General features: G+C 43.2%; 2 protein-coding genes and 1 non-coding gene across 3 annotated transcripts; 1 reads left to right on the top strand and 2 right to left on the bottom strand.

Moving 5' to 3' along the window:
- The first annotated feature begins 26,772 nt into the window (after positions 1–26,772).
- CCDC149 (coiled-coil domain containing 149) lies at positions 26,773–119,933 on the top strand. Its single transcript, XM_063108179.1, has 12 exons — positions 26,773–26,932; positions 56,617–56,778; positions 58,463–58,501; positions 72,768–72,875; positions 84,085–84,201; positions 85,027–85,199; positions 85,912–85,984; positions 87,342–87,426; positions 90,453–90,597; positions 99,998–100,074; positions 106,191–106,307; positions 116,200–119,933. The coding sequence occupies exons 1-12, from the start codon at positions 26,885–26,887 to the stop codon at positions 116,631–116,633; spliced, it is 1,578 nt and encodes a 525-aa protein (XP_062964249.1). The 5' UTR covers positions 26,773–26,884; the 3' UTR covers positions 116,634–119,933.
- A 3,888-nt stretch (positions 119,934–123,821) lies between these two features.
- Positions 123,822–130,179, bottom strand: SOD3 (superoxide dismutase 3). The gene is made up of 2 exons (XM_063108508.1): positions 130,069–130,179; positions 123,822–125,170 (listed from the first exon to the last, which is right to left on the bottom strand). Exon 2 carries the CDS (start codon positions 125,152–125,154, stop codon positions 124,411–124,413), a length of 744 nt encoding a protein of 247 aa, XP_062964578.1. The 5' UTR covers positions 125,155–125,170; positions 130,069–130,179; the 3' UTR covers positions 123,822–124,410.
- Positions 130,180–139,150: 8,971 nt separating this feature from the next.
- Positions 139,151–139,228, bottom strand: LOC134386722 (small nucleolar RNA SNORD121A). Its single transcript, XR_010024544.1, has one exon. It is a non-coding gene; the product is annotated as a small nucleolar RNA SNORD121A (small nucleolar RNA).
- Positions 139,229–144,179: the final 4,951 nt, after the last annotated feature.

Here is a 144,179-nt window from a genome sequence, read left to right as displayed (position 1 = left end):
AGGGGGGGCGGGCAGGGGTGGAAAGATAAAGTTTGGATATGTTGTCCCTGCCAAAACTCATGTGGAAATCCGATCCCCAATGTGGCAGTGATGGAAGCTGTTTGAGTCATGGAGGCAGATCCCTCATGAATGGATTAATGCTCTCCCTGGGGGAGGAAGAATAGTGAGTGAGTCCTTGCTTTATTAGTTCCTATGAGAGCTGGTTGTTTAAAAGACCCTAGCACCTCCCTGCTCTCTCCCTCTTGATTCCTCTTGCCATGTGATCTGCTTGGACTCGCCGGCTGCCTGCCACTTTCTGCCATGAGTAGAAGCAGCCTGAGGCCAATGCCAGATACAGCTGTCCCAGAATCATAAGCCAAATAAACCTCTGTTCTTTATAAATTACCTAGTCTCAGATAGTCTGTTCTAGCAACACAAAACTGACAAATACACACTGTATCAGCTTAGGTTCTTTGGTTGCAAGCAGCAGAAACTAACTCACTAATTTAACAAAAATGGATTTACTGGGAGAACATTGGGGACTCAGAATCTCTAGGAGGTTGAAGAACTGGCCTAAAAATGAGTTGAATTCAAGGTAGGTGACTGAACCATGACACCCAATTCATAGTGGTGTCTGGTCCCAGCACTGGGCAGAGTAAATGTTGTTTGCTTGTGTCTGCATCTCCCACTTGCAATCCAAAGTCCCAGAAGAGAGTGTGATTGGCCATGCATGCACCATGTGCCCACCTCTGACTGTATTGCTTAGAGAAAGAAATGACCTTGTTCCAGATTAAAGTCTGCTGTAATGACCATTTCAGTGTGATTCCCCAAAAGCAATCTGGGATGCTTTGGGGCAACCTGAAAACAACACAAGTCCACTCCAGATCACAAAAGAAATAAAAAGAGCCAGGTTAGAATTTCCCTTTTTTAGAAAATATTTATCACCTGAATTCTTCCATTTTTTTCCCTATGAAAAGTATTTGGCCTTTTTCCTTTTTTCCTAGACCAATGGTTCTCAAGTTGTGGTCCCCAGACCAGCAGCATCAGCAGCACCTAGTATTGACATTGGTATTGATCAGCACCACTTGGTTTGATAGGGCTGCTGTGACAAATTACCATGAACTAAGTAGCTTAAAACAACAGAAGTTTATTATGGAGGCTATAAGTCTGAAATCAAAGTGTGTCAGCAGGGCCATCCCCTGCTGACGGCTCCGGGGAAGATTCCTCTCTCACCCCTTCCTAGCTTCCCTTGTTGAAAATAATCCTTGGCATTCCTTGATGTGTAGATGTATCACTCCAATCTCTGCCTCCATCATCACAGGGCATTCTTCCTGAGTGTCTTGCTGTTTCCTCTCTTCTTGTAAGGACACCTGTCAGATTGGATTTAAGGCACACCCTAATCTAGGATGACCTCATCTTCACTAGTTACATCTGCAAAGACCCTGTTTCCATATAAGGTCACATTCTGAGGTTCCTGGTGGACACGAAGGGGGGGCACTATCCAACTCAGTACATCTGGGAAATGCAAATTCTCAAACATGCAAATTCTCAGGCCCCACCCCAGACCTACTGAGTCATAAAGTCTAGGTGTGAAGCCCAGCTGACTGTGTCTAGACAAGACCTCCTGGGCATTTGAAGCCCAGTGAAGACCAATGTCTAAAAGGGAGCACATGTGTCTCCCAACTTCAGCATTCAGTTCTCACAGAAAACATGGAAAGTTACCATTTTAAGGAGAAAAGGAGTGTTTGATGGAACAGGGAGCATGGTAGTCGGCGATGGATCTTGAAGCACAAGTGGAGCTGTACTTGAGCTCTGGTGCTTTTGCCAATGGCTGTAAGCAACCATACATGTGTACTTGTCAAAAGTAACCATCATCACAGTCATCATTACCATCACCCACTCAAATCACATGTGGCAGAAGACAGAAGTCGTCACATAAAACTCTCAAGATCTGTGAAAGGACATTGCTCCTACTGTGGCAATAGATTTAGTTTCTCTAAACTACTTTTTTCAGTCCTCAATGTTGTTTTTTCCTCCAGAGAAATTAAGGCTTTTCTTAATAGCTAAAGGAAAAATAAATAATGTTCTCTCTGAAGATTTCTGAACTCAGATTCCTCCTGATTAGGGCTTTCTGCCATTTCTCTTCAATGCTGTTTCTCACTGATGTGGGATACAGACTCATTCTCAGGGCTTAGATGAATTGAATTTATGCTACTTGAAGATCTCAGTCCAGATGAGCTATGGCCATTTTACCATGATTAAACTTTATACTACATGTCAATCAACACATCAGCCGACAAGACATTTCAAGCATATCCTCTGTGCTCCAACACTGTGTCAAGTATTTTCAGAAAGAAATAGGAAGGCACATGCAGAAATACTAAATACCCCCCCCCTACATACCCATTTCCTCCCAACACACATCTAATCCTTAAGTAGCATTTAGGAAAGATTGAATTTGGTGTCTGAAGACCTCAGATGTATAGCTGACCTCTCTCTCCCTGCTCCAGAACAGCCTTGGCAGAGACATTTACTCCTCGCTGAATTCCATGTGCTCTCCCATATGTCCCTGCTCCCTGACAGTTAGGGAGAGTCATATGACTGATTCTGGCCAATAGGTGTGAGCAGAAGTGAGATGTGTCACTTCCAGGCACATCATTTAAGAGCCAGCGTTTGACTCTCCAGCTTTTCTCTTCCTCATCCATGGCGAACTTTGAAGCCATCTACCAAAGCAGTACGACCAGTACAATTCTTTAGCAGCCTGAATCCCTGAGTGACGGAGTAGAGCAGAGCCTCCCGCTTACTTACAAAGTCTTAGCAAGGAGTAAGTCTTTGCTGGTTAAGTCACTGGTATATGGGTTTTTAATATGTTATTGCACCATAACCTATCTGTTAATAGGTTAACCTATATCTCAGTGAGATACGGGTGTTTAATATGTTATTGCAGCATAGCATAGTCTATTCTGACTAATAGAGCTGCTGATCTAAATTTGGTCAAGAGGTTATTTCCCAGGACTCTGAGTCTTGATAGATGAATAAACGCTTGGAGGATGTTCATTACAACTACAATTTGCTCATCAGTTTGTTTCTGCCACAAAACTGATACCACAGTAACACCTTTTCCAGCCCTCTTCAGTTCTGTTTATTCCTGCCTGTTTCCCAGTCAGGTTTTCCAGATTTTTGTCAATTCTGAGGGTCCCTTGATATCCTTCCAATAAATTCACCTTTGTTCAATTTAGGCCAGGGTCTGTTGGCCTTGGTAAGACTCTCCTCCCCTTGCCTTGGCACCATCCACAATGGGACTTAAAGGGGGTCCTCCTGTGCCTCTGAAGAGATTTACCACTCCTCTGCCATGGGCACTGCCCACCCGCCACTGCTTCCTCACTGGCCACCTCTTCTCTGTCTCTTTTTTTGGTCCCTCCTCTTCCTGACTTCTAAATGTTGAGAGCCCCAGGACCCATTCAGTTTTGTGGTTTCAAATATCAGCTATGCATTGATGACTCCCACATTTATCACTTCGGTTCTCCCTCTCCCCTGAACCCTAGACTCATATCCATTGTTTCTCAGTCTATTCTGGCTCATATAAAAAAAATACCATCATAAGCTGGGTGGCTTATAAACAACAGAAGTTTATTTCTCACAGTTCTGGAGGCTGGAGGTCCAAGATGAAGGCCCAGCAGATTTGGTGTCTGGTGAGAGCCTGGTCTCTGGTTCGTAGACGGCAACTTTGTGCTGGGTCCTTCACATGGTGAAGGGGGTGAATGAGCTCCATTGGGCTTCTTTTCTAAGGGCACTAATCCCATTTATAAGGGCTCCATCCTTGTGACCTAATCACCACCCAAAGGCCCGTCCTCTTAATATGTTCACACTGGGGATTAAGTTTCAACATATGAATCGGGGCAGGGGTACACATATCCAGACCACAGCACATTGCTCAACTGGAATCTCTATTTTGATTTCTAATAGTCCCCTGGAACTTGAAATACCTAAAATATAACTCTTTGTTTTTACTACCCCTCATCCCAGATCTGCTCCTCTTGTGTCTTTTCCATTTCCAGCAAATGGTACCATGATTAACTGTGCTTAGCTCCAAAATCTTGAAATCAGCTTTAATGATGCCCTTTCTTTCACTTCTACATCCAACCTGTCAGCAAGCCTCACTGGCTCTAAGTTCAAAATAGACCCAGAATCTGATTCTTGCATCTCCATTGCTACTGCTATAGTCCAAACAGCCATCATCTCTCATCAGGATGGCTGAAGGAGCCTCCTACCTGGTCTCCCTCCTTCCCCCTTATCCATGGGGGATACTTTTTTTTTTTGTAAAGATGACCGGTAAGGGATCCTAACCCTTGACTTGGTGGTGTCAGCACCACGCTCTCCCACGTGAGCTGATCGGCCGTCCCTATATAGGGATCCAAACCTGTGGCCTTGGTGTTATCAGCACCACACTCTCCATGGGGGATACTTTTTAAGACCCCTACTAGATGCCTGAAACCTTGGATAGTACCAACCCCTATATATACTGTGTTTTTTCTTGTGCGTATATACCTATGATTGTTTAATTTATAAATTAGTCACAGTAAGAAATTAATAATAACTAATAATAAAATAGAACAATTATAATAATATACCGTAATAAAAGTTATTTGAATGAGGTCTCGCTCTCAAAATATCTTATTCTGTATTCATCCTTCTTTTTGCGATGATGTGAGATGATACAAAGCCTACGTGATGAGATGAAGTGAGGTGAATGATGTAGGCATTGTAATGCAGGATTAGGCTATTACTGACCTTCTGATGATATATCAGAAGGAAGATCATCTGCTTTGGGTGATCCTGGATCATTGAGCCATGACGATGTCAATGGTTGGACACCAGAAGCAGATGAAGTCGATGACTAATGGATGGGAAGTGTCTACAGTGTGGATACACTGGACAAAGGGATGATTCATGTCCCAGGCAGTACGGAGCAGGACAGTGTGAGATTTCATCATGCTACTCAGAACAGCACACAGTTTAGAATTTATGAATTGTTTCTTTCTGGAACTTTCCATGTAATATTTTCAGACCACGGTTGGCCACAGGTAACTGAAATGGCAAAAAGCAAAACCATGGATAAGGGGGGACTACTGTACTCCTTCCCTCTAAGCCTTTCTCCACACAGCAGCCCATGTGATCCTTCTGATACATAAGCCATTTCATGTAACTCTTCCATGAGAGCTTCTCATCACAGTTGGAGTAAAATAGAAAAACCTAACTATGACCTTCAAGGCCGCTGGTAATCTGACAATCTCTCTGTCTCCATCAACTGCTTACTTAACCTGTTGCTCATTTTTCTTTGGCCATATTCCCAGTATCTTTGCCCTCTTTGACCATTTTATTCATCCTCAAATGCACAGAGTGTGTCCAATCTCAAGGCCTCTGTCTTCATGGTTCCCTCTGTCTAGAGTGTGCACCCTCCCCCGATCTTTGCTAAGGCTCAACCTTTCGCTTCTCTCAGGTCCCTGTTCAAATGTCAGTTCCCAGATCACAACATCTCACATAGTCCACCCTGCCTCCCAGTCACTCTCTGTAGCAGGCAGTTTCTATCAATGGCTGCCATCAATTCTGCCCACTAGAAGGCAGAGTCTATTTCCCCACCTTCGAGTCTGGGCTGTTCTTGTGGCCTGCTTTGACCAGTAGAACACAGAAGAGGAGGCAGTGAACCAGTTCAGGGACTACCTTAAAGAGGCCTGGCAGCTTACACTCTTGTTTTCTCTGGGGAGGCCAGCAGCCATGTGCAAAGAAGATTAACAAGGTCACTGAATGGTGAGACACCATGGAGACGGACAGCAGCATCAAACTTATGAACGACTGCTTGGACCTTTTAGCCTAGTCCAGTGCCAGCTGGATGTGGACAAGTGATTGACCCCAGCTGATGCCACATGGAGCAGAAGACCCATCCAACTGAGCTCTCTCTACATTTTTGAACCACACAATCTTGAAAAATAATAAGTGATCATTAAAGCAACTGAATTTTAGGATAGTTTGTTACATGGCAATGGATAACTAAATACTCTCTAACTCCTCATTCTGTTTATTTTTCTTCATAGCAATTATCTCAATAAGAAATTATACAATTATTAGTTTATTTGTGTACTGTTTATTATCTGTCTCAGCCTCCACAATGTAAACTCTATGAAGAAAAAATCTTTGTCTTGTTCACCACATTTCCCCAGTGCTTGGAACAATGCCTGGCTTATTTCAGGACTCAATAAATATTTGTTGAATCCATTAATATACCAAGAACCCTAACTGATATATGAGCCTTAGTTTTCCACAAAATGTCATATTCATCTTCATGAAGACATTTTCTTTTAAATCCCAACATTCTGTTACATTTGCCTATTAAATCAGCGATCTCTATCAGGTTACTAGGAAAACGTACCAAGCACTTAAAAAAATCCAGGAAACACTTTGGTTCAAGATCTGCAGTGCATTTTAAGATGACTTGGGCATTATAATCCACCACTGGCTAGCCCAGAGCGATCTTGTGGGTAGGTTAATGACAAAGTACCACTTGGTTCCTTATCTTCCCAGGATAGATGTCTAGTGCCACCCAGCCCCTCCTATTTAAGTATATATAAGGCCCCAATTTTAGAATAGAACATCCAAGCAGGAGCTGATAGTTCCTTATTAATCCTGAGATACCACTAATTTTTCCATCAGGCCAACACAAGAACAGCCTGCTATTTTTTGTTAGTCATCGAAGAAGATCATTTTCTAGTATTTTTCCTCCCTGACTCACTGGCCCTCACCACACACAAGACGTTGGACACTGCCACACTGGAATGCCTTTCTCTGAAACAGGTTTGCTGTGATTTCTCTCATGACTGGTAGGAACACAGAATCATAATTAGAATGAGGCTCCCCCCCAGATCATTGCTTTGATGGTTCTAAATTGGTTCACACAGTCCTATTTTCTTTCTAAATGAACAGGACCTTTGCCTTTCTGATTGTAGACATGTGAGATTGATCACCAGGTCCCTGATACTTCCCTCTGGCTAACATTTTCTCTACTGCTTTCAGGTATTCTGCCCTAGACATTTCATTTGGGAAGCCACAGTGCTGGGTTGTAATTTAATTTTTCTAAATTTAGTCTGTAGAAGGCTCACGGCCAGTGGAAGGGGAATACAGCTTACCAGGAATTTAAGCAAAAGAAAGTCCTCTCTGGGGGTCTGGATTTATTTATGGGGTTTGGGGATTCAAAAGAAGACCAAATAGACTTAGCAGCCACACTTCCCTACTTCAATTTAACAGTCTCTTAAGCACAAAATCAAACACAGTCTAAATAAAGTGGCTCTAGTCTTTCCCGAGTATCTTACCTTAACTTCTGCCTTCTGTCTTGCTGTCCCCTAGATGTCCCCAAAGACCCCATTCTATCTTGTCTGTGCACACCTGCAGCTTTTTAAGGAGAAACAACAGCATCTCCTAAAATGATTCCTGGTACAGCAGGAGCAATCTGGCAATGCCAAAAGTGAAATTACTGAAAGATCAGATCTGTTGAAAATCTTCCTCAGAAAAGGTCTTAATTGTGTGCAATGCCTTTTAGAAAACTTAAGTGCCTAAAACTGTACTTGGCATTATGAGAAATAAAGAAATGAAACAATATTACATTTTACTCTCTGCTAATAAGAAAGTTAAAAAGAGAAGCCATAATATAGTATAGTAGTTCAGAGAATGCCTTGTGGAACTAAACTGGCTGTGCTAGCTTCTTGTTAGAACACTTAGCCTTCCTGTGCCTCAATTTCCTCATCTGTAAGACACAGTAAGAGTAGCCACCTCATAGGGTTATTATGAGGATTTAAATGAGTTAATAAATGTAAACAGGAGAGCATCTGGCATGTAGCAAGTTATTTATATTTTATATAGCTATGGATATGGATTATGAAAAAAATATATATATATACATATATGCATAAATATATATATATACACATACATACAATGTAGAAAATACCTATTACAAGAAAGAGGCATATATAGTGCTGTCAGAATTCAGAGACAGGAGACATTGTTTACAGCTGGAGAGAACCAGGAAGGCTTCCTGGAAGATGCAGGAGTGGCAAAGATAATAATGCTCACTGAATATTACATTTGCTTTGCCTACTTCTCAACTTCTTTGTAATTAGACAAGGCCACACAACTAGTTCTGGCCAATGGAATGTGTGTGAAAGTGCTGAGCTTCTTTGGTCTCTTCTCTCTCTTGCTGCAGTGAATGAAAAGGCCACTCAACCAGATATCACAGCTACAGATGGTAGAAAAGCCATCACCCTGGGCACCTGAGTGTCAGTGTGGAGCAGAGACACATCCCCCTACACAAAAATACACATGCAACCCCACAATACATATGTAGCATGTGCAAAATATAAACCTATCACTTGCTAAGCCCCCAGGAGTTTAGGCTTAATTTGTCACTGCAGTATAACCTTGCCTTGTGTGTGTGTATATATGTACACACACACAAACACAAGTATTATGTAATATATTACATATATTTACATATGTGTATGTATATATATATATATGATCATAGTGATGCAACAGCCCAAAGAAAGAATGGAAATAAGACAAAGTACAGCATATTGAACAAATATTTGTTTGATTGGGAAGAAAAGCTGGGGTCAGATCATGGAGTGCCTTAAATTCCAGACTAACAAGTTTAGACTTTGTTCCATAAAGCAACAGGAAACCAGTAAATATGTGTTTCTTGAAACAGTTACACCAATCAGGTAGTGCCAGAGAGAGTCCTTTGAAGAGCAAGAGCCTTTCATAGTTTTGGGTGGTATTTCCTAGACCTAGAGGGTCTCTCTCTTCCTCAATACAGCTCAGAACACTAGAAATTGGTTTTGTAAGTCAATGCCAAAAAGAGTTAGATTTTATGATTTCTTAGACTGAAGTTTCTTATTATGATGTCTAACCCATCTCCATAAACTCTCTCTCTCTAGAGGAGCAGGAACCCGCTCTGTGTTTGCTGTTGGAACTGGAATAATGTCTCAGCATGACAGTTCCTAGAACGAACAGCCAGAACCTTACATGCTTCCCTTCATTGGGGGGGGGGGGGGCTTTGCTGAGTGAGAGCATTTCTGGAAATGGAAATGGTCTTTAAAAACCTCCATATACAAAGTTAAAACTTAAAAGTGGATATATTTGTGCCCAAACTAGAAAAGAATCAGTTACCTAAGAAAACCCAAAGTCATACCTTTTGCACTTTTTCCAGCAATATTAAAACCTCTTGTATTGGTTAAGGAAATTCTATCTGCTATGACAAATAAACCCAAACTGTAAAATGGCTCAAACATGATAGACATTTATTTCTTACGCAAAATCCTAAAATGGTGCTCCTGATTGGTAGTTGGCTTCCCTCCTTGTGATGATTCAAGGACTCAGGCTCTTTCTCTCTGTGGCTTTGTCAACTTCCAGGTATAGTTTCCAAGGTCTATCCACATCAAGCTGGCAGAAGGCGAAAGAGATTGAAGTGTCATGCCTGGGGGTTCAATGGGCCAGGTACAGAAGTGGAACACATCACTTCTGTTCACTTTCCAATCGCCAGAATGCAGTTATAGGGTCTCCTCTAACTGAAAAATAGGCAGGTAAATGTCATAGCCAGAAGGGGAGGAAAGGTGTTTGAGGAATTATAGCAGGTTCGGCCACACCTGGTATTTTTCCTCAAACACCGTTCTTCTCAACATACGTCTATTAAAAGAATGATAGCAAACTTCTGGTTTCTTATTCTTTCAATAAACCCTTATTAAGCACTTACTGAGTTCAAAGTACATGCTTGGTGGCTGGGGTGGGGGGTGCCGAGGATGTGAGAGAGTCTTAAGTTTACAATCTAGTAGGAGAGAAACATATAAAAAAATATAAAGCAGAAAATGACAAGAGCTCCAGGAGAGGCTCAGATAAGACTTTTGGAAGTTCGGAAGAGGGGACAGATGGAGGATGCTGTGATGGGAGTGGGGTGCTCTAGGCAAAACATGAGCAGAGACACAGAGGCCGGAAGTCGGGGAGTCTTTATGGCAGGAAGTCAGCGACTGGCTTTGTCAGCAGTGAAGTGTGTAGGAAGAGGAAAGAGAGTTTCAGTTGGATAAGTGTATTGAGATCCAACCCCTCAGACTCTCCCTAACCCCATATGACGTGCATTTCTGAGAGAGGCCTTTCAATCGCCTGTCTCCACAGTTTCTACTTTTTTCCCACCTGTTTTTCACTAAGCAGGTGCCCCACTCCTTTTCCACTTCATGTAATTATAAAGATGATTATGAAAATGATAGTGATGGTTGTGGTGCTAATGATTAGGCGGGAGAAGAGATTTTGTAAAATTTCTGAATCTACCCAGAAATCTTCCCATCTCACTCCGAGACGAATACTTGAGACCACCATTCATGAGCTGCTGTGGGCCAGTTTCCACTCCCTGGGAACCCACACGAGAAAAAATGCCACGGAGTATAGACTATTCTTCTGTTTTGAGAATCCACAGAGCAGGACCGCTTGGTAATCAGTTTAGAAAACACAGAAGTCACAAAGCAGCACATTTAGGCCAACTCTAAATGGGACCAAAAGTCTTCACCAGACCCTGGGGACTGTGAACTCCTGGTGTTGAGACCGGCTTTCCTCACCTTCAGCCTTTCACCAAAGCACCAGTGGATAAGAGCTAGAACACTATGTTAACAAGCGTACTGATTCTTCATTTAAATTAGGCAGACAGACCAGCTAAGCACATGACACTGTAGCAACTGGGCAGATGAAGTTTAGCAATAACACAAGATCATTTCAGTTGGCCATAATATCATCTAAAAAAGCAGTGTGTGCCGCCCAGTCTGCAGCTTGGAGTTCACCCCACCCTCTTGTTCTTGGCCTTCCTTACCTTCTAGAGTCATTTCAGCCTCTGTACATATTGGAGAGTGACAAGAAGACACCTCTGCCTTGTGAAGACCATGACAGCATCTGCATCAGTTTCTGAGGGCTGCTACAACAAATTACCACCAACTTGGTGGCTGAAAACAAAAGTTTATTCTCTCATGGTTCTGGTAGAGCATTCCAAGCAGAGGGGCACTGAGAGGGGAGGGTGCCTGGGCAGTGTGGTTGGAGCAGAGGAAGTAAGAAAAAGAGTAGAGGAGCCGAGATAAGAGTCCTTGATCACCCAGTCATGGTCAGGTTCACATACTGGCAGTGATAAGGAGTCAGCAAGGTCATTAAGAAAACGAGAGAAATACAGGTGGTCAATGTCAAGACACCTTCTTTTACACATACCACCCATTCTGCTGGAACTCCTTGGCATCCCTCAGAACCAGATCATGCCCACTTTCCCAGATTCTGCTCTCACCTCATTTCCTCTCCACCTCCTCCTCTTTCCTGGACATCTGCACCTTCTATACACAGAACTAATCCTATCCTCTTTTATGTCACTACCATCTAATGTATGCATCTCTAGAAAAGCACCTAGTGTGTTGCTTTGCACACAATAGGCTCTGAATAGTGTTTCCTTTCTGTATCTCTTAAAATCCTTACCACAACTATAGGAATTTTCACTGCAAATCAAATTTGAACTGATTTTAGAGAAGACCTAGTTTACGTGCAAAGACACAAAGAGGTAATAGAATCCTTTCAAAGAGCTCTCCTGCTAATGCTAAATTATAGGGAACAATGTACTGCCTGACATTTTCAGATTCCCAGACCAGAGATAGAGTATGGTAGAGGGGGAGAAAAGGGCAAGCAGTTTCATAAAGGCTCTTTGATCCAATCCTTCTTCCAGACTATATCTTTATTCATGGGGCAAAAGGAAGGAATTCACTTAGAGCAGAATAGGTTTTATGTATGTGCACAGGTACAGATGCCCTGACTTCTTTTCAAGCCAAGACTTAGAGATAAAATATATATATACCTGTCTTGTAAAGGATCTAAGAAACTCTAAAGGATTCCAGGGAGAACAGGAAAGTCTGAGCTTGTGTGTGAGTGTGTGTGTGTGTGTGTGTGTGTGTGTGTGTGCGTGTGTGTGTGTGCGTGTGAAGAGAGACAGAGAGTGACCAGAGTTTGTGTATGTTGGAGATGGGGGAGAGGGATGGTGAATCAAACTAACATAAAGAAGTTTAACAGGCATTTGTCTGCCTAGCCAAATATTCAAGTAGTTCCTGGAGAATGACATCATTATATGGGAAGGGGGTTGTTTGAAAGTGGAACACTTCAAGCTAGGAGAAGGTTTCAGCACCTGCTTTAATCAACCTTACAACTATTTTTATGAAGATGTACATTTATAAAAGTTTGAGTAGTTTTCTCGAGTCCCTTCCCTTTGTTTATAGTTTGGAATTTTTCCATGTTTTTGGATGCAAATAAATGCAGCTGTTTGCTCTGCGAGAGCTATGGAAAACATATATTTATGTTGCATTTGTAATACAGAGAATGTTCAATTGAGACTGAATTTGGCTTCTTGCCTTATGTTTCAACTTTTCTTTTTAATAACATAAGGTCCTTCATTCATGCAAATGACGCTATTGACTCATCAGCATAGTTTAGCGAAAAAGCAGGGGTCTGGGCATAAACACAACTGAGTTTCCATTCTGCTTCATCAGTAGTGACCTTCCTGGATGTGGCAGATTATATTTTCTGAAGATGTCCTAGAAAACCTCACATCTCTTGTATTCCTTTACAATGTGACCTTGACACTCTCCCCTCAAGAGGAGGAGTCTATGTCCCTTCCTCTGGAATCCAAATGGGATTGTGACTTCCTTGTAGCTAATGGAATGTGGCAGAAGTAACCATGCATGACTTCTGAGGCTGGATCTTAAAGGCAGTGCAGCTGCTGCCTTGTTCACTAGAACACTCACATTAGGAGCTTTGCTGCCATGTCAGAAGTTCGACTATCCTGAGGCTGCCATGTTGTGAGGAAGTCAAATGGCATGGAGCAGCCATGCATAGATACTTGAGTCAACAGACCTAGTCTCCAAGTTCTTCCAGCCTGGGTGCCAGACATATGATTGAAGAAGACTTCAGAGGATCCAAACTCCCAGTCATGAAGTCACTCTCAGCCTTCAGGTATATTCAACTGAGATCACAGACAGGCAAGAGATAAGATTTCCTGGCTGTGCCCTTTCTGAATTCCATATAAACTGTGAGTATAGTAATATGGTTATTTTGTGCCACTAAGTTTGGAAGAAATAGAAATAGAATTGGCAGCAATAGAAACAGAAAAATTGGAACAGAAATTTGGAACCTGGAACTGGGAGGCTACAGTAACAAAAAACTAAAACATGTAGCATTAACACTGTTACATAAGGGAAGATGGGCTCTGGAAGTCCCTTCTGAGGGTAGATAGGACAATCTAGGAGGGCCTTAAGGAAAGTGTTGATTAGGGTCTAAAGGAAACTAAGAAAAATATTATCAGAAACCAAGGGAAGGGAGATCCTTGTTATGGAATGGAAGAAAGTCCAGCAAAACTGTTCCCTGTGATCATGTAAAAAATAGAAAATATACGTGTTAAACTTGATTTCTAGGCAGAATATTAAGGGTGTTGCTTGGCTTCTAGCTGCCCATGAAAAATGAGACAGGAGTGAGATAAACTAGAGAAGAAATAAAAAAGTGTTGAAGTATAATTTAGAGGCTACAGAAATGTCCCAGAACAGTCGTTTCAGCCAGGAAATGGTCTCAAAATCAGAAGTGGGTTCTGGGAAAATACAAATTCAGGGTGAGGCTATAAGATCCTTTGTTTAAATATCAGTAAAGATCTACAGTGCTACTTCAGGGAATCTTCCAGGAAGATAAAAGTCCTCCTAAGGATCTTTAGTGTGTGCCTTGTAGATCCTCTTCATTAAAAAATAAGACTTCAAAGAATCTTGAGGGCACTGTCCCACAATAGTCACACAAAGGCTCAAGATAGAGAAGCATCTGACTCAAAGAGATGTGTAGGTATGGCTTTATCTAATAAAGTAGATTACATATTGATACACAGTAAAAAATACAAAGATTTTTTAAAAGTAATTATGTCATTTCTGACTGAGAGGAACAGAGACAGTATAAAATGAAAATAGGGCTTTTAACACCCAATCTTTGAAGGGCAAGAAACAAACTAAAATGGCTATTAAATTGCCTACACAAGTAATTTCTTACAGAAAAGGAAAGATAACTATGAAGGCAGAACCAAAAGCCACAAAAACAAACAATAAAAATCCCTAAGAATAGGACTGAGTCCTAGGCTGTGCCCAGATTTCAAAATTGTTATGGACCAGTAACTACCGAAGCCTTCCATTTTCCCTAGTTTTGAACAAAGGTGTTGATAGCAGTTACCTGATGCCAGCCCTACTATTGTATGCTGCTGGTATGGGGGACAGATAACTCATCTCTTTTGTTCACAGATATACAGATAAAGAGGAATGATACTTAAGGAAATTAACCAAAAAAAAAAAAAAAAAAAAACCTGTGCCTTATCCACACTTGGTCAAGATTTAAATAATGAGATTCTGGATTTACAACTGATGTGGTAATGGAATGAGACTTGGGTATTTCGGCAGAGAGATGATTCCATTTGCATGTGTGATGGGTAGTGTGGTCAGTGGGTGTGGCCACTGTGGAAGGTTGCAGTTTCCAAAGATGACTGCAACCATTTCTTCCATTCCACAAGCTCCTCTAAAATGTAAACTTGATACTTCTCCCATTGAGAGGTGAAGCCTGGACAAGTTTTTGATCATTCACGACACCAACAACAAAAATGTAGGGACTGGTGGGTTAGTTCACTTGATAGAGTGTGGTGCTGATAACACCAAGGTCAAGGGTTTGGATCCCCATACTGGCCAGCCACAAAGAAAATAGATAAATAAAATGGTGGAAGTGATGCTGAATGACTTCCAAAAACAGATCACAAAAGGCAGTGTAGTTCCTATGTTTTTCACTAGTATAGTCCTCTTGCAACTCCACAGCACCACATGAGAGATTTACTACTCTGAGACTGTTATGCTGGGAGGAAGAAAAGCCACATGGAGAGACCACATGTAGGCACTCTTGTCAATGGTATTAGTCTTTGAGTCCTCCCAGACTAGTTGTCAGGCATGCAAAAGAATGAGCCTTTGGATGATTCCAGCCCCCAGACTTTGAGCCACCCCCTGCCTTTAAACCTTCCCAGCTGAGGTTCCATGCATCATGGGGCAGAGCAACTGATCCTGCCATGCCCTTTCTTAATTCTTGAACACAGAATCTATGAACATAATGTGTTTTACACCTCTAAGTTTGGAATGGTTTGCTACACAGTGATAATAACTGGAGCCCTGGACCTGATTTTGTTTTCACATTTGGAAGATGAAGAATTTGGTATAAGTGACTTCACAGGTACTTCTTCAGCTACAAAGACTTGAGATCCTTAGGGCTTAAAACCTCTTGGGTCAGACTGGTGCTGTTTGCCACATGCCAAATCTGTTGTCTTCCACCTGGGCACATGGCCGTTCGGCTAGAAAGTATGCTTCCCAGCCTCTTTTGTAGCAGTGTGTGGCCATGTAACTAGTTCTCACTAATGGAATATGAGCCGAGGTGGCATGTGCCACTTTCCTCTCATTGACTTAAAAGGGAATTGCCTGGACCTTTTTCCCTTCCCACGAGCTAGAACACATTTGGGCCAGCAACCCAGCTGCAAACCTGCATTTGACGACAGCATCCGGGATGAAGGAAGAATCACAATACATAAGAAACCTAGGGTCCTGAATGGCCCGGGGGAGCAGGGTTGCCCTGCCAACCTGTCATGCAAAGGAGAAATTAAATTCTTAGTCAAGACACTGAATATTTGGGCCTTTTTGTTACTGAAGCTTAGTTTTAATCCTAATGAACACTTCAAAGGCTCCCAGTGCATGTATGATAAAATTCCAACTTTCTTAACATGGCTGAGGCTCTAGTCCTCCCTCTGACTGATATCCTGTCATACTCTTCCCTATTTTCTATCCTCTGTCACACTAATCTTTATCAAGTTGTTTTGTTCTCACGCTGTTCTCTCTGCCTGGGTGGTATTCCTCAGCCAATCTTCCTGCCAAGCTAACTTATATACATCTTTCAGGTCTGGCTTTCAATGACCCTTAACTTAGATTTCCTATTATATACTCTCATAGCAGCCCGGTTTTTTTTTTTTTTTTTTTCCCCTTTAATAGCATTTATCACCTTGGCGATAAAATAATGATTTGCATAATTGTTTAATATCTACTTATTCATTATACTATACCCATCATGAAGACAAGGTCTATGTCTTTCTTATTTTCTTCTTTATGCAGTAAATAAAGTAGCTAAACAGTGCCTGGCACACAGTAGGTACTCAAAAAGTATTTGTTGAATGTTAATTGAATAAACTTGTAAGATAGCTGACCAAGGTTTGCAATTTAGGCTCATGGCTATAGAACTAAGCAAAATATTAACCTGCCCCTATGGGTATCAACCTGCGACCTTGTCTGAATGGTTATTATACTCACAAATCAGCTAAGCTTACCCCACCAGGCTGTGGTCCTCCTGAATTTGTTCCCTATAGACCATCTTGAGTGTCATCAGGGATGCTTCTGATAATAGAATCTCTCTCTTTAAAAAATTGGTTTATGGATGAAAAAGTCCCAAGTATATAGGATGCTGAGTTTAGCAGAATCTGTATGTAAATTGGTATTTTGCTGGTGATCAATCTTGTGCTAAAAATGGAAAATCAATACAAAAAGAAAATCTAAGGGGAAAAATAAGATGTAGACATTTTTGGTCCAATGAGTTTCCAAGTCCGAGGACACTGCATCTGAAACCAAGGTTACTGTGTATTTCCAAGGAGTATGAAAGAAAACCAGACAACTGTCTCACATACTCAGAATAAAGCAGAAGCCCCCGGTGAGAGAAAAGTTCCGAAGGCGATAGCTGCCGATAGCACTCACTGGGGAAATCCTTTGTAGTATCTCCAGGGAACTAAGAAGGGATTCATCACATGTGAATAGCAGTTCCAGGATCTCTCAAGCTGCAGCATTCACTAAACTGTTGAAGGGACGGGATCTGGCTAATGTGCCAGCCACTGATTGTAGAAACAGCAGTGAGCATAAGGACGTTGAAAAAAGCATGAAAAAGAATAAAAATGAGTCAAAAATACCCCGTCTGACTGCCTTCAACTAGATATCAGAAGGGGCTGGCACAATAGAAAGATATGAATTGCATGAGGGAAGAGTAAATGTCACTGAGTCAGCACCAATTCATCCCAGTTGTGACTTGGGAATGGTTGAGCATTCATTGGGATGTAGTAGACCTATACAATGTGAATTTTCTCTAGATAATTTTCTATGAAAAGATGGGGGAAATCTCACTGAAAAAGTGTAGCTGTTTTGGGTTGAATTATGTGCCCCTCTCAAATTTATATGTGGAAACCCTAGCTCCTAATACCTTGGAATGTGGACTTATTTGGAAATAGGGTCATTGCATATGTAATTAGTTAAGCTGAGGTCATACTGGAGTAGGATGGGTCCCTTATCCAATATGACTGGGGAGAAATTTGGACACAGAGACGGACACCCACAGAGGGAAGATGAAGTGAAGAGACACAGGGAGAAGACAGCCATCTACAAGCCAAGAAGAGGGGCCTGGAACAGATTCTTCTCTCTCAGCCCTCGAAGGGACCCAACCCTGCTGACACCTTGATTTCAGACTTCTAGCCTCCAGAACTGTGAGGCAATACATTCTCAATGTTTAAACCACCCAGTCTGGGGTCCTTCATCAAAACAGCCCTAGCAAACTAATACAGTGGCATAGCACAATAGCAAGGTGCATTGGTTTGGGTGGCAGTTTGGTCCTGGATCTATCCCTTACCAGCTGTGTGACTTTGGCCGAGTCATTTAAAAATCTTTCAAAATCCTCAGCTCTCTTTTCTCTCAATTGTGGATAATCAGGGTGCCAAATATTCAACAGCTCACAAAATGCATGAACATTAGCTCTTGAGGACACAAGCATTTACCTGCTGAGGTACCAGCACCACCTGTACCAGGGGTCTTTCTCTCTCTTTAGAGTCCTGTCAGCTCAGGCCACGGAGACACATGAAGCTGGGAGCCATTGTGGCAGGGCTGTAGAGGGATCTCAGGGACAAGGGAGGCTCCTGGGAAGTGCCTGCTTGGGTCTCTCCTAGTCTGAAGTGTTCAGTGGGGAGAGGTATAAGGGTAGGGAGTTCATTCAAGGGGTTCAGAGCAGCTGTTAATTACCCATCTGTATGGAAGTATTTTAACATTTCAGCGACCAATAGGGCCTTCCTGGCTTTTACCTGCTGAATATCTGACTGGGATAATTACAGATAATTATATAGTTTTGTGAAGATCAGATGAGGTGACACATGTCAAGTGTTTAGAAAAGTACCTGGCATATGGCAAGTGCTCATTAAATGCTAGTTTATATTTTTATTGAGAAGAATGGTATTTAAATTGAGCACAACAAACATTTATTAAGTACCTTCTATATGCCAGGCACTTTTCTGGGCACTAGGGATAGTAGTGAATATGGCACAGTCCCTGCCCTCAGGAGTTTATTTTTAGCAGAACTGAGAGACTCTTTTCTACTTCCCTCTGCTCAAAGACTGAAGAATCTTCCAATATTTCAATACCTGACATTGATGGATCCACGTTCCTTTCCACATTAGATGTCCTCATACATTCCTCAGTGACTATTTCTTTAGGGACTCTCCTATGCCATGGTTTTTAGCTCAAGTGATTCCTGAACTGGTAGGTTCTAAACTAAACCAAACCAAACCAAACTACCAAAAAACATGTATTGAGGCCTGAATTCAAATTTTCTACTAAAGCAAAAGTTTCAGGCTTGGTTAATATTTGCCCAGTATTTTTTTCCCAAACAGGGCACAAAAGAATAATTTGTGGTGCAAGTCAGGATTTGTAGCTTGTCTCCAAAGATGGCCACCATCAAATCCCTCCCTGTATGCACATGGATCCACTGTATCTCCATCTGGAAGTGCGGTCTATTCCTCCACCCCTTGAATCTGGGCTGACCTGCCTGTGATGGCTTTGAAAAATAGGATATGGTTGAAGTGATTCTATGCCAGTTCCAGAGCTAGGCTTTCAGAGGACTGGCAACTTCCACTTCTTCTCCTTTGAAACACTAGCCCTTTGGGAAACTCCCCTGGGAACTCAGCTGCCATGTTGTGGGAAGCTTTCTCAGGAAGCTGCCGTGTTATGGGAAGCCCAGCATGGAGAGACGTGAGTAGGTGCTCCAGTGGACAGTGTCAGCTGAGCTCCCAGCTGACGGCCAGCAGCAACAGACTGCCGGCCATGTGAGTGAGATGTCTAGGGTGTCCAGTTCACCCATGCCTTCAGATAACCACAGCCCCAGCCTCTGTCTGACATCCACCCAGGACAGTCCACATGGGAGCCACCCAGTTGAGCTCATTCAACCTGCAAAAACCACAAGAGATGAAAAGAAATTGAGGTTTAAGCCACTGGGTTTTGGGTGGATTGTTGCATAGTGATAGATAACCAGAATTCTGCTGTTCATGAACTTCAAATATTCTCAACTTCTAATTGTTAAGGAGCCAGGGCACAGGAATTTGAAGTTCTGGGTTCTAGCCACAGCTCTGTCCCTAACATGCTGTGTGACCTCGAGTACACTGCTTTATCACTCTGGGTCTCTATTTCTTTTCTTGTATAATAAAGGCCCAGATCGCCAAGATCCCTTATACTTCTAATATTCTAAACTGCTGTAATCTTTCTTGAATGACAGTAACAGTACCTTCATTACCCTTTTGTACAGAGTCCCACACAAATGTAAAATTAATTTCACAGAGTCACAGGCCTTCAAAATCATCTGGCCCAATCTGCCCATTGCAGACATGAAGACACTAAGTCACAGAGAGGTTAAGGTGCTCTAGCTTCCATATGCATTGTTCCAAATCACTGCCCCCTTTCTTAAATACTACTTCCTTCACCTTACCAAGGGGTCACTGATTTCTCTTTTGCAAATGTTTTGGGATTTAGTGAGTAAACTAGCGTAATTCATGCTTTCTGTGATGTTTGTAGTCTTCAATCCTGTCCTTTTACAGCTTTCCAAATATGCCTGGTTTTCAAACTTTTTTTTCAGTTTTTTTCCCTCAAGGATTTTTTTTTTTACCATAAAGCATATACAACATAAAATTTACTATTTTAACTATTTTTAAGCGTACCAAATGTATCTAGTTTTCATGATTTATTTCCAGTTACTAGAAAGGCTGACTGTGTGTCACATCATAACTGAAGAGTCCAATTCTGGAAGGTCTCTCCATGTTTCTGCAGTGTTAAGCTGCTTGGGAACATGGCTACAACACTTTAAGAGACTTGAGGGCAGAGGATTGGGTCTTAGCCTGGTTGTCATCCCCACAACCTAACTCAGTATATGGGATAAGCTCACGAAATGCTTGTTGAGGGCTGGCTGGCAAGCTCAGTTGGTTAGAGCATGCTGCCGATAACACCAAGGTCTGGGGTTGATCCCCATACTGGCCAGCAAAAAAAAGAGCTTGTTGAGTGAACAAACGACCCTGCATGTTAAAGGAGACCCTGCTAAGGCTCTCTTATAGCACGTTAAGATTGCTTTTCCTGTCTCATGGGAACAAATGGGTTAATAAATGGCAACCACTATGGTGTACGTGGACACAGAAGGGGCATACCTGTGCCTCCTTCCCTAGGGTAAGCCGCTCGATGCACTTGCAGGAAACACGATAAGCATGCAAACACCCTTGCTGACAGCGTCTATTTAGAAATCATACTTTACTTGCCATTTGGAGCTTCTATAAGAAAACAAAGAGAAATTTGACTGAATGAGGTCAAAGCATTTCAATCGGTGTCACCAAGGGCTGACAATTTCTGTACCACAGAGGTAATAAAAGTGATCAGAGCACTCCGATCCTTTGAAACAGGTGCCCAAACCCACCTGCAGATCATGGGTATGGGCTGCAGACAACTTCCTCTTTGTCTACCCCCAGACCAAGAGAGCCTTGGCAGCTCAGGGCCCCAGCACAGTTTGGATACTGAAAGGAACTGCAGCTTTGGCCAAAGGCAGAAACCAGTGCCAGTAATATTTGTGTTTAACAGAAGTGAAGGGACAATAAAACCCATTGACCCAAGATTGCATCTTGGTGTCTTGAATCTCCTATTTCAATGCAATTGCAAGTTGCAGAGCAAGGCCTGGCCCGGAGAGGCAGTTCTCAAACTGTGAAAGATTCCATGTGCTGTCTTGGTCACAGCCAGGCTAGAGAGGCTGCTACCGACTGGGAGACACACATCATTAGATAAATGCCATGACCGGGTCGCTATGAGGCGGGAGATAAAAATCAACATCCAGTTTCTGAAGGACAGCCTAATGGACAATAAATATTTTACCAGTGCTGGCCATTTATGTGGACTGCCACCTTTTCACCCTCTCCATCAAATTGTTTTCCTTCTTTTTTTTCCCTTCCCCAAGCTCCATTATTCTTTCATAATGCAGAAGGATTTCTGTTACTTCACTAGTGAATTCTGTGTATACATCATCATCATCTAGTCCTAGATAATGTTAATTCTCTTCTTTCTTTTCCTTTTCCATTGAAATAAGTCCATCCATATCTGCTGGGTAAAAACTGTCCCCCACCCTAAGACAAAAATTAGTTAGGAGGACAATGTAGGTGATCTTATTTTAGACATTTATCAGGCTTTTTTTTTTCTTCCTCTAAGCCTTCCGGAGTGGCAGGGTCGGTCCCTCCCCTGGCCTGCAGGAGAGGCCGGTGGCTCCCAAGTCAGATGTTTCTATTTTCAGCTCCCCAAGTCCAGGGAGCAGTAACCTCGGCCTCGAGGAGGGCCGCGCTGCCAACCCCAGCAGCACCGGCCTGCAGCCTCTCCGCATTTGCATTTCCATAAATTAACATCAAATTTGTGCTGAATCATATCCCCCCACGCAGAAGAAATACATTATCAATAAGTACAACAAATCTGAATAATCTGAGAGTGGTGTGACTTTCCCTGTCTCTTTTCCATTGAACTCCTTCCATGGGCGACATCTCAATCCATTCTCCCCACCAGCCCTGGTGCCCGAGGTTTTCCACTCTTTCCCCTCAGTTCTCTGTCTTCTGGCCTCTCATCAGGTGCCTTGGCCCTGCCTCACCCTCCTTCCTTCCTGACATCTCAGTGTCGTCCCCGCCCCCCCCCCCCCCCCCCCCCCACTTCCTTAGGATGACAATTGCAGTCCCCGGTTGGCCAGGCCGTCATTAGCCCTACTCAGTCATTTGAACACCTCTGTGGAGGTTCAGCAGGGAGTGCAACTTCCTTCCACCCCCCACTGACAAGCTGATTGGCAGCGAGTGGGGCAGAAGGGGAGCAGAGCGAAGCTGATTGTTTGCTGCTGGGCAGGGAGGGTGGCGGGGGCGAGAAGACCTGGGATTTCAAGGGGCTGGGAGAGCCACAGGTTGCTCTGAGTCAGGAACCCTGTCAGAATCCCCCATCTGCCCCCATCTGGTGTCTGCCCCCATCTGGTGTCTGGCTGCTGGCCGTCTGTAAAGAAATGATGGATAGGGTCCCTTGCAGAATATGCCTGGGTAGGGGAAAGAGAGGGAGGCTTCTTTTTTTACAGAATTGAGGCCAGTAGCCTAGGGGACCTCAGGTTTCAGGGTTCTGCAGGAGGCCTAGCTGCAGTGAGCACTGGCACCTGCAGTCCCCTGATTCTGGTTAAAGTCAAGAGCAAGTGAACTCATCTAGCAACCAGACCATGGGAACTCCCGGCAGAACCTCTTAAAATGGTCCTCCCTTGACAAAAGCAAGAATTGAGGACCTTGGCTCATTTGGAGGTAATTTAAAAAATTACACACACACACACACACACACACACACACACACACACACACACACACACACACACACGGGGTACTTCAAAAAGTTCATGGAAAGATTCATATTATCTTTTAATTTTCCATGACTTTTTGAAATATCCTTGTATATATACCATTAGGGACCACAGTCATTATGACATTTTCTTCCCAGATTGGGTTTCTTAATTCAGGCAGGAGAAAAGTGACTGGGGAGAGGATGGGTCGTGAACATTGCCCCAACTATATAGTTCAGAGAAAAGCTATGCCAAAATCTCTACTGGAGATCTGCTTAGTTTCACTTAATGGAAACTCTGACAGACAGAATTTTGCCTGGGCAGCCAGAATTGAACTGAAAATATTATCTGGAGAAGTTGTATCAAAAGTTTTTGGGCTTTCCCATGTGTCGGGCTGTTGGGACTCAGCCAGAGTCATCCTGCAAGTCAATGGAGAACCCGTAATGAGAGGCTTAGGTGTCTAACAATAAGGTGAAGTCATCTTCTCTTTCCCAATTTCTCCTGAGATTTTGTTTTGTTTTGTTTTCATCAGTATGTGCAGGTTCAATTCTGAGATTAAGCTATTTCGGAGTTTCCACATCTAAAACCCTCTCAAACGTTTAAAAGTCAAAAGCATCATTCAAAACTATCTAAGCACATTCTTCTAACACTATAGGTACATATAAATAAATCAATAAAACTCGCCCTGGGGCTATGAATATATTCGGAGAAATTGGGTCCCGAGAGATGATTTTTCAGAAAGCTAAGGAAATGTGAAAATAGATGCTAAAGCCAATGTTTCAATACTTTATGCCACAGTGGCAAATTTAAGACAAGGGCACCTGGTTTTAAATTGGTCCTGTGCAAATGGACTGTCAGAGGGGACATTTAATGTACTGCTGTTATCAGAGGTATTGGTGAGGGGTTTTATTTTTTCTTTGGAAAAAGTTAACCACAAAATAATTAGCTTTGTTTTTGTCAGCCTGGGCTGCTGTTGATGAGGTATCTAGAGGCTTTCTGGTATAGGTGCCTAAAAGCTTAAACGGCATTTAATTATTATTATTACTCAATGTCAGGCTACATAAATGAAAAGAGATAAAAAAGAATCGCTTGCAGCTATGTTGCCTTGGTTTGTGATTTCATCACATCTCACAAGCTAAGCAGGTTTGAGCTGGCACTTGGGGCATGAAACCTCCAAGGAAAACCCAGGCAACTAGAGATGCTGTTTTAAGTGAGTTGAAAGTTTCTCTGCATGCTGGGGAGGGCAGAGGCTTGCCACTCTTTGATTTTTCACCCCAGTTTAAAAAAAAGTACCTTAATAACCATCTGCCTTATTTCAGGGAAGGAAAGCAAATAGGGGAAATGGAGTAGCGGAGAGAGTTGTCTTAAAGGTACATAGTCTCTAATGTGAAGATTCCTTGGCTCCCAACAACTCATTGATTGTCCTGCTTCCTGAAATACCAGTGAAGGCTCTGGAGCAGCAGTAGTACTGAGAGCCTCAGCTAAGTGTGATAACCGGGAGGGGCTTTCCCACCTGAATGCCAGCAGAGAGCAAGGCACAAACAGGGAGGCAGCAGAAGACAGATGGACCAAGTTCTGTCCACTCGTCCTACAGTCTATTTCATTGACAGGTCAGAATGAAACCAGATGGTTTGCCAGAGGGCAATATACTGGCAGGCAGTATATTAGTTTTTAGGCACCAGACTTCAGGCTGTTAGGAAATAGTGTTTGGCACTGAGCTAATTAACCCTAGACGGTCAGCTCAGGAATGACCGTCTTTCTACGTCCTTGGATTAAAATAGAATGATTTCGGTTGCCCAGAATGATCAGACAACCAGAAGCTTTGGCTGCATTGTAGCCCCTCTTTTTCTTTTCTTGTACTCTAGAGCTTTAGTTTGCAAACCCTTGATGGCAAAGTTTTCAAACCCTCCAAGACAAGGATCATGGGCTGGAATGTTTTGGAACTTCCCCAGGATGAGTACAGGCGGCCCTCCATGCCTGTGGTTTTTGCAGACATGGATTCAACCAACCATGGATGCAACATATTTGAAAAAATAAAAATAAAAATAATACAATAATTAAAATAATGCAAATTAAAAATATAGTATAACAACTGTTTACATAGCATTACATTGCATGAGGTATTATAGGTAATCTAGAGATGATTTAAAATATACATGAGGATGTGCATTGGTTATATGAAAATACAATGCCATTTTATATAAGGGACTTGAACATTGCCGATTTTGGTATTGGGGGTGGTGGACCTGGAAACAATCCCCCATGGATACCAAGGGGTGACTGTATAGAATTTGTATAAAACAGGCACAAAACCAATGTGCTGACTAGTAGACTGGCTTCTTCTCATAGCCCCTGGCCTGCTAGAGTCTGTTGTAGAATCTTCTTTGGATGAGGACCCAACAAGTTATGATGTCAGGGACTGTTGTCTTAAGTAAGTTCACTTTCAGACTTCTGTGCTATTCCTGCCAGGAAGAGGTCATGCCATCCAGGCCCTTCACGTAGTGTCACCATCTATATCAGTTATCTGTTGATACATAACAACCACCCCAAACCTTAGGGATTTAAACAACAACTTTTTATTCAGTACGTGATCCTGTGGCTCAACAAATTGGGAAAGGTTCAGCTGTGTAGTTCTGCTGGTCTCAGCTGGGCTTACCCATGCACCTGTGGTCAGTGTGGGGACAGTGGCCTCACTCACATGTCTGGTGGTTGGTTGGTTGGTTGGCTGTTGGCTGGGAGTCCTACAGCATCCAGCAAGCTATTCTGGGCTTGTTTCCATCGTGGTGATCACAGGTTCTCAAGGGCGGTAAGCAAGAATAAGCCCCACTGCACAAGTGCTTTCCATGCCTCTTTTTGAAGCACATTTTCCAACATTGCTTTGGCCAAAGCAAGTCACAGGACTGAGTCCAAAGCCAAGTTTAGAGACAATGGCAGGAACAAGGAAGGGGAATTATTGCCACCATTGTGAAAACAATCTACCATGCCACCAAAACAAGGCCAAGAATAGAGTTCAATATTTCCAACTCCCAGGTGTGATACTTCATTTTCAGGTTTCCAAGAGCCTGAAGTCCTAGTTGAGTCTCTGTTTCTCCATTTTTCAGGCCTCAATTTTCTCATCTGATAAATGGGAATGACATCCATCTCCAGGATCAACAGGGGCTAAAAAAATATAGATCAACGTTGGCTGTGATGCTTCCACAACTGTAAAACTGGTTCACAATTTCTAAAACAGGTAATGTTTCTACAAGTTTCAACAGTAGTGGTCCATGGGGGGATTTTAAGTGGCACAGAAGCACCACCTTGAATAATAATGATTCCTGTGTGAGATACACCTTCCCCCTAATTCCCTTTTAGTCCATCCTCTTAGCAGAAAGTCTCAGTTTGATACCAGTGTGTCTTTAACATCTCTCTTGACTCAACGCTAAGCATCATACTCAGAGCTTTTAGCTCTATTTCTTATTCAATGTTTTATTTTCGATCTTTATATTTGCTTTCTATTTATGACAGCTGATACTTAAAAATATATATATATGTATGCGGTTCATTCGTTCGACAAATATTTGTAGGGCACCTACTGTGTGCCAGGACTGTGCCAAAGGGTGAACAAAGGAAACCGCCCTCCCCCGTGCAGCTGACATTCTCGTGGTGGGAGTCGTGGTGGGGTCAGGGAGAGCGGGATATGGGGACTTGCTTCTTGCAGGGGTCGCAGACCTGCGGCGGAGGCCGCCCCCGCCCGGGAGAGCACTGATTATGGGGTCAGAGGTTACGGGGGCTGAGAGCGCGGCCGCCCCTTCTCCATGAGGCGGGGGCCCCGGGCGGGCCGGGTGGGGCCGGGGCTGCGGCTGCGGCTGCGGCCCGGGCCGGCCGCGGCTCCTCCTCCCCGTCCTCCGGCGGAGGCTGACGTGGAGTCAAGAGCGCGGGCGGCAGCGGCGGCGGCGGCGGCGGCGGCTCGGAGGCTCCGGGCCCTCTCGGGACCGCGCGGGGCCCGGGCGGCGGCGCGGCGGGAGGAGGAGGAGGAGGAGGAAGGGGCGTCCATGCAGCCGGCCCGCGCGTGGAGGAGGCGGCCATGAACGGCGACCGCACCGAGAGCGACTGGCAGGGGCTCGTGAGCGAGGTGAGGCCCGGCCCCGGCCAGGCGGGATGGGCCGGCCCGGGCGGCCGCCAGCTCCGGACCCGCGGCCCCCACGCAGGCCAGGCCACGGCAGCGACGCGCGGGGGGCGCGCACTTGGTGGCCGCGGCGCGCTGCCTGCCACCGCGCGAGCCGGGTGCGCGCCTCCTCCCGCGCTTTGCCGTCCCCGTGGGCACCCCTTTCTTCCGCGCCATCGGGTGCCAGCCTTTGGGGAGGGGCCTTGTCCCCACGCCGGGTTTGGCTCTGGATTGGAGAGAGAGCCCCGGGATCCGGGAGGAGCGGGAGCCAAGCCCCACCTGCCTGCCTGGTCACCACTGTTGTGGAGCCAAGCGATTGGACGCCTGGCCCTGAAATGAAAAGGTGGTGCCCTGGGGTGACGCCTGGGCCAGGTGGAACTACCTGCAGCGGGGCTTGCGTGGGGGGAGTTCCGGGTGCTCCGCAGCTGTTCATTCAGTCACTTCAACAACACGTGTTTACTGAGGGCCTGCTATGGGTGAGGTGCTGAGGCCATTTAGCAAAGGAGTGAAACACAGGTGCAGAGGTGACTCGATCTGTGGAAGCAGAGAACACTATGCCCCCTCCCTCACCTATTTTGTCATCAGCTTAGCCCTGGGGTCCGCTTTCAGACTCCCGTGCTAAATACCTCTTCAGTCTGCCCTCAGGTGAGAGGGATGCTGATGTCTCCCTCTCCCAGGTAAGCAGGGAAGTTGTCCTGACTTACCGCCATTTGTGCTGGCAGTTGCCCTCGTTACTCAGCCATGCTGCCATCCCAGGGAAATTCTGTCTTCTCTCCCTCCTGAGGGCCGTCCTCCACCTCGAGGCCAGCCTGGAGCACACGCTGCAGAGTGCGTTGGTTTGCTCTTTTCCCTCCCGCGTGAGGTGCTGGGAGGCAAGCCCTATAGTTTTTCTCCTTTAATGGTTTTCTAGGTCTCCAGGTCAGTCTGATACCAGTACTAATGGCCAGTGTGTGCAGCACATTGTATTTCTGAAGAAGAATGAGATGTTATAGCTTCTGCCCTAGTTTCATTTGTTTAGCATTGGTCTAGTAGTTGAAAGGCTCTCCTAACTGTGCAGTATTACTGTACATTGTATGGCAACCTGCCTCCATCGCCTCCAACTGTCAGGCTTTATGTCAAGGGACAGATCCTCTGGGGACCTTGTCTCAGGGCTCATCAAAATCATATGTAGTAGTCAAGGAGGCTGGAGGTGGGTTTCTGTAGAATTCTAGTGTCTGGCTCTGAAATGACAGTAGAATATTCACTACTTGAACAAATATGTATCAAATGCCTACTAGGAGTCAGGTACATTGCTTGGAATTCGGTGGTCAACAAGACAGAGAAACCCTCCTGCCCTTAAGGAACTCCTGGGGCTTACAGGTCTAGTCTGGGTGGAAAGTCACAAAATAAACAATAAGTGCATACTAAAGGATGGAATGTGATCAAGTGCAATATTGCATGGCCTTACTCTGCCTTGCACTGACCATATGGTATCATAACAATGGCTTTCCTCACTGGGCTGTATGTATTATTTGGCTCTCTGTTCCCAGTGCCTATATACACTGAGCTCCATACACAGCGGGTGTTCAATAAATGCTTGTTGAATAAGTCAGAGAATCCTGAAATAGGTCTTTCAGGAGTTATCTTACCCATCCCAGCTGAGTTTCTCCAGAGTAATGCCTTCTTGCCTTCCACAAACATTCATTGAAGTCCTGGAATGTAGGTCTAACCAGGGGCACCTAACCAGGAGCCATGGCGGATGTGAAAATGAGTTCATTCGCTTTCCCCCTTAATATTAACAAATGGCTATTTCTTGAGTGCATCCTCAATGTTAAGCATTTTACATGGCCTCGTTCTCTCAGTGGTGTAAGGTAGGCATTATTTCTTATTATGCAGGTAAGGAAACAGTGGCTCAGAGCCTTATAGCTGGCAAGTGGAAGAGGCAGGATTTGAACTCTGGTCTGTCTGACTCTGAAGCCTTGCTTGGGTCACTAGGCTACACTTTGTATTTTAATCATTGGTTCATTTGTCTGCGTCTTTAACTAGACAGCAGGTTCTTCAAGGGAGGTAACCACGTCTTACTCATTTTTGAATCTCCAGCAACTGGATCAGTGTTTCTCAGAGTATGGCCTACTGATTACCTGCATCAGAGTCATTTTAGGGGCCTGCAAAAAATGCAAGTTTCTGAGTCTCTCTCCAAATTTACTACAGTGGGTTGAATTGTGTTCCCCACTCCCTTCCCCCCACCCAATCCCCAATAGATATATTCAAGTCCTAATTCCTAGTAGCTGTGAATGTGTCTTTATTTGGAAAAAGGGTCTTTGCAGATATAATCAAGTTCAAGATCTTGCAATGAGATCATCTTGGATTTAGGGTTGGTTCTAAATCTAATGACTTGATGTCCTTATAAGAGAAAGGAGAGAGATATTTGAGGCACAGAGACCCAGGGAAGAAGGCTGTGGGAAGACAGAGACACGCAGAGAGGAAGACCGTATGAAGACAGAGGCAGAGATGGGAGTTATGCAGCTACAAGCCAAGGAATACCAAGGGTTGCTGGCAGCCAACAGAAGCTGAAGAAACATGGAACAGATTCTCCCTCAAAGCCTCCAGAAGAAACCAACCAGCTGACACCTTGAGTTTAGACTTCTGGCCTCCATACTGTGAGAGAACAAATTTCCGTTGTCTTAATCCCCCAGTTTGTGGTAGTTTTTTACAGCAGCCACAGGAAACCAATATACTCACTGCTTGAAAGTGCCTGAGGGGGTAACCCCAAGTCTGCCTTTCTCACAAACTGAACTACCCAGCCGACTCCCCTCCCCACTCAAGCTTGGCTGGCAAAGGTTCCAAGGGTGTGGGATGGGTCTGGTACCCAGCCAAGTAGCATTTAAGGAAGAGTGTGGTCACCAGCTGGTGGTTTGGGGACCCAGCAGAAGAAATTGGGGAGGATGTCACTGCACATCTGATCTGGGCCAAATGGGCTTTTTGATGGGCTCCCATCTACGTCTGCAAGTAGTCCTAGTTTCTATCAACCATCCCGGATCCTTGCTCCATTGCCCTTCCTGCCCAGAGCCCTGTGCTCTTTTTCAATCAGTTTTCTTCCTCAGCTTGCCTCTAGGAAGCAGTTTTCATTTAAAGTGATCCTACAGAGATCAGTTTTATATTCATATTTTTAGTATAACAAGCTAAATTACAGCCTTCTCTCAGGCCCTGAAGTCAACACACTCATGCGTGTGAAAGAAGCCTGGCTGGTATTCTATTTTGTAAATTAAATGTCTGGGGAGGGGCAAATGTTCTTCTTATCACCACCTGAGGTGAGCTTTCAAAATTGGAGAAATCTTGAAATGCAATCATGCAAGCGATCAATGATGGTTCATTTCCAAGATAAAAATCCTGGTCATCTCTCAGCCTTCCACTCTATGACAAGCTATGCCTGATTCAATTTCACTATTTGAACTTTGGTTAATTAATTAGATAGCAATCAAACTCATATTCCTTGAGCATGTTGTATGCAGTGGCTGTGAGGCAGACAGAAGACAGTTAAGCCTGGGCCTCTGCCCAAAGTAGAGCCACTGCCTCTTGGAAGAGAGAGGTCAAGTCGGCATATAGTCCGGCCCTGTGGTTAATTAAGGAAATACACAGCTTTGAGTTTCAGTTGTTGACTTGGACTCTGAAGATATTAAGAGACTTGGGGGTGAACTTGGTTCTGCCTCTTTCTTGGTGAAAATGATCAAAAACCCAAGCCAAAGTGGTTAAGCTCAGAGGGAATTGATTGGCTGATGTGGGTTGGATTGTTGTCCACGTCTTAACACCCCTCCACCACCATCACCACACACACCTGTCAATGTGACTTTATTTGGAAGTAGGGTCTTTGTAGATGTAATCAAGTTCTGATGAGTTCATACTGGCTGGACCCTAATCCAGTGACTAGAGTCCTTAAAAGAGGAGGGAAATTTGGAACACAGTGACGCACAGAGGGAAGACAGCGTGACGACACAGAGGGAAGAAGGACCTGTGACGGCAGAGGCAGAGGTTGCAGTTATGCAGCTGCAAGCCAGGGAATGCCGAAGGTTGCCGGCAACCCCGAAAAGCCAGGGATAGGCAAGGAAGGATGCTCTTCTTGAGCCTGTTGGGGATATGGCCCTGCTGACACCTTGATTTTGGACTTCTCACCTCCAGAACTATGAGAGAATAAATTTCTGTTGTTTTAAAGCCACCCAGTTTGTGGGAATTTCTTATGATGGCCCTCGGAAACTGAGCTCATGTGACTGTTAATTCCATGACAGCACTGGCTTTGGGCACAGCCGGATTCAGCACTCAAACAGATGGTTTCTCTTCATCTGTGGGTCTGTTTCCTGCTTGGCTTTAGTCTCAGCCTCCCATCTTCTCAAGTTCAAGCGAGAGGGGAAAAACGAGACCCACAGGTAGCAGATCCCATAAAACCTAAGGACACTCCAATTGCGGCCACTTAGATCTCTCGCCTACCCTGCAAGAAATTGCTGAGGAGGGTAGAGATTGTATTGTCTTAGGCCGGGAGTGGTGCACAGGGCCCTTCCCAGGCCACATGGACTGAGAGTGAAGGTGGGTAGATCCCCAAATAAAATTAGGGGTCTATTTGCCAGAAGAAGGGGAATGTATGCTGAGGGAATCTCTGCCCAGGGCAACTTTTCTGAGCCTCGTTTCTCTCATCTTTAAATAGGATACTTAAAGTATCTACCTCATAGGTACTGTAATTGTGAGGATCTCACACAATAATTCTGTCAGCGCTTAGCCCTCTGCCTGGCTGGTGAACCTTATAGTACAGGGAGCACGAACCTCAGGACACAAACTCTGGTGTTCACAGAGTGAAAACTTTATTTTGTTCTAACTATAACTCCTTAATTTTGACTGAGTAGGGACCATATGTTATTAATTTGTAACCTGAGCACTGTACTTCCTCAGTTGTAGGTACTCAATAAATGCAGGATATGTGAATGCTTAGATGTCTGAATGAATGAAGTGATCAGGGGATATAGCAGCAGTGGGAATAGAGAAAAAGGGGTGGCAATGGGAAACATTTTAAAGGAAGACTGCCAACGTGGCCCTTGATGGGTGGCTGGAGGGTGGTGGTACAGGGGATGGCAGGAAGTTTGGGTTGTAACTGAGTCTGGTGAGAAGAGAATGACTTCCATTTAGAACTCTGCATTGTTCAGAGTTTCCTGGGAGTGCTTGAACTCTTGCGAGGCAAGCTTAGTGCTTACTGAGAATATTTTTGATGAGCAGCTATCTTCTTAGCAGCAGGCTAATTTCAGAGTAAGTTTATTAAAATTAGTATGTGGGGGAAAGTGAGCACAACTGCTATTTTTAACTAATGGGATTCATGTTCTCTTCTGTGCAGGGAAATTCACATATGTGCTTCCAAAATCGACAATTTCTACTCTTATTATGTTAAAAATTAATTTCATGAGTTTCACATTGAATAAAATACATTGGGTGGAGATTAGGAGAGGACTTTGGCTAGTCCTGGAATGAAAATGACCAGAGTGAATGACATTTTTTACTCACTGCCTGGTTTTCCAGCGATAAGACCCTACTGGGACTTTGGGTACTGCGTGACAGAACTATGCTTGGTTGAGAGTATGCACCTCTCTCTGGCCCATCAGGCAAAATCGTGCCAGTGGCAGGGGATACCTGGTTCCCGAGGAACACAAGCCTTTGGTTAATTTTATTTTGAAATCTTTCCATTTTCATTTCACCTCTTCTACTCTACGCTATTTCCATTATCTTAAAGCTATTTTATTGCAGCAAACATCCTAATTTGTGCAGGATATCAGATCTTTTTCAAGCCAGTCTATCCTCTATACAACTAGCCAATTAAATCAGCTTAAAACAAAAAAGTCATTTTTGAGAAGCTCTTCTTACTCGCAGATCTTCAGTGGCTCCCCATAATCTGGTATTTGAGCCCTCCTAAAGTTGGTCTTGACCTGTCTTTTTAGCCTTCTGTCTCATTGCTGTATTAGCCAAACAGATCTGTCCTGCCTTCTGGTTTCCACATTTTCTCACATGCTGACCTCCTCCAAGTGGGTTTCCCATTTCTTCCTTGACCACAGCCAGTTCTTTAAGGAAGGAGCCCACATCCCTCCTGAAATCATGCATGATCACCAAGCTTGAAGTGAGTTCTACATCCTGCTGCCCTATGTAGCTTCACTTTAACCACTACTCGTTCAGCACTTACGTGCTGCCTGAGAAAGGAAGAACCTTCTCTGTGTGTGTATATTAACTCCTACACAAGTTAGCGAGCTCCTAAGAGAAGGGACTGGGACCACCTGTGTAGGGGGTAGGAGACAGGAGCTCTGGAATGACAAGGCTTCATGCTGTGGCTCAAGAAGAGCAGGCCGGGCACTGACAGGACATCCAGCACCAACCTAGTTTCTGCCCATTTACAGAATCTCCACTTTGGTTTTACACCTCATTTATGGAAATCAATTCATGCATGTGCCTGCCCACCTGTGGCTTTATTTTTTTATTTTTATTTTTTGGAGGGATTTCTTTATTAATATTATTACTATATTCTTCTTTTCTTTCTTTTTTTATTGGTTATGAATATTCTTGGGGTACACAGCAAATTGTGAACACTCATGGCTAAAATGTGATGGCCAGATCCATACTGGCAGCATGTCCATTACCACAAATTGTGATTATACCCCATGTCCCCCACCCAGTTATCCCCAACCTCCTTCCCCATCCCCTTCCCCCCCACTCCACTTTGTATCCCGAGGTCTGTTCTTTCCTTCCTTCTTTCTCTCTTAGCTCCCACTTATGAGTGACTACGTGTGGTATTTATCCCTCTGTGCTTTTCTTATTTCACTCAACGTAAGTTTCTCCAAGCTCATCCATGTTGTTGCAAATGGGAGAATTTCATTCTTTTTTATGGCTGAGTAGTATTCCATGGCATATATATATGTATATACATACCACATTTTCCTTATCCAGTCATCCATTGATGGACATTTAGGTTGGTTCCATATGTTGGCTATTGTGAACAGAGCTGTGATGAACATGGAAGTGCAGGTATCCTTTCGACATGATGATTTCCATTCCTCTGGGTATATTCCCAGAAGTGGGATTCCTGGATCATATGGAAGATCTATCTGTAGTTGTTTGAGAAATCTCCATACTGTTATCCATAGTGGTTGTACTAATTTACAGTCCCACCAATAGTATAGGAACATTCCCTTCTCTCCACACCCTCACCAGCATTTGCTATTCTCTGTCTTTTTGATTATAGCCAGTCTAACTGGGGTGAGATGATATCTCAATGTGGTTTTAATTTGCATTTCCCTGATGACTACCACCTATGGCTTTATTAATGGCAGGCACAAAGGTAGGAGTCAGTGACATCAGAGTGGGTCTACCATTGTATTAAGTGAAGGAGGAGTGACGGACAGCCCAGGCATGCATCAGTGGGACAGGGTGGATAGCAGAAGAGAAGGTCAGCACTCAATGTGCCAGACACATATTGAGTACTGCTATGTACAAAGTAGTCTGTGTGGGACAGCTGCCCTCAAGTTTACAGTCCAGTGTTGATGGGGAATGGGAATAAGGCCACTACACTATGACATACATTGATGTACCAGGGCTCTGCAGGTTAAGGGGAGGTGAGTTTAGATGGGGGGATCAAGGAAGGTTCTTGACGGAGGTGGCACCTGGGCCTGGAAGTTTGGGCAGATTTCAGCAAGTGCAGATTTTGTAAAGGAAGGGTGCTCTAGGCAGAAGGAATGGAGACAGCAAAGATGCAGAGGTAGCAAAATGCAAGACTTGTTGGGGAAATCCCAGATTGTCTGGTCTCTGGTGGAGATGCCTAGTGGACCATCAGGTATGGTTTGTTAGGCAGACCTCAGTTGCCCTGGTAGCTGTGTAGAGGTCGCTGGGGTCCTGAATGTGTCTTTATTCGGGAGGTGACCGATGGCATCATCGTATCCTTTGAGTGGAAGTTGCCTGGATGTGTTGGGAAGGTAGCCTGTCTTGCAGGAGTATATGTGAGGGGCTGGGCAGTGATGAGGGCTGAGGAGAGCACTGGAGCCCTGGACCTGTAGATCTGTTACCTTGCTCTTATCCATTTTAGTCCCCTTGAGTCTTCCTTCCACCACTTCCTTGCTCCTGAAGATGCTGTTGCCAAGGCCACCCACGATCAAACTCCTTATTGCCACATCTAGTGTCATTCTTCAGGTCTCAACCTATTGGATAGCTAGCTGTGCAGCCTCTGACACTCCATTCTTCTTTCCCTACATGCTGGGCTTCTGTATCCCTCCATGTGGCTGTTGGACACGTCCCCCCAGGCACCTCACACTCAACATGCCCTAAGCTGATCTCATCCTCCTCCTATATTACTCCTTTGTGTTTCTCTTCCCTTCCTCCATCCAACCTCAATGAATGGCATAACTATGGAGTCTCCCTTGATTCTTCTTCCCAACTTACCCTGCCCTCCCCAGTCTAATTGTTCACTAAAGCTCATATTTCCTGCTTTTGAGCAAGTCCTTAAATAAGGCCTCCATGTCACCGTTCCTACATGGCCCAGGTTCTCAGCCACTCTCCCTGGAATATATGCAATGTGCTCTAGAATCTTCTTTCCTCCATGCAGTTCCTGGAGTTGTCATTCTAAGTACTGAAGTGATTATACTGCTTGTTTGCTTAAAGCTCTCGGATGGCTTTCCAGGGCCTGCAGAGTGAAAGCCGGGTCCCTCAGTTGAGGCCGACTCTCCTGTATTCTTTATTCCCACCACATCCCCTACTCTCCATAGAACTCTTGACTGTTGCCAGATCATTCCATGCCCTGAAGCATCTCTAAGCTTAACGGTGACCTCCTACTCATACTTTAAAGCCCAGCTCAAATGTCACATACTCCCCTTGGGTTTGCCACCTCCCTTGGTCCCAAAGAGGTTGGGAAGTGGCTGGTAAACTACAGTTGGGGAGGTGGTGTGGGGGATGACTGGCAAGTCAATGGAGTTCCTGAGGATGGGGGCCTCAGGGTGGTGGGTGGTCACCAATGTCTAGCACAGTGCAACCACCTGATAAATACTTAGCAGATACTTGTGGAAGGAAAAAAGGAAGGAGGGGAGGAAATAAAGAGAAGGAAAGACAGCTCATCTTGCCATTTCCAGCATTTTCTGTGAAGCCAGCCTCGCTCACTGCTGGTGTGCCCCACTTCCAACATCTCCCTGATACTGATCATAGCCCTGCAGGTGCTGGGAGTGTCCAAATGACCCCAGCACATGTTCAATGTACTTGCCAGCTTCCTGACTCAGGCTGCAGTGGGTTACATAGGTCATCAAGCCCTGCCAGTAGGTCACTACATGGTCTTGGGCAAATCTCCTGACTTCTCCAAGACCTCAATTTCTCAGGATTTTATCCAGTGAGGATAACAATACCCACCTGTGTCTCAGTTAACGATAAAATGAGATGATTTGTGTGAAAGTGTTTTAAAGCCCCCAAGCTTCCTCAGCCCAGGTGGTGCTTCTAGCCTTGCCCAGACTTTAGGAAAACCCTTCCCTGGGGCTTCAGAGACGCTTCTGCAGGGGGAGCTGATGTGTCAGCTGCTGGCTGTCAACAGGATGCCATTGAAAATTCACATTGATGAGGCGGAGATTGACGTGCCTGCTCGATGTGCCATCTGCAGACTGTACAACCAAGGCATTATTATAGGAGGTGGTAGGGAGGGGACTCCCTTTTTCTAGCTAGTTCCAATTTGCTTTTTAATTTGCTTCAGGCTGGCAAGTGCTGCTGGGTCAATCTGTAACTTTTCTTCTTTCTCAACAGTCTCCACTTTGCCAGGCCTCCTGGTGTGTTTTCAGGCAGCTCAGTCAATCCCGGGCAACTTCCATTTCCGTTGCCTCTTCTGAGAACCTCTTAATCACCTTCTGACTTTGTACTTCTCTTATTGTCCCCAAGTCCAATCTCCTATGCAGATTGTTCTGTCACTCTTTGTTCATACCCATCTCTGGTCTTCAGAGCATCTGCTAACTGCTCTACTTTCCTCGTTTGCTGGGGTTTTGAATCAGCCTCTTATTAAACTGATTTCAGTGCTTAGGGAAAGACTCAGCACTTGCTGAGAACTAACAGTAACCTCTGCATTAGTCCATGTCTGTTGCTTATAACAAAATACCTGAAACTGGGTGATTATAAAGAAAAACGACATTTATTGCTTACAGTTTCTGAGGCTGGGAAGTCCATTTGGTGGTGGTGACAGTAACTCAGGGGTCTCACATTGCAAGATGGTGGAAGCAGAGAGAGCAGAGAGAGAGCAAGAGAGAGACTATACTCTTCTTTGAAAACCTCAGAACCATGCCCCGATCACCGTTTTTAAACTATTCTCTGCTGTACAGTCCTACAATCCAATCACCTCTTCAAGGCTCCGCCTTTGAATTATCACAATAGGATTTCCCACCCTCTTAACAGTCACAGTGGGGACTAAGTTTCTAATACATAAAACTTGGGGGATACAATTTAAGCTTCAGTGAGTTTTGGGGGGACATAATTCAATATACTACACCTCCCTTCTGGATTCTTGCAGATGCCTTCTCAGCAGGCTTCCTGTCTCCTGTGTCTCCTTCCACCTTTCCATCTCATCTGTTACTGTTGATGAAGTGCCTGGATGCAAAACTCTGATCGTGATCCTTCCTTGCTCAAAGACCCTCTATAACTCCCATGGGCTCTCACTTTGGCCTGAACTATGTTGTCATTTAAAGTCTTTCTCACTTTCATCCAAACCAAACTTTCCAGTCTCATTTTGCATTTCTCCTTTTCATGCATCCTGCACTCCTGACGAATGGAACTGCTTCTGGTTCTTTCTGAAGCCTGTGTTTCCAGCCACCGGCCTTTGCTCAGGCCGTGCCCTCTGCCTGGAACTCTTGTTGTCTTACTTTCTTTTTTACTTCTCTTTCAAGGCTCAGTCATGACCATTTTGCCCTCCTATACTAAAAGCTCTCTTCCAGTCCCACAGCATCCAGTCATTCCTCTCTGACCACGTGTCTCCCCGGCCGCCTTAAGCTGGAAATACTTATGTTTGTGCCTCGCCTCCATCCTGGAGTTATTCTGGGGCAGAAGCAGACTGATTCATCTTTGAATCTCCCACCGTGCCCAGCACAATGTCCTGCATGTAGTGAACAAATCTAAAAGAGATGACAAACCTAACTACTCCTCACCTAGTACCTGAATTGAAAAACTACTGAGTTAAAACAAGAACGTCCTTTTTTTAAGTCCGAACAACAGTCTCATCTATTTCTTTCCCTAAAGTCCCCTCATATCCATTTTTATCCCACAGACTTTCTGACTTTCAAAATAGATTGTGATCTTTTAGAGGTACTAAGCCAAATCACCTTTGAATAAGCTCTAAGGGATTTATTCCTTCCTCCTTCCCTCGTTTCCCTTTCTTCCTACCAAACTAGAATTTTATGGTATCAGATATATTGCTTGAAAAAAGCCAGGCAGAGGCTGCAGGTGGGAAATCATTTGGTTATAAAGAGCTACTTTCTATAATGGGTTCTGACCTGCATTATAGTGTGTCTGAGCCTACGCCAGGCTCTGCCTCTGCTCTCGACTAGAATTTACGCTTGCTCCAAAGGTTATTTGCCACCCACAATGGACTCTCATGCAAATATTTCTTGTGCAATTCCTTTGTCCCCTGTGGTCATCTTCTTACAGTAAGAAATAATAAAACTAATTCCTTACATTTGCATTTCCTCAACTGATATTTAAGAGGATTTATAGTGTCCAAGGCACTCTGACAGAAGTTGGGGTGCACAGGCCAACAGGACATTGTCACCTTCCTCTACTTTCCTTTATTGAATCCTCATAACTACCTTGTCAGTCACACTGAGCAGATGGTAGTGGAAACTCAGAGTGTTTATGAAACGTTCAGAGATTCAGTGTCTTTGTGTGTGGTCACTCAGCAAGAAGTGAGCGTGTAGACACAGGCTTTAACCTCGAGTCAGCTGTTTTTCTCACTGAACCATGGGTTTGTGCTAGGAGCCTTAGATTCAGGCCTTCTGCACACTTATGTCCAGATCAAGAGATGGCAGCCCTTGTGTGCTGGAAGACGCTTTCCACATGTCTACTTTTAGTTGGCCTAAATCTAAAGCCAAGGACTCGAGCTGAAAAAGGAGTCTTTTGGAGTCTGGTTCTAGATTCCTACCTAGACTTCAGTATAAGCTGGAAGTTGAGCAACACCTCTAGCTTATACTGAACTAGAAGGAGACCCGCAGATGTGACTGTATCCTGAAGGGACAGTCAGGACCCCATGAAGTATAAGGAGACCCACAGGTGTGACTGTATCCTGAAGGGACAGTCGGGACCCCATGAAGTATAAGGAGACCTGCAGATGTGACTGTGTCCTGAAGGGACAGACAGGACCCCATGAAGTATAAGGAGACCCAGGACTCCATGAAGTATAAGGAGACCCACAGATGTGACTGTATCCTGAAGGGACAGTCGGGACCCCATGAAGTATAAGGAGACCCACAGATGTGACTGTATCCTGAAGGGACAGTTGGGACCCCATGAAATATAAGTAGACCTGCAGATGTGACTGTGTCCTGAAGGGACAGTCAGGACCCCATGAAGTATAAGGAGACCCGCAGATGTGACTGTATCCTGAAGGGACAGTCAGGACTCCATGAAGTATAAGGAGACCCACAGATGTGGCTGTATCCTGAAGGGACAGTTGGGACCCCATGAAATATAAGTAGACCTGCAGATGTGACTGTGTCCTGAAGGGACAGTTGGGGACCCCCCTGTGCTTTTGTAGGCTGAAGGCAGGTGTACCAGGTGACCTAGCCCTGTCCCGGCAGCAGCTCGTAGGATATGAGGGGATCTGATAATGCCCAGGATTCCCTCTGCACCCCACGCTTGCTTTACCCCTACCATGGAGAGTTGTCTTAGGCAACGATGGGGACCCTGTCCTTGACAGTCTGAATCGGTGAATGAAGAAGGTTTGAAAAGAAGAGTGAGTGGCTGAAAGTATTATCTAGAGATGATAAATACCTTGGGTAATGGTGGATTTTAACTTTAAATATTGAGTAATATAAATTCACCGAACCCTCCAAATTTAGAAAATATAGGTACGTTTAAAAGAAAAAAAAAGCCATCTATAATTTTACTACCCAGAGCTGACTGCTGTTAACATTTTAGTGTATAATTTTTCATTTTTCAATGCCCTTATTTCTAAAAATGAGTTTATAGCTTATGCTACTTTATTTTTTCATTTGTATCAAGGCTAACATACATACAGTGAATGTGCACATTTTAAGTGGACAGCTTAATGCATTTTATGTACACACCTGTGTAACCACCACTCAGATAAAGATCTAGAACTTTCTCAGATCCTCAGAAAGCTTCTCTATCAACATGTCCCTCCTGTTCTCCACCCCAAGAAGTAACCATTATACAGACTTCTGTTACTACATACTGTTTTTGTAACTTGCTCATTTTCCTACTCAGCAGTAAATAGTGAATAGTTTCCATGTCACTGACTCATCACCATCACCATCATCATCATCATCATCATCATCGACATCATCGGTCATAATGGCACGATAGGATTCTGCAGTATTGACAAACCATACATTTGTTGGACTTTGAGCTTAAGCCTATGTCTTAGAGATACTTATAGTGTTGTTTCCCACTATCAGAAAGCCCAGATGTCTGACATCAAAGGTTTTTATTTAGCTCTAGAACAGGCTACAGAGTTAGTGACTTCAAGATCTTTCTGCGGTTTTTTTGCAAGGCCTGCTTACGCCTTGCCTGGCCTACTTAGTTTCTTAGTGTCATGCCGAATTGTAATAATCATGCCTATCTGTGTTTGAAAGAGCATCTCACATCCTAGCGTGCAGTGTAGCATGCAATCACTAGCATCCTAGCATGCAATCACTATGATTTCTATTACTAATATTTTTACTAATGGTACTAAAGTTACACTAAGTTTCCACTGGTGGTGTGCCAAGCACCACACAAGACATTTTTTAATGTAAGATTCAGTTCAGGCACTTATTTGAAGGAAAAAGGAAATATTTTATTGTGCACTTTTTAATGCACCAAGTCTGGTGCTGAATGCTTGACATATGTGTTTTCCTTTATTCCTCACAACGGCCTTGGGAGGTGGCTAGAGTTACCACCAGTTTATGGCTGTGGTCAACACAGCTAAGAGATAAGTAAACATAGGGCATGTGCATGTAATGCAAGAGCTGGGATTTGAACCTTAGGGTTTTCTGATTCTGAAACCTATGTTTTTCCCATTCTATCACAGTCTCATGAAATGAATGAATGAATGAATGAATGAAAGGAGTGAGTGAACCAAACAATCAAGTACACTGAAGTATTCATACTTAGGAAGTATGTACTTTGAACCATGATGCTGGAAGGGAAACATTTTTTCATTTAAAACCCTGTTTAATGCCCCGATATAGTACTTAGACACTTTCGTGTCTTGGATATCCAATGTCAACTGGACATAGAATTGGTTCTATTATGAACTCAATCCCAAATCTTACAATAACGGGTGCCCACTTTCCTCAGTGTCAGTTATTTGGGTATGTTGCTATATTATTTAGGATAAATTTTAATGTAATACCAGAAACAATAAGTAAGATAGAACCGTATTAAATAAGATAGATAAATAATTGCTTAAATAAGATAGAACTGAATTTCTCTCTCAAGTACATAACATTTAGAGGTAGGCAGTTTAGGGCTGGTATGGTGTCTCCTAGCTTTTCAGAGACCCAGGCACTTTCCATTCTCTGGTTCACCATTCCAAGGGTGAGGCTTTCTGTTCTGTGGACCAATATGCTGCAGGAAGCAGGAAGACGTGGAAAGGAGAGTGCCCTCCCCTTAGGAAAACGTCCCAGCAGTCCCACATAGCACTTATGCTTCCAGCTGTTGTCCAGTACTTTCTTTAAGGGATCCCAGTAGTGCCTCCCTCTCAGGGCCTCATTGTGAGGACCAAATGAGCTGATACTAGTGATGTGCCCAGGAGAGTGCCTGCCATCAGTGTTTTGGCTGATGCTTCCATGGTTAAATCTGGGATCTGGGCCCATCAGGCTTGGTAGGTCCTTCCCAAGGACTTATTTTAACTACTTCAGTCTTTGTTATCTCCCATCCAGTGTAGACAGCAACCACTGCTTGAGGATATTCATGAAGGTGACGATTATGGGTGATGATGATGATGATAAAATAGCCTCTTAGTTAAGGGCAGTGACATGCCTGCTACTGAGCCAAATACCTTATTTTCATGATCTCTTTTAATCCTCTCACAAACCCTATGAAGTAGGTACTATCATGGTCCCCATTTTACAGATTAAAATGTCTTAGGCTGAGCAGGAGATGGATTTACTTGCTCAAGATCATTCAGCTAGATGTGGCAGGACAGGGATTGTAATCTAGGGGAGTCTGACCCCCAAGCCCAGGGTCTTACTTGGGATATCCACTGCCTCCATGTTTTTTGAGGTCTCTCTGCCTCTGAATTTCATCTCCATGTTGAATGGTCAGCCTGGTCATATGTTTAGCAATGCATTTTGATGCTACTATTTATGGTGATTTTGCTTATTATTGAATTTTCTTTACTGAAAGAGAAATGCCCAAACACTGATGTTACCTGGATTAGTGACATCTGTGTGCACTTCTCTCCAAAGAAAATTTTTTATTTAATGTCAGGTCTTGTGGTTGTGCATGCTGAAGAGTAAACCAAACAACTCATTTTATTGTCATTTAAATCTTCCCCTGACTAATGGTGGTGACAGAGATGGTGATGGTGGTGGACAAGTGGACTGTCAAGGAAAGCAAGTAAAATTAGGCCCACTATTGGCTTGCAGTCCATCGGTGATTTGTAGCCAAGGAGGATTTTGCCATCTTCCCCAAGAGCCACAATTAACTCAGGTCACCCATGGGAGCCCTTTGCTGACATAATCAACCCATTTGCATGGTTACCAACCAGAGAAACAGACCTGGATGGAGTCGCCTTAAGAAGTGTTTATGACTTAGCTTGTCCTCTGAAAACTCCAGTGATTTGAATCACCAGGATTGCACACCCTTGTCTTGGAATGAATCTCCACCTGACTTTTTGCTGTGGGGCTGAGTTCTGAACTGACAGTACTTATTGAGGAAAAATTCTCATTAATCAGTAATGCTTGGAGTTGGTAGAAAGAAAATAACAATGATGAAGATAAAGTGCAGGAGCAAATTAACAGTGCTCAGAAAAATATGAGCAAGGTATAGAGAGAGAGAGAAAACTGCTCCCAGCCACAGACTTCGGCTGAGGAGACTGTCATCCTGAAGGTGGAAATTCAGGGCCCATGTGACACTTTAGCAATGACTCCGAGGTTCTGATCCAGAGAGAATGACTGTAATGATCACGACTGGTTAAGATCTTGGCAGATGGTGGTAAGAGCTCTATTTACTTGAATAATTAAAACGGTGATAGACGTGCATGGCTGATTTCAGAATCTCGAGGTGCTGATGACCGCCTTTGGGGGGCAGGTTGGGATGGAACACCTCGCTTTAGAGTATTTGCACCTGACTTGAGCATCAGAGACATGGGAGCTGGGGACTGTTCCCACACAGGCTCCATCTCAAGTTGAATCTCCATCCTGAACATTCTGACCCTCTTGTGGGATTGTTCATTCCAGCAGGGGATAATATTTTCCAGAAAGGCAAGGTCTGCTGACAAACCTAGGAATGGAGATTGTTTTCTATCTTGAAATGGCAAAGACATAGTTCTTCTGATTACTGTAATAAGATTGGTGCCATTAGAATTTATTGAGTGCTTTTTTAACATGCATCGTTTTATAGAATCCTTATGACTCTCCTGTGAGACAGGATACTGTGGCAGAAAGGGCACAGGACAGGCCTGGGCTCAAATCCCTCCTTTGACACATACAAACTGCATGATCTTGTTTTTGTTTTTGTTTTTAACCTCTTAGACCCTTAGTTTCTTCATCTGCAAAAGGGGGTAATAACATCTATGTGTTGGGATTGTGATAAGGATTAATGATTTATGTATGTGAAATGCTGAATCATCTGTGGGCACTGAGTAGGCTCCAAAATGATGAGGGTTATTCATATCACCATTTATAGAAAAGAACACTGAAGCACAGAGTGGGCAAGTGGCTTCTCATGGTCCCCATGGTATGTGATGGCAGCGAGACCCACATCAGTTCACTCGAAATCGCAGGAGGCACATAACTTCTATTGAGGATGCCTTCCTGTTTGTATCTCCTGAATTCCCTTCTGCTAAAGAACAGTCCAGGGATCAGTTCCAGTTCTGCATATGCCACCCCTTAAGCCTCTCGGGACCTCATATTTGTAAAGTGGAAGACTATTGCAGGTCCCTTCTGCCTCGCAGTGTTTGGGAGCAGATCTGAAGGGTTAAGAGCCAACAGGTGTGCAAGGGGGTGCTGTGGCTCATCAGTGGCAGAGGTTTTAGGGTCTTTTTATGATTTCTTTTTGAGACAAGGGAAAGATGAGCCACAGCAGCTTTACAGCTTTTAAAGTTAATCTGACTAAAATGTTGTACATGCTTTGTTGACGCTTTACTACTACTCAGCCCACAGGAAAAACCCTCTGCAACTGAATTGAATTATTCTGTAATGAAGTAACCAGTGCATCTGTTGTTCCATTCCATGTGTGACTTACATGTTATACTGTGTAATTGCAGTATGTGAGAGTTGGTGACACAGGCTGTCACCTGTATCCAGCATATCCCATGCCCCTGGCAATCTGGTTGGAAAAGTGAGAGCCTCTGATGCATGGGTAATTTTAGTGCTCCATCCTGAATGCAGGATCTCTGAAACAAACCAGAATTGCACGCCCTGCTATCAGCATCTCAGCCTGAGGCAAGGTTGGATCAGCCTAGCACTGGGGACAGAGCTAATTCACTCTAGGCGAGCAATAACTTTTAAAGATATATGCTATCTTCAGCAAATGAGAGGGAGTTTCCTAGCCCATTTATGGCTGACAAGAAGAAAAGCCCGTCTTTTTCCTTTGCCTTTCCTCCTCATCTTTATAGGCCAGAAGAGGATGTGGGCATACTTGTTGGAGAGTGTAGATACTGGGAAGATAGGGAGAGGGAGGAAAGGAGGAGTGAAATGATTAAAACAGATATTCAGGCAAACCGTCCTGATTCAAAACTTCAGGTAACCAAGACTGTCAGTGAATTTCACATACCCCCCAGCTACTGTAGTTCGCATTATAAACTCTTCCAATTACCTGAAGTCTCACTTAACTTAAATTTCAGCACATCCCCTGGGGCATTCACATAATCAAAGTTTGCCTATCGAAAGAAAGTCATGCCAGAGGGGGAAAATGCGATGGTGAGTCTGAAAAAGATAGATCATAAAAATAAAAAGTCATTTTAGAGAATGGCATTAGAATTAACCTACCAACTTGAAATTGCTGAAATATTATCTAAAAATTACAGAAGTGAATACAGATTTAGAAAAGGCTGTGGAAATGCTCAAGGCATTGTATAATTACAGGATGGGGTGTAGATGTAGGCAGGAAAGGCTCGCAGCCAAGGCAGGACGGAGTCAGCATGGCATGGCTGGGATGGCTGCAGGCTGGAGACTCTGGCAAGATGAACCTCAGTGTGTGGCTGGCCCACATGGCATTGTACTCTCTAGATGCCCCACCTCGCTTCTGGAGAGGTTAATATATGTGTAACTCTAAGTGATGTTTCTGAATGCCTATCTGGGGTCAGGGAATCTGCAGCACTTCTAAGAATGCAGGTGTGACCATAGGAAGTGCTCATTTTATGCAATAAAAATAAGGTCAAAATACAAATGCTGTTTTGATAATTCTATAGGAACTATCCTGCACCTTCTCCATATACACTGAGCTTGAGTAACTGGACTACTTTTTTCTATAGATGATGCTAAAACGGGATTTAGAGGTTTAGGCATAATAACAAATTGATAACTATCTTCCTAAAATATGTAAATATATCTATACTCTATAGTTATACCTGTATGAGGGCTCTTCAAAAAGTTCATGGAAAGATCATATTATCTTTTAATTCTATTTTCCACAAACTTATTGAAGTACCCTCATATATGTATAAATGTATATATTCAGCTTAGTGGGAACTGAAATTCACTTATTTCTCCAATATATATTCAGCACTCACTGTGGGCCAGGGGCTGTACCCAGATCTGGAGATGCAAAGATGAATACAGTGGGCCCTGGCTCCTAAGAGGCCTCAGTCAGACAGGTGGGCGGGTGGGCAAGTGGGTAGGTGCTGTGAGGTGGCAGGTGTGAGCGCTCATCACACTGCACCTAGAGTGCGTGTGGCTGTGGGATCCTGTGCTCGCTCTGCCTATGGCAGAAAGCTTCCCAGACGGACTTGTGAGCTGTGTCCAGGATAGGATAAGAAAAGAGAGCGGTGAGGAGGAGCAGCGTGGGGGCAGTGGCAGGTGGGTTTGACAGGGACATGGAGGATGGAAAGAGGAGCAGCCAGATATTAAAGGGCTCTTGTTTGCCAGTCTCTTAAACATCAGAGTTTTTTTTTTTTTTTTTAAAGAAGAGTAGCAGGACCTAATTTATGTTTTTCAGAGGGACTGGTACTGGACTAGACAGGTAGAGAAACCAGAAGAGCCTGTTCTGATGGTCCCAGCTGGAGGTCACAGGGCAGAGCAAAGCAGAAGTTCCAGGAATGGAGAGGGTGGCTTACTTGAGGTTGGAGAAGGCACGTTCATTGTTGGATGTGGTTTACCCAGAGCAGCGTGTTTGATGGGAGAGGAGGTATTACTGGATGGGGGATGAAGGAGAGAGGAAGGCAGTAACACAGTAGAAAGTGGAGGATCACCAGGGAGGAATTTCCTCTAAGGAAATGAGTGAGTCTGCATTGGAAAAGTTTCTAAATTATTCCTGAACACGAACCCTTCAGCCATGTGTGTTTATCATCACACTGAGAATCCTGTCTGCATTAGCAGGCCATGTCCTTGTGGTGGCTAATGAGAGCTAGCCTGATCTCATCAGTAAAACTCGCCAAGGACCAGGAGTCATTGTTTGGCGGAGAGATACCCCCTCCCCCTGACACCCCAGCTACCTTCCTCTCCCGGCAGCAGTTATCTGGTTGTAAAGCCATCCAAATAGTAATGTAGTATGTCAGATAGTCATTTAATTATTATCATCTTCCTTGTAGCAATTATGATTTGCTTTAGTGCAGATAACGGTAAATGGGTAGATAAAAGCACTCAATGGCAAAGACTGTGGGTTTGGGTTCTTAAGATGATAAGCACAAGGCTACCTTCATGGTGTTTGCAAGTGGGCATGAATTAACATTGACAAGTGAGTTACGAGCTCTGCTTTAAAAATGTAATTGAAACGCAATTCAAAAGAAATCTATTTTCGAGTGGATAATAAAATTATTTCATGATGTCTAGTATTCATGCCAAAAACTGGGCATATTTTACTGAGTTTGTTCACTTTGCATTTCACTGATTTCCCAGTATACTTGGTGTCCACACAAGTTTTTTCTTTTCTCTACTTGGTAGGCGTAATCCCAGCTGTGGCCATGCAAATCTCAGCATGAGTGTTTTTGCAATTCTTATTGTATGGTCTGTGTTTCTGTGTATGATTAATAGAGGCTCAGAGGTTAGCTTAAATAAAAGGATTATTACTAAATGACCACCATTTCTTTTTCAACCTTTATCCACAAACTTTGAGAAGGGGAACCTCAGCAAGGTTGAGAAATTGGATGCTCCTTGGGTGGGACTGGGGAGCATTTGTTTTTTCTCACTTCCCAGCACACATTTCTCTTTCCCAACAGTGCCTTGACTTGGAGGGTGTTGCCATTGGGTACAGTCTTGGACAGTCAGGGTTGTGGACTGGTGCCCTGTCCTCCCCCAGACAAAGGATGGCACATGGTCTGCTTTAGGCCAGTTGGAGGCATCTTTGAACAGAGAGACAGAGAACCTGGAACATAACAGAGTTGAGTCTGCTGCGCTTGGCAGCACCTGACCCAACCCTTTCCCACAGTGAGTCCCGGTGGTTGATGGTTCCTGGTTCCTGCATCCAGTGTCTGGAGTCTCCTTGCTTCCTACCTGTGTCTAGGTGTGTACTGCTGCTAGGTCTATAAGCCCCAGTATACTTCCAGTACATTCCTGTGTTGAAGTCTCAGTTACTGTTGCTTACAACCAAAGAATCCTGATTGATCTTTGCAGGTTACTGTGTGACTCTGCCACCTTTGTGATAAAGGATAAATTGACCTCTTTGAATTTCAATGTCCTCATCTCTAAAATGGGGCTAATCCTACAACCTATTTCATAGTGACCAGGTGGATTAAATATGACGTTTTAAGTAGTAGAACATTTAACATAGTTTGGAAAATAGTAGTGTTCACTAAATAGTGGTTGCTACTGTTATAATCAAACAAAGGTCTTATTATTATTATTACTCCCGATAGTTTATGGTACGTAGTAGATATTTTTTAAAATACTAATTTATTTTCTCTTTGTCCTCTTCTGAAAACAAACTGAGACCTTCCTGAGGTGGGGAGGAGAGTGAATACTGGTGGTGCCTACTTGACCAGCAGAATTATACTTGGACTGAAAAATGAGAATGGAGGCATAAGAGAATAAAGTGTGTGTCCCTCAGTTCTGCCTGAATGATCAGAAAGCGGTTTGCCCTGCTCAGCTCAGCCCTTTGGAGTGTGTGTGGGCAGCCACGTGACCCACCCTCCCACCAATGTGATTCTGATACCAGCTGCCACTGCTGAGGCTAAACTCATGAGTGCGCCGGTTGCCCGGGTAGCACCCTGTCTGCCGATACTGCAGTAGACAAGGTGATAACAGACCACACTGAGAAACAGCAAAGCTGGTGTGTTCTTTGTTGTCCTGACAGCTCAGATCAAACTGCAGGATCCAAAGGTGGGTCTGCAAAGTGGGCCTGGGACAAAACCGCTTTCTCCTCCCCCTGCGAGCTTAGCATCAAATTCTACCCACGCTGTACAGTCCAGTATAATTTACACCACAGGATATCAGGATGAAATTTTCTTCCTAAGAGGCTTCTTAATGACACTTCCCTATTCAGAGACCCTCTGGGCTCCTGATTGCTAGATGAATAAAATCTGAACTTCTCAGCACCATATCCAGGCCCTCTCTGACCTGGCCTCCATCTGTCCTTCCAGCTTATGTCACAAAGCTTTTATTCCCACCCCTTCACCGCGGCCTGCCCAGGGTACGCTCTCTGTTCCGACAACACTTCTTCTGGTGTCTCACCTTTGTGATTTGCTATGGCTGTTTCCCTGCCAGGAGTATCATTTTCCCAGTCTCTGCTACCTGTCACAACTTCATCTATCCCCAAATGACATGACTCCCTCTACCTGTTCCTTAGGATCCATTTCAAATGTCACATCTTCCTCCAGCTCTTGGAACACCTTCTTGCCAAGCTGTGAACACTCTTGTGATAAAAATAGTAATAGTAATTACAACACGCACACGACACTGTTTAAAATGTTTCCCATATACTAACTCTTGTAATTCTCACACCAATCCTACAGTCATCCCCAGTTAACAAATGGAGGACTGAGGCATGAAGAGGCTAGGTGATTGATCACATAGCTAGTGAGTGGCAAAACCAAGATTTGAACTCAGGTGTTCCAGCTCCTTCTGCCGTGCTCTGAACCGCTATCCTGTTTAGAATCGTTATTCTGCTTTTCTCTCTGTTCTGGGAGTTTTATATCTCTTTCACGGTGTTTAACATACTGTAGTTAGTAACTATTAGTGAATGATAATCAGGCTACTTATTAGTGTGTACTATTATCATCTATTTATTGTCATTATTGTTATTATAACAAAAGTACCAGGCACTATTCTACATTGATGGATATTTTTTCCTCACTAGCCATGAATTTTTATTAATTTGGTAGCATGGAAAGAACACTAAACTTGGAGTGAGACGAATCCTCAGTTTAGGTCCTAGCATTGAGTCCTACTAGCCAGCCTTGGATAAATGGCTTCACCATTCTGAGCTCCAGTGTGCTCATTTGTAGAATGAGGGGCTGGACTAGATGATTCCTGAGTTCTTTCCTAGCTGTGAGTTTGGGAATCTATAAAATAGGGACAATATCACTATGCCACAAGGTATGATGACGCTGTAATGAGATAATGTATAAAGTTTTTTCTTTCATTATAAATATGTATATATGTCCATACATTCTCATTCATTCTATGTGAATGTATGTACACATATGTATTATACATATGTAAATATAGAGAGAATGAATGAGAAAACTTCATACATTATCTCATTACAACATCAACATACCGTGTGTGTGTGTGTGTGTGTGTGTGTGTGTGTGTGTGTGTGTGTGTGTGTGTGTGTGTGTGTGTGTGTGTGTGTGTGTGTGTGTTGAACACCAGCTATGTGCCATGTATTATTCTCAGCACTGGGGATCTGGAATGAATAAAGCAAAGTCCCTGCTGCCCTGGAGAAGGCAATGCTGAAAATAAACCAATAACTAAATGTATAGCTCAAGGTTAAGTAGTGATAAGTACCATGAAGGAACGTAAAACCAGATAAGGGGACTGAGAGTAGAGTGATGGCAGACAGGATGGGCATCCTGAGGAGGAGACATTAGAACAGAGATTTGAATGAAGCTAGGGAGTGAGGTGAGCAGTGCAAGTAGGTGAAACAGCAGTGCAAAGGCCCTGAGATATAGGGGCAGGCTGGCTGTGGTTAAGGACTAGCAAGGAGGCCAGTGTGGATGGAGAGCAGTGAGCAAGGGTGAGCAGGAGGACTTCAGATTTTATTCTAAGGGTGATGGGAAGCCATGGGGGATTTTGAGCCACTACGTGTCATTACCTGCCTTCATTTAAAAAGCGTCTTTCTCATTACTACCTGGAAAATAGACTGTAGGCAGCAAGGGCAGAAACAGGAGCTTTGGGCCACAGTCCAAGCAAGGGACAAGAGTGACTTGAATGAGGGCAGTCATGGTGGAGGTGGGTGAGAAATATTCAAATTCAGTACATGTATCTGGTGATGGTAGAGCCTGGAGGATTTGTTGATGGATTACATGAAGGCTGGGAGGGAAAGAGAAGACACAAGGATGACCTCAAGTTTTTGGCCGGCACATAGTTTGTGCCGTTTACTAAGAGGGGAAATATTCAGGGAGGGGCAGGTTTGATGTGCTATCAAGGGGTCAGTTCAAGACACCAAGCAGACATCCAGATGGCAGTGTTGTGCCCACAGCTGGATATTAAAGTAAGAGGTGCAACAGAGAGGTCTGAGCCAGTGATAATCAACATGGGTGAAGTCAGCACAGAAGAGATGGAGAAAGCCGTTGGATTGAATAAGATCGCCCGGGGTGTGGTGGGAGGATTTAGGATCAGAGTTAGAGCTAGTGAAGAGAAGAGAGCCAGGGCTTGTGTCACACCCTGTACAACTGTGTGCAAGTTCTCTCTGACAAATACAGTGTCACATGCCCATGATCCAGCTGGTGACGATGCCAGTGTGGCAAACTGCCTGTCAACCAGCACTCGTGGGGCTGTGGAGGTGGCTGATTCTGAACAGATCTATCAGTGGCCTCCTGCACATCACCTGTTGTCCAGGAAGTATGACTTAAAAGACCCCAGGAGGGCTGCCTGTCTTCCCAACAGGGCCTTGAGATATCAGGAGTTAAAATGCATGCCTTGGAGTTACACAGTTCTCTTTAGGAGTCTCTTGTTGAAAATAGTTTTACCCAGGAGAGGTAACATGTTGAACTGCTAATAATTTATTTGGTGCCGTTATAGAGTAGCAAAAAGAACCTGGAATGTGTTGTGGAAAGTTCTGGTTTGAGCTGACATTTGTTAGTTACGTGACCCTGGGAAAGATACTTAACCTCTTTTAGTTTCAGCTATTTTGCCTGTAAAATGGGAAAAACAGTTCTTGTCCCACTTGTCGTAGGGTGTTGGCTATCAAATGACAATGTCTGTGAAAGTGTTTTGTTAGCTTTCAATGCTATAAAAATAATGTGTTTAATGTTTAAAAAAGTTTACAAAGTCTTTTAACAGAGCACACTTTCAAGCTCACAGTAACCTCAGTGGGCTGAGCAGAGCAGGTATTAATTAGTCAAGAGTTGTGCCTCAATCCCAAAGAACTAGCTAATTATTTCCATTACACAATGGCTTTTATTCAGGTGCTTTTTACACCTACTTATCTCGCAAAGCTCCTTTTAAGCATCATCTCTGAAGTCTTTCCTCCCTGCTCCACACTCAGCTCTAGCCCCACCTGTGTCTGTTGGTGCCTTTCACTAAATATTTGTTGAATGAATGAATGTGCAGGGTGGCTTATTAGAGAATAATATTTTTCAAACTTTTAAAATGGCAGTCCACAATAAATGTATAAAAATAGGCATATATGTTCAAACATACATGTTCAAAAAGAAAAGTTTCATGAAAAACTACCCTTACTACATGGGATACATTCTGATATTTTCTGCTCTTTTCTGTATCTTTTTGTTTTTTAAGGAACACAAAGGTTGTAATTGAATTGTTTTCACTACCCAGACTAATGCATCATGACCCATAATTTGGAAAACACCGTTATAGAATATTCTGGAAGTCAGGAACCTTGTTCTTTGCAATTGGGCAAGTCACTTGGGTTATCTGAGAAGTTTATCCCAGTTCTAGCATTCAATGCTGATTCTAAAGTATGAAAAGTTAGGAGGCTATAGGAATAGACACATAAGCATTATGACCACTTGAAGATTTACTGCATTTAATGTACTTCTGGTTTTTCCTGGTATATATGAGGAAGTAGAAGTTTAACAAATGCTTAGTTTTGGGGGTAATTACTCTTTGAGAAAGGTTTGATTCTAGTCACCCATATATCACTGAAACTATGTACAGATTTGCAAGGGTAATTTTCAAATAAAAATCAAGTTCCGGATTCAAAATCCTTGGGCCCCAGATGTGTTTCAGATGCAGGAGTTTTTTGGAATCTGCAGAGAAATGGGATAAGCATACTGTATATTACATATCATCCCCAGCAGAGTCTCAGGCAGCAGCCAGTGATCAAACACATTGATTTTTCTTCAGCACATGTATGAATATTCACATTCTGTGGGATAAAGATCATAAACACCCTCACATCAGCTTTGGTCATTAATGAGACAGGAAAACATTTTCAGTTTTCTGAACTTTTAGGATTTCAAATAACAGGAAAGAACTTTCTTATCCAGATATCATGATTTTTCTTTTCACAACCCAACAGGACCCCTTTAGGGGACCAGTGCTTGGCTCAGTGCCTAATACATAGAAGGCACCCAGAAAACATTTGTTGAATGAATGATTGAGACCAACTACAGCTTAGAGAAAACTGTTACCATCAAACCACTTTTGAGAAAATAACTCTAGTTCCTTTCTGAGTTTTACCAATTTCTTCTAAGTGGATGGAATTCTTATTGTTTCTACTTGGCTCCCTGACAAGGAGCAGAGGGGATGCTTGTGGATTCTTTTGTTTCTTTCCATCATCCTTTAGGCCTTGCATCCGAGGAAAGAAGAGGCAGGCACACTAGTTTTAGAAAAGTTAAGGGAATAAATAAAACCTTTATTACCCATTTGTTCTAGTTCCAGAAAAGAAGTCAAATTCAGAATCCTCCTTTCTTAACTCCTTGTGATAGGAATACAAACTAAATGTAATAACCAACTCCATCAATATTCTGAATTTTTTTTTTTTTTTTTGTGCACAGAATGCTTAGTTTGTCAGGAACGGGGGTTCCACAGGTTTGGCTCTCTAAAGACCAAATTCTGGGCTCAAATCTGGCTGTTATAATCCCTTGGCACATTACATAAACTCTTTCATTTAAGTCTTACTTTCTCATTAATAAAAAGTTGATGATAACAACACAGTAATGAGAAAGAGAAATTCCATCCCATTCTCCAGCACCCCCCTCCCCCATCCTAGAGTTTCCTGTTGTAGTTTTAATGAGACTCTGCATAGATTGGGTCTTTTGTAGTAAAGTACAGTCCATGTTTGTTCTTGTTTGGAACTCCTCTGTTCTACAAAAGTACCACCAACACTCACTGAAACAGCTCTGAGATCTTGCCTTGCCCCTGAACTTGTGAGATATCACTGGCCTCCTAGTCCCTCCAGACCATTTTAGTTGGTTCTAACTTTTGAGACACCATGAAGCTTGAGGCCTCCAGAGCCTGGGTTTTCAACATGTAGACCGAATGAGAATCATCTATACCATGCGCTGAGAATGCATGTTCTTAAACCAGGCACCAGAGATTCTGATTCTGTGAGTCTGAGCCAGGGCCCAGGAATCTGCATTTTAATAAGCATCCCAGGGTGATATAGAGCAGTGGTTTCAGGGTTCCTTGTTGATGCCTCAAAGACCTCCACACCAGGGTAGGGCAGGACTACAGGGGATGCGTCCTGCCTTCAGCCAGAGCAGCTCTACTTTAAGCTGCTTTATAAATGAGCCTTCAGGCTAAGGTTTGTCTTACTGATAAATATTAATAACGTGGAATAAAATTGTTGAAAATCACCGCTCAGGCCATACTAAACAGGAGAAAGAGCAGTCCAGCAGTGGCTTTCTAAAGACCACCTTTTTCTTGGTGTAGCTATATTTTGTATACAAGATGCATTTGCTTTCTTACCTTTTGATGGAGCTTCTAAGTGTCCTATATTCCATGTCCTCGGGGGAATGGATCTGCAGAGCTTTAGTTCTGCAAACCCAGGACACTAAGTCTTAGCAGTGAGCTCTATGCCTGTTTTCTACCAGGTACTTTAGACCCAGAAGCAAGGGAGGCCTATTACTGCCCTTCACAGCTTCCACAGTCTTACCTGGGGCTGGTGGGGGGGGGGGGCAGGGTGGTGCAATGGCTTTTCTGTTGGCGCCTAACAGATTGCCATTCAAGGTCGGGGAAACTGTTCCCTTTCAATAAACCAGATGTGACATCTAAGCTTACCTACAATTGTCTCTGTGCATGGGACAAAGTCAGAAGACACCTTGTATCTTTGTGGCCTCAGGTTTGAATCCGATAAATTGAAGGGATAAAGGTGACTGTCTTTGTGCCACTGAGACTCATAGCTCTGACAACCGAGGCTGCTGATAGTGGGAAAAGAACTGAAGGAACAGGGCAGCTCTGTTAAATGTGTGTAAATGGTATTTTTCCCTGTGAAATCTCAATACCTCCCTTAGGACGTCGCAGTTTAGGTTTTTTTGGACGTTGCAGTTTAGGTTTTGAGCCACTCTCTCCTGGTATTTACTCATTGGGGATTTTACTCTTGAGAAATCACTGTGGCAGCAGAAGCATTTTGCCTCCATGAAGACGATGTCAAAGTCTCAAAATCCAGGACGTTTTAAGGCAGGATTCCAACCTCATTACTGCCAGGGATAAAACTCATCCAAGGTGGAAGTGTCCTCTCTCGGAACTCAAATGCATCTCAGAATGGCTTTTCTTTCTCCTTTGTTTTTGAAGCTAAGCAATTACTTTTTTTTTTAAGAAAAAAAAAAAACTGTGCTAACGCACAAAACTCTCTTTTTCTCCTTTCATTTATTTGAAATTGAACTTAACAAAGTCAGTTCCGAGCAGGCACTATATATGAGTAATGCTTTTTGTCCATAAAAGAGCATTGACTCCAATGGGACAGGAGTGTTGATTCTCGCGCTGCTTTGTGTGAGCGTCCATAATGACAAAGTGCTCATGTCAGAGCGTATAATGAAACTATAAATTGTTTTCATGAATGCTCGGAATTTGGTCTTTTACGGGGTGAATTCAAAAGGTATTTAGTGCCACATTTCATGTATGTGAATAACACCAGATGGTGCAGTATGTCCAATAAAAGTAAAGAGTCCTAGTCAGGCCCACGCTGGCCAGCGTGGTGGGTGATTGTCAGGTGGGGGTGACTTATGGTGCCGGAGAGTGGGGAGAAGGAGGGATGAAGAAACTTCATAGTTGAGGCAAGAGTTTTAGCAGGTGCACCCGACTGTTTGGGGAGAATTTGAAATGTGGCTAAAACACTTAGCTCCTAAAATTGGCCTCTGGGTGATAGGTGCCTACATTTGAACCATAGAAAAAGTTGTCCCTATCAGGGCTGAGTTAGTGAACAAATTCACAAGTGAGAAAATGTCTGCTGGGTCTCATGGGCAGGTGCACTCTATTGCAGTGGTTTATGGTTCAATTGAATTATTTTTAATAACATTTTGGGGTAATTTTTAAATCATAGAAGCCATATAGGTTTATCCTAAAAAATTTAGAAAACACAGAAAAGTATAAAGAAAAAGAAATGTTATTAGTATTTTTACAAAATTTTATTAAATATCTTTTTATGTATCTCACTTTGGAAAATTTTAATAAAAGTTTACATAATCTTATCTGGACGTATAAATCCTTTTTAAACAAAATTGGGGTCCAGCTCTCTGTCTATTTACTCATCTATGTAACTTTTTAAAATATCTTGATTTTTAACTTATTTACCAATTAAATTATTTTATCTGTGTGGTTTGTCAATGTTCATGAACGTTCAGGATTTGGTTCTGTCTTGAGGTGCTGTAGCAGCCTTCACGTGCGTATGTCATTTACTGACAAATGTCTCAAAGTATATGATCTCTAAACAAGAGAAAGGCAAGAAAACCCCCGCAGGGTGTGTTAAGTACAGTGTGTGTTAAGGGGAGGCCTGGGACGTTTTTGACCTGACGCATGGATTTGTTTGGTGTGCAGTACCTGGTGTGTAAGAGGAAGCTGGAGAGTAAGAAGGAAGCCCTGCTGATCCTTTCCAAGGAACTGGACACCTGCCAGCAGGAAAGGGACCAGTACAAACTCATGGCCAACCAGCTGCGGGAACGCCACCAGTCCCTGAAGAAGAAGCACCGAGAGCTGATTGTAGGTATCACGCCCAGTGACTTTCCTGTTCCCTTAATTAAGATATAAATGGGGGATTTTCACATCAATCAAAAAAAGTGATTAAATCCAAACAGTTCAAAAGTGGAAAAATTATGAAGTGAAAGTCACCACCCCTGTATTTCCTCCACAACACAGTCCTGCTTGCTGGTCCATATATATGAGGGTACTTCAAAAAGTTCATGGAAAAATAGAATTAAAAGATAATGTGAATCTTTCCATGAACTTTTTGAAGACTCCTTGTATACAGAATACCCTTCCAGATTGCTTTTTCTGGCACCTATGACCATGTACACATGTGTAACTATTTACTCATTAACTTATTTATATGGAGTTTTTCTTAAAAAGAGGGTTTGTATTATAAATCTGCACTAATACTGAGGCCACTAGCTCATGTGACTATTTAAATTTCATTTTAAACTAATAGAATTAAATAAAAAATTCTGTTCCTTAGTCTCACTTGTCACATTTCATGGGCTCAATCATGAGAGGTGGCTGGTGGCAACTGTATAGGACGATGTAAATCTACAACACCTCTGTCACTACAGAGAATTTTGTTGGACAGCATTGTAGAAATGTTGTTCTGAAACATTCTCTTTTCACTTCACACTTTATTTTGGACATCTTTCTGGGCCATGCATATAGATTTAACTAATTCTTTTAAACAGTTGCATAGTAATCCATAGTACGGTAACTTTCCCTGTATCCTGGGCTTTTAGATTTTTCTCTAGGTTTTCATATGGCAAGACGTTTAAGGAAGCAAATTATACTGAAATGGAGGATAACAACTGCAAAGTGCTATTCTGCTTTCTTGCTTCTTTTTTTCTCATCGATACAATCTCTTTTTTAAGTGGATGCTATCGCTAGCATTTAACCATCTGTGCTGGGACCGTAGAACTGCCCTGGAGTAGAAATAGAAATAGAAATAGAATGATTCCTCAGGTTAAAATAATGTTGACTTATATGTGGTCAGCATCAGATATGAGTACTCATTTAGTGAGTATTTACTTATTCACCTGCGATATTTGTATTCCCAGACGGCGCAAAAGGGAGAGGAATTAAATCCTTTTAAGGAAAAAAGTCTAATAAGACTGAAAATTTCCAGTTTTTTAAAAAATTTTTAGTAAATCCTGTCCCCACCTCCCGATTCTTCTGCTCAAGTGTGTGTGTGTGTGTGTGCGTGTGTGCGCGTGTGCGAGCGTGCATGTGTGTGTGTGCGTGTGTGCGTGCGTGTGCGTGTGTGCGTGTGCGTGCATGTGTGTGTGTGTGTTCATCACTGTTCCTTGGGTTCTATTTAAAAGAGAAACTCAGACCAAATGAACTATTATTTCAGTTTAGGCTTTGCGCAAACATAATTTTGATAAATCAAGGGTTTTTTTATTCACATAGTTTTAGAAAACATATAGATTTTGTCCTAATTGGAACTGACTCCCTAGAGATTTTCCCAAAGTAACTCTGGTTCGGTTTGTAGTTAATTTTTTTAAAGTATATTTGGGTTTGGTTCAGTGTATTACTGGTTGCTGGGTGTCAAGAGAAGGGAAGGTCTGAACTTAGGATCAAAGTTTTGTTTAATTCCTTGAATCTAAGCACATCTATTTTTTTTTAAAAAGCAAAATGTAATGTTCGTGTTTTTTTTTTTTTTTTTTTTTTTTTTTTTTTTTTGTAGGACGGAGATCTGTCACTTCCTCCTGAAAAGAGGAAACAGGTAAGTCTTATTCCTGATCTCACATTGTTTTATTGATGCCGTCCAACAATTGAGAATCCCGAATTGTATAGAGAATGTCTTTCAATATCCGGGACTCTTTTGTGTTACTAAGAGGAGTCAGTGGTAGAGATTCCAGCTACAGAGAGGGGTGAGGAGCGGGGAGAAGGAAGCCCAGTAAAGTCTCCCCGCGTGGAGGAGGGCACGCCAGCTGACTGCAGTCGCTTTATTGTTGGGAATCCTGTTGGGAAACAGAGTGAAGTGCTCTTGGCTGTAGCACCTTAGCTTACTGTTGGGTGGATGCACACCGCTCTGCTATTTAGCTTCTGCCGCTCCACATTTTTAAAAGTCACCTTCCATCAAAACTCACAAGCCATTTACTTTCTTTCCTTCTACATGATTGCCAGCACTGTTTATTGCCTAATCCATTTTCTTCTCACTGATTTTAGATGCCCGCTTTTATCATTGAGCAAATCCTTGTATATACAGTGGATCTGCTTCTGGACTTTCTGATCTGTTGCATTGAACTTCCTGTACAGTCCTGTGGTTCTACCACATTATTCTGACTGTTTTTGCTTTATAATGTGTTTCATATTTGTTTGGGTGAGTCTCCTTCCCTCTGCTCTTCCTTTAGATGTTTCTTATTTGTTTCTTTTTCCACTTGAAACTTAGAAACATTTTATCAAGTTCTCCTCTGATTCCCCCCCCCCCCACAAATCCTATTGGTATTTTGATTGGAGTTTTGTTAAATTTAGAGATTAACTTGCTCTGTGTGTGTGTGTCTACACACTGTACAAGGGTACTTCAAAAAGTTCATGGGAAGACTCGTATTGTCTTTTAATTCTATTTTTCCATGAATCTTTTGAAGTACCCTTGTATACACACATGCACATATATATATATGTGTATATATGTGCATGTGTGTATATCTATATATCTTTTCCCAAAGATATCTTTGTGAGAATTGTCCTTAATTTCACAATTGTTCTATACTGACATACTCCAAATTACTACTTTTTATGGGCTTGCAGGGAGCCCAGATGATGGTGATGTTAATGCTGAGTATTCCATGTTGCAAGGAAGCTCTGCACCAGAACAGGGCTTCAAAACTGGGGGATGCCAGTAAGGACACAGGAACTATCTGGTTTCTTCACCACTGCGATGGCTCGCCCAGCATCCTGCTTCTGTTCATTGATGGTGTACCTGCACCACATGTAGGATCCTTGGGGTCATGATGTTGAGACTTTTGATTCTTGTGAACAATATGCCCAATGTACACTCGCACACATACACATAGGAATGTCATCCTTGACAAGCAACTCAGTCTTATGGTTTCCCATTAGTAAGACGTTCAATGCAGTCACTTCCACTGCCTTCCTATTTTATGTGATTCTTTTATAATGTTCCAGCTCTAATCTAAAGTCATATTTTTCTATGGAGCTAATTGAATGTTTTTTCTAAACAAAATTACATAGAAATTTATTATTAATGTTTAAAAATTAGAATCCTTAATCTTGACTGCTAGTTGGTTTTGGTTTTGGTGGTTACAAGCAGTCGTCTTTGCTGCCATTTGAGAGCTGGTTAGTATTCATGAAGGAGTTTAACAGTTTTAAGTGAATTCACATTCTGTGACTTTATAATAAAACATTTACATTGACTGGGGAGAATCTGATGAATTCTAGCAAGTCTGTCAAGCTGCATTCTTAGAGTTCTACAAATACAAGTTCAATGTCCTAAATGTTGGCTCTGTAGCTTTTAATATGGTGTTTACTTTCTGTCCCTTTAGGATTTAGTATGGTGGTGGGAGCTTGGGCTTGGCAGCCTTCCCACCTGTACCCCCTGACTTGCTGCATGATACGGGATGCTTTGGGGTACAAGTGATGGAAATCCTGGACTGCTTAAACAATAGAGGAATTGATCACCTTACACACCAGAAGTTCAGAGGTAGTGGCAGGCTTCAGGTACTGTGTAGTCAGTGGCTTTGTGAAGTTGTCTCTCCACTGCCACATTTAGCAATTAAAAATTCAGGACACCCAGGTAAATTTGAATTTTTGATAGAAATATAGAAGATGTACTTTTTTAGTATGAAAGTGTGTTCCATGCAACAAAGGGGACATACTTATACTAAAGTGTTATTCAATATTTATCTGAAATTCACATTTAACTTGGCATCCTGTGTTTTATCTGATAACTCTACCATTGTGCCCATTTTAACATCAGCTTCCTCTTGTATTTAGCATCAGCTTCCTTCTGTGGCTGTTTCCCCTAAGCAGGAGAGGCAGAAAACCCAGCCATGGAATGTAAGTCCTTCCCTCTTGCTGGGCCAGTGTGGGACATACTCTCCTTCCTGATGTAATAACATTCTCCACACACTAACTGGCTTAGATTAACCACCAGAGAGAGAGGGGCTGTTAGGGAGCCAGCAATGACATCCGCAAACTAATTATATGGCCTTGACAAGGCTCCTTTGAGTATCTGGGTCTCAACTTTCTCATCCATAAAATGGGGATATACATGATGCTCACCACATTGAGTGGCTGTAAGGAACAATTGTTTAATAACTGTTTTTCACCCTTTTTCTTCCTTTTCATCATCCTTTTCTAAACAGTTGTACATTAGTGTGCTGATTCTGTCCACAGCTCTTGGCTCTCTGCGGCACACTCTGCCCTTGCTGAGACCCCGTGGTTGCACTTGGCAGCTCGAAGTAGCTTGCTCCAAAGCAGAGGGTGCTGGCTCCCAGAGCCTCAGGAGAGTTTGTTGAGCAGCCAGCATGGAGGCAGAGGCAGCTGGGCTCAGGCCCAGGTGTTTCCTCTGCTGTCAGCTCTTGCTGTGTTAGTCGTCATCTCTGTTCACGGACCTGCCTTCTCTTCAGAATGGGAACTGTGGCTGCCAACTGCTCCGGGGCTCTGGACCACATACCTTTGGCTAGACAAAGGCTGCTTCCTGAGTCCCAGGGGAGAGCTCACACAGGCCAGGCTCGGGCTGGCAGCCCATTGCAGGGTCAGACAGGCATGGTCAGGTGTCGTGTAGATAGATACAAGGCAGCTCCTTCTGTGAAGAGGTGCTTCTCACACCTGCATAAAACAGCCTCGGAATGACAACTAGTAATAATCCCAGCCAACCTGATTGAGGGCTCACTCTTACCAAGTGCTGGGTGCCATTCTGAGCATTTTGCTGTGGACAATATTTAATTCTCACACAGCCATTCGAGGTAGGTACTGTTATTATTATTGCCATTGGACAAATGAAGAAATTGAAGCATATGGAGGTCCAGGAAATTACCCACAGGAAATAGCATAACTAATTGGTAATGGAGCCAGAGATTGGACCCATGCAGTCCTTTCAGAGCTCATGCTGGTAACTACCGTTACTCAGTAAGTCCCTATGAGCACCTTTGGGGTGTCCAGTGCTGATTTAGACAAGGGGGATACAGGGGTGAAAAATGACCCAAATCTCTGCTCATAGAGCTTGCATTGTGGTTTGGGTGGCCTGTCTGCCTTTGCACCTATCGTCCTGGTGCCATATTTATTAGTGGCTGTATTGCTAGGCAATTGTTGGAATCCTGCCAACATAGCCAATTGTATTGCCAGGACTCAGACACTTCAAACCCATTGTACAGACTTGTCACAGACCCCTCACATGACAGGCTGGGTCACCATACCCCTCACACACAGGTCCATGAGCTAGGTAATTGGGAAAGATCCTGGAAGTGTTGGCAGATGACAGGGGCTCAGTCCTCAGCTTCCTCAGCAGCAGCTTACAGCAATAGTCTCCAGCAGATCTAGCAGCAGCGGCAGTGGCCTTTCGGGGCATCCCAGGGACCCTGGCAGCAACAGCCTCCAGCAGCAGTAGTGGCCTTCCCGTGGACCCCCTGGGTGTGTCCCGGGGGATGGGGGGCACTGTGGATCAGAGCCACTAATCCTTTATACTCAAGTCCAATATCCCAGGACACCTGGGTGCAAGTCAGACAACCCAGGAACACCTGGGTGCACATGCAGAATTACATTATACAATAACCAAAGAACACCTGGATGCACATGCACATCAAATGCTTGGCAAGATTCTAAACATCTGAGGGAGTCCTGACCATTTTCCTGTATTTTCCCTACAGTGCCCCTCCCCCCTCTCCAAGGTATCTTGTTTCAAATGATTGATAATGTGGTCACCTTAATTCTAGTAGGTATGCTATAAACAGGCAATACACAGAATAATTAAAATATATAGAATGTTAAATGTTAATCGGTGCTAAAGAGAGAAAAGTATAACCCAAAGTAATGGAGGGAATTCTGGCTTAGTAATAATAAAATGTCTTGATAAGTAATGGGGGAAAATAGCTCCCATATTTGGAAAAAAGAAGTCTTAGTCCTTTAAATTTTTTTAAAAAATTTATTTACTGTTAGTTATCTAGTTAGTTGATTTAAGCATGTGACTACTTTCTGGGTCCTCTTCATTAGCTCAGTGTGGGGAGGAAAATGCATCATTAAAGTTTTTGGGGGGTTACAATGAAACTTTCCATTGAGCCAGAAGCACACATGTGCAAATATGGGAAGGGAGAGGCTCAATTATTTTCTAAACTGTTTCATCAGCAGGAAGGCAGTAGAGGCTCACACCCCGACCTGGTGTCCCTATATTACATTACATATTTATCCCAAAGGCAAAACAGCAGGTGAAGTATTTACTCCTCCAGCTGCAAAGCAAATGCACCTTGTATAAGCAGAAAGCACTGGAATAAGAATCAGTTGCCAAGTTAGCAGATGTGATATGGGGGTCACAATATCTATGTACTGGAAAAGGAGAAGATGCCACATTGAGCTTCTTATTGCCCATCAGCCTTGAAGCTTTGGCTTCCATTTCTTGACTTGGAAAAAATAATTTCTGTGATCTCTCCTTACTTGGCTCTTCCATCCATTTCTTGACTTGGAGGGAGAGACTGCTATGATCACTTCTTGTTGGAATTTCTCCTTGTTTCAGTCCCATTTTTCTGGACTCATGGCTTTTATACTCTTGTAAATCAGAGATACCTTTGAGAATCTGTTGAAAGCCTTGGCTCTAGAAAAGGATGACATACATACCCACAACAAAAATTACATACAATTTCGTAGAATCCCAGGCCCTTTGCAGCCCATCTGTGGGTCCTTGCCATTCCATGGACTGCATTTGAGAGATGCCGCTCTAAATATCTTGAAGATTCTTCTCAAATATGGATAGAAAACAGTACCACATCCTTAGTGTTTGAAGTGCATTGTGCTTTTCAGAGACCATATATATATATGCATGTATGTAATCTCTCATCTATCTTCTGAGGTCACACTGGCAGATATGCCTTTCAGAAAGCTGCAAGACCGCATCATAGATGGCAGTAAATAATAAGAGCTTAGATTCTGCCATCTGCTTGCATGGATTCAAATTTAACCCTTCTGCTTGCTAGCTGGGTGACTTCGAGCAAGCTGTGTAACTTTTCTGAGACTCAGTTTCCTCCCCTCCAATGTGGACATAATAATGAGACATATTCATAAAGTTCTTATGAGGAATTGCTCATTGCCCGGTAGTTAGTGAGTGTTTGATGAATGGTGTATATTTTTAAGTTTTCCTGTGACTTATACAAGGTCACACAGCAGGTTAATAGAGCAGGACTAGAATCCAGGTCCACTAACTTGTAGTTTGGTATTCTAGTTCAGGTTTTTCATTCCATATTTGATTCTTAGATTGTCTGAGTGGGGGGACTCGGGGGGGACCATAGTCAACATTCAGTCTAGCCCATGTTGGAAGTCCAAAGATTAAGTGCCTCATTTGAAACCCTGTGCTTGGGAGTGGTGGAGAACCAGAAATGGAGTCAGGAATTTTTACCTGTTACGCCAGTCTTCTTTCCTGTGGCAACCAACATCTAGCCATAATTTTTTCCTGCTTTTTTTGCCTCCTCCTCAGAGGATTGACTAGAACTTTTACATTTATAGTTCTAGGAATATAGTTGTCGAAGCTTTCTTTTGGAACTTGGAATCCTTTTTAAAACAACTCAATTTCCAATGGCAAATCATCCGTTAAAGAAGCTGTGAAGAAATCGTGACAACAGTGATTGCACTAATAGCTTCTCGTGGGATATTGAAATGAAAATGTCTTCTCATTACTCCAGGCAGAACCGTACACAGAGCGCCCCTTTGCACTGCAGTGAGAGATCACCAAAAGATCTCAAACGACCCTTTAAATATTTTTCTTTTGCTAAACAAGCAGTTCCTGCCAAGGAGACAAAGGGGAATTTAAATTATTTGGGGTTAATCTTCTCGTAAGATGGGATTCTTTGGGGTCACAGTGGCACATTTTCTCCATGCAAACTTGTCTTTGAATAAACAGCCAAACACATCTTTAAGATCTTTGTCTTTTTCTGTTTTCATTTCAAGCAGATGTACCATGGGAGGTACCTCTCCTGTTCCAGGAGCGAGCCAGTGCTTTCTTGCCTCTGAACAATGATGACTTATTTAAATGGTGACATGTGCCAAGATGACAACCCTGGAGAAATTAGAGCATAGAGTAGCCCTTTGTGGAATGGGAGGGAGCCTTTTATTTCTGTAGAAAATTCTTGGTCAAGCTTGTTTTAGTCCCTCATGACTGCAAATCAGAGCGACTTTGTATATGCATCCTGGTTAGATGCTCAGAAGCTAAAACTTGCTTCAGAGATCTCAAATACCTTGAGATGTTTCTTTTCCTAACACTTTGAACAGTATGACTTTACTGTTACAACGGGGCCACTAGGAAGAAATCCAAGGTCCAGCTACTTGGAGCCTTCCTAAATCATAACAACAGCAACTTCATTCTGAGTACTAATACAGCTTGCTACAAGCCCTTTGAATCCTTACAACAATTTTGTAAGGTGGAAGCACCCCCCAGTTTATAGATGAGGAAATTTAGGCTCAGTGAGTCTAAAGAACTTGGGAGCTATTAACGGAGCAACTCAATGGCAGATGCAGAATCTTAATGGCCAAGATTAAGCAAACATTTATTTAAATAGCAACCTCTCAAACCTATTCAAGAGTGTTTGCCCGTGGGGCCTGGAAATGCATTCATTCGCAAGTGTGTGTTTTGAGATTACAAGGTGAGAGAGCAGGCTGCTGATGGCTCCTTGCACAGCCAAAAATTATGTATGGAATAAGCTCTCGAGTGGTTGTTTTTTGTAAATAAGAAAGCTGTCACTGTAGCAGAGGTCATCACTTTGGCAGTTGCTATGAATAGGGGGCCCTTGCTAAGCAAAGCAAGTTTTACTCTATTACTATTAACTCAGGAGTCACCATCAGACCAAAGCAGTGGAGTAGAAATTGCAATTAAATTCGCTATCAATCACACCTCTCACTTGATTCTCCATCAAACATTTTTTTTTTTTTTTTATGTATTCATGCTTAATCTAGTACTTTCCCCTATTGAAGGTGTGGATTTAAGGGGCCCAGAGTCTCAAACTTTTTAAATACCCTGTAGTTGAGCAGCATTTTCTAAATCTAGTCTCTGTTTCTGTCTATTTCTCTCTCACTCTTTTTATCCTTAGTGTTCTTAAAGAAGTGCCTAGGTTAAGGGATTGCTTGTCTGTCTCTCTCTTACTTTGTTTTTCCCTCCTTTCCTCATTTTTGAGTTCCAGTTCTGATTTATATGTCTGTAAATTGAGGTGTATGTTACAGGGCTTTCTGGTATTTTTATATTCTGGTATAGAATAACTTTTCTGTTACTAAAATTATGCACATTTAACAATTCCAAAGATTTGGGATAAAGTGAAGATTTGTTCCTGGAATGTTGGCTCTTTCCTTTCTTGGCCTCTGGTCTGAAATATTTATGGACTCAGGTGAAAACATGTGGCCTGCTGTGCTAATTCCTATTCTCAGCATCAGGGATAGTACAAAGTTAGAAAGTTTATCTTAAAAGTTTTGTCACTTCTTTTGCTTTGTTTTTATCTGTCACTAATGTAAAGTTTTTTCTCTACCCTCTTAGTTTTAGTGACTGGGGCCTTCAAATTTAAATGAAAAAAGGCAGATAAACAAGAGAAAAAAAGCATACAATTTTATTACTATCTTGTATGCAATGGGAATTCACAGAAAATAAGTGAAATTCAAAGACGCATTTAGACCAGGGGATCATATACCATTTTAACAAAGGAAAGGGGATTTGGGCTTCAAGGGCTGATAAAAAGTGAGTAGGAAATATATGGGAAAAAATAATAAAAGATGAGGTTATTTTAGTAAAATTTGTTTATGAAGACTCATCTTGGTGCCAATTCTTCATCTCCAGTGACAGTCTTTCTCCTCTTCCTGGTACTGGAGAAAGGGACAACTTTACAAAGGGAAATTCATGCCCTGCTTTTAAACAGAAAAAGAAAGTGCAGAAAACTCTTCCTACATCTGTTAATTTTCAATTACCTTCAGCTCAAAATACTCCTTATGCCAGTGAGGCATAATTTGGAGTGGCATATCCTGATCCCCTTCATATCGATGTTTTCATTTCTAACAGCAGGGAGAGAAATGGTATATAGTGGATCCTTTCTGCCCCATCTAAAAGATTTAGGGCTGTTTCTTACAACTAGCATCCCTTCCTTGTTGAAATCCCTTCCTTGTGAACCAATGTTAATTACTTTGTTATTTAAAATAGGAGTTCTTAACAGTGATGGTCATTGCCAAATATGTATATAATTATACAGATGCTCCTCTACTCATAATGGGGTTACGTCCCAATAAACCCATTATAAGTTGAAAATATTGTAAGTCAAAAATGCATTTGATACACATAACCTGCTGAACATCAAAGCTTAGCCTTAGCCTACCTTAAACATGCTCAGAACACTTACATTAGCCTATGGTTGGGCAAAATCATCTAACACAAAGCCTGTTTTATAATAAAGTGTTGCATAGCTCATGTAATTTATTGATTATTTTACTGAATGGGTACTTGAAGTATGGTTTCTATTCAATGTGTATTGCTTTTGCACCATTATAATGTTGAAAAATCTTAAGTATTGTAAGTTGGGGACTGTCTGTATTTAAAAATCTCCCATCAATTCACATATGTTTAAAAAACATGCTGCATCTGTAGTATAAACTGTTGTGACATATTTTGTGGCATTTATAGGGGAATTGAACAGTGGTACAGGCAAGAGCTAGAGGTTAGGATGCAAATAGGACTTGGAGAAAGGTGGAAGAATGGCTCCCTTCAAGCATGTGGCTAACCTACCTTAATGAGAATTTCTGCAAAATGGTAGAGAAGAGGAGGGGGCAAGATCCAGCTGTTCTCTCAACCCCCTGGTCTCTACCTTTGCAGCAGCTGTCAGGATGTATAGTCATCATCTTTGTACTGAGAGAATTTCCAGGACATGTCAGTTCCCACACTGGGGGCTGGCTTTGGTGAAATGCTTCGGCAGACATCAGTTATAATTGGGGATTGAGATGTTTCTTGACAAAGCAAAGTGTTTGGGAATGGAGAGCCATAATATTCTTTTGGCCTCGAATCTCCTGGCTTGATTTTCATCAAATGTCTCTTCCTTCCCTTCCCCATCACAATTTTAATAGATAAACCCCTAGCTAGACACAGTGACAAATATATGGATTCTACAGTATAATTCACTATATTCAGCATTCTGCTATTATCAGAGTGAAAATGTCAACCTTTAATGTCGGCCCTGGCTGGATCTGAATATTTAAAAGCGGCTTCGTTCTAAATCTTTTTATATTTTGCTATTTATGCTACTCCTGGCCCCAGAGATTTAGAGGAAATAATCTCTCGGTTTTGTTTTCCTTCCCTGGGAAACCCTTCCCAGTCTTCGGCGGTCTGCCACTTTTTCCCTGACATTTCCTTTACCTAGTGCTGCTATTCTAAACTGATGGTCACAGAGTCCTTCTCAGTAACAAGGAGACAAAACGCTCTGCATAGCTGATAAATTATAAGCAGGCACTGTGTGTTAGCTTGATGGATTGTTATAGTGAATGTATGTGAGTCATGGGTGTTATTTTTGGTCAAAAGAATTGTGTGAACTTTTCTCCTCTATTTTGAGTGCTTTGAAATGTACGACGTTTTTTGTTGTTGTTCTTTAAGGTGTATGTTAAGGAATTGAGCACCATATCAGAATAGTCATTTTCTAGTTTTTCAAAGTTATTGTTTTGGAGTTAAGGAGGTGGAAAGACTGAATAAAAAAGAATTGTGTGTTTACAAGTAATCCAGCCTGTTCAATGTAAAAGAAAGATAGTTACCTTCTTTAAAGCAGTGGTGCCTCCCCAACCCCATTATACCCCAGGGGTCAAGTTTAAAGTTGGGGTTGATTTACTGTGAACTCACTTGGAGAGATTGTGATTTTAATTAACCATTGTTTTGCAGCTAATGTAGAAATGTCTGACTTTATTTTGGTAGATTTCTTTTCAACCATGCTGCAGAATAAATAATGCCTGATAATTATATTGCTGGGTCTCTAAGTCCCAGTTTCCTAAAGCATCCCTGCCCTCTGCCCCAGGTATCACTGGAATCATTGGCTGATATACTGGGTTCCTGCCCTGCTCTAGTATCCAAATACCTGGGAACATCACTGAGCTCAGTGTTTTTCAAAGTGAGGCCCCCAAAACCAGTGTCAGGCTGCAACCAAATTCTTTCTGGTCTGGCACAAGATAAGTACAGAAAGTGAGAGGAAGTGTTCAGAAATCTTTATAGCGGTGTGACAGCATGATTGTTATATCTGTTGCATCTAACAATAAGCACTAGGGGTTTCTTGATGTCTTCTTAAATTCAGTTTCCTAGTAATTCACTTTTATTTCCTTTTATGTAAGTATTGATCTGTGATGGATTGGAAGAAGAGAACTAGTCCTTCACCACTGATGGATTGAGTTGTGCTGGTTTAGCTTCTGCAGTTACATTGGTCAGCAAATGTCAGGGTCTTCCCACCCACCTGAGAGGCCCAAGCCATCATTGATTCAAAAAAGGAAGGTTAGGGAAGTTGCAGGCTTCTTTTCTGTGTGTCTTCTGTTAAGTTTTCATTGTTGCTCTTACAAACGTTTCTTTGAGCATCTCTCTGCCTTTTTAGAAGGCTCCTGTGAGGGTGAATTTTGCTGTGTCTCCTGCAGATGGGGATACTGAGATTCTTCTGAATGTGTGCAGGTGGCAGGGAATTCCAGAGCAAATGCTGGGCTGTTCCTCCCACCTCTCCCCTGGGACAGTTACTCCTGCCTGGTGACCTCTCCTTCCATCTGGAATGGAGGGACCGATGAGCTAATGTCTAGGGAATGTTCTAGAGTTCCATGGAGAAAAGACAGAGGCCACCCACTTGTGATACGTTGTGCTAAGGGGGGAATGCTGTGGGACAGAGGGTAGGAACCAGGGAATGAAAATCAAGAGCTGTCATCTCTGAACTTCACCACAGTCCCTGGGGTCAGCCTGCCCTTGTGGCCTTGAGCCGTTCTACCAAATGGAAGTTTGGGGATGTGTTGGGGGAAAGGGAGAGAGGGAAACTGGTTTGCCTTTTCCCCTGCCTGGAACTTTTTCCCCAGGTTATCCAGGAGGCCCACTTTCTCTTCTTTTCAGGTCTTGGTTTAAATGAGGCCTTCTCAGTGAGGCCTTCTGTGGCCCTTTCACCCAGCACACTCTGTTCTGTTTCACTGATCAGCCACCATGGAGTCATTTTTTATTCTATTGTAATATAAAGTAATGAATGTAATGTGATCGATTAGATGTAAGTTTACAAGGGCAAGTGGTTTTGTCTGTATTGTTCACTTCTGTCTCTCCAGGTGTAAAATAGTGCCTGGCACGTGCAAGGCACTCAGTCAATATTTGCTGTATAAATGAATGAATGGATGGTGAGCAGTGAAGGGGCAAGGGGACAAAGTAGCCAGCTGTGGTTAAGGAGACACTGCCATAGCCACCCCACTCTGTATGAGTTGGAGCCACTGGAAGGGTGGAGTTAAGGTAGATGACCAGCCTTTAACCAGCATCTACTGTATACCAAGCACTGTGGCAGGTGCTCTGTATTCATTATTTAATTAAGTATCAAATCACCACATGAAACATGTATTGTTAGCTCCGTTTTACAGATGGGAAAACTCAAGAGGTCACCCAGCTCAGTAAGTGGCAGAACTGGGATGCAACTTAGTCTATTCCATCCAGAGAAATTTCCAAAAACAGTCAGTTATGGTGTCTCTTGTTTCCCTTCATTCCTACATACAGAATGGGAATCAGTTTCCCTCATCCATCACCAAACTTTTATCTGAGAAAGGAAATCTGGGAAAATTGTAACCCAAATATTACAAGATAGGAGTTTTGCAAATATGGGGCTGAGAAAAACTAAATCAAGTTATTGAGTAATGTTCACAAATAAGTGAATGGAGATCAGGGCTTGATTAAATCCAGCCTGCAGGGGTGAGTGTTTTTTCTACATAAGACACAGTACCAGGCACTGGATTTGGTGTTGGTACTTGCTGTTCTTATTCTGAATCCCTCCCTAGGCTGAGGCCATAACCTCCAGATGCAGCTTAATCTCTCACTTTAAGAATATTTGTTAGGTGCTTGGGAGAAGTCAACGGAGAGAACAGAGTTCCTTGCCCTTCATGGAACTTATATTTTAGTAAGGAGAGGGAGACAGGAAATAAACAGTAAGCAATAAACCATGAAGTAAATTATATGGAATGTTCAAAGATGGCAAATGCTCTGGAAGAAAGAAAAAGTAGCAAAGGGGAAGGTCACAGTGGGCCCTGTTGTGACTGTGATGTCTGAGCAAGGACCTGCAGGAGGCGGGGAGTGCATGGTCTGCAGGGAGAGCATTCCAGGCAGAGGACAGTGCCCTGGGGCTGAGAGAGCATCATTCCCACGATGTGCGGGGAACCTCAAGGAGGTGTGCATGAAGGCAGCAGGAGAGGGGGACACCTTGAAGGTAGAGACAGCACGACACCCCAGTGAGCAGGATACGGGAGGTAAGATGGAGTGAGGGTTCAAGGATGAACCAAGACTTTATATTCCTTCTCCTTGATTCCCTTTCTAGTACCTAACATAATCAAGTATTCGCCAAAGCATTGGCATTGAAGCCTTTGGAAATTCAGCTGCTATAGTTGGACCAGTCCTCTAACATCTCTGGATTTGAGTTTCTTTGGCTGCAATATGAAGGGCATCTACGAGGTGGTCTTTCACATCCCTTGTATGACTCTTTCCAAATGATTCCCTTCCAGGAGTCGTGCTCTGATTGCTTGCTTGCTTCCCTTCCTCCCTCCTTCCTTTATTCACAAGTCTTTAAAACACTTGCTGATACACAGGTATGTTGAAGCCAAGGAAGAAGGAAACAGAATCTCTGCCTTTCGGTAGCTTGCAGGCTTCTTGCTAAAGATAGGTAAGAATGTGATAAGTAAGGTGAGAATTTGAGAGCATTACAGTTGGCAAAATAAGAATAGTGCTGGAGAACAGAGCAAGGTGGAATTAAAGGCTTGGGTGGATGGAAGCGTGTAGCCCGGTGGGGAGAGTCAGGAATTCCAGGTTCAAGTCTGGAATATGGCAAGAGGCACCCACGCGTTTTAGGAAAAGGGGCGATGCAGGGGTGATGTGGAGCTGCGTTGAAAGAGGTGACTGGCTGTTGGAGAGCCACTTGTTGGGCCAGAGAGGTCCGGGTGTGGGCAGGAGGCAAATCTTAAGGAAGAGATGATATCATGAAGAGGGGAAAGGAAAGCCGCAGTCCTGGCTATTTGATACTACGTGAACTAGAATAAGGGAACGAGGAGGTGGGGAAACCAGCCTGGGAGACTGCTGAATTACCTCTGGATCCTGTTTTCAGAAATTGTTGCACATCACTGGCCTCTTCTCTGCCTGCCTCTTAAAATTGTGATTGAAATTCAGGGCATTGAGGTGGCAAAGAAAAGCTCATTAAACAAGATATATTTGAAGGGAAAAAAACCTATCTAAACAAGAAAATGAAGCTTGTCCTATGTTGGCCCAAATTTTAGAATTGAACTCTGTAATCATTTTCAATGTTTTTAATGATGAGCTCTTAAAAAACTTTTTAAAAATATGACTGACTCCTCCATTACATGTCCGAGTATCCTGTATGAGCCATTCTGGAAACAAAAAACATCCTCAAATTGAGCTTCATGGCCAACGTCATTTTCCTCCATGAGTTGTACTGGCGTGATGTGCACACTTGCTATATTCGTGTATGCATTTACCCTGATGGGCTTTCTGTGGTTCAGCAGGGCTTGGAATCCAACATCAGTAAACTCAATAAAGCCCCACATTTATCCGCTCCTGTTTCTGATTGTATTTCATAATGTGTTGATATTTCCAGGCTAATCTTGCACAACTATTGAGAGATTCTCAGGACCGCAATAAACATCTGGGAGAAGAAATTAAAGAACTTCAGCAAAGGCTTGGAGAAGTCCAGGGCGATAATAAGGTACCGTGAATATTTAAAGGAAAAAAAGCTCTGCTGTGTAATTGTGCATTAGAGGTTTATGTATAACACATCAGAAAAATGTAATGCAGCATTTGTTGAAAAATGTTTGTTATGGATTTTTACATTTGCAATGCAAATTCACAGTTTAGCATTTCTTATCTTTATGACATTCCCTTTGTATGTGTGCACACTCGTGTATGTGTTTTGGGGTGGCTCTAAAATATTGTCACAACCTATTGCAGAAGTTTCATTATGTTTAGCTTGGTGGTGAATAACATTGTGGTTGAGGACAAAATAAAACCCAAATGCTATACTTTCCCCCTCCTATACAAATAATGGATTTGTGGCTCAGATGATTTGGAATTATTCACATTCAGTTTTGAATTTTAAGTAGTCATCCTACTAATTATGTTCACATAACCAATTTATTTTATTGCTAAATTTGGCAATTTGTATGGAACATTGCTCAAAATCCACTGCTTGGTATTAATCAAACTCCCCTGTTGGCAACGTTAATTATAAAATATGAACTCATAAACTCCAAACTGAATGTATGCACTCTCTCTCTCCCAGCTGAAGCTGTGAACAAAAGCACAGCGGAGAAAGAGAAGAAAAACTACCAAAGTTTATTTCTGTCCCCCAAAATAATTTCCTGTTTTGCCAAGATAGATTCTCTTTCAGCTCCTTGCCAGAGGCGGCTTTTGTAACAGAAGTGACACTGGAGTTTGACTCAAGACAACTACATTGTGTATATGTGTTGAGGGGGGCTCTCTTGGGGAAATGTTTTCTAGATGTTACCAAATTCTTTGACAAACAATGGTGACTTTCATTGTTGATGCAAGTTGTGGGTGCTATTTTGAAACATGCTCACTCTTGAAAAATTGCACAGACTTGTTTGGGTTGCCCAGAGAACTCTTCCATAGCGAGAGATCAGAGAGGACTGTGCACGCAGCTTGGTTGAAAGGCTCGATCTGAAGGCATGTACTTATCTGGGAAGCCTTCTTCATTCACATGGTCTCTTCTCCATTTAATCTGCCTTAAAAAATTTTTAAACCTCTTGGATTTAACATACATTTGAAGAATTAGGCTCTACTATTCCTGGTCATGAAATAGGGAGTGGGAGAGAATGCCTAGGAAAGGTTCTAATTAACAATGAACAAGCTAATCAGGCCTCTCATGTGGTTTTATGCATCTTTAGAAGGATTTAAGCCCTGGAACTTAGGTGCTTGGTCAATAACTAAAGGCCAAACCTCCTTAGTCACTTCCTCAAGTGATAACAGCAGGGCAAGGTTTTCAAGAGAATGAAATGAAATGTGTGCGGTAGTTTTCTTTAAGCCCCCCAAAATACTAGAGGACTTTTGGAGCCATCATAAATCCACAAAACACTGAAATATTTTAATGTGATTTTTGGATTCATAGTTCTTTTAGACTTATATTTTTTCCCCTATTTTATTTCCCTTTTTTCTGAGATATCCCTTACCCTCAACCTTCCCAAATACCCTTCTGCCTCATCTTTTGGTCACTTTTAATTTTTTTGCCTTTTAGGTATGACAGATTTTAGAAATTGACATGTGCAATTGATATTTCAAGGAAAGGAGGGGAGGGAATGTGTAAGTCTATGTGCACGTGTGTGTGTTTGCGTGTACACGTATGTAACTCTAAGCACAGGTCGGGGCTCCTTTTGCATGTCACAATCTGATCTTCATGATTTGCTTTGCACTCTGGGTCTTTATGCCAGTAGCTGGACACATTCATCAACTTCGTTTTCTCACCCAAGGTTTAGAATTTAGCCACTCATGGTCATGGCCCCTCAAGTAATTTGCCTGCCAAAAGGTGCAGCGAGGAGGTTGTCATGTTCAGCAGATCCCCTATCTCAGTATCTGACCTCTTCCCCCACCCCCCACAAAAAGATTAACTACAGTGTGCCCCAGAGAGTCCATTTATTCTCATTTGCATCTAAAGTTATAGGGCTGGTATATTTTCAGGCCCCTGTGAGTCATGGTCGTCCTCCCCCCACCCTCACCCTCAGCCCTCAACATTAAGGCCAGATTACTCATGCGATAATGACACCAGGCTTCTAGAGAAACTCAGAAGCCCCTGTTCAAAGGTGGCTGTGATGGAGAGTGGGTTAACCCTTTGTGTTTTTGTTGTTGTTTTTTGATTCATCATGTCATTTGCTGCCCCAAGCCCTGCCATTACCTTTAGGATCCAGTTTCACCTCCCTGTCATGCTCGGCATCCATGATCTGTCCCCTACTGACTTTTCTCGTCACATCCTTGCCACTAGTCACCTCGTACTTGAGCCCTACAACGCACATGTTAGCTCCTTGCTATGCTCTACTGCCTTGTGCCTCAGGACATTTGCACCTACGTTTGCTCTGTCTGGAACACTCTTTCTCTTTACTTCCCCTGCAGGCTCCTGCTCATCTTTCAGGTCATAGGTCAAATGTAGCCTTCTCTGGCTCCTAGGTGCTAGTGCTGTGCATACCCACGGCGCCCTGATATTATGCCCCCTTCATTCTCACTGTGTGGCACCCCCACCCCCAAGGGTAAGCTCTTTGCAGGCCGATTTCTTGACCTGTATACTGCTACATCCCTAGGAATTAGCATTCTTCATTCCTGATTCATAAACATTATTTTATAAATTTTTATTGAAGGAATGGTATGGAATAAATGAATGAGTGAATGAATGAAGGGAATGAAAAGAAGAAGAAAAGGTTCACGAAAGAGGAAGAGGAAAAGGAAGAATACAAGGAATATGCAGATTGACTGCCATTCTGGTTGCCATTAATAGCTCACTTCGTGGAGTGAGGGGGAGTCTAGAAATTTGGGAAAAGGTGTTAGAAAATCAAACTGTTCTAACGGGGGGTAAAAAAACAATGCAAGTGGCCTTTGAAAAGCCCCTACAGAAAGAGCAGAGGGTTGGATGCTGAGCCCTTGTGGACAAAGGACAAGTGTCCTGCTCATGGGCTGGTTCAAGCCTGTTAAATGCAAGAATACTTAATAACTGTTGTTGTTAAACTCCTAACTCCCATGCCAGAGACACAGGGGCTGATGGCATCATATTGTGAGTGACTGTTAACCGTGGAAGATTTTTATCTCTGAGTTGCCATTTTAACTGATGACCCTTATCCATATTTTGGGAAGCCCAAAATCTGGATGTTAACTACATTTAAGAAACAAGGTGACAAGAAATTATTTGCCTCAGATATTTTAGGGTAGGCTAATTTTTCCACTTTTTCAGCTACAGCCTTGTAACCCTACATGCTATAAAGCATTTCCAAATAGCCTCTTGAAAGATTTGTTGCTACCCTGCTTTGCAAGAGGCTTAGCACTCACATGGGGTTGGGGGAGGGTGGGGCTCCTGGCTCAGGGTGGCCCCTGTGACAGGGGCCCGTGGAGTCGATCACCATCTGCCATCTCTCTGTCCAGTGCTCAAGAATTTCTTGAGCTCCCAGGCTAAGCCAAACCTCCAATCCAAGCCAGATGAGGTGTGAAAGGGAAACCTACTAGATACCTTCTTCTTCCTTAAAAATTGTAATTCTTAAAGGTTAAGAGGAAAGAGGAGACCTCAGGGGAAGGGAGCTCTCACAACACCACAAATCAACCTGGGAAAAGCTTTCCACGGGTTGTGGGTTGCCCAGGGCTCTCAGTATGTCAGACTGTGAGGCATAAGGACCAATTATGTGGAAAGGCTCAGATAACACTGGGGTCTTTAGTAGGAACAGGAGCCTATGGAGACAGCTGTAATTCCCTTGACTGTCCCAGAGTTCTGCCTGCTTCCTCGTCTGGGCATTCAGAAAAGAGCGGATTCGGGGCAAAGGAACCAGGAGGAAAGAAAAGGTCTCTGAGAATTTAAGGACTGGTAAATCAAACAACAAAACTAGCAGGTGACATTTGAATCACAGATACCCAGAGGGGAGCCGGAAAGAGGAAGCCCTGCTTGTAGCACTTTGCCAATTTCCATGGTGTAAATATAGATTCCATGACAAGTATCAGGCAACCAATGTGCAGTCACTAAACTTGGAAAGATTTGCTCTCTAGAAAGAGCCAGCTCCAGCCTGCCATTGCAAAGTGGAGTACTCACAGTGTAGTGCAGCCTGAGAGGTCCATCTTTGGAAATTGTGCGACCCAGGTTTATATTCTAGCTCTGCCAGTTATAGTCTCTGTAGCCTTGGGCAAGTCAGTTTTCTCTCTAGGCCTCAGTTTTCTCATCTGTCAATGACAGTAGTAATGCCTCCCATAGAATTGTCAAGTTTCATCATTTATTCACCAACACATAATTGGGGACCTGCTATGTGCCGATTAACATTCTAGAAGCTTAGGATACATCGAGGAATAAGAAGGACAAGGTACCCGCTCTCATGGAGCTTATATTCTAGTTGGAGAGACAAACAATAAGAAAATAAAATACATAAGTAAGATCATTAGACAATGATTGGGGCTAGGAAGAAAAGAAAGCAGGATGAGATTTAACAATTGGGGGTGTGTGCGCATGCATATTGTTTGTAAAGGGTGTAGCATAGTTCCTGACACCAGTAAGCACACACCAGAGGCTAAGTGTCGCTGTTGCCTTTACCACTACGTGGGCCTATGTTGGCTTAGAATCCTCTTCCACAGGAATTCCACCAGTATTCTTAAGGTCTTCTTTCCTACTGATCAGCTATTTCCAGTGAACTGGGTATGTGTCCCCCAGCAAAGACAACAGTCTGGGTGAGAAGCCTGGCATCTGGCAGATGGATCCCAGAAACTCAGACCTCCTAATCACACTCCAGACGTGCCAGCACCAAGCAGCATTACTATGGAATCCTGGAAACTTTTTCTCACATTTTGTGTGCCCCTTGTGGAATAAGCACCTAGAGGATACAACAGGAATCGTAACCCATGTTCCCAATGGGACAGCTGGCAGTTGGTTTTCTTGTCTGTTTGCTTTTTTTTTTTTTTCTCTTCATTTTAAAGATTATGGCACTTTCGTGCAGAAGACCAATAATGCAGGTGATGTATCCAAAAGCAAGGAAGTTCAGGGTAGACAACTCTACCAGTCTCATGCATTCACATTTCCTGGGCCCCAACTGGCAAACTTAAATTTAGCTATTGTGAAATTGCGTAAACACGGGGTTTTGCCCTTAATAATGAGCTTTATGTTATACCAGCTGATGGTCTTAAAGTACCCCTGTTTTATCTGGTGTTGGCACCATAAAACCATAGAGCCCTTCAGTGAATATACCTCTATTGACGTGGGATTTCTGGATTGATTCAGTGAGCAAACCAATTAAGTCAAAGCCACGAACCAATAAAGACAGACCAATGAGCGTGCAGGTGACTAATTAAAGTATACTTTGTTTAAAAAGAGTGCTCAGCTGTGAATGTTCGTCATGGTCCAGGATGAGGGATCAGAGAGTTCTTTGTAAGCTGTTCCACTTTATGTTTCAAAGGGAGCAGAGAGATGTCCTAGCCCATAGGAGCCCAAATAAAGAGGGCGCTCTAATGCAAAACTCTCTCTTGGAGCACTATGGAAATTAATTACAAATTACCATAAGGGCCATTCACCTGCTCTAGCCCCATCATGTCTTGCTCTACCTGGGATCTTGGTTGTGAACTATAGGCAGAGCTCCGCCAGTTCAGCAGTGGCCAGACCAGCTCAGCATCCCCTAATGTTTTATTGTCACATAAACTGGATGCATTTGGTCTTCAGAGACCATATTTGAGCCTGTCCTGGCTTACAGGAACTCGTAGCCTGGGTGGGCCATGCAACCAAAACAGTGTGGTTTCAGATGTTTATCCCATAGACCATGGGTAATTGCACTTCTTAGTAGAGTACTTGTTCTGAAAGATACCTCTGCCCGACTTATTTTATAGTACACTGTATCCAAATTACATATTAAAATAAAAATAAATTGAAGCTTCTTTAAAACTGCTTGGTGGGTCACTATTAAGATTGTGGCTCTGGGAGCAATGTGTGCTGAACTATCTGACAGTAATTCATGGGCTTTCTAGCTGTGTGATCTTGGGTCAGTTGCTTGACTTCTCTATGCCTCAGTTCTTATCTGTATAATGGAAATAATGGTAGTACTTACCTCGTGTTGGGGGGGAGTCAGTTCAATTCATTTAACACATCATTTGTGAGGACCGACTGTATGGTCTGGGGATAGCACAGTAAACAAAATCACTGAGTGCTGCTTTCATGGGGCTTCCATTCTAGCAGAGGCGGACAGGTAATAAACAAGTAAATGAATCTTATTTCACAGATTCAAGATGCACAGTTTTTCACATTTGAACATGTCTGTTACAGTCAATGGTATCATATTGTTATGATTGGCACTTTTTATTCTTTTCAGAGGTGCATAGTGGTGGGTCTTAAAGTTGATGGAGTCATGTTTGATGAAATACAGTATATGTATGGGGGTGACATATGCTAAGCAGAAAATTAAAGCAAGCTAGGAGGCTAAAGCGTGCAGCCCAGGCAGGGCGGGGATGCTGTTTATATCGGAGGGATCAGGGAAGGCTCTGTTCAGGGGCTCTGGCCCAGACACCTGCCAGAAGTGTGGTGGGAGGTGGTCAGAAATCCAGGGGAGGGGGTGCAAAGACCCTGGGAGCAAGCTTGAGGTGTTAGAGGCACGGCAAGGGGGCCAGTGCCCCTTTTGTGAGGATTGAATGGAGAAAGTTCTGTAAAGTGCTTAACACAGAACACATTCTCTAGAGGGCTGCTGTTCAATGATCATTGCAGTGGTCATGGGAGAGGCACCCAGTGTAGATACCAGAGTCCAAAGTGGCCAGGGCTCAACACCTGACTCTGCCATTTAGAAGGCTGGTAACTTAGGCAAGTTACTTTTCCTCCCCACTTCTCAGCTTCTCATCTGAAAATGGGGACAGAATATGCCTTGCTCAAACATGTGGCCCAGCAAGGTTAGATAGCTTTCCCAGGGCACACAGCTAGGATTAGCAGAAGCAGGATGTGAACACAGATAATACCCGGAGAATAGCTGTTCCTGCACCTGGCTACCTCTCATTGTCTATTGGGTAGGGTGAATCTAGTCAAATAAGAACAAGAGGACATAGACAATGTTAAGGCCTGTGAGAGATGAAGCCTGAGAAGAGATCAAGGAAGGGACAAGTCATTCCGTTTCAGAAGTCCTGGGCAGGCCTCATGGAGGACAAAGTTTGAGCAAGGCCTGGCAGAGTTGGGGGAAGGGCACCCCAAAGCCATTTTACCACATTGTTTTGCGGCCGTGTTCCTCAGCCACATCCAGCTGCAGCTGTGCCTTCCACAAGCTGACGACTCACACCGTAATTCATTCATAAACATTTATTTCTATCTAAATCAGCAAATGAATGCATCTATTGGTGGCAATGCGTGTGCTATACAGGGCACTGATCCACTTTGCGGGTTGGCTCAGGGAGGCTGGCTGTGGAATTTTGACAGCCCTGTTGGAGGGAATTAAGTGCCCTGAGCAGTTGCTTTATAGCTGTTTTCCAAGGTGGAAAATCAACATCATTTGCCTGCATTATTCAGAGGAGGTTGGCTCAGGAGCTCACTTCCTCCAGCTTAGAAAAAAGATCGGGCTTCCCTAGTGGGCTTATGTGTGGGGAAACATACATGGAGGATGGTGATGAGGATAACAATGACCTCAAGGGCAGCAAACACTTATTAAGCACTTTTTATGCCCCAGGGGTTGTACTAAGTATTGTAGAGAAGTCCGATGTCTCACTTAGAGTTAGGTTCTGAAGTCAGCATGTAAGAGGCGAAAACTTGCATCTAGCCAAAATAACCCTTGATGGCCTTTTAAATCATCCAAAAAGTGCACATGGTTGTATACGTGCTTCAGAACAGTAGTATTATGTATATACAGGAACAGCATGATTTTGCATAAATGTGTTATCAGCCACTTTCCTACTTCACTCTAGGCTGGGATGTTGAGCATAGGGAGTGGGTAGAATCACCCAGTTTTTAAAATTATTTCTCTCTCATCCTTGCTTCGTCATCTCTCTTCCTCCATTTTTTTTGTTTGCCCCCTCCTCTTTTTGCCAAACACATATATATTTGAACTCCACTAAGTTTAATGTAAATTCACTCTCACTGTATGTGTATAGCAAAACTCCGAAGATGCTATACTTTTACGTTTTTACCAAGGAGGAAACTGAGGCTCAAAGAAGTTCAGACAAGTTCCCAAGGTTGCACAGCTTGCAGACTGTGGAGCCAGGATACGATCCCTGGGCAGGCCAACTTCAGAGCTTGTGAGCTGTCAGCTGGGAAGGCAGCAGAGCTCTCCAGAGACTCTGCCATCCCCACCGCAGTGACCTCCTTAGGCCCCTCAGTTGATTACACTTGAGTTTCAGACCCAGCTAATGATCCAGCTATTACCAACTTGGGCCTTAAAAGTCAGTGTTTCGACCAGTCCATCCCTGAGATTTAACAGCCGATATTGTATGCACATTAAACACCAAATGATTGCTAACATATTTATTGAAGCTTAACAGACATCCAGTATATAAAAGATGACTCTCTTATATGGCTGTCAGACCTCAATAAACATGTTTAATAATTAATTGGCATTAAGCAAACATAATTGTGTGATTCTAAATTAAGTGTTCAGTGAAGCGTATTGTGAATGGAAAACCACAGTGGTGTTTTATTACTTAAAGTTCAGGCTGTCAATCTGGCTTTTCACATAACGAGAAAAATACCCTGCCTTCAAAGGCATGTCCTGGGCCTCCTGTTGCCTCATGCCAAAAAGGCAATAGTTTTTTTGTTCCTAGACACTCATATCTGAGAACTGTTTCTTATTTGACTGCTGTTTGTCTTTCTGTATATCCACTTTTGGGTTTCTGATGTTCCAAGCCAGGAATTATGTGATGTGAAAGATGTTTTCATACATCAGCTTTCAGTTGAATTAACCATTTCTGCCATGAGTGTTTCCTACTGCATCGACCAATATTGAACCATTGCTCCTAGGGGAAATGCAGGGTTAGGGTTCCTAGGAGCCTCTGTTCACACCATTTATCAACTGATCAATCAGCACCTTATTTTGTGTGTGCTTCTGTTTAAAGTCACCTTATTTAATATGTATGGTTGATTCATTTACATTGAACTAATGAGTTCAACAGCCTTATGATTCATACCTGGAGCAAGCTTATCTAACACATATTTTCTCCATAAGGCACATCACAGCCTTCTGGTGCTCAGGAACACCAGCCAGCACTTTAGCACTGTGCACGGGGGCCAATTTAAACAGCAAAATCACAACAAAAAGCACAAAAATACTTGAAAAGCATGGCACTACATAGACAATGAGGGGACACTTGTTTATGCTGTGACCCCTGAAACAAGAAAGCAGAGTGTGGCTTTGTTTGACAAGCTGAGAACGTGTGTGCAGGCACTCAAATTTTTTGCCACTCTGAGCATGTCTACAACCACAAAAGTACCCCGAGTACTGATTTTGAAGTTAACAATAAATTTTATTAGGTAGGCAAATTCACATATACAGAATCCATGAATAATGAGGATCAAAACTGTAATTAGATTCCATTAAGAGCAGCCACCTGTATACCCAAGTGTCTGACATTCTATGCCCAGTCTGTTCCACCTGCCTGGGACATTGTCCACCTAGTCCTAGTGGCGCTTCAGCTTGTGGTAGGTACACAATAAATATTTGTGGAATCCAACTGAGTAGTTTTTATATAAGGACTTAAAATAAGTGTCATTTGAAAATGTTCTTTACTTTTCTTTAGTCATCATTTCTTTCAAGATTCCTCACTGTTATTTATTACTTCAGTTTAGTTAATATTCTACCTTGGCTTAAATTAACTTTCTATCTCCCACCTGCCCATTAATCCTTCAGAGATCTTGAAACATAAGCCATTTTCTCTACTGGCAACTAAGCCTGTAAGATTCACATGGGAATGAGGAAGAACAGGCCCTCAGTAGGCACCCCTAGCTGGGTCAGATCTGTGTGACTGTGAAAAACTGTCCCTAAGACCTCATCCATGTATGAAACCCATGTATGTACACCCTACATGGGCGTGTGGATTCAGGCTTAAAACCTCTTTAGAAGAAGCATCAGGAAGCAGTGCTGTAACTTTAAAAAGTCTCTCTTCAATGGCAGCTGGTTTGGCACTGTGATGGACAGGTGGAGGACATTCAGGGACCATCAGATCTTGGGCTTCTCACATAGTTTTCATTGTGGCCCGACCTAGAAGGTTTGGAACTGCAGGTGGGGCTTGGCTCTAGAGTCTGAGCAAGCTTTGGGTTCTGCAGGGATCCTGTGAAAAATCACATTTTTGAAGACTGGAATTTTATTCCTAGGGATTTAAAAACATATAAATAAAGGTATATCATGAAATTTGTGCATACCTATCTTAAAAGTTAGAAAACAAAGAGTATATAGCATGCACAGTCTCACTACTACTTAAACATACACATCTTAACATGTTGGTGTATTTGGTTATTTTTTCTTTTGTGCACGAGTTCTTGGTATCATTTTAATCATGCTGCATAGAAGAGTTAGTATTCTTCTTTATTTCCCCTCTCAACCTGGCATCATAGTACGTTCCATGGTGTTACCTGGTTCACACAATCCTCATTTCACACAGCTGCAAATTAGCCCATTGATGGGTTGCACTATAGTTTGCTAACCATTCCACTATTAGACATTGTTTCTAGTTTTCTTTCTCTATATAACAGTGCAATCTACTTTTTTTTCCCTCAAGTTAGTCCATGTCTGGGATTATTCTTAGCCCAGATTGTCAGAAGTAGAGTTGCTAGGTCATTGGGTAGGGACATTTTTAAGGCTCTTGGTAGCATCGCCTAATTGTTAAGAGTGTGGGAGTGTGCCCATCTCAGCAATCCTTCCCAGCACTGTTATCATTTTTTATTCTTTGCTAAGTTTAAATGAGACCCAGAGTTTGTTTTCTCACTATGCTAGTGCTCTACTGGGCATCTACCTTCACATGCCCAGGCCTGTATTCCCATTAGCTTTATACTGTCTGTGCACACACATGTGTGTGTGTGTGCTTGTTTGCACAAAATACAGTCGACAATATATTTTAATTTTTTTAAATGTATGATATTGGCAAGTAATTTCTTTCTCTTATGCTTTTCCCCAGTATTTCTTGAAAGAATCTTATCTTCCAAAAGTTCCTGCCTAATGTCCTTAGACTTTTAATTGGATTTATTCATTCTCTCTCTCTCTTTCTGCTAATTGAAAATGCAGCTCTTGAGGATGACAATTGCCAAACAAAGGCTTGGAGATGAAGAAATCGGTGTACGGCACTTTGCAGCCCATGAGCGTGAAGACTTGGTCCAGCAGCTGGAGAGAGCTAAGGAGCAGGTTATTGCTAACATCTGCTAAGAGTGGGGTTGTGTTTGCACAGCTTGACACAATGCAAGAAGAGTAGACTGTGCCCTGTGTTTCTCAGAGTACGGGATGCCGGGGCTGCAAGTCACAGGGGGAAGGAGGATGCACATGGATGCTTTTCCTTCCTTGGTACTGCTCTCTATTCCTAAGCTGACTCTTGGGTCTCTGGCTTCCAGCAGGTCTGCTCCCCCTTCCAACAATTGGGTGCCATTGTTCTGAACACAACAAAAAAACTTTCCCCCTATCCAGAATAGGCAGAGAGAGAAGAAAATGTGACAAACTGGCCTTAATTTGCAAGTTTCTGCTAAAATGCTGAGCCATGCTTCTTAGGCAGAATCTCAACCGGTACAGAGCCCTAGTTAGGGAACAGCTGAGAGAGCCTACATTTCCTTTTTCTTCTCTTGTTAATTGGTTTTGAAGAGCAGAACAAGATTTCTGGGTCTAGAGTAAATTTGAAAAATTATGTATTTGTAAGACACTGGCAGCCATTCCAATGTCTGGATTTGCCCTCTCCGAGCCTCTGGCCGTAGGGCATACTGCAGAAGGGCAGGGCTTGGTTCTGGTCTTCCCAACTGCTGCACCTCTCCTGTCTGAGATATAGTAAGTATCTGGCAGGAAGTCATCCCCTTGCTTTTAGCTTTTATTGTATCCCAGCATGTGGTGCTTATGGTTTTATAGCGTGCGGGTGGCATCAATAAGCTCTCTAAAAGTCAATCAACCAAGCGGAAGGCTCCATCTCTGGCCATAAAGCCAGAGTCTGAAGAACATCTTGAGTAAGGGCACTTCTTCTGGTTTCAGATTGAGTCTTTGGAGCATGACCTGCAGGCTTCTGCGGATGAGCTTCAGGATGTGAAAGAAGAACGGTCTTCCTACCAGGACAAAGTGGAGAGGCTGAACCAGGAGCTAAACCATATCCTGGGTGGGCATGAGAACCGTATCATTGATGTGGATGCACTGTGCATGGAGAACAGGCAAGTGGCCAGGCCCAGGCCTGCACTCAGGAGGAATGTGGCTCTTGGCAGGCCTGCAGGCTGGAAGTTATTTGCAGCCCTGTTTACATTTGAGAAAATTGTCTTACAAGTGAAAAGAAAGTCACAACCCCCTAACGATATCAATGTCCTGTATAAGTTTTAAGAGTAGAAAAAGAAGCACCATACACCCACATGGCCACATACATAGCCCTTTCTCTCTTTCCCCACACCCTCCCTGGTAAGGAACCAGTGAGAGCTGCTTGTTATTGCTATCAAGGAGTAGGAAAAGAAGAAGAAAATAAATTGAGAAATTCCCTTAGCTGTTTCTTTTCCCCGAGGCAAATTTCAGTATGTGTATGTCTAACTTAATGTTATGTCTGGTGTCATCTCTTCCTGCCTTACTTCCCAGTGGAATCATCTTAATGAGAATTATGTGAAAACTGTGTTGATATCCCTTAGAGGATCTCTGCCAGGGCTGTTTTAAAATGGGGTGTCTGTGATTTGGGCATGTTTGACCTTGATCACATCCACTTAAGAAAAGGTCACAGCGAAGCACATTTTTCTCCTCCTCCTGTCTGTGATGAGCAGGAGAGGCGTTCTGTGTAAAAGATGGCTCTTCCAGCATGCGGTTTTCATTTTTTACTCTTGTACTTTAGTGTATATTTTTTACTTTGCCCCTAAACACTTCCTCATTGTGTATATTCTTTTCCAGGTACCTTCAGGAGAGGTTAAAGCAACTCCATGAGGAGGCCAACCTCTTGAAATCGAACATTGCCAAGTACAAGGTAGCGAAGTCATGACAACGATGATGGCGATTCAGTATTGTACATCTAAATGTCATTCTAGTTCAATTTTCTTTTATGTGCCAGAGATATTTTAGTACTTGCTTGCCCTCCCATATGGAGTCCAGTAAGAGTTTTAACAGGGGCAACTGGTAAAAATTAAAACCGCAAACAATAAACAAAACCAAAGCAGCTTTTGCAAGCCCTCCTTCTGTGGCTGTTCATCTGGACAGGGCACACTGAGAACACCAGAATCTGCACTTGTCTCCCCTACAGCTTTGGTCCGTATGAAATTAGGTTTCTTATCCATTTTTTCTATAAAATGTTCAGTCATCAGATGCTATTTGTCTCATAATCATCCATAAGAAAATGGTTTCTAAGTGATGAAGAAACAAAGATTGGGAAATCACAATCTGAACGATAATGTTCACGTCACACTGAAAGGACAGAGTGTTTAAATTCTCCCCACTGTTATTTAGTCTAATTCCAGCACCATTAGTTTGATAATATCTATTTCTGCAGATGTTAGTTGTAAGTGTTATAATTAGAAAAATCTCCCGGGTTTCTCTGCTTTGAAAATAGATTGATTTCACTTCCTGAGGGTGAAGTTTTACAGCCGTCTAGATGCTTGGGAGAGGCTTCTTATTTTCATGGCTTCTGGCGTTGCTTTTTTTCTCAGAAGTCTTCATGCTGTTCCATTCTGTGTATACCAGTCTACATCTACACATACAACCAAAGAAGAATAAAGCTTTTAATACATTATTTTTAAAAATGTGTGCATGCATTCATTGTAATTTATTCAATTCTTTATGCCAAACACTGGCATACACTACATATCAATTTTAATGTCAGAGTCTGTTCTAGAAATGACATTGGGTGGCACAGATGCACTTCCTTAATCTTGTGTCCACGGCAGACATGACTAGTCTATCACGGCGCTCTTTCCAGTCCAGGCACAAAATCCTTCCAGATTACCACCATTGGTGCATGAAAGTAAACCTAGTCTCCATCTCATATCTTTTCAGAAAGGGTTTCCATAACTAGTGACTTTGCACATTATACGGCATTGCTGCTTCAGATTTGATTTAATTTAACAAACATGCATTAAGTGCCTCTTGTATACAGGGGACTATAATTGCTGTCTTTCTGCCATGCAACAACTTTTTAAAAAACTCTTTACCAAGTTCATTAAAATCCCACCTCTTTGACAGGGACTCAGAACTGTAAACTTTACGCCAGCATTTGGAATTTTCAAAGGGTTCTTGTATGCTGTTGGGAGAGTGCCTCTACTATAACTGGGTATTTTTCCATTATTGGCTTTTCTGACAGAGGTTTTTATTTTCTCTCAATCCTGCTTTAGAATGCTCTCGAGAGACGGAAAAACTCAAAGGGCCAAGGTAAATCCAGCAGCAGTGCTCTGACTGGAGTCCTATCTGCAAAGCAAGGTAGGATTTTTGCTCCAGGAGGGACCACTTACAAGCATAAAATGCTAGCATTTTGAGTCTGCATCTTATCCAAGCTGCTGGCTTTGTGGATTGGGAGCAAAGGTGATCCTCAGAACTGTGGTTCCCAAACTTCCACTTGCATCAGAATTACCTGGAGGGCTTGTTGAAATATGGATTATTGGGTCCCACCCCAGAGTTTCTGATTCAATAGGTTGGGGGGTGGATGGTGGGGAAATATGTATGTCTAAAAAGTTCCCCAGGTGATGCTGACACTGGTTCGGGAACCCCACTTTGAGAATGGCTGCATTAGAAGTTTTCCTAATGACTGGATCCTATATGGGTGTATTCCCTTACACTGTGCTCTCTCTTCAAGAATGTTTTCTCTTCCCTAATCACTAGTTTAGCATCTCCAAGGGTGTGTTTCAGCCTCCTTGATTTTCTCATTTCCCTGGCCAGTGCGATCAGAATAGAAAAGTCCCGTAGCTGCTGAAATCATTTTATCAGGGAACATGTGCCTTTTACAAAGAAGTTTTTATTGATTGCAAATTTGTTCCTCCTCCTTGTTGATTCTGATGAAAAATAATGATCTTCCAGGAACAGTCCAGGGGAATATATAGCAGAGAGCTGGTTTCTGACACTTAATATTCAGAATTCAGGTCTAAACAGAAGCCTCATGTTCAATGTGCTCCACCGGCCCATTTTTTGCCAGTTGGTGGTATAGACCAGCAACCATCATGAGACAGTCTTAATCAGAGCCAGAGTGGCTTTAAAAAAAAAATGCTGAGTCTCCAGACTACCTAACAACCAAGGCTCTTTCCTAAGCAACTTCTTTCTTCCACTCAACTAGAAAAGAACACCCTAGAATTGTTTTTAAAAAGAAAACTACAATATTCTGTAAAAATGTGAAGTAGCTCATCCACGTTTATCTCTGGATATCTTTTATAGCAAACCGTCTTTGAATGTTGATTTCAGTGTTACCATTGACTTGGGGAATGCCAACACACTCAAGCACTGTGGTGGCACTATAAATCTGTCACAGCCTTTCTAGAAAACCTATTATGAAAAGCATAGCACCAGCGATCTATTGGCATTGGTAAGCAAAATCTATGACTCTATGGCAGCCTATTATGAAAAGCCTTAGACCCACCCCCTTTGAACCAGTGAGAAATAGTTATAGATATATGCAAACATTTTGCTATAGGAAAGTTCTTCGTATTCTAGTTATCGTTTAAAAAACATTGGAAACAACATAAATGTCCAGCAGTAGTTAAACAAATTATTATATAATACATGGACTACTGAAGCAGCCATTACATTTTATGTTTTAGGGGATGTTAATGATTAGGAATATTGTTAAATGAAAAAAGCAGGGCTTTTTCCCATTTTTGAAGAAAATGTATTGTGTGAGTTTGTATATCTACGTATAGTCATATAGGAAATGGTATTCAAGGATCTACAGTGAGAGATTTATGCTGTTTCTTTTTTCTGCCTGGTAGGAATACCAGAGGTTATTGTCTTTTTTTAAGTTTATCTCCCTTTCTAAAATCATGCATTACTTTTGTAATGGGAGTGAAGAACGCATTTAAAAAATCCAAACCAGACTTGCAGAACAGACATTCAGAGTCAGAAGAGACACATATGCAGGAGCGTCTGAATGACCCTAGGGGAGCAAAGACAGTAGAAGCAGCTGAAGTTCTGCATGGAGATCGAGCCCATGCTGGGGATGTGGCTGGGGGCTTCTGAGAGCAATTTAAGCAAATCTGAGCCCAACCAAACATAAATGGGGGAGCAAAGTTTTAGCAGCATCCCATGAAAAAGTCATAGAGGTTTTAATAGACAGTATTCTCTTTCATTCATGATGGTATTTTATTGCTAAAGAACCTCATGAAATCTTATGTTATATTAACAGAAGTATGATATTTGGAATAAAGGAAGTGATAGTCCTACTCTGTGCTAAGCTAGTCATACCACACCTGGAATATTTCTTTATGTATTTATAAGTGACATAGTGGCAGATCAGAAATGATTTTTTTAAGTAGACACTTTTGAAGCTGGACAAAACTTAGTTTTTTCTATCCAAGCTGTTCGTAGATGACTGGAGATTTGTCAACAGAAGCTCATCCAGGGCAGGGTATGCATAGGAGATGGTCAACTTCATGTAGGTCTGAATCCTACAGTTACACTGAACTCTGTATGTTGTTTGGCTTCATTATGAATTTGGCAATGAATGTGATTTGGTGATTTGTAGAATAACAAGCTCAAGGAACAGCTATCCTTTGTGCAATATACTCTTTCCCAACATTAAGACAGTTGCAGTCTGCTATATAATTTTTTTCTTTATCTTTGTACAACCTATACTATTATTTGCTTAATATTTTTCTTTAAATCAATTTTAAAGTGATTCATTTTACTTGGCCTTGTCCTAAATAGTAGCACCTATGTTTGTTATGCCACTTACATTCTTTTCTATAATACTTTCAAATAAATACATAGCTATTAAAATATAAAACATATTTTGTGTTTTAAATAATCTTCTGAATTATCTTGCCACCTGCCTGGGTATCACACTATGGGAAACTGATATAAAGCAAGGAGCTCAGGGATAGGAGTCACTGTCATTTGCATAGCTGTGTGACCATCAGCCAACATTTTAAATCCATCTGTGCCTTGCTTTCCTGGCCATGAAATAGAAATAAATAATATTTAACAGTTGTTGTTGTTTTTTTCAGTTTTAATTCTCATTGAATTAGTATGAAAGTGTAAACACTGGACAAATGCAAATATTATTATCCTCTTGAAAATTGCTGATAAAAGTCCATGAGGACTTCCTCCTTTCTGTTTAACCCTCACACTGGATTTTATTTTGCTTTACTTTTGACACTTGAGGTGGACCCTCAATACAGTGTACAGGTAGTAGCATTTAGAAGTTGGGAACATATCGTTTTCCAGAAAGGATTGGAATTGGTTTGCATTCCAGCATTCCTATATTATTTACAACTGAGACATAAATTTTATGTCCTACCTAGTTCAGGATTTGCTGTCTGAGGATCACGGATGCAGTCTCCCAGCTACTCCACAGTCCATTTCTGACCTGAAATCTCTAGCAACAGCCCTGTTGGAGACGATCCATGAGAAAAACATGGTCATTCAGCACCAGAGGCAAACCAACAAGTAGGTGGCTGAACTCTTTGGTTGGGGATGGGTAAGAGAGAAGTGGGAAAGGCTTAGGGGAGAGAGGTGAGACCCCTCCAATCTGGAAGGAAACTTATGAAACTAGAAATGTGCTTCTGCTTTCTGTCAGCATCTTGGCTTTCCACTGGAGTAAAGGAAGTAATACAGGTCATCCCTCACTGAATGCTTACCTCTGAGCCACACAATGAGTAATGCATGTGTCATGGTTAAGTTCCATAGTATAATCGCTTGGGTGACTTAACCTACCTTTCCTCCAGGTCTTTCTTTAGCAGAGAAACTGCCTCAGTGCCTTTTGAACCTCACAGTGTGACTTTGGGGGGCTCTGGAAGGCAGGAATCACCCAAGCATCAACTTCTCCAGACAGCTGAGCCTATAAGGGAGTCTCATGTCACTCTTCCAGGTCAGCAAAAAAGATCATGAAAAGGAACAATCATTAAAACAGAATGTCTTATGTGGTTTTTATAGCATGTTTGTTATGTTGTATAAAATCAAGCAAGTTAAAATAGTTTGAAGTAGCAGAGATGACAGAAGCAAAATTGAAAGTGTTCAGAGAATGTTGAATAAACAATAAATTAAAGCAACAAAAATCAACACCGGAGGCCAGCTTTGTGGACAGGCAACCATACCCAGAAAGGCCCTACACTTGTTCTGATGTTCTGCTGTTACTGTCTTGAAATTCCTAATAATTGTTTTGCAAGGGGGCCCTGCATTTTTATTTTGCACTGGGCCCTGCAAATTATGTAGCAGGTCCTGCTTACAATATGTACACCCAGAACCAAAATGAAAGGTGGAAGAGCTAAGTAGGGGCTGAAAATCTAGGCCTCAAGTGAGAAGAGAGGTGTCAGGGGACTGGGGGTCTGCAGAAGGCAGCGGAATGAGGAGAGAGGCGACTGGAAGATGATTAAAAGTACTGCAAAAATAAAATAGAAAAAAGAGAAGACGGAGCAAAGGAAGATCGCACAAGAAATTAAGATGTATGTGGAAGAAAGCAGAGAGCAGTAAAGAGAGGCCAGGCAATCTCAAAGGGATGACAAGGGTAATTTATTGGCAGGAAAAGTTTTAAACATACTCAAAAAATGAAATTTTAACCAAGGAATGAAGCAGCCAGATGGTAAAATGCAGATACTCCTCAGGGGAGGCAGAGGAATCTCTGCAGAATCAGCACAAGGTTTGTTTCATGCAGGCAGAATCTTCTGCCACACATAGTGTCTTCAGGGAGCCCACTTTGTCCTTCTGTCCCCTACAAGGCACCTCACCAGGGCTCTTTCAAGCCTTCTCAGTTCTCTAACCCCCTGACCTGTCCTCAGCAGGTGACTTCAGCTCCTCGTTCCCTGAAGAAACAGGGCTTCTCCTCCAGAGCTCCTCAACTTGCTGCTGCCCTGAAACCAGCATCTCCCTGCAACCCACCCATATCTCCAGGAAACCCACAGCCACACCTGCTTTCCTCTCTGGGGCATTGCTCCCCTGGAACCTCCTTTCTCACCTTGTTCAACTTCCTACCCGCTCCCTCCCGGCTTCCACTTCTTTCCCCTGAACCCCCCAAGCCTTTCCTCCACACTGCAGCCTTCCCGGGAATCCCACTCACCTGGACTCTTCATCAAGAAGGCTACCTCCCCTTCCTCAAGAGCCACCCTGCCAAAGTGTGTGCCAGGGGGTCACCTATGGTAGAATTACATTGGGGGGCACTTGTTTAGAAATGCAGATTTGGGGGATTTGTGGGAGGGAAGGTCAGGGTTCTGGATTTTAGTAAACCCAGGTGAGTCCATGCACAGGAAGGAAAGATAACCTTGGCTTCAATATCTCCAAGTCCTCTTTTTTCTACTTTAATATTTCTTTGAAGGTCACCAGTGTCCCCAAACTCCACCTTTGAGTCTTTTTCTTATATAATTTTTCTACATCCAAATTTTCATCTTGAAACCCATCTTCCTTGGGTTTCAAGATGGAAACTCAAACGTTCTTTGCTGTCTCCTCCCCTTTTCCCTCTTCCTCCCACGTCCCCTCCACCTCAGGCCTACTTGTCCTCTTCTCTCTGCCTTATGCTCCTCTTACCCTGTGGAAGGGGGGGGGGCACCTCATTTCCTGTCACTGTCTTCGCCTTTCATTCTTTGCAGACTCTTCTTAGACCTCTTGTCCCCTCCATCCCTTCAAGAGTAAGACCCATATTTTCAACTGCAATGTTGATAGTTTCTCACAGTGTCCTTTCGCCTCCTCAAATGCAACAGGTCCAGAGTCCATTCCTTAGTATATTTTAAGATACTTGAAAATGTTTGTGTCCTTTGACTCAGATGACCTACTTCTCTAGGAATTTATCCTAAAGAAAAATCAGAATGACACTGTAGAGATTGTATATGAGGTTGTTCACTATGCATTCATTTATAAGAGTGGAAAAGATAGCAACAACCCAAATGTCTTTCAATTGGAGAATGGTTTGAATTATTGCACATCTTTAAGACGGAATATTATCCAATGATTTAAAGCATGATTTGAAGAATATTTAATGCGCTCTGCCCTCCATCCTAATGCCCAGGTTCAACAAATCTCCACATCACTCAGGTTTAAGCTGTCCCAGGGCCAGAACAGGTGTCCATTTCAGTCACTGTCCCCTCCCAGTGCTCAGGACAGTGTTGCATGCAGTGGGCACTCAGGGTGACTTGGTGAATGGATGAGTGAATCATCTCCTAACCCTCTGTTCCTGTTCCTTTAACACTCATATCCACATGGTTGTTAACCTTCAGTTTTCCTGTATTCTTTCATTCAGTGTGCATTTCCTGAGTGCTTGCCGTAGGCCTTCAGGGTTTCTCTCCTACCTGCCCCTTCTGCCTTCTTCCCCTTGGACCATCACCTCTTTCTTGGGAAGACCCTCCCACCGCTCCATCCTCAGACCCCAGCCCCACCTCCCCTGCCCCACACCCACCTGGCAACTCTAGTATGAGCACGTCCCAGGACTCACTGCACAGCAGCCTGCTGCCTGCCTCAGTCCATCTCTACAACCTGACTTTCTGCAGACCACTCAACCTCTTCTGGCAGACTGATGTCCTACCATGATCCTAACCATACCCACTGCAAACACATACATTCTCACGTTCAAAGCGTTAGCTCCCTCTATTGTGAAAGACATGTTTTCATTTCACCCTGTTTACTTTTGTTTTAATGCACCTTTTCATGTTTAACTACTTTTAAATAATTTTTGAACCATCCCATCATTCAAATTTTAAAAGGTTAAACAACAACATATCTCCAAACTACTCTTGGCTACCCAAATCTCCCTCCTGGAATAAACTACCATTCCTCATTTCTTCTGTATCCTTTGAGAAGATGCATATATAAACAAATGCATAATACGTTTATATATAGACATATAAATGCTCATCTATTTAGATAGATATATTATTTTATTTATTTGCAAAAGGTAGCTAGGATTCACCAAAGAAAAGATGTTTTGTTTTTCTCATTATTCTGCACCTTGATTTTTTCCCCCTGTAACAAAAAATCTTGGAGATTGCTTGATATCAGTACATAAGGTACCTAATGTGCCATTTTTAATTCTTATAAGTTTCATACTTTCAATAAACATTTTATCTGGGGGCAAGTAAAGAAACTAATTATACAATAAATGGAGTGAGAGCTAAGAATAGAATGTGAATATGGTCTGCTTGCTGTTATGCCCATGACTTAGCCTTTTGGAACTGAAGTAATAGAATAGCTTCGTTTAGGTGGAGCATTACAAACAGGGATAAAGGTGTTCCTTTCTGCAAGTGTGTGCTCCCCCTACTGGTTTCCCACTGCCTGACAGTTACCTCCGCACCCTCCCTTGAGAGGGTCCAATAGGAGCCATCTTGAAAAACTGATGAATGACCCTAGGACTTTACATTTTGAGTGATATTCAGTTAATAGGCGGTTTGCTTGAGATACTTCTTGCCCAAGAGTTGGCAGTTGTCTGGTTATCACTAAAGAAGGGATGAAGTTCATTTATCTTATAAACTGGCCGCAAAGCGTTAATAGAAGAGGCAGTTGATACAGTGCTGTTTCACTGAACACCACGTTTAGTTCTCCAGTCCTTCCCGACAAGCCCTTCGCCTTGTCAGTGGTGATTGGTGGTGGTCATTAACATATGAGGACATAGTGGCCTTTTGCTCCTCTTCCTGCTATGCCTAAAACTCATCCTCTTCCCCTCCTCTGGCCAACGGTAAAAGAGCTTAGAAATGCAGGATCTTGGGTGGCAGTGAGAGGGTGTCACAGATCAGAGATTCTGGCCATGGGGGGGGTGGGGGGGGTGGGCGCAGGGGTATCTCCAGGTTGTGTAGAAGCCACAGCCACCTGCTCTCCTGCAGGACGGAGCTTTCCTCAAGGGTCCTCACTCAGGTATTCTGCTTTCTGTGTGGTCCAGAGAGCAAGCCCTGTAGCAGCCAGTTCCTGAGTTAGCTCTGTCTGCAGATTCCTAATCCCACCCTCCATGATGTCGTTATTATCTGAAACCACTGCTGGGAAGTCTGTCTGGAGGCCTGGCATCTTGAAGATTTTCCTAGACTACCAGGTTGACATAGGGTGAAATATTTTGTTTCCTAAAACAACCCATGACTAAATAAAAAACTTTATTTAAAAATCTCCTCCATCTTACCAAAAAGAAAAAAAAAAATTCTCTCTCGAGCCTGTTTATGCCTCAAGCTGCTGCTCCAGTCATCTCCTTCTAGCCCCTGCTAAACTACGTGAAGTCATCTCTAGCCACCTTCCCGATAGTCTGCTCTCGTCTCAGCCTTGTCACTTGAATTCTGAGTTTCATGCCTTCCACTGTCCTGAAACATCTCTCTCTCGAGGGTCAGGCATGTCTTCTAAGTGGTCTGTTCTCAACGTCCACCCTGCATAACCTTGTTCTAGAGTAAGACAATACCGACCACAGCTTCCCAGCCAGAGCTCTCTCTGCTCTTGGCTCCTGAGCCTCCCACCCCCCACCCCCCCAGCTGTCCACTTCCCCATTCAACTGTTCTTCCCCCAGGCCTTTCCCACCTTCTTCAGGAGGTTTTCCAGTCCCCTGTTTTTCTGCCTGCACACACTGTTGGGGAGTGAATCCATTCCCCCAGCCTCTACTCCCACCTTTGCCTTCATCCATATGTCCATCATGTCTCCATGGAAATCTCCTTGGCCCCTCAAATCCTCATCTACCTCTTCATTATTGTCCCAGTCCTGTGGCTTCCCTGCCTCCCCACTGGCTTGGCTGGGTCATGTCATCCCACCCAGATGCTACCCTTCTAACTGACCTTTCTGCTTCTACTGATACTCCTTCCAGTACATTCTCAACTCTGTATCAAGAATACTTTTCCTAAATTTCTTTCTTTTTGGGGGGTCGGGGGGGAGGTGGCTGGCCTTCCTAAACTTCATTATGCTTGTTTCCCTGCTTAAAACCCATCACTATTTCCGCATTGCCAATGTATAAACGTCTGAACATTCTCAGTGTGACAACAAGATTCTTCATGATCTGAGTCCCTACCAGTCTTTCTGGATTCAACTTCCACTTAGCTCAGCTGAAGTACTTGTGTATTTTCTGGCTTGGGTTTTGTCTGGCCCCTCTGCTTACCAGCTGTGTAACCCTGAGCTAGAGAGTTGACCTCTCTGAGTCTTAGTCCCCTCATCTACAAGATAAAGTGAGTAAGAGCTGCCTCATCAGTTGGTGCAAGACCCTAGGGGAGTGTGCATGCATCCCTGGTATAGATTAGTAAATGTCAGCTGTTATTGAAGTCTTCTTATAACGGAACACCTGAAACTGGGTAATTTATAAGAAAATGGTATTTATTTCTTACAGCTTGGGAGGCTGGGAAGTCCATGGAACACATGTGGTGAGGGCCTTCCTGGTGGTGATTCTCTATAGCAGCACAGAGTGTCACATGGTGGGAATGGCAAGAGCTCTTTAACATGCTCATTTGCTCTTCTTATAAAGTCACCAGTCCACACCCATGACAACCCATTACTCCATGAATGGATTAATCCATTTGTGAAGGCACGGTCCTCACAATCCAATCACCTCCCAAAGGCCTGTCCTTTCAATTACCATAATTGTATTTCCCACCCTCTTAACACTGTTACAGTGGAGATCAATTTTCCAACACATGAACTTTTGGGGGACACATTTGACCCATAGCAGTGTGTATGTGTGTGTGTGTTTACATGTAGCATCTGTCCGTCTATCTGTCTCCCACAAGACTTTTAGTCCCTTGAGTACAGGGGCAGGGTCTGCTCTCCGTCGTATCCCCTATAGCCTGTAGCATGTGCTTTACAGAGTTGGGTCTCAGGAATTGTTTGTCGGATTGGTCAAACTAGAATGAATGGACTCTGTTTCTACATCTGAAGATGCTGCATCTGAAGTGCTGCCAGCTATTAAAACTCAAACAGCCCTTCTCTCCTCGGGCTGCATCATACCAGGTTCAGTGGGCACCCTGCTATGTTCTTTCATTGTGAAGCCAACCAGGAGGTCCCTCTTTGTCATTCAAAGCATCTTGGGTTATATTTTGCAAGTCACCTATGGCTGCATCCATATTTCAATATGAACAGTTTTTAGTGAGTACTTGCTGTGGGTATGAGAAAGAATATGGTAAGGCTTGTTTTGAAGTGTTATGGGGTATTGGTTAAGAACATGAACTTTGAAGGCAAAGGGAGGCCTATGTTCAAATCCAGACTCACTTCCAGCTGTGTCCTGCATGTGATTTTTGGTCAAGTTAACTAACTTTTGTGCCTCTGTTTCCTAATGGGAAGAGTAGAGTGCAGATGATGTGATTGCTGAGGGTCTGGAAAAGACGGAGCTTTGAGATGGATTGTGCATCCTTGGGCAAGTTGCTTTACCTCTCTGTTCCTTAGGGTCCACATGTGTAAAAGGAAGATAATAATAATACAATGCACACCACAGAGTTTTTGTCAAATTAGATGACATATAATGCAAGTTAGGTAGGTGTTCAGCATGGCCTCTGACTCCTACTAAGGACTCAGGAAAGGTTAGTTAGCTGTTTGTGTTAAAGGTAGTGCAGTTGCTATTGTTATTATTACTATTTCCACAACTTCCATTTGGGTCCGTCTTACTACCTCCAGCCCTGCATCAGATACCATTAAGTGTCAGGCCAAAGAAGAAAGCAGCTACCACTGACAAGCTTAGGCAGGGGCCCTGAAGTAGATTGTCGGTGACACCAGCAAATTCACTTCATTCCATTTCTGAGAGAAATGGCTGTGTTATAAAGGGACATCAGAAAAAAATATAACCAAATGTCTCTTCACCACACCTTCAAATGTCACCCACATGGCATCCCTCAGCATCCGCAGAAGAGTTAAGCCTTATCTTTTGTTTCCAAGAGGCTGCCACATACAGATGATCTGATCTCGTTAAGAAACAGGCATCAACTTGAACACTGCTGTGATTGCATCTCAAACCCATCAGCCGGTGAAAAGGGAGCTTGGATCAGAAGGTCTGAGCAAAATATTGAAAGTGAGATTACAAAGAATAGTGTCTATTGAAGGGTCAGGGACATGAAAGCAAAATAGACCCTACAAATGGAGTGAAAATTGAATGTAATTGATAAAGGCTATGCAGAATTTTAAGACTTAAGGAAAAGAAGAAAAGAAAAGCTCTAAGTGTCTAGATGAAGAAAACTATGTGTACTAATGCCAGAGTTTTCTGTGAACTCAAAGAGAATATTAATTAAAATCCTGCAAGTCAATTCAGGTAAAATAAGGATGAATTCAAAGCCATATATATATATATGTGCAGAGATATACGTATTCACGTCTCTCTATGTATGTGGGTGTGTACAGCTATCTCTGGAATACAAAGAGTGGTAGGAGAATAATTCTGGTGTTCTGATTTACCCTGCTGAAAGGAATTGAAACTTTGCTATTAAGGTGATTTCCACATCATTTTAGCACAGCAGTGCCAAGAAAAGCCCCCAAATAAAATAAAGACTGATTTTTCAATTTCCAGGCCAATGAAAAGTGATTGAAATTTTAGATGACTATCAAATCATTTCCCAACTATATTTAATTTTGCATAGAGAGAAGGAGGGGAATGTGTGCCCACATTTATGTCTATCTGTGCATCTAGACAGAGTTTGACTTTCAAGTAAACAGTATGATCTTTTTAAATACACATTCCAGAAATTGTATATCACAGTGAATCAGAATGGCTACCTTAGAAAGCAGCATAATTATTCTAATGATTCTGCAATTACTGAAAACTCTTTTGAAATGCCTACCTTTTATTCTTTCCATAGACAATTACAAGTCATAAGAAAAGAAAAGAATCTATTTAATCAAATATGTTTATTGAATACCGACCATGTCCCAGGCATTGTGCTAGATATCAAGGATATAGACATCATCAGTAGACATATGTTGGGTCTAAAAAGACAGATCATATTATTTTATTGACTCAAAGCAACATTACTAATAATGTGCACTCATCTTATTTATATTAGATTTGGTTGTTTCCAAAAACCAGATCTAAACTGAAAGAATCAAGGTGTGATGCTACTAAGAGTATTCAAAATTAATTGTCATCTTTAACAATGAGCAATTCCCACATGGAAATTCCATGAGATTTCTTGGGCAATGGTGGAATAATTGATTAGCTTTTAGGGCAACTACCTTGTGGGAGAGGACTCACTTGAATGGCATCTTGGTATTTTTTTAATCATTCACTTTACTTTTGTCAACCAAAATAAATTAATTACCTGGTTGAGATATAAAACACAAAGAGTTTATTTGAGAACTGTTAGGACTGCAGCCTGGAGACACAGATCCACGAAGTCTTGAACATGTGCTCCAAAAAACAAAGGAAAGTCAGGAAATTTAAGGGAAAATGCTTACCAGAAAGGAAGGGGTGGTTCCAAAAGTTGTGATTGGTGTTAACATTTGTCAGACAGCCTTGTCCTTTAAGGCACTGGTCGTAACAGTTCTTGGAGGCAGGCTTTGGTCAGGAACCTTCCTGTTAGGGAAGAAGTGGCAGAAAATAGCAATCAGCAGATTCATGGCAGTTGCTCAGCCAAGAGGTTGCAACCTTCCTGCTGAGGCTGAGTGCAAAGTTGCAGTATTCTCAGTCAAGATGTGCCTGAAACTCAAGCTGAGGTGGCCTACCAGCTCCATTTTATGTGCTTTGACCAGGCTGGTGACACTTTCCCTTGTCACTTTTTATTTTCATATGTACTTTGAACAGACTATATGTATTATTTACACTCATGCATACATACATGCGTACATACAAATATTCCATTTTTAGCATATATCTCAAGTCTTAAAACTTTTTCTCTCTGTTAGGGCACTAGTGGATTTACCAGATAGCCACCTCACAGCCCTGAGAGCTGACAGGATGCTCATTAAACCATTGTTAATTTCTCCCCTTTTTCAGAATCCTCGGGAATCGGGTGGCTGAGCTGGAAAAAAAATTAAGAACTCTGGAAGTTTCTGGTTTGTGGAGTCTTCCAGGTAAGCAGAACTTCATGAAAACTGGTTTCCTTTTTTTTAAAAAAGGAAACTCTCACATAATTTGCAAAGAAGATTCTATCTTTTTAATGTCCTTTTATTTGGAGATCATTGCTGAAAAATCTGTAAGTGTTTTAAACTTACACACCATCATTGGCAGGGAGCTGGGGGGAATCAGAAAAATACAGTAAATATTCAAATTCTCATCTGTGGAACTATGCGGTTTCGCTCACCTAAATTCTGAAATTGTCATTATGTCTGTATTTTTTTTTTTTTTTTTACTTTTGTGAATGTACTATATTGTTTCACTTTTTATCTGCAAGTATCTATAAGAGATTTGTTCCATGTAATCATCACTTCTAAAAATACAAGAACATACAAAGATTTGTTCAATTTAATCATCAGTCCTAAAATTGAATGTAAGAATTTACAAAGATTTGTTCAATTTAATCACCAGTACTAAAAATGAATATAAGATCCAACACTTTTTCTAACTCAAAAGTACCTCACAACCTCCTTCTCCTCCCTTCCCCATCCCATTTTTACGTAGCTTGAAAATCAAAATTTCCTGTGGAGATTTTTTTCACAGTTGTACACAGTCTTAGGAAACGCTGATGTTTCACTTTAAGTAACTATATTTATCCCGTTTGTCTTGGTAAAATATCCCTTTCATGAGACCCCCGTCAGCTATTCCCCCTTGTCTTTCCACTCTTCGGAGACTTGTATTTATCATTTTCCACCACCTCCTCTTTCCCTGGAAGCAAGATTGCACATATATTTTTAGTTACTTAACCTTTCTGTGCAAACCAGTCTCCTCTACACTTGAATCATGTGGGCTGCTTCCCTGTAATGTTTGATAAATGAAAATTGCCACAGGGAGGTGGACAACAACAAGTTTTCCTAAAGTAAATCTGAATAGCTGCCTTAGGTTGCCTGGAAGCATATTTCATAAATTGGAATTTTTAGCAGAGATTTCTTGAACTTGATGTCAAAAGACCTAACAGAACTAATTAGTAGTGGGGGCCATGCTGGGGATTTGAATGATCCATTTTGTACAAGAACATTTTGATGCTGTTAAAACCTCACCTGCGAAGTCCTTTCTTTTATTGCATTGAATTTCAAAACAGCTGGGCAAATTTATCATTTATTTGTACAGTCAGATTGACATCTCTGTGCATATAGTGGAGCTTTATTTTTTCTTTTTGTCAAAATGACTTAGTGAAATTTCTCACTGTTTCATTTCTATAGTTTACATAAAAAGATGAAAGTCGAATGAGAGAACAATGCTGAGAATTTTCTGTTTCTGGTACTGTCTGGTCTAGGTGAGACTTCAGATGGCTGCTATGCAATAACAATTGTTTCTTTCCTTCTTTTTGCTGCCTGAAGGCCTGAGCTACAATGTTTCAATAGGATTTGGGAGTATGTTCTATCTGAATTATCTGTTTTTGTGGATGATATCAGCAGGGCATTATATTATACTTGCATGTAAATAAGTAGAAATGCATTAACCCACCTTTCCTTGAACTTTTCTGATTAGAACAGTCAATTGAAATAGAAAATTCAATTAGTACAAAGCAAATATTAAATGGTGCAATCAGCTTTGAGGGATGAGGCTAAATGAATTTTATGCCATGGTCATATTTGTTCTAATCTCTGGTTTCTGCATAGACATGTAGTGGGAGGACAGGCAAAAGGAGTGGAGATTCCCCGGATCTGGTAGTTTCTCTAATGGCCATAGCATCTCCCTTGTGCAGTGATGAAGGATGTTCCCATGAAGCATCGCGTTATGATGTTTTCAAGCCGTGGTGAGGGGAAGCGGGGAAAGCCTCTTCCGGTGTAAACCCTTCTGTCTGCTCATTGTTTATGTTCTCCATTTAACCCTACTGAATAGTAGAATAAAAGGGACTATGTTCTTTTCCTCCTCCTCTTCCTCCTCTATCCCCTCCTCCTCCTCCTCTTCTTTCTTTCTCCAAGTAGGAGCCAGATCATGGTGTTTAGCCAACTGGAGGGCACTGAGTCCCAGTGGCTTCAGAGGATTGCTGACTCTGTCTTATTTAGTGGCATCTTGAAAGGACCAGTGTCTCCTCCAATAAATCAGCTCATCAGTGTGTTGATATGTTTTGGGGCATAAACTGTGAGTTCAGTGCTGTACCAGACATTCTAGATGTTCCCCTCACCCCCTCCAAGAATCTACAGTCCACTTGGGGAAGTGAGATGAATCTGCATCAAGCAGTGAGAGGAAAGAACAAAATGGAACATAAATCAGTGCTGAGCGTGTGAGGGAACGATGTGAGGAGTCGTCGAATGCTCCACCTGGAAGGACGGTTGAGAGCTAAACGTTCGAGGAGGACAAATACGTGGTGTGTATTGTACAGCACCCACTCCCACGCCACAGCAGACATTGCCAGTCAATCGCATCGTTCTTCCGTGCTGATTTCAGATGCGGCCCTCAGGACAGTCTTCCACATTGGATTTCTAGGCAGCTACCTCCTGGTCAGAGCTGATATGTGAGAGAAAACATTTTCCTCTTTCCTGGTCTAGTCTGATTCTCTCGCTTTGGATAAGGAAACAGAGGCCCAGGAAGTTAGATGATACCTAAGGCCCCAGAGGCTGGCATTAGAACCTGGGTGTTGAGATTTTCATTTCAGTGTTCTTCCACCAGTGCTGGGTAATGACTCTTCAGAGAGGAGAGGATTATGGGGAGATGAGGTCAGCTGGAGACTAGTTCACAGAGCAAGTCGGTCTGGAGAGGAGGAATTAAGAACCCAGAGCAATCTCTTCTGAGACTCTAAAGAGCAGTGGAGAAGAAGCCTACCCCTCATTAATGCAATGCTGAAAGACTGTTGGACTTTGAGTGTGCCGTGATTTTTCTTGGCCACTCCTTTCCCTCCCTCCCTGCTCACCCTTTCAGCCACTGACAATGGAGCTCTTGATGTTGTTTGCTAGAGTTGGGACAATGCTGGGAAGTAGGCCCATTTGACAGATGTAACAGCCTGTGCAGAGAAATCACCTGGATGCAAAGCATATGCCAGACTGTTTAGTCTGTCTCTACCAGGTGGGTAAGCTATGGGGCTATTGCAAGAAGCCAGAAGATGGGCCCCGTTGACCATGCCCCTCAGGGAGAAATGAGCCTCCACCCTCCCCAGTCCCTGCCCAGCAGCCCTGTCCTCTCATCCTCTGCAGGGAGAATGGTGCTTGGGTGGCTCTGAGGGAGGTTCCCTGGATGTGTTCATGCTCAAAAAAAGAAACACTGAAAGCCAGAAAAAAATTTGGCAAGAGCAGAGCCTGGCTCTTTGAGCTTTTCATTTTCATTCTCTCTCTACTCCATGCATCAGCCTGAGGAGGAAAATGTGTGGTTTGAAAGTACTTGGTACATTTGGAGAAGGAAATAAGGGATTTTGTGCAATAAGGAATCAGGAGAGCTTCCAGAAACTCAAACACCAGCTCCATGTAAGGGCCTGCTTGGCCTTCTACATCAGTTGTAGTTTAACTCTAGTTTGTGTACTACTTTCACCCCACTCCCTTAAGTTCTAGTCCTAAGAACTGAAGTGAAAGTACGAGACAGCCGACCATCAGATTAGAGCTCAGTTTAGCCAACATAGGTGGAATCTGGACTTAGAAACAATGGAACTAAGAGCCTTTTAAGAAAGGTTTTTTGAAACCTTCAAACATTATGCAAGAATGACCAAATCTTGGCATTTTACCTTAAGATCAGGAAATGATCTCTCTAGGGAAGAATTTAGGGAGTATTTCTCTTTTCCCCAATCCTCACCTTGCCTGGACTTGGAAGAGGGGTGGCTTCTGTTCCCCTTCTCTACATGTTTGTGCTTAGATTTTTGGAGAGGTTTAGTGTTGCTAGTACTAGGGCTTTTGAGGAGCCATTGTGGAGTGGAAGATGACCCTGTGGTTGGGTAGACCCAAGGAGATATTCCACCCTAAAGAATCCCTAATGACAGGAAGGGCTGAGGTCCTTGTTCAGGTTGCTTGGCCCAGCTGCAGCCAGGCCCACCTCTGTTTACAATTCTGACTCTTTGACTACCAAGGCAGAGGAGATTTGGAAGGCTGGTTGGAACACAGAGGGGCAGAGTAGTGTGTCTCCTACTGAGTCTCCTGAAGACTAGAGAGCTACCAGCCTACCTGCTACAGAAAGATGGGTGAAGAAATGCAGTCCTGTCTCTGACCTGAAGACAGAAAATGTTGCCTCAATGGAGAAAAACAAAAGAAATCCACCTCAAGGCACCTGCTATCCATTCATGGTAACCAAAGCCTGGATCAGCATTAGTCTGCCAAGGTCTTTCCAGCTTGTATCTTTGCATCACAGAGGGAGGCCTGGTTGTGTTGACTTCATTCTGAGAGCCTCTTAACAACATCCTGAGCTGTATGTTAACAGTTTTCTTTGGGGAACCTCCCCAGGCTGTGGCCCTGAAGATTTCTGTTTTTTTTTTTCCATATGAGACAATAGCTGTGCTGGTGCAGAACTTCAGGGCCAGCTCCCATCAGGTTTTTCTCTTCTGGGATGACTCCCAAATAGCAGAGCAACTGGAGGCTCCATCTGCCTGAAGCAGCAGCCAGCACCCATGCCTGCCAGACGTCAGGATTCCCAAGAACACAGCAGCCATTTATTCAGACATTTATCAGACACCTACCTGCCCTGTGCCAAACACCATCACAGTCTTGGAAATCAAGTTAACAAGACATGGAAGACAGTATTATAAACAACTAGGAGGGACCAAGACGTATAGTGATGTAGTTATGTCCAAGTTCACCTGGTTCTCCAAAGGAGTAGACGTCTTTATGCAAATGTCATTCTATGCTCTGCCGACCCTGAAGCTGAGTAAAATCATAGAATTTTAGAGCCTCTGATCTGAGCCCCAGAGACATTTAGTGACTTGGCTTCACACAGCTTTAGAGAGGGACTTGCTCAAAGTCAGATAGCTAAGACTGGAGCACAGGCTGGACTTGTGGCCTCCTGGGGTTTCATTTTTGGCAGGATGGTTCCCACCAAGAGAATCCCAAGGCTTCATGGACCAAAGCCAACTGCCTATTGGGCTCTCCTGTCCACTGGGGACAGCATCACTGTGTCCATGTGTTTTGTGTCTGTGTGCCTGTGTTCCTCATGCTCCTGGTTCAAAGCTGCACCCTGCTCCTCACCTCTGTGTCTTGCATGACCTCTAAAGTAGAGTCATGATGTCTTTCTTTCTTCCTCCTGTTCATCTTCGACTTGCTCTATTCATATAGGGAGTTCATACTGATAGGTAGAAGGGTTTGGCTGGAACAGGACCACATGTTCTAAGTGAAAGTTTAGCTGTGGTAATTTGGAGGATTTGATATTACCTGCCTTTTGATAGAGTTATTATTCAGTCTAAATGACCAAATGGAATTAAATCAGATATACTGTGTGCAGCAGTGCTGTGTACACTGTATTCATTGCAATAGGTGACCCTTATTGCTTGCTGATTAAATGCCCACATACGTTACATGAACCAGATCACTTCATCCTCACAACCCAATGAGGTGGGGGTTGTTATTCTTCCTCATTTTAAAAGTTAGGGATCTGAGACCCAGAGAAGTTAAGTGCCTTGCCTGAGGTCACCCAGCTAGCAAGTGATGATGTCCAGAACACAAACACTGTAGCATAGCTCCAAAGCCTACACTCCTAAGCACTCTGATATTATTATTATCGTTATGTCTCACCCAGATCAAAGCCACTCAGTTTTTGGTTGACGTAACAGGCTGCCCTTTTTTTTTTTTTTAACTTTATTTTATTTTGTCAATATACAATGTGGTTGATTATTGTAGCCCATTACTGAAAACTCCCTCCCTCTACCCACTCCCCCCTCCCTCCAGGCTGCCCTTTAATGATGGCATTTGTGGGCAACCATCCCTGAACAGACTCTCAAGAATAAGTTGAGGTCTCTAATCATAGACAGCTGGCCCTGGACCTCACTGCTCTGTCTTCACATACAGAAAGGGCCTGCTAGCCCTCTCCCTTCTATAGCATTGCCTACAGTGGAAGAAGGTTCCTAGTTAACCCAAACAGCCAAGTAGTTGTGTGGGAGTAAATGTAACCCAACACCACTGATGATATAACATGTCCATTTTCCCCTTTACCGTGACAGGGGGCAAGGACACCATACTGTTCAGCGAACCTGCTGTTCCTAGCATACAGAGGTCAAGGTCCCCACTGCTGAAGCTTGTTGAGCAGCCCACTGAAAACAAAGTGAATCCCAAGGATGGTAAGCATGCCTCGATTTCTCCATCTCTGCCTGGCATGTGCCAGCCACAGAGGAGGGGCTCAGTGGACATCAGCCCCTTCTCCTTCCTGCAGCTGCTGTGGCACCACTGGGGCATTCCTCATGTTTCCTTTTGTTTAAGTGGGTTCATCTTGTTCAGAGGTTCCAGCAGAAGATTCCAGGCCCCTGAGCATGGTGGCATGGAGGTTAACAGTGAGGACTCAGAAATTGAACAACATGAGTTCATGTTTCAGCTCCACATCATATTGGCTGTAAGAACTTGGGCTAGAGACTTCAGCCTCTGCTTCCTCTCCTATAAAATGGTGACATGATGGTGCCTACCTCAGGGAAATCTTGGCACATTGCCTGGCACACTGTAAGTGGTCTGGGAACCAGTGGAATGGAGAGAAAGTCTCCTCTGCCAGGAAGATAGCTCTGGTGGTAGGGCATTTTGAAGGGAACCAAAGACCCATTTAGGGAGCCAGATGAGCCAATAGATGTGAAAGTCACATCTCTTCCCATGTGGTAGTCTTGTTTTCCCCCCAAAACTACCCTTCACATCTTTCAAAGTTTTGCTTGTCTTCTTCTGCCACCCCCAGTATGGTAGCCAGCTTCCAAGATGTCACCAAGTGGTCCCCACCCTTTGGTATTCATGCGCTGTATAGTCTTGTCCCATGTTGTATCAGGGTTATCTGTGTGATTAATAGAATACAGCAAAAGTGATGGTATGTGACTTCTGAGGATAGGTCATAAAAGACATGTGGCTTGTGCCTTGCACTCCTTCTTGGGTCATTCACTCTGGAGGAAGCTGGCTGCCATGTCATGAGGATACTCAAGCAGCCCTACACTCTGTTTATGGGATGTGCAACTGAGGCTGCCAGCCCTCAGCTGTGCAAGTGAGCCACCTTGGAAGCAGGTTCCCCAACCCCAGTCAAGCCTTCAGATGACCACAGTCCTTGTGAACATTTTGATGGGAACCTCAGGAGAGACCATGAGCCGGAACCACATAACTAAACTGTTCCCAGACTCCTGAGTCTTAAGCTGCTAGGTTTTGAAGTAAGTTGGTACACAGCAATAGGTAACAATATACCCAGCATGTGAGTACCAAGATTCTTTCCTTGAACACCCACACTTCTTCTCCATCTTCTCTTGCTAAGAGTCACACCTTCAATCATCACTTTCACAAAAATATTCTCAAAGCATTTTCCCCCTCTGGGTTCAATCTACAGAGTTACAGTCCCCCAGTTCCCAGAGCCTGAACTTTTCCACCCGAATATTCTGCAGACTTGCCAAGTATGCCATCACCAACTCTTCCTGATTCCTCCCTTTTTTGTTACCCTTCCACCTACTCAGGCTTGAAACCTCGGAGCCATCACCACAGTGACTTTCCTTCCCCATCCTCATCTGGTCTGTAGCCAAACTCCTTCTGCAAGGTTTTTTGCATCTCTTCTACCCTTGCCTCTGGCTTGGTTCAAGCTGTTATTACCTTGTCAGCAGGGCTCTCCTTCTGGTTTTCCTGCTTCCTGGAGTCTCCTTGCTTCATTCCTGTCTTCATCCTGCTGCTATGGGCTCAAGCTTCTGGAGTACTGTTTTCTGTGATGTTTGTACTCTGCTCAAAAATCCCGAGTGGTTCTCAGCTGTCTTCCACTTTAAATCTCAACTCTGCAATCCAACCTAGCCTACTTTTCTAACCTTATCTTACCTAACCTTATCTGACCTAAAAACTGTGCTTTTATCAAAATGGACTAACCAGCTGTATCAGTTATCTATTGTTGGGTAACAAACCACCTGATAACTTAGGCCTTAAAGCAATAACTCTTTGTTATTGATTCCGAGTCTTTGGGTCCAACAGGAAGTTCTGCTAATCCGAGCTGGGCTCAGCAAGGCTCACTCATGCATCTGCACAGCTCAGTTTTGCAGCCTGTTCAAATCACTCATAATAATGCAGGAAGTGGTAAGAATAGAAGCCAGGACATGTCTGGGATTTCAACATTCCTGGAGACAGTCCCTGTCTCTGATAGGTTCCACGCCGGACAGAAAGTAAGGCTGAGCCTTTCCAGCCAGCACCAGGGGCCTGGCCAGTAATTCACCATGGCCCACTGTGCGCTTTGGAACATGTCTTGGCTGGTGGTCATCCTGTGCCGGCATCCAGGGTCCACATGGAGATCCAAAGCTTTCTGTCTGTTCTGGGCTTGCTGAGCCTGGGGGTGGGCTTGGGCCTGCTGAACTGAAATGAAGCATGAGCTTGGCTTGATTTTCACAAGGGCAGCATAAGTAATGGACTGATTCAAAATGATAGCTTCCAGACTTCCATCATTAGCCCTCATTGTTCCAACCCCGTCTTCACCAGCGTTGGGTGGGAACAAGGAAGCGTTTGTGCAGTGGCTGTCAGCGGCTGGGATGGCCTCATCACGGTCACATCTCTGATTAATTCCAACTGAAAGCAGCACACTTGGGAGGACAAAGCCCATCAGAGACTGGTTAACAAAGGAAGACAAATGTCTCCTTTGGGCCAGTGCAGGGGAAAACACGTTTTTAGAAGATTAACAATCTTTTCTACCAAGAGATGTTGTTTCTTCATCTTTCAGAGAAAATATTTTTCTTTCCACACGATTTGTGTCATAATGCATTTGTATCAGTTGATTGCCTCATCATTACTGCTATGTGTATTTTTAATAATAAGTATTAATGATAATAATTCTGTTTGCTAAAACAGCACAGAATAATTACTATTATTTGTAACAAAATTTTTCTACTCTTGCATAGTTTAGAAATCCTTTATGGAAATGGTGATGATATGTGTCTGTTCTTAAAGTAAAAATACAACTCTCACAGCTTAAGAGTTAAGTTTCCAGAATCTTAAAGAAGGATTTTGCTCCCACAGCAATTAATCAGAGGTCCTAGTGATAGCTTAACAGTTGTGATACTTTCAGTATCTTTTCTTTGTCTCCTGATAATGACTTGAGTTTACTTTTTGGGTTAACAAAAGGGAGGAGTGGGTTGGTAAATCCTGCTGTTGACTCATAATTCAGTGCTAGAGCCTGGCCCCTGTCTGGTCCCACAGCTTTGAAAATCCAGCCTTTCTCAGAAAAAATAAATTCCTCATAGGACCAAACAGTAGAATTACAGCCTGTGTTCACTCATCCTCTTACTGTGGCTATGTTTTAACCTATAATGATGGCAACAGTGTTGTTTCTCCCATCTCCTCCCCCTGCCCCCAAAAAGTTAAACAGTTCTCCCTGGTAATCTCAGAGGTTTGCCATTCTAAAAAAGGTTCATACATGTGGACATGTGTGGAATGTCTTCTACAGAAATGGCACAAGGCAAAATATCAGCAACCAAAAGGCCCCAGTGTAATTTAGACCACCCTCCCTTAGATGTAAATTAAGATAGAGAAGATTAACCTGACCCACAGTAAAGACACACTACAAATGGTTTAGGGGTTAGATTATTACGAGTAAGGTTAATTAATATTTCAGGGGCACCAGAATATGCTATTAAGTGTCCTGGAAGAAGTAATTTCTTAAGAGTAATTTCCAGAAGGAGTTTATTCATCTCACGTTGGTGGTAAATTTAGCTGCAGAAAGCACCATAATTTACTCCTTTTGAATAGACCTTCCCCACTACACTGGAAACTTGCTCATTTTGACCCACTGTTTCTCATGTCCCCTATCCAACCACTATAAAAATGTTCATTTATCAGTATGAAAATTATGTGATTGCTTCCCGACTACCTTAGGCATAGCTAAATGTTTGTACGAGTTAGAAATCTCTTTTTTTTCAGACAGTAACATTTTAAGAACTTTTAGGTTAGCAACCTGAGTACAAACTGAAATGAATATCATAAATTCAAGAATTACTTTCATATGTTAATGCATGATATCTAAATATGTGTAGTAATATATTCATTTATTTATGCATTCATGTATATATCCATATATTCAAGCATTTAATAAGCTATTTATTAAGCCTCCATCTATAGAACATTGGCAAGGTTAAAAAATGAATCAGGCAATATTTTATACTTGAGGTGGTTTCAGTGGATTGAATGGACCCCCAAAGTCATGGAAGCTTAATCCTCACTGTAACGGTTGAGAGTAGGAAATCCTATTATGGTAATTGAAAGATGGAGCATTGAAGAGGTTATTAGATTGTGAGGATGATGCCACAGTGAATAGATTAATAACGGTGATCATGGGCGTGGTTCTGAGGACTTCAAAAGGAGAGCACATGAGAGTCTCTCTCTCTCTGCTCTGCCATTTCTACCATGTGAGACCCCTAGGCAACTGTCACCACCACCAAGGCCTTCACCAGATGTGTTCTCTGGACTTTGGACTTACCAGCCTCCAAAACTGTAAGCAATAAATTTTGTTTTCTTTATATATCACCCAGTTTCAGGTATTAATGTTATAAGCAACAGAAATGGACTAATAAAGTGGTTATAAGCTAAGTCTACATAATTAACAATTTGAGGGAAAAAAATTGAAAGCAGTAAGTTCCCTAGGAGGTCCAGAAAGAGCCTTGTGGGAATTTGAACACTGGGAATATTTCTTCTGCCTGGGTTTAATTGAATAGGCTTCATGGAAGAGGTGGAGGTAGAGCTGACCCTTGAGGTTCGTCATTGGGGTATATCAGGGAATAAGAGTTTCAGAGGAATGAACCACCCTAAGCAAAGGCACAGGGGCAGGGTGAGCACCAGGAAGGGCTCAGTGTGGCTGGAGTGTGGGGATACAGGGAGAGGAGTTGGATGTCAGGTAGAAAGATGGATGAATGTTGGGTCATAGAAGACCTTCAGTGCGAGCTTATGAGCTCAGGCTTGTTCCCAAGGCATTGGCAGCCTTTGAGGGTTGTATACTGAGGAAAGGCATGATGATATTTGTGCTTCAAGCTGACAGTGCTTCTCAAACTGTAGCGTGCACCCACATCATCTGGGGTCTTATTAAAATGCAGATTCTGAATCAGTAGGTCCCAGGTAGTGCCCGAGATCCTGCGTGTCTAATAAACTCCAAGGGGATGCTACCTCTGCTGATTCAGAGATCACGTTGAGTAGCAAAGCTTCAGGGAAGGTTCCCTCCCAACAGGTTGGATCAGAGCAGGAGGAGACTAGAATCAAAGGAACCTATTAGGAACTAACATACTTTATCCTGGCTGAACAGAGCTGAGTAGTTTAAAAAAAAAATCAAGGCTTGCTTTATTTACTCATTTATACATTCATGTATTTCATTATAAGCACGAGTAATGGCCTCATTTTCAGATACAACACTTTGAGGCCAGCGAATTCGTAGGAGGGTAATACTAGCTGTCCATGACTAAATACAGGCTTCAGAAAGCGTAAAATAGATTTGCTCAAATGACTGGCCCTAGGATTTGTCTACGGTCATCAAAAGGGCTAAAGAGGATGAAAATGGCTTCTTTTGAATGTGAAAAGCACATTTGTATCAGGAGAATTCGAGGCTTGGGTGGTGGGAACAGCCGCCAGGACTCGCCTTGCCCAGCTGAGATCCACAGCTCTTCCCCACTGGTTCTGGTGTGTCTATCATCACATCTGCTGTGTCTGTCTACAACCATTTCCTCTTTGTTCCCTGTGCTCCACCCTTCTTCGTCTTGGTAGTTTCATTTCAATCTTCCAGTGCATATGATTTCCCTGTTTTATTTCTTCTAGAGTTTCTCAGAGTTTTTATTAGGGTTCATCCATTTTTAAGTTTCTTAAAACTTCTAAGTACTTGATTGGGTAAATAAATGCTCAAAAATGCACTCAGTTGTTTAAGTAAAGAAATGCTCAAAACCACATATGTTTATATTAGCAAATACTTACATGCATTGTGTTAAAATTAGGATGATCACAAATGTAATAACATTGTTACATGTTACAGAAATTCTAAGCTGCATTTTAATTCAAACATTTTAGATTATATCTACTTTTTAGATTACATTTAACCTAAAATATCTAACCACATACTTAGATTTATGGGTTTTTAAAGACATAACTTTTCTAAATTATATAAATAATCCTCAAAAATTTATCTAAGTCTTATACATAGTCACCACATACCTGTCATCTGGCAGGGTTTTGTTTCTGAAATGTCGAGCATGGTCTGTACTTGCTTTCTGAATGCTTACCTTTTCATTAGCTGAGGTGATGGTATGAAAGTCACAACCAGCTGAACCTTGGGGAAATATACCTCAGGTATTACACACAGAGACCTTAGAAATCCAGGCCGTGACTGGCATTGGGAAAGGAGAAGAGTGTCTTAGTCAGCTTGGGCTACTGTAGCAGAATACCGTAGACTGGGTACCTTAAACCTCAAACATTTCTCATAATTCTGGAGGCTGGAAAGTCCAAGCTCAAGGTGCTGACAGATTTTGTGTCTGGCAAGGGACTGCTTCCCGGATTGCAGATGACAGCCTTCTTACTATATCCTCACATGGCAGAGACAGAGAGGGCTCTGGTTGTTTCCTCTTCTTATAAGGGCACTAATGCCATCATGAGGGTCCCACTCTCATGACCTATTCTAAATCTAATTACCTCCCAAAGTCCTCACCTTTGGGGATTAGGGATTCAACACATGAATGGGGGCATGGAGGGAAACACAAGTGTTCATCACATAGCATTAAGGGACACAGGCAATACTTGCAATACTTGGCAATTGGTGGGTAGGGAAAGGAAATGTGCTAATGTAGCTTCAAAGTCTTAAGCCCCTGTGACCATGAAGCAGTACTGAAATGGCAAACAGGAAGAGGTATATTGGGGAAAAATAATCTCCTGAAAAGTGCCAGCACATTTTCCAAGTGGAAGGTCCATTTGGCAGCTAGAAACATGGGTCTGTATTCCCTACAGGAAGCATGTGGAGCCATTGATGTAGATTTGAGAGCTGTACTCATAGGCAGAAGTTAAGGTTATGCGATGGCCAGTGAGTGAGAGTGAATGAGGAGAAGAGAAACAGATGGCAGGTCACTGGGGGAAGCCACTTGAGGGTCCAGAAGCAGAGATCAGGATCAAAAAGGAAACTAGGAAGGCATGTGTAAGAGATTGAATAATAGCCCCCAAAGATTTCAGCTTAAATCCCCAAAACCTGTAAATGTTAACTTATCCAGCAAAAGACTTTGCAGATGTAATTGATTTATGGATCTTGAGAGTAGGAGATTATCCTGGATTATCCACTGGGGTGGGGGAGGCTAAACGGGATCATATGTATCCTTACAAGAGGGAGGCAAAAGAGAGATTTGACACACACAGAAGAAGACAAGGCAACATGACCATGGAGGCAGAGATTGGAAGGATGTGGCCACAAACTAAGGAATGCTGGCAGTCACCAGAAGCTGGAAGAGGCAAGAGATGGATTTTCCCTTAAAGCCTCCAAGGAAGCATAGCCTTGGTTTTAGCCACTGAAACCTAATTTGGACTTCTGACCTCCAGAGCTGTAAAAGAATTCATATGTGTTATTTTAAGGCACTAAGTTCATGGCCATTTGTTACAACAGCCATACGAAACTAATAGAGTGTGTTCACAGAACTAGATTAGAGGAGAAACAGAAGAATACAGTGGTGTTCCAGAAACTACAGGGAAAGACAGCTTGAGAGGAAGATGTAGCCAATGGAAAGGCACCTTGTTTTATAAAGCTAGTAATACAAGCACATGCTAAAAAAATTTAAGTAGCACAGAAAGGTATAAAGTTAAATTTAAAGATTTCCTCCACCCTTACTTCCTGCCCTGGTCCTTGGTCTGCTCTCCAGAGGCAACGTAAAAATTTTAGCATATACCACCCAAAAGAATTTTACAACTCGGCAAGTATATCTGTATATATAATCCCCTGTTGATGGGCATTCAAATTCTTTCCAGGTTTCTGCTGTTAAAAACAATGTTGTAGTAAGCATCTAGGAACATATGTCTTGAAATATTTTGGCTAATATCCACGTGTAGTTTCCTAACAATGGAATTACTGGGTCAAAGGATAAATGGAATTAAAGCTGCAATAGATATTGTCCAAATGGCCCGTAAATGAGTCTTACTAATTTTTACTCTCTTTACTAATGTATGATTACACCTGTTTCCCCACATCCTCAACAACATTGAGCTTTGTCAAACCGTTTAATTTTTGCCAGTCTGATAAATGAAAAATTACTTCTCTCTGTGATTTAAGTTTCTTTAATTATGAGGGATGTTATGAATTGTGTAATATGTGTGCTATTCATCTGCATTTCTTTTTCTGTGAATTGCCTGTTTTCAAGCAACATTTAAATATTTGTTGAAAATTGGGGTGCATTCAAATGCACAAATTCTACACACAATAACATGGATGAATCTCGCAAATGTCACGTGGAGCAAAAGGAGCCAGACACATGAGTATGCACAGTAAGATTTCTGTATGTAAAGTTCAAAGACCAGGCAAAACTCATTTCGCATTTTAAATAGGATCATGGTTACCCCTGGCAAAAGAGAAGTGACTAGGAAGGGGGGACTAGGCAGGGGCTCTTGAGGGATTAGACTAGGAAGTATTTGCAGGGGTTAGTAATATTTTGTTTCTTGTCCTGGCTGCTGGTTAAATGTCTGTGTTCACTTTGTGAGAATTCATTGAACTGTGTCGTTATGATTTGTGTACTTCTGTGTGTTATACTCCACTAAAAAAAAGAAATATTTTTTTAAGTATTCTTGAATGCTTAGAATGTGTCAGACACCGTGGGTGAGTCAGACAAGGCTACTGCTCTCATGGACTTAAATTCTAGAATGAGATAAACATATCAAATGCTTGGCACAGTATCTAGCACACACAAAAAAGCACCCAGTAAGCATTAGCTAGTAGGATTCATTGTAGAGAGGGGAGAAACGGAACAATGCGTGCAGAGCTCCAGCTCCCCAACTTCCAGCTTCCAGCCTGAAAACACACCTGCTCATACCAGGTGGCAGGCCCGATTGCAAGGGGGTTCTATTGTGGTTCCATTTGGGTGCACTGGGAAGTGTTCCTGGGGTCCCTCACCCCTGGACTGGGCTCTTTCATACATTTCATCTCTGTTTGGCCTAAGGGCTCAGAGAAGATTGACTTCCAGGTACTAAGTGCTTGCTCCACCAAGCCGCTATCCAGTCCTGCAGAGTAACTCTTGCTTGCTAGGTCTGGAAGGGACATCAGAATCCTGTCCCTCATTTTCTGTCTGAGCAATAGAGGCCAAACCAGTCATCCTGATCAGAAAGCAAGCAAGCAGGGAAATGGGGACTAGATGCCAGCCCTCAGGGACCCTCCCCACCCCCGTTCTCTCCCATCCCCTCTGTTGCAGCTCTAGAAAGTCTGTTCTACAGAGAAGGGGGTTAGGGACAACAATTTAGTGGGGGAGAGGGGGACTGAAGCTGCTTTTGCATGTAACTTTTTATTTGAAATTGAAGAAATATCAGGCGTCAGCATCAAAGAATGAGGTGCTGATGGAGAATCCAGGATGGGATGGCACTAAATCCCTCCCAAACTGTCCTTCTGCTTCCCACCCTGAAGGCAGCCAGAACCTCTTTTCATTACTGAAGAGCTCCAGGTCTTCCCTGAGGTGCAGAAGGGAAAAAACCTTTGTCCTCAATTTAAGTATTTGACGGGCACAAGGCCTGCCTTTAGTGAGAGAAGCAGGAGCTAACCAGGCGCCTGAAAAGGATCGATCACGAACATGGCCCAGGTGCTTCCTTTCTCTTCTGTAGTGACAAAGTGATCACTAGAGTGCTTGCTCGCTTTTCTACCTTGGGTCCCATGTTCCCCCTCGGCTCCAGTGCCCTACTCAAGGTTGGGGGTGGGGGGAGGTGACAAAAGCGTTCCCCCTCCTCAGAGGCCCTGTGCCAGCGGGCTGGGCGGGAGGTTGCAGGAGAGGGGAAGAGAGGGCCGACTTGCTGCCAGGGCTTTGATGCTGTCCTCGCTCTTTTCAGGGCAGGTCCAGAAGCAAGCAGGAGATGAAAGCTGTGCCGCTGCTGAGGCGTTGACAGCACCTGAGGATGCTGGGAGGCCCGCTGTCAGCCCCCCAGCAAGTCAGAGCCACGGGGGCCAGCACAGGCACTTTCCACCTTCGTTACCCCATTTACCTCATGAGGAAGAAGAAATAAGCAGGCTTGGAAGGGAAATAATTAAACTGAAAAAGGAACAGGCAGCTGCAGAACTGGAAGGGGTCAGAAGAGAGAGTCCCATGGTGGGTCAGAGGAGGGAGACAGGGCCGTCCCCGCCGCGCCTGGCCTCCAAGGGGCAGCTCCCCAAGTGTTGCCCGGACTCCTTTGAGTCCAGCCAGCCAGAGTCCGAAGCTTCCACACTGGAAGATGGCGAAGGGATCCCAGGGCGGGGAGGCCCAAGGAGTGCCGTGAAGACCTGAAAGGGAGAGGGATCTGACATGGTGACACATTGAAGGCACCACGGACAGCAAGGAAAGAGTGACATGTCAGGACAGTGTGCCCAAGTGTTTTATTCTCCTAAAACACCTTCACTTCTGCAAGGGAGAAAACACTCGGATCCTGTTGCAAACTGTGAATATTCTGATGATGCCAGTGCAGTCTGATTTATTAAACACGGGTCCTCAAGCTTCTCAGTGTCATCTCGTTCTGCCGAAGATGTGCTGCTGTGAACACGGCCAGGCACGGGAATCGTGTCTGCCATACGGCTGGGTTTAAGTATCCGTCTTTCTGTCAGCATTTGTTTTATTAGAGATAAGATGTTTTTCTATTATCATTTAATGTTGTTGATCAAAATTATGGGAAGAGCTGGAAACGGATGGGGTTTTTATCAGGTCCTCGTTTGGTAATGGCTAGGAGGCTAAAGAGAAAGGTGTAATTGAGCGTAATGTATCCAGAGGGCCTGCGGCTGCACCTCCATCACAGCAGGGCCCAGCAGGACCTTTCTGCATGGGTGTTCTTGGCATCCTGCCTGCAGCGCTGTCTGTCATGGTGCCGACCTGGCAGGTGGAAAGGGACTTAAGCAGGCTGAGAAGGTTGGCTTGTGGTTTGAAATCCACAGCCCCTGTTGAAGCCTGTCTGCTGACTGCTGGAGCTGTGTTTTCCAGGCTGTAAATATGGAGGATTAATTGATTTGAAGTGATGGGGTGCAGGGAGCAAGTAAAGGGGGAAGGGGATCCCAGTTGTGTTTGCTTTTCTGTTTCTGAGATGAGAAGTAGAACCTGGAAATGCTGTTTCTCTCCATCTGACCTGTGCTGCCTATAGGGTTTTATGGCCATTTGGGGTTTGGGATAGATCTAGCTGCTTAGAACCAGTCACATTCCCAGACTGAAACTTCGGACACTTTCCTCTTTCAACGAAATGTTAAGGCCACCTCCTCTGTGCCACCAGGTACTGGGATTTTAAAGACATGTCACAGAGCTCATAGCCCTATAAGGGAAAGAGAGAGGAAAACAAGATAACTTCATTCCAGCATGGTAAGGGGACTGTGAAACCAAGTACAAGGTCCAAGGGTGGGACAGGAGGATGTGGTCAGTTCTACCTGGTTCTTTCCTTTGGGATAAAAATTCGCCTTTCTAGGTTGCATCTGGTGCTGAGGAAAATCGAAGGGTCATCAAACCATAGACTTTGAGATGAACTCGGTTCATTGCCCCAGGAAAGCCTGATACCAGATCCCAAAGCTCAAAACACTTCTGAGAACCAGAATCACTCCTGCAGGAAAAGGAGAGGCACCCAGGGTGGTAGAGGTTGAAAATCCATCCTAAAAATCTGATATTTATACCAGGCTGGTGATTCTAGATGTGGCAACTGCACGTGGGTGGCCTGCCCATGCTAATACTTCTCTGCCAGGCTGCATCTCCACGCTTCACTCGGCTGGAAGAGCAGGGGGAGCCCCATCTCATACTGTGTTGCCTCGCTGTGTAGGAGAGCAAAAGCACAGACCGGAAGGGCCCAGTCCATTGTCAGATGCACACTGGAAGGGCCTTCAGCTGCTTTGGTCACCCCCACCTAGTGAGATGGGAGCAAGCTAGAGTCAGTTCACTGTTGCTCCTGGTGAGGAGGACACACCATTGGCCCCTGTCCACTGGGCCCCAATGCCTCATTCATTCCTCTGTGTTCCAGCCTATCCCCCAACCCCCCAGGCCCCTCTCTGCCACCTCCAACTTTCCCTCAGAGGAGGGCACTTCTGCAGCTGCAGAGCTTGCACAGGCCAGCAGCCACCGAAATAATTTTCCTGCTGGACTTGGGCCTTAACTGTCTGCAAATGTTCAGCACTACTGTGTAGGATGCCAGATCCACCAAAGGAAAACAAAGCCAAATTTAATGCAATAATAATAAAAAGAAAAATCTTGCCCTCTGGTTTTGACACTCAGTCAGCTGGGTTCACATCTTCAGGGCCCATTCATCACCTCTGGAAGGCAGGCCTTATAATAAACTCTTAACACTCCATCAAGGTCAGGAGAACTGCACTGAGTCCCTGAAAGTCTGGGGTTCAGGGTGTTGGGGGGTCATAGGGAGTGATAACCTATACTCTATGCTTGTAGTCAGTCTGGGAGGGTCTTGTGTTATTAGATGGAATGGGAGCCAATGAATTGATCTGGTCACACGTAACCATGAAAACATCTCATACACGTATATAATGCTATTCCACCTCAGCCATCCGTACCCAACATGGTTCTTCCATTCCACAGACATTAAAGAGTGTTTCAGCAATTATTTATTGTTGTCTTTTGTTTTTCTAAGGGTCATTGTGAAAGCATGAAGCATTCTCTCCCCTACTCCAGATAACCCTACATCTGTCATGCTACTCTCAGCTCCAAGTCACACTTGCAGAAACTTAAACGATAAGGAGATGAATTCTATCACATAATAAGAACTTCAGGAGTAGGGTATTCCAGGGCTGGCTCATTCAAGAAAGACATCAAAGATCTGGATTTCCACCTTCCTGTTCGCCTATCTCTGTGTCAGCTACTCTCATGATAACAGGATGGCTGCAACAGCTCCAGGCATCACCTCTTCTCACAGGTGTCCAAAGGCAGAAGCAAACATATGTATGTGTGAGTTTTAAAAGCCAGAAACTCAGTTCCTGTCACATTTCATTGTTCAGAATTATCGTGTGCCTATGTGACCATGTCACATGCCTATGTCTAAACCAGTTCCTGGCAGGGGGGTATTACCATGGTGGGTTTAGACTTACCAAGATTCACCCTCTGAATTGGAGAGGGGCCCTGTTCCTAGACATGCAGATTCTAAAAGGGTGAATGCAAAACAAAGTCATGTCTTAGGAAATATAGGACAGTTGGGGATAAATTTAAGTAGATTGAGTAGGCCACCAATGGCGTTGTCTCTGAATCTCACATCTTTTTCCTTCTTAAAAAAGCCACAATATGATGTTACTGATGAGTTTGGAGTTGGGGGGAGGAGATGGATGCCGTCTCATCTCCCTTCCTCCCTGGCTTTATGATCTGTCCTGTTTTGTAGGGGGACATTCCCACCTTTGTTTGCCTCTTCACCTGTGTTTGTCCTTCATTGTTGTTCCAGCGCAGTTGCCAGCAGAACGCAGAACAGTCTGGATAAATGAAACAGAGCTGACAGGTCTCTTAATGAAAGCTTGTTTGCACACTCTGCATTTCTTGTGATCGCTTTGTACCTGAGAGCCTTTAGGTGTGGATTTTTACATATGAGTGTTTGTCGTTCTTTTAATTAAATCCTGTGGAAATGGATTGGTTTTTGTAAAGCAGGCATTTCTCATTCCTAACTCCTCTTCCCATGCCTCCTCTGTGCTTCTTCCTCTCCTCTCCCCTTTCCTTCCACAGCTCCACAGCTCTTCCCCGAAGCCTCTCTAGCTAGGATCCTCCTGATGGCATTCAGCTCAGTCTCTGCTGGAACCTGTTCCCAGTTGGCAATCTTAAGCTAAATTAGTTTTTCTCACATTGCTCCTCTTCTGTGCCCTCACACAACCATCACGATGCGAAGTTCTAGAAAAGGGCTCTGCTATCAGTTATTTATGTGTCGGAGTGAATTTTTGGATGTGTAATTGCTACTGCGAGTATTTGCACTCCATTTCACTATATGGCATGAAAAGTTCAGTCTCTTCTCTAATTTCAAAGACCTGCTACTTGCTCATTGAGTTTATCTTCCCTGTCTCTTTAAAATTACAGCATGCCTTTGCCCTGCTGGTTTTCTGCACCTCCAAAAAATGAGGCTCTCTCCCGGCTTCATTGTTTTCTTGTAGCTCTGTGATTGACTCGGCACCCTACTTCTCTTTGAAAAATGTCTCTATTTGAGCACTTTTTCCCTCTGCTTTCATTCTGGAAGCTTCCAGATGGAACATTTCTCCTCCTTACTAATACTGAGGGTGCCTTCAGAGAGCTCCAGTCAGGATGTCAAAAAGCCAAAGCATTGCCCCCAACTCACTACTTCGATATATTTCTTTCTTTCCAGATGTCTTTCTGAAAAGAGAAAAATTTGAAGACCAGAGAGATTCAATTGGAATCTAATTAGAAATGAAAAGCAGAAAAAATAAGGAGGACCCGTCTCTGAATATTATGGTTGCTCGTAGAAACAAAACAAACCAAGTTGATACAGCGTGAAGGCAATTTAAAATGATAGATATAGATGTGCTGCCTTACATTTCATATCACCTTTTTACTAAATGAGATATTTTTTGTTTGTATGCACAGGGCAAGTTTGCATAATACTGAAAGTTTGACTCTCTGGAATATATGTGAGCTCAGGAATATATTTTGGGATCTTAGCCGAGGCCAGTGATAAGCCTATTAGAGATTAAACAATTGGCTCTTTTTTAAAAAACAATCAAAAACTGCTATTTTGTAGTTTTATTTAAAGAAAGAATATCTTCTAATCATTTGCAAACCTGGCTTTATTGGATTCTGTGATCATCATATATCGTAACTATATCTTTTTTTGTTACCTGAAATAAAAATGTGGCAATTTTCCTGATATAGATGATTATTTATTTTTATTATTTGTGTCATTGCCCCTTGCCACCCTCATTGCAGGCCATGAGTACGCTGAGGCTTCTAGCATATTGTAGCAACTTATCAGTTGCAATCTGTCATTTAAATTTTTGATTATATGGAAGTCATGAAAAAGATGAAGAATGTAAAGATTTTATGCATTAAGTCAAAAAAGACAGATCTAAAATCAGTTGGTTTATTTCCTGTGGTCTTTCAAGTTGACCAAAGCACTTACTGATTTGGTCTATTTTCTTACGTTTTTAGTATTTCTGTATATATGCACTAAAAAGCCCCACTCGGAAAAAAAATTTGCTGCAATTCTGAGAAAAAGCTTATCCTAAACATCTAAAGATAGCGTTTCTAATTATTGTCTACATTGTGTTTAAGCTGTGCAAACTTGAGCATTATTCTCACTTTACCAGCTGTGTCTAGGTAGAGTCATTACATCAAACGCTTCTAATTTTACAAAAAGAAATCAAAACAAGTGTGTGTTTAAGTCCCAGTGACAAATGCAAACCCTGTGAGTCAAATAGGCAAACTGATTAGCAAGCTGGCTGGGAAGTCAAAACAGCAAATATAAGGAGATTAACAAAATAGATCTGTAAGATGAGAAGAGTAAAAATAGACTCCAGGGGCCAAGTGGGGTCCAATGGGCAGCTTTGGTGGCACAGATAAGGTTCTGTGTCAAGAACCAGATGTCTCCCTTTATGGCCACAGTCTTCCCTCCATCTTAGGCTTCCTCTCCCTGAGAGCTGGGATCACAGAGTTCATCTCTTCTAGCCTCTCAATGCATGCAGCAGTCCTTTTTAGAAATCTCAGAGGTAGCAATCTTTCTCTTACTTGAATCCTTCTAGTTGCATGACACTCACTACCTTACAAAGTAGCTCAATCCATTAGTAGGTAGTGATTTTTCTGACCTTAGCCATTGTTATTAATTAAACATTTATTAGATCCTTATTAGGTGTGCATGCTATGCTTTGCACCTCTCAGGAAAAACACAATTTAATCTTCAAAACAATCCACAGTGATGATCTTATTTTACCTGGGCTCAGAGAGATTAAGTGACTTGTTCAGGTCACACAGCTTGTAAATGTGGCAGCTGGGCTTCAGTCAGGCTTTTCTACTTGAGCCTGTGAGCCTGAGCTGTCAACCACCCCACTATATGCATTCCCTTGCCCTTACAGGGCACTGCAATTTGCCCTTCTATTCTTTCCTCTGTTCCTCGTCTCTGGACCCCATAGGATAGTTTATCAATCCCATTCTCATTCGTGCACAGAAGAGAAATGAAGCAGCTCTGCAGGGTGTCTCTTCACCCCATCTGGGGGGCCAAGGGCTGTGAAGAGAGAAACTAGGAATGGAAGGTAAGTGATGAGAAGCACCAGCCTCCTTCTGAAAAATAAGTCCAAACCTCCTTGATGGTACTGAATTATATAATCCGGGCAGCAGAGTAGAAGATGGGGGTTTGGGCATTTATTCCTCTCCATTGTGTGTTCCATGTAATTGCTGCCTCATTTTCACAACTTTTAATTGTGGGGATCGGTAAACACATCCGTTTGAGATCAGGATATTTAAATAATCTGTTTGCTCATTCCTCTTCAGGGCTGACCTGTATGGTTCAAGTTAATATTTCAAACCAGTAAGACCCAGTTGGTGGAGCAAAGTCACCAGGCAACAGCCTTTCTCACCAGTTGTCAGTTGGGTTCACGGAAAGATTTTATAATAACAAGTTAGTCCTAGTTAGAGGTAAAAATAACCACTGGTGATAGGTTTCTGGCTGAGGTTCAGTTTGACTCAGTGCCTTAGGACTCTGAGAGAACTGGAAGCTGCCTCCAAGTAACCAGGGCAGAAGAGCCACAGCTGGGAAGTGAATCTACCCTGGGAGGCTAGAAAGTGATCACAAGTACAGTTACTCAGTAAATGAAAGAGTGTACAGAAAACCATTCTGGCCTCTGTACATATTATAATTTTCAAAATGGAAAGCTGAAGCCCCATCAAGTTTTAACAAAGATCAGCATGTCTCCGGACCCCACTGCTTCCTTCTGCCTTTGTGTCAAGAAGTCAGTAAGACTTCTCATCTTGGTCATGAATGTTGACAACTTCGGACACCAAGGCCAACCCCCCTATAACTGCCCAGTCACATGGCTTCCCTGGTGCTAGTGCTGAAATCTGGGAAACGTGCCCAAGGCTGCACTTGCAAGCAGATGTGAGAGGCCTGGGGCCTGGGCGACTTGGTACTGGCCTCATTCCCTCCCAGGCCAGTAGCTCCAGCATCAGAATCACCCCGAAGCTTGTTGCAAGTACATTTTCTCTGCTCCCTTTGGATTCCACAGCTCTGGGATGCAGCCCAGGAAGCTGTGTTTGTTTTGTTTTGTTTTGTTTGCTAACTTCCCAGAGTGATTCTGGTGATCTCCATCTTGGGAAGACGGAAGGATATGACAGGCAGTGACTGAACATTGTTGCCAGCAGGGTTGGGAGGGGAGGATAAGGAGTAGTCCCAAAGGGACTTGGGAAATATCTTTACCACCTCCCTTCCGACCCCCTGTCCGTCCCCTCTCCAAAAAAGGGGAAAGAAAAAAAAAAAGCTGTCTGGGAGAGAAGCCTCAAACAAACAAAAAGTAACCAAGGCCCTGATGCAGTACTGAATTGCTGAGTTTTTAATGAGAACACAAAGCCTGCCCCCCCCTCCCCCAAAGAAGCCCTCTCCATGGGTGGCGGTGGATGGGAAACTCTAAACGCTGCTAAGGACGCGCGGGGCGGCGGTGGGGGCTGGCTGGACGCGGTGCTGGGCGGGGAGAAGGAGACCACAGGCAGCCTCAGGGGTCTCAGAGGGCCTAAGAAAAACATAAAAGGGGGAAGAGGGACGTCCTCAGGGCAGAGAGATCTCAGGGTTCATGGGATGGGGGGTTAGGGTGGAAAGGGACCTCAGGGAGCCTAGGACGCCCACAGGGTGGAGGGGGTAGCTCAGTGCATCTGCAGGCCCTCGGAGTTACTGGGTAGGGGGCTCAGAGGGCCTGCGCGGCCCTCAGGATGGAAAGGGGGGTGTCTCAGCATACATGGGGAAGCCCTGAGCCATGGAGGTGGGACCTCAGGGTGGAGGGTGTCTCTGGGAGCAGAGGGACAAACGCAATGACAGAGGGGGTTCTCGGGGCACACAGAACTTCCTCGGGCCATGGAGGGGGTCTCGGGGCGTGGAGGGCCGCCCGCGGGGTGGGTGCTGCGCTCAGGCGGCCTTGCACTCGCTCTCCCGCCGCCGCTTCTTGAGCTCCGCGTGTTCCTGCGCCAGGCGCGCCCAGGGCTCGGGCCCGCACACGCCCACCACGCAGCAGGCGAGCCGGGGGCCCGCGTTGCCGTTCTCCACGCTGGCCTGGTTGCCGCCTTGGCCCAGGTCGTCCTCGCCGGCGTGCACCACCACGGCGCGGCCCACGATCGAGTGCGGGCCGGTGAGCGAGGCGGCCAGGCCGGCGCGGTACTTCCAGAGGTGGCCGTTGCGCACCGCGAAGTTGCCGAAGTCGCCCGGGTGCTGCGGGTGCAGCAAGCCCCGCGGGTTGTAGTGCGGCCCGGTGGAGTCGCAGCCCTGGCTCAGGTCCCCGAACTGGTGCACGTGGATGGCGCGGTTGGAGTTGTTGGGCTGGCCCGGGAAACCCTGCAGGTCGAAGAAGGCCTCGAGCTTGGCGCGGGGCGCCAGCTGCCGGAAGAGGACCCGGCCGCTCACCCGGGGCTGCGCGGCTCCCAGCGTGGCCGACGGCTGCACGTGGCAGGCGGCGTAGAGCGCCGCGTCCTGGCCGCCCTCCGCCGCGCGCTGCTGCGTCAGCTCCTGCCAGATCTCCGTCACTTTAGCGTGCATGTCGCGGATCTGCTGCACGGTGTCGGTGTCGGTGTCGGTGTCGGTGTCGGGGCCCGGGCCCTGCCAGTCGTCCGAGGCGCTGGCCACCAGGAGCAGGCAGGAACACAGCAGCGCCAGCATGGCCGGGCTCGGGCACCTGCGGGCGCCCCCGCGGGGGTGGGGACAGAGCGAGGCTTCGTCACTAAAAACATCGAGACTCCCGACCCTGTCGTTGTCGGATCTAACCCCCCAGCCCCGAGGGCCTTTGCCGAGCGTACATTCATTCGTTTAGCAAATGTTTCTCCAGGACCTGCTGTGTGCCCGGCACGGTGTTGGGTGCTGTGTTTGTAAAGATGGACGAGGCCCAATGTCAAGAGAGTCACAGGGATCTGAGTCACAAATGATCACGGTCCTCAAAAGCGGTCTCCATGGCGTGGAGTCTCACACCCCTGGAGACCTCCTCCCCCGCCATCTACCCTCCCCTGGTCTCCTGCCTTTCTCTCTCTCCGTTCCCCCTTACAGACACATAGGACTTGCTGTCCCTGACGTCTGTCTTTGCATGTGCTGTGCCCTCTCGCTGAAGTGCCTTCTCCCTGTTCAGTGCCACACTCGGTAGACTTGCAGCTTCTTGAAGACAAAAGCTCAGTATTATTCATCATCGGAATCCCCGGCACCTGGGCCCCCACCTGGCCGTAGGAGACATACGATGTGTGTTGAATGAGTTCAGTGAGGGACAGGTGTGCCACCAAGTCATTCCAACACAATCTTTTGATTAAGATGGGGCCTCGTGCTGGGGAAGGACAGAGATGAGAGTGCCCATCTCCTTGCGAGACTCCAGGAAGGCTTCCTGGAAGATGTGACTTTTGAGCTGGGTCCCACAAGATGAGTAGGAGTTTTCCAGCTGAGCCAGGTAGGAAGATCATTTCAAGGGGTAGTGCTGGAGGAAGTTTTTAAGGAGGAAAGTGCATGATGAGATGGTTTTTAGTTCACTAAGTCTGACAGGAGAAAGGGTGTGGGCTGGACTTTGGGGATCAAGAGGACTGGGGAGGATGAATGGGAATAGACACACACAGAAGCAGAAATAGAGCCCGTCAGAGGGAGGCGAGGCAGGAGGCTGTTGCAGTAACCCAAGCCCGAAGTAATGAAAGCTTTTACAAAAGTGGGCCCAGCAAAGACAGAAGAAGGCGTGGGTCTGGGAAGCATCTTCGGTAGCACTGGCAGGAGGCAAGGAGAAGGAGCAGTTGTGATGACTGAGGTTCCCAGCAGGAGTGACTGGGTGGCTGGATGGTGGTACCAGGCCCCAAGAAGAAGGGAGAGAGGATGAGCTCAGCCTGAGCCTGCTGCAGGTGAGAGGCTACTGGGTGGGTGCCCAGGTGGGAGACAGCTGGGAAGACAGTCGGAAGTTTGGGTCTGGCACTCGGAAGAGGAGAGGAAGCTGGCAAGGATTCCCAGTACGGGAATCAGATTCTGGTTTTTAAATCAGATGCTCAGGCCCCACCCCAAGAGATTCTGATTCAGTGGGCTTGATTCTGCCCCCACCCCTCAAAAAAAAGCTCAATCAAGGATTCTGGGGCCCAGCCAGCGGTTATGGAGTCAGATACAGATTTGAATCCCAATTTCAACATATACTAACTGTGACTTATTGGGGTTACAGGCTCTCTCTTAGCTTCAGGTTCCTTACCTGTAAGGTAAGCCTGGTAACACCACTGAGGAATATGGAGAGGATTAGATGAGGTATTATTAGCAAGGCTATTTTCACATTTTTAAGTCTGCCCATAGGGATTAATGGTGCCTTCAAAGAACTGGTCTGAAGGTCAACTGCACTTTCAAGGGCCTTCTCCAAACCCAAAGTAGGTGCCATTTAAAAAGTGAACTCCATCCCTCTTCCCACCTCCAGGCACGCTGCTGGGCCATGGGGCCCTCCCAGTGTCCCGAGGCAAAGAGCCAGGGACCAGCCCTTCTCCCATAACCAGGCAAGGAGCATGCCAAAAACACCACTTCCATGTGGGTGGCCCACCACAGCCACCACAATAGCTATCGCTTCCGCAAAAGCCCACCCGGGGACCCGGGGCATGGAGAAGGGGAATGGACCTCTCTCCCACAACCGGGCACACTGAGCCAGCGCCTTGGGGCCTACCCAGGGACCCGGGGTATGGAGTTGGGGACTGGAACTCTCTTCCACAACCAGGCACAACATGCCAGCAACTTGGAGCCCACCCAGGGAACCATGGCAAGGAGAAGGGGAATGGTCCTCTCTCCCACAACCAGGCACACCGTGCCAGTGCTTCAGGGCCTGCCCAGGGACCTGGGGCATGGTGATGGAGACCGGACCTCCCTCCCACAACCAGGCACAACATGCCAGCACCTTGGAGCCCACCCACAGTCCCGGGGCATGGAGAAGGGGACTGGACCACCCTCCAACAACCAGGCACACCACGCCAGCACCTTGGGGCCTGCCCGGGGACCCGAGGCAAGGAGAAGGGGGGAACGGACCTCTCACCCACAACCAGGCACATTGCGCCTGTACCTTGGGGCCCACCCAGGGATCAGAGGCATGGAGAAGAGGACCAAACACACCCCACAACCAGGCATACTACCAGTGCCAAGGAGCATGCCAAAAACAGCACGTCCATGTGGGTGGCCCACACAGCCACCACAATAACCATGGCTGCTGCAAAAGCGGCTAGATGCCACAGCCACCACGCAGATGGTCTGCCAACCACTGGAGTGCATTCACATGAGTAGAGTCACAAGCAGAGACAAAGAAAAGAAGAGGATGTCTCTCTCCACAAAACCCATTTAAGAGTGATAGAAGAAGCATCTGCTCTATGATAATATTGGGGGACCTGATCACATCTCTCAGCATTGGACAGATCATCTAGGCAACAGATCAACAGAGTAACCATTATTCTTTCAGAAGGAGAGAAAAAATCTAGGGTAATCAGAGGCGGGGGGGAGGGAGAGAGGGGCATGGACAAGGGGCATAAAGAATAATTACGATTTGTAATGATATATATGCTAGTAATACTGATTTAATCAACATATCTCAATGTTCAACCCCAAAAATACATATAATCGATTTTGATTCAGTAAATTATTTAAAAAATAATAATAAAATAATAAATAAAAAGAACCATGTTGTAATACACAAAAAAAATGAAAAGAAATGATCTGTGTGAATGTGCATATGTAGTTCAGAGATGAATAGTCAGCAACTGCTATTATGCTATTTAAGTACAATATTTTTTCTGTTAAAATGTACTAAAAAAAATTTTTTAATAAATAAATTTTTTTAATAAATAAATTTTTAACAAACTCCAGGATTGAGTATGTATTCTTTACATAACTATTATAGAAAGGCGATTTGTATGGTGATTAAAAGGATGGATTCTGGAAACTCACCTTGTGAATCTAAAGCCTGACTGCCAGTTACCCTGTAAGGCTTAGCTGTTACTGCTATTGCAATAGCAGAGTATATGCTGGACTGCAAACTGTAGACTGGCTTACTTCCTCTCCGCCTCAGTTTTCTTATCTGCATGAAGGGGTAATAGTACTTACCTTAGAGGCTGGCCATGAGACTTAAAAGAGACAATTAGAATTGCTAACATGTATTGAACACGCGTACCAGTCACTGTTAGAAGCACTTTTGATGTGTTAATTCACTTAATCCTCCTAAAAACCCTGTGCAGTAGGTGCTGTCATCATCCCCATTCTAAAGTGCAGGAAAACGAAAGGCACAGAGGGGAGTGTCTTGCCCAGGGGTTATACATTCAATAAGTAGCTGAGGGCAAGTTTGGGGAGTGTGCCCAGGGGTTAGGCACCGCACTGCACAGCTCTCAGCTAGGGCACTGAGCACAGAGCCCGGTACATGGGAAGTTCAGCGTAACTGGCAGCTCTTGGCTGTCAGAGAGAATCTGCTAATAGAGATTCCAGGACCATCAGCTGAGAGATGCTACTGAAGCCATGGGAGGAGGGGGTGCCCAGGGAGGGCTCCAAGAAGTAGCCAGAAAGGTGGGAGGAAGAAACAGAGAAAGTGGCCTCGAGGGACTCACCTCTGACCGGGCCTGGTGTGGTACTACTGCCAAAGCCCCCGGGAGTGGATAGGGAAGTGGGGGGACATCCCTGACAGCCCCTGGCTCCCCTCACCCCCTGCTCCTGAGGCAGCCCTGCCACTCAGGAGTGCTCTGCTGCTTGGAAAGTTCTTTCTTAAAAGCCTGGAGCAAAGCAAGATTGTTTTGGGTGTGTCCGTGAGATTTTTTTTCCCCCAAGAATGCTTGGGTAATAAACATTTTAAAGATATGTTTTTCTCTTAAAACAGAAAGAAAATTCTTCCTTAAACCAGGTAAAATCTTACTCCTTCTTCAGCCTTTGACTCCTCCACCCTTGAGGCCACCTGCAGGAGCTCGTCCTTCTTGTACAGCCTCTCACCCAGTTTGAGCTGTGAGGGGCCAAGTGTTTTTCTGGGGCCTGCTTTGTGCGGGGATCTGTAAGGGAGGATGAGGTTTTCAGAGAAAGGGAACCCTCCTCCTGAACGAAAGGAAGCCACCATGCCTGTGTTTCCTTCATGGGTCTGTGTCTGTGAAGAATGTGACCCTCCTGAGGCTTGGGTGTGTGTTAATCCCCCCTCCCCCCCACTTCTTGAAGGAGCCCTTTCCGTAGCCTGAGCTGGCCAGGCCCTCCCTTACCTTTCCTAAGCAGGTGGCTTTTTCCAGTACCTGCTTTTCCTTCATATCTGCTGACACCCAAGCCATGCCACATCCAGCAAGGCAGCCTTCGTCACTCGAAATTCCTGTTTCCTAACACTGAAGTCCTCTTGGACTGACCTTTGCAGGCCCAAGGGAGGGATGGTTTCTCTCTCCCTCGTGGCCTTCCTGCCCCCATCCCCTCCCACCACTCACCCTGTTCAAGCAGCCAGGCCCTGCCATTAATTGAGCTCCACTCTCAAGAAGGTGATCAGATACTTTTCCAAGAAGACGCCTGTTGCCCCACCCTGGCTTTAAGTTCATAATAAGCTCATTCTGCAAAGAACAAAGTGAACCTCAACTTGGCACCCACCTTTCCAGCTCTCCCAGGAAAGCTTTCCCTCCTGCAAAATGGGGAGCAGCAGCCGGCGGGCTGCAGGAACGCAGGCTGACTCTGCGAGCCTGGGCCGCCGTGGAGCACAGGGGAGCCGGCCCAGGGGAGTGGTCAGCACGGCAGCAGAAGGTCATTGGGCTGGTTGGGAGAGGAAAAGCCGGCCAGACCTTCCCTAGCGGAAAGTGGCTGCCCCTCCTCCTCTGACCCCACCTCCCCCACTGCTTCCCATCCTAGGGTTTCCTTGCCAAGTATTCCTTTTTGTGACTTCATCGGCTTGTGCAGACGCAGCCACTGACCTTCAGCACGCAGCAGGGGAATAAGGATAAGAAAGAAAATAGCCTGTTTGCAGAGGTGTACAATGGCCCCTTTATTGAGAGGTCTTTTGCTTTCCCCTGATTCCCTGGCCTATTGACTTATTTTTGCTGGATGTGACTATGTAAGGTGGCAAATATGTGTGATGTTTTCTCCAGAACTGTGCAGCCACATCTTTGAGAGGCGAGCAGTGGGTGTGCTAGGGATTACACACTTAGGCTGCAGAGTCCCACCTTTGTCACTTCCTTACTGTGTGCTCCTGGACCTCCCTTTCCACATCTGTAAAATGGGGATGTGCTGTGGTCCACACCGCATGATCTCTGTGAAGATCAAATGAGATAATCACATGTAAAGTGCAGACCCAGCATAGCCACACATAAGTCATCATCATTGTCATCATTGTTACTGCTGTCATTAAAGTAATGGAGTCTTTTAAAAGGGTGCATGGTCTGGGGGGACCATGAGCCCTTCCTTCCCTGGTGTCATTTCCTCTTTGGTTGCCATGAACTTTTCTCAATCACAACAGCTCTTCCCAGAAATAGAAGCTTTTCTTTCCCAGAAAAGCCCACATGAGAAAAGGCAGCTTGCCTGCTTGCCTGTCTTCCTCCTGCAGTTCTTTGACAACTGGTTAATGGTTTGGGGACCCAGGCCAGGCACCGGGTCTCCAAAGCTGCATGAGTCCCTGCCTTTTGGGGGCTCATTCTCCGAGGAAGGAGGCAGTGGTGTCAACAGATACATCCCTGACAGAGTGGGGAGCACAGCTAGGACCCCGTAAGATCCCAGCACCAGTCCTGGCAGCAGGAAATTTTGTCAAACGTCTGGATGTCTGGGCACCATCCCATACTGAGTGAATCAATTGCCAACAGGAGCTTCCTAAAATCATCTTTTTAAAAAGCTGGTGATTCTGATGGGCAACCAGGTTTGGGAACCACTCCTTGGCAGGAAGAACTCAACTCAAGATCTTTGCCCAGGGACAGCCAAAGTGGAGGATAAGATGGAAACTTCCTGAAGTTCAGATATTCCAGCCCCTCTGCCCTACTTTCCATCCTCTGGCTCGCTGAGGACTCAGCTCAGTCCTTGCTGCTCTGCATTCTGTCGATGTGCGTAGTTGTCCTGGACTAACGAGTTTCCCAAGTTCCGGATGCCACCCACCCCCACCCTCACCCTGCAACGTTCTGTTTTCTCATTCATGTTTTTATTAAAAATCTGTATTTTCATTTAGTTCTTGAAATAATAATTTTATAAATTCATAGCTACTGTTCCATGTACCACTTTCTTCATTTAACCAAATTTTATTTCTTCTAAGGTCTACTCCTCCATTCTGGTATTCTAGGATTGGTGTTCAAGTCCAGATTCACTTTCATTTTTATGACACTCTAGGGGAAATTTGCCCTTTTTTTCTCACCCCTACCCTTGCAATACCCATCCCCCCTTCCTTTGGTGATAGCACCCCAATTTCCTTCTGAGAAATCACCCCTTGTTCTAGAGGTAGGTTTGTGGCATAGGTGTGATCAATCATGATGTTGCATTGGTCCAGGGATGATCCTTTCAGAGCCAGTGACATGCAATGACACTTTTGCTGGGACTGTTGAAAAAGTTGCATCCTCTCCTTCCAACTGGACTTGAAACTGGCGGGAAAAGACTGGAGTTAGTGCGGCCATCATGCCCCTCTAAGGGAGAACCTGTCTGAGGGTGAGGCCAGTGCAGAAGGAAGTGGAAAAAAAGTGGAGTAAAACCTGGACCCGGTGGTAGTGTTTGAGCCCCTGGATCCAGCCATACCTGAAGCTCTGTTTTTGTTATGTGAGTCAAATACATCCTCATTTTGCTTAAGTGGTCTGGGTTGGGTTTTCTGAACTTGTAACTCAGTACTATATGAAGCACTTTCTCGTATAGTTTTTTATTTAAATGCTTGTGATAACTTTTGTGGGGTGACATTAATTTGCCTAATTTGTAGATAAGGAAATAAGGCTCAGGACGAAGAAGTAATGAGCCCAAAGTTGCAGAGCTAGAGAATGGCAAAGTCAATCTTTAAACTCAGGACTCTGATTCCTAAGCCTGACCTCTTAATCATTAGCCTTTACTATGGCCTAGCCTACTGGGGAGATGAAAGTTAAAAGTAACAAATAAGTCCACATTTCACAGTTATCTCTGTAACATCAGTGACTGCCTTGCAAGTGAGATGCCAAACCATTGGCCTCATTATTTTTTTGTTTTTGGTCTGTTAATATATATTACAACAGAAAATCAAGTGAGTGCTGTAAGGCAGGAGATGCACTCAAAAGTACTCCTCTTACCCATGCAGAAGGGCTCTCTTCTAGGGGACTTTGGACCTTTTATACAGGAATACCAGTTGTAAATAACTTCCTTTCCATTGTGTTCAGAAAAATGATAGAATTAAATTCCAGCAGAAAATAGAGTGGTTACCTTGAGGAGAACATTTTTGAAAGCAATAATTAGTGTTTCAGGTTACCTCCCTAAAAAGCCAGGTTTTGTGTGATGACAGTTTACCCAACCAGAGTACTTCAGACACTCCTGAGAAAATTTCAAGCGTGGCTTTCCTACCAAGTGCTCTCCCAAAGCCCCCTGGGGCATTGAAGTGGAACCAGAGAACTGCACAGTGCAATCTTGGATCCTGTCATTTTGTCCAAACACATCTAGGTATTGTAGGAAAAAGTAGATCCTTACTGGCAAGGTGAACAGGAAGAAAAAAAGCATCATTCTTATGAATATAAGTAAAATAATAGCGTCTAACATTTATTAAGTGCCTTGTGTGCCACGCACTTGCTAAGTGATTTATATTCACCTTTTTATTCGTATTAATAGAGCTGCTCCTTAGTGAGGAAGAGAGATTGCCTTCTGTTCCATGACATGTCCTGGCAAGTTTCCTTTTCCCTGTGAACATGTCACCCTTCTCTTTAAATGTTGGGACCACCAGTGTGAAGAAAAAGTTAATGAAAACCAGTCAGAACCAGGAATTTTTCAACTAGTTACACTTGACTGGTCACATGAGGAGAATGACCAAAAGTAGAATGCAGAAGAAATGTCTTTTTCTGATCTGAACATGTGTGTGTGTAAAACACTCCCTCGGGAAAACACCAGAGCGAAATTCCTCCAAGGTAAGTTTTCATGGACTTTGACCCTCCTTCCAGTTCTACTTCCTGCCCCATGCCTGTGAGGAAACTTGGGCCATTCCTGTTTTGATATGTAAAAACAAGATAGCAATGTGGAGAACTTAAAAGCATATTCAATTTAATACTTGTTTCCTCAAAATAATTGAATGGTACACTCAGAAAAGGAGAAGCATTTTCCAGCTCATTTCTAATCATATTTATTTAACAAACATTCATTGGGCCCAAGAGCCATATCTACCACTCTTCTTGCTGCCTCCTCCTCTGGGACCTGGGAAGCTAGACACTTGCTTTTCCAGAATCCCTTTTAGCTAACTGTGGTCATATGACACCATTATAAATAATGAGACATAACCTGATGTGACTTTGAGGAAAGCTTTTAATTTCTTTATAAAAGGGACAGAAATGGCTGGTGACTTTCCCCTTCCTCTTGCCTGGGATGTGGGTGTGATGCCTGGTAATGTGGCAGCTACTTTGGGACCATGAGTTGACAAGAATGAGGACATAGACCAACATGCACAGGATGGTGGAAGGGGAAGATGGAAAGAACCTAGATCCTCAAAGACCTCACTGAGCACCTTCACCAACACCAGCACAGCTCTAGACTTCTTTTAATAAGAGGAAGTCAGCCTCACTGTATTCTGCTGTTAGTGGGTTTCTGTTACTTACAGCCAAATTCTAGCCCATCTGATGCAATTATGTGTCACACCCTGCACTGGGCACCATGACTATGAAGGTGTAGAAATCACAGCCTTACTTTAAGAGGCTTTCTGGAGAGACCTATAGGTGAAGGACCATAGAATCCTCCCAGTGTCACTCTCATATTGTATAGGTGAAAGCAAAGACCCAAAGTGGTTAATTGATTAGTCCCATGTCACTCCTGTTAGGTGCAGAAGGACTTGAACCCCTTGAGCCTTCAGTCTGGTGACCTTCAACCTCCCCAGTTTAGGCTCCACTGACCATCTCTCCACCTTCCGCCTGCTGCACTCCTCTCACGCACACCCTACAATTTTCTCATTAGGAAGAAGTACTCTCCCCAGTCTAAAAGCCTGCTGGGCCCAGTCTCCTCTGCATCCCCTGCATGAGCAAACTAACAGAAAAGACAGGCAGAAATCTTCCAGGGAGCTGTTTGAAATGCACAAACATTGCCACATGTAGAGAATAGAATCTGAGGACAGAGATGAAATAGCATTGTCTACTCTTGGGATTATGGAAAGTTGTTGCTGGAAGGAAATGTAGAGAAAACAGAGGTCCTCTGACTCAGCCTGTATTTTAGAAAAGTAATTAGAAAATCTAAATGCTGACAGGAATCAAAGAACCTCAGATTCGAGGCCCAGAAATGAAAATAGTGAGGGAAGCAGCCATGTGTCTCACTCAGAAAATGAATCAAGGATGGTTTGACCATTCTTAAGAGATCGTCTCAAATGGAATGGGTCACATCTCCCATCAGAGCCTCCAGACCATCATCAGCCACTCAGGTCACCCAGAGAGGTGAAGCCATAGGGGTGGCAGCATCTGGAAGAATAGAAGAGTCTCTGTCATAGCTCTGTTAGGTTTTGAACTTCATTTCACGAATTTTGGAGCAATCTTATGATTAGCTATAGTCACCCAAGAGCAGCAGAATCCAACCTCCTCACAGTGCTTCTGGGCCATGGCCCAGCTCTGCAGACTCCATCTTGACCTTCTTGGAGACAGTGGAAGGAATTTGATTGAGTCTTAAGACATCCTTCTCACAGGGGGTATAATGTAAGCTGCTGGTGGCCCCAGCCTGGGAACAAGGCATGGAACTTTGAGAATGTTTCTCCCAACCTCTGCCCATCTTAGCTGAACAAGCTTTTCACACTGGTCTTTCTCCCCCTAACTGTTACATTAGAGCAGGAATTTCTTTCTCATTGGTCTATTTCCATCAAAAGCCAAGGCAGAAAAGATGGGATCTAACTATTGGCTCAACTCCTTTATTTCACTTATGAAAACATTTTTATTAGATCTGAAGATTCTTCTGGTTGGGTACTATTGACCAAAGCAAAGTTATCTTTTTATTTGTGACTATATATTCATTATTTAAACATGAATATAGATTTGCAATCTCTGTCTCTCTTTTCTTTTCTTTCTTTTCTTTCTTTTCTTTTTTTTTTTTTTTTTGCAATCTCTTTTAAAATGTATTTACAGGGAGAGAACAGCAATTTGTATAAAAAAATGCCTATGCATAGGCTGAAACTATGTTCCCCTTTTTAAATTCTCACCCGCAAAGCTAGATAATCTCAAATAGCACTTAAATATATGCTATGACAGGAATTAAAAACTCAAATTCCTATGGGGCCAGACAGGTCATATAATGACAAAGTGAGCTAGGTATGTGCTCTCTCTTATTTGTCTTTAAACTGACAACCATCTTATCTACATTTTGTCTTCTTATTTTAGTGGAGATATTGACCCTCTTCTATGAGAAGTACAGCAGCCCATTGAAAAATTGGCAATTTAGCCATTCTCAGATTGGATAAAAAAGCAAGACTCAACTCTTTGCTGCCTATAAGAGATACATGTGAAATATAAAGACACAGATGGATTGACAAAGGATGAAAAAAAGATTTATCATGCAAACAGTAAGCATGAGAAGGTCATGGTTATATTAATATCAGTCAAAATATACATCAAGACAAAAACTACTGCTGTAGATAGTCACAGCAAGAGAGAGAGAGAGAGAGAGAGAGAGAGAGAGAGTGAGCAAGAGCAATAGAGAGTAGAATAGTGGTTACCAGAGTCAAGGAAAGGGAGGGGGGAAGGTTGGTGGACCAATACAAAGTTACAAAGTTATAGTTAGGTAGGAAGTATAAGTGCTGGTGCTCTTGGGCGACTACAGCTAATGATATTGTATTGTATCGAGTATTTCAAGATAGCCAGAAAAGAGGATATAGAATGTTATAACCACAAAGAAATGAAAAATGTTTAGGTGATAGATATGCTAACTATTCTGATTGGATCATTATACAAAAATGTACAATAAAAAAATAATCTTCACAAAAGTTGCCTATATTAGAAAAGTAGAACTGGCATAAAAACAGACACATGGACCAGTGGAACAGAATAGAGAACCCAGAAATCAACCTATTCACTTATAGCCAACTGATCTTTGACAGAGGCAACAAGAACATACATTGGGGAAAAGTCTACCTCTTCAATATATGATGCTGCGAAAACTGGGCATCCATATGCAGAAGAACAAAACTAGACCTTCACATCTCACCATATACAAAAATCAACTCAAAATGGATTAAAGACTCAAGTATAAGACCGGAAACTATAAAGCTACTAAGAGAAAACACTTCAGGTAGTAGCTCTGGGCAAAGACTTTATTAATAAGACTCCAAAAGCATGAGCAACAAAAGAAAAAAATAAATAAATGGGATTATATCAAACTAAAAAGCTTCTGCACAGCAAAGGAAACAATCAACAGAGTGAAAAGACAACACCTACAGATTAGGGGAAAATATTTGCTAACTATGCATCCAACAAGGGGTTAATATACAGAATATACAATGAATTCAAACAACTTACAAGTTAAAAACCAAATAACCCAATTAAAAAATAGGCAAAGGAGCTGAATAGATATTTTTCAAAGGAAGAAATACAAATGACCAAGAGGTACTTGAAAAAATGCTCAACATCAGTAATCATCAGGGAAATTCAAATTAAAACCACATTGAGATATCATCTCACCCAAGTAAGACTGGCTATAATCAAAAAGAGAGAATAACAAATGCTGGTGAGGATGCAGAGAAAGGGGAACACTTCTACGCTGTTGGTGGGACTGTAAATTAGTACAATCACTATGGAAAACAGTATGGAGGTTTCTCAAACAACTACAGATAGATCTACCATATAATCAAGCAATCCCACTTCTGAGTATATACCCAAAGGAATGGAAATAATCATGTCAAAGAGATACCTGCATTCTCCTGTTCATCACAACTCTATTTACAATAGCCAAGATATGGAATCAACTTAAATGTCCATAGATGGATGACTGGATGAGGAAAATGTCATGTATATATACAGTGGAAAACTACCCAGCCATGAAAAAGATTGAAATTCTGCCATTTGCAGCCACATGGATGAGCTTGGAGAAAATTATGTTAAATTAAATAAGCCAGGCACAGAGGAAAAAATATCATATGTCCTCACTCGTAAGTGGGAGGAAAGAGAGAAAAAAGGAAGGAAAGACCACAGTGGTGTGTTGGACTCCCAGAGGGACAGAACAGACCTAGGGTTGCCAGGGGTGGAGGGTGGATGGGGATAGAGGTTGGGGAGAGGTTGGGTGGGGACATGAGTAATAACTGCAATTTGTGGTAATAGGCATGCTGTTAGTATTGATCTGATCATTGGATCTTGAGCACATGTGGTGATGGTCAGTTTTGTGCTCCATAAATATACATAATCAATGAGGAAAAAAGAAAAGGAAAGTAGAAAAATTTAAACATTAAGAAGCTCAAACATACAAACAAAAAACCAGCAAATTAACCCAATGTAAGTAGAAGGAAAGAATAAAGAATGTAAGTCAACAAAATAGAAAACATATAAATAATATGGAAAATTTAAAAAGCCAAAAGTGGATTCTTTAAAAAAGATTAATAAAATCCATAAAGGTCTAGTGAGACCAACCAAAAAAAGAAAGAGGAATCAAAATTATCTACATGAAAAATGAAAGAGAGCATATCATTTTATAGTCTATAGCTATCAAAAGGATGAGCAAATATTGCTAACAAATTTATGCTGATAAAGTCAATAACCGATATGAAATGGGAAAATTCTTGAAAAACACAACTTACCAAAATACACACAAGAAAAATAGCTAATTTGCGTGGTCCTATATACTCATATATTTTAAAAGTCAATTCTGCAATTTAAAAAACTCTTTTCACAAAGAAAATTCTAGGCCTAGATGGGTTTGCTGGTGAATTCTATCACATGCTTGTAAAATATACATAAGATGGTACAACCAAATTCACAAAAACTCAGAAAATAAAGGAGGAAATTCTTCTCAATCCCTTTTTTTAGATATCATAACTCTGAAATAAAAAGTCTGACAGATTAATGTCTCCATGAACATAGAAAAATATTCCTGAACAAAATTTTAACAAAACAAATTTAGAAAATATGTAATTTGGAAAATATGTCATGACCAAATAGAGTTTATCTCAGAAATACAAGCTTGGTTTAACATTTGAAAATTAGTTTGTGTAATTCACCACATTAACAGAATAAAGGGAAAAATAATCACATGATCACCTTGATAGATGAAGAAAAAGTAGTTAACAAAATCCAATGCTATTCATGAAATATTCTGTCAAAGAATAAAAGGGAACTTCCTCAATTTGATTAAAGTCAGCTATGAAAAATCTACATATAACATCACACTTAGTGGAGAAAAATTGAATGTTTTCCACCTAAGATCGGGGAAAAGGCAAGGACATCTGCTCTCTCCCTCTATTCAGTGTTGTACTGAAAGTCCTAGCCAGTGCAATAGGACAAGAAAAAGCAATAAAAGGCATGGATGTTGAGGGAGAAAAGTAAACATTATGCAAATGTTATGAATGCCTGCATGGGAAATTCTAAGGATTGTTTCCCAAGAAACTCAGAGTTGTTAATTTCCACGTGGAATCATAAGTGCTTGGAATTTATCACATTGTTGTTTCTAAGGATATTTTTTAAACACTACTATAAATAATAAGGGAATTTAGTGAAGTCACAAGATACAGCCAGTAAATAAAAATCAATTAAGTTTCTATATACTAGCAACAAACAATTGAAAATGCAATAATTACCACTCATAATAGCACCAAAAAAATAAAATATTAATAATAAATTTAGGAAAAGATTTAAAGAAATCTACACTTAAAATGCACGAAATGTATAAAAAATACAAAATGTTTCTTAGAAATATTAAAGTAGATCTAAAATAGAGAGATATGAAATATTTATGGATTAGGAAATTCAGTATAAGATGTCAGTTATTTTATTTATAATAAAATCTTGTTGAATTTGAGATAACCAACATTCAATTACAATCATAATCCCAGAAGACTTTCGTGTGAAAATTGAAAAGCTGATTCTAGAAAGTATGTGGAAAAGCAAAGGACTTAGAATTGCTAAAACGATTTTCAAATACACACACGCACACAGCTGGTAGACTTTTACTACCTGACTTCAAGACCTATTATAAAACGTTAGCAATCAACTTATGCATACATGGTCAATTGACTTTTGACAAAAGTGTCAAGGTAATTTAATGGACAATGGATATTCTTCTCAACAAATAATCCTGGAACAACTGGATATCCATATGGAAATAAAATGAACTTCAACCTTTATCTTATAACATACACACAAACTTTTTCAAAATGAAGCATAGATCTAGATGTAAAGGTGAAACTATAAATCTTCTAGTAGGTAAATATTGCTTACTCAAACGAAAAACATAAACTATATAAGAAAAAATTGACAAATTGGACTTCATCACAAGTAAAAATGTTTGTGCTTTAAAAGACACCTTTAAGAAACTGAAAAGACAAATAACAGATTGGGTGAAAAATATTTCTAATACACATATCTTTCAAAGAACTCGTATCCAGAATATATAAAGAACTCTTATAACACAATAAGAAGATAACCCAATTTTAAAAAATGGATCAAAGAACTTAATCAATGCTTCATAAAAAGAAGATATAAAAATAACCAATAAGCATCATCATTGGTCATTAAATAAGTGCAAAACAAGACCACGATTTAGTATCTCTCTTCATCAATTTGCTTGGCTAAAAATGAAGACTGACAATATCAATACTGGCAAGGATGTGAAGTAACTAGAAAGCTTGTTCATTAGTAGTGGGGAAGTGAAATGGTGCAACTACTTTGAAAAACTGTGTAGAAGTTTCTTATAGGGTTAAACATGCACTTAACATATTCAATATTTCCATTCCTAGGAAATGAAAATGCATATCCACAGACATTCAGGAATGTGCATAAGAGCATTATTTGTAATAGCTCCACTGGAACCATCACAGATGTCCATCAGCAGGTAAGTAGATAATTAGTGTTGTACTCCACAATGGAAAACTATTCAGAAATAATATGGAATATACCACTGGTACATATAACAACATGGATGTATATCAGCAATATTACCCTGAATGAAAGAAGCCAGACACAAAATAGTACGTACTGTATGAGTATATTTATGTGAAGTTCTAGAACAAGTAAGCTAACCTAATTTATTGTCATAGAAATTAGAACAATGGCTTCTGGGATGGGGTGCAGAAGCATTGAGAGAGAGAGTGAGAGAGTGTGTGTGAGTGAGTGCGTGTGTGTGTGTGTGTGTGTGTGTGTGTGTGTGTGTGTGTGTGTGTCTGTGTGTTGGAATTAGCTACAAAGTTACATGAGAAATCCAGGGTAATGGAAGTGTTCTACTCACATATCTTGAATGTGGGATGCTTACGTGAATGTTTACATGTCAAAGATCACGCATTTTACTGCTTGTGAATTATACCTCAATAAATCTACAAAGCAGAGACATCTTGTAAGCATTAGCAGAATAAGAAGGTTGACTGCTGTGGGGCTGGCCTCATTGGTGTGAGGATGACCTCAAGTTCAAATCCTTCCCAGCTCATCCAAATATAATTTTGAATTATATGTTGTTGGTCCTTAAAATTCAGTCTTGCAGAGTTTGAGATCAAACCTCTAGTGAGCAAGCATTCTAGAGTAACGAGGGAAAGTTTTCTTATTCATTGATGAGATATCAGTGTCCCCATATGTAAAAACATGACAGTAATTGTGTACAGATTAAATGAGGTAATGTATGTAAGGAAACCAGCAAAGTGCTTGGCATATAGCAAACATCACATTTTGTAACTGTATTGCCTGTTTTTTGAGCATAATTCATTTAATAATTGGACTAAAGACACAAAGAAAACAGGTTGGGGGCGTGGAGAGACTGTCGTGAATGTAATATGAATTCATTTGTATTGTCACAGATGTCAGTTTCTTTGGAAATCAAAATACTGGTACCTTTTGTTTCTGTCTTAGCTAGATCTCCTTAAGTTGCAAGTGACAGAAATACAACTCATGCCAACTTCAGCAAAAAGGGGATTTACTGGTTCATATAACTGAAAAATCCAGGATCTTGTATTCTAATAGCCTACAACTTCTAATAGTTCCAACAAAAGTTCCAAGTTGAGTCTCACAGGACCCACTGGGTCAGGTTCTGCTATCTGAACGAATTCCTGTGTCGATCAGGATGGAACACAGTACTGTGTGTGTCACAGTCTTCCCTCCTTTAGTCAGGAGCAGGGTCAGCACCGCTGGAGCCCCATGGGGAGAGAGGGAAAGACATCATTCCCCAAAGGAGAATACACGTGCTGCTCTGTTCTGTCGTGGTTCTGCATGGGTGGCAAGTAGTTTCTGGCACTACAGATTGTTCTCCCCTATGTGTGCAGCACCAAATACCGCGGCAGATTATGCACAGTGAGGCCGGTGTTCTGGGGAGAGATTCACTCCTGCAAATCTGCCTGCATATCACATGCTCCTGCCACTCTGTTTTCACATTTAGTCCCAGTGAGGCACCAGTTCTGAACATTCCTAAGAACATTAGCTTCACACTGTAAAAAACCGGGCTATTTCTAATAAGAATCCATGATTTTGTCTTGCTATTAAACAGACTTTGGAATCTCTTTCTTTCCATTTAAGCAGAGTTTGGGTTTACTTCGGCACCACCCTTTGGAACATTGAAGGTGGTTTAGTTGGGAGGAAGGGAAGGAAGGAATTATTTGTTTTTTCAAGTATTTCACTTTTACAAACAGGTTATTTGGTTACTTGGAACAATTTCATTGCTTCCTGTTATGAGATCAGTCAAATAAGATGAATGAATCAGACCATTCAGTTGGAAGCCATCAATGCTAGCTGAACAGACGGGAAACCAGCCCCCTTTTTTCAAACAGCAGCCAGAAAGTATCCAAACCAATGTTGGTGCTAGGCTGGTATACTCCTCATTATGATTCCGTGTTTTAGGACTTTCCACATTTATATAACACGAGTCTAGTGGACACAGTTGGTTTCCTGTGCTTGCTGATCTCTGCTTTTCCTTTTTAACCGGTAACCATTTTGTTCAGGTATCCAAGGCTACCTGACAAGAGTCAGGAGGTAGCCAAGAAACATTTCTTATTAATCTAGTTCAATCAACACATGACATTCCCCAAGCATGGACAAGCAGAGAGATGGAATAAGCCACGTCCTTGAGGCCCTGCTGCTTCTGCACCTGTGTCTGTTTTAACCTCTGGACCTCCCATTCTGTGACTTGATTATATAAACTAGTGCAATCCAAGATAATCTTTTACTTGCAGCCCAAACTAATACAATTTGTGAGGAATCTCCTGTGAGGAACTGGCCTTTATCTAGGCAATATTTGATAAAGAATGCTCTTTCCTTTTCCCACTGTGGGCATCAGAACCCAAACTGCAGTTTTCAATCGGATCAACCCAAGAGTATCTGCTAGGAATGCTTTTGGCTGCAAATAATGGAAAATATGACCAAAAGTTGCTAAAACACTTGGGCATTTGTACCATGGAACAAAAAGTCCAGAGCTGGTAGGCGACTCCATTCCACCAGCAGGGCTCAGGGCTTTCCCATCTTCCCCTGTATCATCTTTTGTGTATAGACTTCTGACCTCATGCTTGTTGCCTCATGGCTGCAAGATGGCTTTTACACCCCCATGTGTCACCTCATTTCAGGCAGGAAGAAGAAAGGTGGAAACAGCAGCACCCTATTTCCCAGGCAACTTCAATTTATGTATCACAGGCAGGAATGTTTCACAGGGCATTCCTCACTGCGTGAGAGCCTGGCAGAGTAAATGTTCTCAGCTGAACATATTGCTACCCTAACAAAATTGAATTTTCCTTACTAAGAAGGAAGGGGAAATTGTATTAGATAGGCAACCAGCAATTTCTGCCACACTGGTTCAAATAGTTATCTTTAGTTCTTTAAGGAACTAAGGAAGTTCTTTAAATTGAGATTTTTATAAAGACAGCAAGAAGATTAGTTGGGAAAACCCAAGCTCATTCCATGGAATTAACTGCTTACAGTTAAGCATGAAGAAAGAGGCCCCAAACTACAAACAATAACAATAATAAAGTCTTGCATATGGTCCTTCCTATCTGGAAGGAGTGATGTAAATCTTAACCAGGTGCAGCTAGGGGAAACGTTTCTGCCTGGATCTTCTTCATCCCTCATTATCTTGGTTCTGCACCATTCATAGACCTTCTTCAGGTCCCACCATGACAATTGGGTGTTTCCCTCTAGCAGCGCTGGTGGACAAATTGTACTCTCTCTGCCCATCATAGTCATTCATCCAGCCATCTGTCCATTTATTCATTCATTCAAAGTTTTCTAAATCAAAGTACAGAGTTGTGTCCACAACACTTCTAGAACTTTAGCTCTGCTAGTGCCATGACTGCTGCACAGGTCTGTGTAAATGTCCCTTCAATGTGCTCTCAAAATGTTTTGTTTTGTTTTCTCTCTATCAAGGCTGTATGGCTACTGTCTGTCTCTCTCTGTTCTGAGAAATCTATGACCATCACTGGAAGAGTGAAAGCAGTTTTATGG

This window comes from Cynocephalus volans, chromosome 9, assembly GCF_027409185.1.
Source record: "Cynocephalus volans isolate mCynVol1 chromosome 9, mCynVol1.pri, whole genome shotgun sequence".
NCBI classification, from domain to species: domain Eukaryota; kingdom Metazoa; phylum Chordata; class Mammalia; order Dermoptera; family Cynocephalidae; genus Cynocephalus; species Cynocephalus volans.
This window is presented reverse-complemented; position numbering and strand designations above follow the sequence as displayed.

Coding starts and splice junctions, on each gene's coding strand:
- SOD3 (XM_063108508.1), bottom strand. CDS start 125,154: ATGCTGGCGCTGCTGTGTTCCTGCCTGCTCCTGGTGGCCAGCGCCTCG.
- CCDC149 (XM_063108179.1), top strand. CDS start 26,885: ATGAACGGCGACCGCACCGAGAGCGACTGGCAGGGGCTCGTGAGCGAG. Junction 84,202..85,026: donor TGGAGAGAGCTAAGGAGCAG/GTTATTGCTAAC, acceptor TTCTGGTTTCAG/ATTGAGTCTTTGGAGCATGA. Junction 90,598..99,997: donor CACCAGAGGCAAACCAACAA/GTAGGTGGCTGA, acceptor CCCCTTTTTCAG/AATCCTCGGGAATCGGGTGG.